Source organism: Alosa sapidissima, chromosome 17 (genome assembly GCF_018492685.1).
Source record: "Alosa sapidissima isolate fAloSap1 chromosome 17, fAloSap1.pri, whole genome shotgun sequence".
NCBI lineage: Eukaryota > Metazoa > Chordata > Actinopteri > Clupeiformes > Clupeidae > Alosa > Alosa sapidissima.
In genome coordinates this window covers 1,817,968-1,933,571 of record NC_055973.1, presented here as the reverse complement: position 1 = coordinate 1,933,571, position 115,604 = coordinate 1,817,968, and the positions used below count along the sequence as shown (strand labels likewise).

Here is a 115,604-nt window from a genome sequence, read left to right as displayed (position 1 = left end):
ACGCCCATGGCAAGGATGGCTGCTGAGGCTGGCATGGCTTCAGGTGCAACTTCAAAATACCGCGTGGAGTCCCTGACTGCTGGGGGAGAGGCAGTGGACAATTATAACAACAAACATGGCGCCCATAACACCGCAGCCCCATTGAAAACGATGTGCTAGCGATGTGCTTAACAGATGATGCATTGAAATGCCTCCTTCTGCTTATCCCAGAGGACAGACATAATTATTGGGCTTTGGTCTGGCCATTGAAGAGGCGGTTTGGACAGGGTGTGCAGCCTGACCTGCTTAAAAACGAACTGAGCAGCAGATACAGACTTCCAGGGGAGCCACGGCGGGCATATGCTCACATGCCACCTGACGTGCAGAGTGAGTTGGCCATAGACCAGTTTATTAGAGCTCTGTCCCCCACTGAGTTGCGTGTCCATGTACAGCTGCAGCACCCACAGTCCCTGCAGAATGCATTGGAGCTGGCGCTGGAGAGGGAGATAGTATGGGGTGTGCCAGCCGGAGGCAGCCTGAGGGAGTGCATGTCTACAGCCAGAGCAGCGATGGGGACTGATATGGACCAAGAAAAGCCTGCGTCGGTGACTGAGGTAACTGAACTGATACAAGCTGTATCACTCCAGGCGACACATAACCCGTGCACCCGTTTCGGGGGTTCCATGTTCCATATGTGTTGTGCATGCATTACTTGAAAAGAACTACTGTAGCTCCAGTTATGTATGAACAGTGAAGGTAACGATCTCTTAAACATGTGAAAAACGTTAACTTGAAGAAGTGAAAATTGACCAATATGAACTATGAATATTGAATAACTTGAAGCTACATCTATAAGTGTGAACATGCTTAACAAAATATGGGAACAAAACATGGGAACTAAATGTGCATTACGAATATAATCAGTGGGAGCCCTGTGCTTGTTTCCCTGCAACAAGAAGGTTCCATCTGGGGGTGATGGAAGACAGTGACACTCTCAGTGTGTTGTCCAGTCGATTGCGCAATTTGGTCTTAGTTGCAGTCATTGCCGAAAACCCGGCCTCGCATAGATACGTGGTGGGAAATGATAGCAACGTTTTCAGTGCTTTTACGGCTATCTCGGGATATTCTGCTTTGGTTTTGATCCAAAAACCCGCCAGAGAGGTTTCCTTATCCACACTCTTAAGACCACCGTCATTTGCAATTTCGATCAACTGCTCTTCTTCCTGCGCTGACAAGTTAGGACTATTCGGGATATTGACAAATGGGTTGCGGACCCACTCATTGGTTTGCCGTGGATCTTTGGAGGATGGGAAGTAACGCTCAAACTCATTTGAAAGCGCAACAAGGTGATCGCGCACCAGCTGCGAGAGAAAGGGCCCTGCCTCAGTCTCTCCCAAAACCCCCACTACTGTTTGGAACATATCAAATACACCCCGTCCCCACCACTCGTCGTCCCCACAAATCAAGCTTGGCTTTAAATGCAGCGACTTTATCTGCCAGTTTAAAGGCAGTCGTCATTCTCCCCTGGAGTGACAGGTTGAGGTCATTAAGCAACCCGAATATGTCACACAGGTAAGCGAGTTTTGACACCCAGCCCTCATCACTAAAATATGCAGCTAACGGTGACTTTTTTTCTGTAAGAAATCTTTGCAGCGGCTCTCGCAACTCAAACACTCTGGCCAGTGACCTGCTAAAGATGCTTGTTTTTTTTTGCTCATTCTAGCAGTTTAGCTAACTTCGTGTGACACTACCGTTCGCTAAGAAGGTGAAGTGAAGTGAGCTGACCTGAGGCTGCGCAGCGCTGAAGGCAATATGTAAAGGTGTTGAAGGCAGGACAGACAGACGTAAGAAAATAGACCTTGCAAAATGCAAACATGCGTGCAATCAAACAACAGAATATAGGCCTATGCCATGTAAAAACGTGACATTATTGCGAATTTAATTTAATTTAGTTTGCATGCATTTTTTTTTAAAACTCATGTCGTAGGCTACGGCCCGGTGGTTGGGGACCGCTGCTTTAGAGTACTAAACTGCAGAAAATACAAAAACTCCTTTATTATGACTGCCGCTAGTGAAGCTAGCGAAGCAGTCATATAGGGATTGTCAAAGTTTTTTTTTCCCCGTCATCTACTTCCTGAATTTTTGGTCAACGATACCCGAGACACTGAACCACCGGGGCACATGAAATTTGGTGGGTATGTAGCCCCACTAGACTTTTACGGAAAAATTTTGTTTGGTCCCCGGGGGCCACTCCTCCCCCCCCCCACTGGGCCCCCCGAAAAACCAAAAAAAGCAGTTTTTTCTAAATAACTACCTGAACCATGGCACCGAGGATGAAGACATTTTTATGGTATGTTGGTCTCAAGGGCCCACATCAACCTAGCCCATAATCACTCATTTATGATTTGCACCCCCCGGTAAAAAATGAAAATGCAATATCATTCTGCTTTAATCGCCCCTCTCTTCAGTTAAGATGTTCAGAACTGCACCAAATTTTATGTGTATGATTAACCTACATTCTCTGGGGGTATGCCACGTTTCGTAGAATTTCATCCATGGGGGGGGGGTCAAAAACATTAAGTTATGTGTACATTTAGTGACTGTACACTCATTGGCCTGTAGATGGTGGTGCACACATATACACACGCACACACACACACAGTCACGCACATACCATCAGTATCGGCAATTAGAACGGCCGATACATAATTACAAATTCAGTCGGACTAAAGGAAAACCAAATATTCATCATAATAATGTGGCTGCATTTCCAGTATTGGCGTCACATAGTCGTTTGTCCACCAGATGGCGCATTGTTGCAGTGAGACGTAATTTTGTTGGAAGTTAATCTAAAGTGGGTTGGAAAGACACTACGCTTCCTACAAGGACAAGACTAGTTTACCGCAGAGAACGTCTAATAAGGGTAGGATGATTTCTGCATGACATGTAATTCCCATTTCTTCTTGAAGCCGAAATAAATCTGTTTATCGGACATACTTGGTTTTTACTGCAGGTAGGCTACGTTAATCTTAAGTTAGGCTATATCAATAGCCTAGAGTAGGGAAAATAATGTTACCGTTAGCATTGGTTGAGTGATGGAGGCCAATTTGATTATTGATGTATTTGTAGAAAACCATAAATGCGGTTATAGGCTACCAAGCAAATTGATAACAGCACTAATTGCATCTTTCGACTGTCATCTCATTTGCTTATGACCATAACCTAGGCTACTAACAGGAGCTAGTGAGTTAGCCACAACACGTTCGCTACGTGATGGTTTTCTAATGGAAAATATATAGGCTAACGTTACCTGAAAGATAACCTGTCTATAATGCATCCAAAAACACCGGGCTGGGACATTTCTGCTCAAAGTCTCAAAAAGCATCTGAGTCAACGTTCATTCCCAAACACCCATATAGGCTACTTCAATCCTCTATTTTCAAAGGTGATTCAAGTAAGGTAGAGCATGGTTTAAAGTAAAGTAACTAGGACTGAAACTACATAAATTCGTCAAAGTGAATAATTTGTGTCAACTCGCCGCAATGTATATTTATTAACGCACCCGTCATTCTTTGCGATGGATGATTTAGTACCAACGTTACACCGGTCCGATACAGTTTTGCCTATGGCTATACCGTGAGACTGAGACGCTTTTTGTTTGTTCGAAGTGCGTGTTTAGGGTGAGAGGGGAGTCAATGTGCTTTGATTCCAGCTTGGTAGTTGTAGTCTATGCAATTAAAAAACACCTGTGTGTGAAGTATTCAAACAATGATAACGCTTTCATTATGGCTGCTTTAGCCACAGACCTTGAGCTACTGTACAGTGGGTTGGGTTCCATTTAGAAGTGTCGCTTTCCGTGATTCACACAGCTGCGTGAAATGTATTACTACTGATATGCAAAACTATTAACTTTTCGCCAAGAGGTGGCAGCTTAAGTCCGCTTGATACTGTAAGCCATTGGTTCCCAAAGGAGATTTTATTTGGGTCGCCAGCATAGCCTAGTGACAATTTATGTTGTGTAATATGCCTAGCATAGGGCCTACCTTATATAGCTTATAGTTTGTTAACAGTCACAGGTTTTGTCATAACTCCCTCTATGCATTTTTGCATTTAGAATAGCTCTGAAACCGGGGGCGAACACGTCGCAGGGGGGGCGCCAGTGCGTGGATATCTTAATCGCAAAATTAAACAATATTTTTATCGGGCGCCTACCATGGACTAGGCTGGGTGAACTCAGCCTGATCTGCCGGCGATTCCTTTTTGATTTCTTAAAAGATTGAGCTTGGTCTGGCGAAAGCCAGACTTAACCATGGACCTCAAAATGCAAGGGAACATGAATCAGCATATTATTTGCACAAACAATAACGCACAGTAGCTCTTCAACTTGGCCCGTTAAAATGTGTATGAAGAGTCTAGAAACGCATTTCATGAAGGCCCTTTTGGACATGTCAGTTATTTGCACTGGGTAAAACGGCATTTTGTTTTAGACTACTGGTATTTCATAATTTGTGCATTGACAATAAAGCTGAATATTATATGACCTAGATCAGTGGTTCTCAAATGGGGGTACACCCCTGGGGGTACGTGAAGGCACTCCAGGGGGTACGTGAGATTTTAAAATATACATATATTTAAAAAGTAGAATCCATGCAAAAATACTTTAAAAACACTTATTTAATAAATATTTCGGGAAAATATAAGTTCATAAAATTAATTTTATATTTCAGTAGGCTATTCAATTTAATTATCCTAAAAACCCAGAGTCCCCCTCCCATAGGTTTTAAGTCTTTTTTTAAGTCTGTTTTAAGTCTTTTTTTCTCAACTAAAAATGCTTTGCACTGGTTACTTGGCTGAACAAATATTTCACAGGGGGTACATCACTGAAAAAAGGTTGAGAACCACTGAACTAGATGACTAAACTTATGCATATGTAGAAGAAGAAACATTCACAAAAATCCATGACTTGACCTCTTCTTGATGGCTGTTGAAAACTGCATGGAACTGACAGGGATTGTTTTGTTTAATAATAAATAAATAAATACATTATGCTACTACCTTCTGATTTTCCCAAATACAATGTAGCCTACAGGTGTACCTTTCATCAGTCCAGTTGCAATGGATGGACTGTGATGAACTGCCCTACTTGTGATTGTTTAGAGATTTTAAAGGTTTTATAACAATGCTACAAATTTTTGGCAAGTGCTACAAATCTATTCACTTTTGCAGTGCCAGTAGGCTACTTTGTGTGCGGCCCGCAAACACACATTCCAAACAAGCATACACAAAAGTTTCAAGAGTGGGGGATGGAATAGAAGATGGAGACAAATTCATTAATATGATTTATTTTCGCGGAATGGATGTACAGGACTGAGCGGCGGTCATATTTTGTACCGCTATGCGGTACATCTAGTTCCAACTGCCATAAAGATGCTCAATGATAGACAGCTGGCTACCTATATTTTATCCAGTGTGCAGCTCTGACTTAGTTGTCTTTTGTTGTTACTGTGGTGGTGTGGGGCTGTATGTGTAACTGTTGTTTTAAATTGCCTTATGCATGAGCTGTTTATGTCTGTGATGCAGTGATTGTGAAGCCCACGACAAATTTCCTCTTGGGGACAATAAAGTATACTTTACTTTACTTTACTTATTTAACAATAATGGACACATACCGTCACAGTCATTTTTTTCATGCTTGCCTCCTGGTTCTTGTTTAAGTACAAGTTCTGTAGAGAGGAGAGCCCCAATAATCCTTTCAGCCCTCCTCCCTCTTCATTGCAGTCTGTTTCTTTCATATGTTGTGGCTGCACTGAACCAGACTGTGATTGATGAGCATAGTACAGACGATTACAGCAGTGTAAAATTAGATCCATGGCAGACCATGCTTTCTCAGTTGCCACAGAAAGTACCTCTGCTGGGCCTTTTTGAGGATGGAGTTGACTCCCACCTCAAGTTTTGGGAGCTCCCAGGAGGTTGCAGGGAGCTGTTTTGGTAGCTTCCAGGAGATTGCAGGGAGCTGTTGGATATTGTGAGTGAGCAGAGCTGAGGGGTGCCTCCTAAAAGCTTCAATCGTCTCCACAGTTTTGAGCATGTTCGGTTCTAGATTATTCTTACTGCACCACAGCATCAGCCACTCATCTTAGGATATTTTATATTTCTGTACTATTCCAACCATTCTGACTTGCAAAGGGTAATATTAAGAATGAATTATTATTTCAAAATACAGCATTGACTTTCTCATTTAGTTGTTTTGAACGTTGTTCCCAATAAAAAAAAGATGTGAAAATTTATTTTTTGACATACATAGCAACAATAGGCTCACTAAGAGGGATGGGACATGCGAAAGGTGAATTAATGACTGTAGTGAAAGACAACATTAAACCATTACAACTTGGTTTTTATTAGATATTTGGCATTGCAGATTGGTTGAATGATACTGTAGATGAAAGTGAGGTGATGGTGAAATGATAATGAAAACAATGTTTTAAGTGTTACCAAAATGTCTTCCATTATTTGGCACATTACTATTTGTTGACATGTGTGATCTTGACATTTTTTGATCTAATTTCACCCTCGTGTTAAAAGAAAATCAAAGAAATAAATCAATGAGCAAGGTCAGTCTTCTACATCGTAGTGAAAGTAATTATGCAGTATCATAAGTCAGCATATATTTGCATGTCATGATGACCCTAAAATTTATCAAAAATTATGTCATAAACAAAGAATACATACAACCCTTCAGTCCTAGAATGTATGATTTTACTTCCCTGTTTAACTTGGTATTGGTTATAATGACTCAATGATGATTTTACAACAATTTCACACAAATACACAGGACATATTAGTTAGTTGTCTGTGTGACTCAAATGACTGTAGTGTGCATTATTGCAAACCTATATATAAAACACAGGAAATAAGTACAAGATACAAGATAAGTGTTACTGTGAGTTACACAAATGTCAAATAAATATGGTTAAAGGAGAATTCCGGTGTGATATTGACCTAAAGTGTATTGAAACATGATACCGAGTGTGAACGTATGTCTCATAGCCCATCTCGGCTTGTCAGATTCCAAAAATAATTCAGTGGAAATGCATGGATTCCAGTTTCTTCCAGTAGCAGCAACTGGAATCCATGCATTTCCACTGAATTATTTTTTGGAATCTGATCCCTTATCATACCTGTTCATTCTTACTCGTTGCTCGACTTATCGTGACTAAATTCAAGATGGCTGCAAACGCTAAACTTCGTGAAGATACTGTCTGTATAAATCGTCTTGTAAGTAAACTACCAGTGCTTTTTCAAAGTTCTCAATGTCTCGTTTTAAATGTCAGGGCCCTCGGAAGTCTACCAATGAAGTGTGGAGATACATTGAGCCTCGTAAATGGGTGTAAAACAGTGATTTATTTGCATGGCTAGCCCGATGCCGAAGCACCACTATTGAAAAAGCTGTTGGTAGCATCGGCTAACTAGCGCCAGATTTTGGAGTGCAGGGGACAAGCCGAGATGGGCTATGAGACATACGTTCACACTCGGTATCATGTTTCAATACACTTTAGGTCAATATCACACCGGAATTCTCCTTTAAAGCATCCAATGGTGAGGCCTGATTGAACTTGGAGAGGTAGACTATTCCACATCTTGGCATGGCCAGAGAAAAAACAAGGTGACATGGTGACCTTTATGCTTCAAACTGTGGATGAAAAGCTGCAGTTTATCAAATAAACTTTCTGGCTCAAGCTTTATATATCTTATACATTTGTGTGAATTTGGCTAATCACAAACAATTAATACAAGGGGATTAAAAAATGTGACCTCACAGTTAAACTACATTAGTGAATGGTCAGGGACCACTTACAATGCCTTAATGGACCAGCGGTTGAACACCCCTGACGGCATAACATGAACATGGATAAAGGGCAAAAAAATGAATTAATGTAACTTAATTGCAAATGTAATGTCATCTCACTAGTAGGGAGGTACTACAATGATCTGTCTGTAAATATCTTTTCTGATCCAAAGGACAGAAATGTAGAAATAGTCACTTAAAAGTCTTAAGTTAACATGTCATCCACTCTAATAATTCTATTCCATCCACTGAATTAACTATCTTCATGTAATTTGAAATACATTTATTTTTGAATATTTTTTATCTCTTTCTATCTCTTATACTGGTGCAATGCTGGGTCAGCAATTAATTCCCTTAATTCCCTTGAAAGTCAAATCATAGTGACCCGCCTGTTGGGTCAGGTCACTGTGGGTGATGTGGGTGGAGATAGGGGATTTATATGGTCTATAAATACATATAGTTTCTGTTTGTCTTTAATCTTCCACTGACTGAGCACAGAATCTTAGTATATTCAAGGTAAGTGATTCACACAATCCTAATTGTTTTTTGTTTAAGATTTTAATTTAAAATATGCTGTATTTGCATCACAGCTCATGATAGTAGGTAATCAGATGTGCTTTTATTCATGTTTGCTAGATTTCCTTGTAGATTTCTATAAATCTGTATCACCTACACTAGAGCTTTCAGTATTGCCAGATATAATATATAATATATTATATAACTATAAAATCCCAAGATCAACGCAAGTGTGCCATAGAACCTGTTAGGGTAACCTAACATATCCTAAAAGCCATAAATATTGAACAGGCAAAAAATGTGGGCTATGCTATTATACTGAATTACATGATTATATGGAAGTTATATGAGTTATGTGTTCATTGTGTTAAATTGTGTTTAAAGATAGACAAGTTTGTAAATGAATGCTAAACATTATAAGGCATCATACAGAGATGTTGTCAATGAAAAAAGTTAATGGCCAAGTTGTTTGCTTAATACAGGCCCTTATATACCTTTATAAATGAATTTGTGCTATATGATTACTGTAATATACTGCACTATACATGTAATACAACTGTACTGTGTCACTACTTCAGTGTACCCTATATCATTTTCCTGTACTATTATTGTAATGCTTGCTGTGTTATCACATTCATTTAAATTCAGAATGGATCCTTAGTCTAAACCTAAAATTTGATCTGATTTATCATAAATATCATAAATATAGGCAGATGGAGTCTCATCTCAATTCTCATCCCAAATAGATTAGATTAGATTAGGAACATAGGAACAAGACGTGCGTCAAGATTTTCACCACGATGGGTGTAAGATAGGGCCCTAAATCTATAAATTAATTTGGTCACTGCCGTGGTGTTGTCATAGTAAATAGTATGTGTCTTAATTGATTCTGATTCTTGATTCTGCCTTACAGCTTATAAAAAATTGCTTCAAATGGAACATCCAGAGCAGCTTCTTCCTGGTTTCAGCATGCACTACCGTGGGAGACTAAATGCCCCCAAGGGAAAATCTGATGCTGAGAAGGATGACCTGCCTGAATTTGAACCTTTTAAAGGAGCAGTACCTCGGGGACCACAAGATTATAGTATGCCATGCATTATAGAATATGTAGGCATTTGTGTGTGTATGTTTAGATAGATAGATAGATAGATAGATAGATAGATAGATACTTTATTGATCCCCAGGGGAAATTCAAGGTCTCAGCAGCATACAGACAACACAAACAACATTCTTTAACAGCAGAAAGAGTAATTTAAGTATATAATATAAAAACACAACTAAGCAATAAGGACAGTAGAAGATAAAGAATATGCTAAATATACTAAAATACAAATTATACTAACTAACACTTAATCTAAATCAATTCTAAAAACAGTATCCACATAGTGGTGATTAATCAATCAGAGGCGCTTGCAATGACTGAGCCTGTGATTCTCTGTGCATAGTAAGGTATGGTAAGGTGCTCTGTGTGAATGAGTGTCATGGTGGTAGTGCAATGGTGATAGTGCAAATGAGTAAGTCCAACAGTGCAACAATGCAGAAATAAAGTAAAGTAAAGTCTACATATCTATATATTTAACTATTTAAAGAAAATGTATAAGTGTGGCCACAGTTCGGCTGTGGCATGGAGGGGGGTTATGCATATGTGCTAATGTGCTAATAGCTAATAACAGTGAGGCATAAAGACAGTGGTAAAAGTGGCTAGTGGACAGACAGTATCCAAACATGGAGGGGGTGAAGAGGCAGACAGACTATGCAGAGAAGTCTATCTCTCCTCTTCCCTTAAGTGAGGCATTGAACAGTTCAATGGCCCTGGGGACAAATTACTTTCTCAGTCTGTCAGTTGTGCAAGGCAGTGAGCGAAGTCTCCAGCTGATCAGGCTCTTCTGCTTAACAATAGTGCTGTGGAGTGGGTGACACTCATTGTCCAAGATGTTGATCAGTTTGTTCAGGGTCCTTTTGTCAGATAGTGAAGTGATGCACTCCAGTTCAGCTCCCGCTACAGAGCCAGCTTTCCTTACCAGCCTGTCAATTCGCCCCGCATCCTTCTTCCTTGTGCTTCCTCCCCAACATACTACTGCATAGAAGAGGACGCTGGCAACAACAGACTGGTAGAACATCCTGAGGAGCTTACTGCACACATTGAAGGACCGCAGCCTCCTCAGGAAGTACAGCCTGCTCTGCCCTTTCTTGTAGAGTGCATCAGTGTTGGCTGACCAGTCCAGTTTATTGAGACCCAGATACTTGTAGGTGCTAACCACCTCCACATTGACCCCATCAATGTGGACTGGTAGCATAGTGGGCTTAGATCTGTGGAAATCCACCACCATCTCCTTGGTCTTTGAAGTGTTAAGTTGAAGATGATTGAGTTTGCACCATTGCACAAAGTCCTCCACCAGGCTCCTGTACTCCTCCTCCTGCCCGTTCCTGATACACCCCACAATTGCAGTATCATCAGAAAACATCTGCATGTGGCATGACTCGGTGTTGTAGCAGAAGTCAGATGTGTACAGGGTGAACAGGACTGGAGAGAGCACGGTTCCCTGTGGCGCTCCGGTGCTGCAGATCACAGTGTCAGAGAGACAGTTCTTCAGTCTGACGAACTGTGGTCGCTTTTGTGTGAGAGAGAAAGAGGGGCAACTTTTTTTGACATGAGGAATAATAGACATGATAGCTATGCAAAGAGCATGCAAAAACACTACCAACAACCCAGATAGCACTGATAAAAACATTTTATTGGTAACTTGATATTGACCATATATCAAATGTCTTTTTGATATATATTTGGCAATGTCTAGCTGTCTTCGTGCAGACAACTATATTGGTCATGGGTGGCTAGTGGGGAAATAGCCTGGGGTTTATACTATTATTACATTTATGTGGCAAAGTGTCGCAACGAGTGGACCCAAGATTTCAGACAAAACTGATCTAAAAAAATAAAATAATCAGGGCCCCAGCAGATAACTGTAGCCGTTAATTTAGTACTGCTTGAGTATCATTTCCTTTTTTGTGCATGCTGCTTTTTCTATTCTTCATCTCCAGACAGCTTGACGCTGATGAAATTAGACCTGCACAAGAATGAAAATACCATGGCACATCGAACCAACTCATTTAAACATGACAATCTCATCATACGGCGGGGCCAGAAGTTCACAATGACCCTCACCTTCAACCGTACATACAATCTCAATACAGACACGGCCATGTTGGAGTTTGTAATGGGTAAGCTTTGTTTTTTTGCAACATCTTGTGAAAAGCAGCATTAACATTAAGAAACATTTTTGACTGCTTAGCATACAGTAAACAACATTTTTATTTAGTGATCTCAATATCAAGATCTTTGTGACGTATACAAATCATTACAGAAGCAATGCATTGAGCTTTCCTCCTAGTTGAATTTCCTTCCTGAGTCATTTGCTCAAAACTCTAGGGTTTGATGGTAATTTTGATAGTACAGACGAATGAAGACCCAATCGTACCAATGGTAGGAAAAATCAAGAATGTTTTATTTACCATGATGCGCATCAAAGGAGAGACAGCATGACTTCACCTAAAGATCCACCAGATGCTCTAACTACACAAGGAAATAGTTAGGGTTTAAGTATCCGGTTTCAGAGGTGTCAAAAGTATTCACATTCATTACTCAGGTAGAAGTATAGATATTAGGGTTTAAAGTAGTAGTACTGGTTTCAAAACTACATAAAGTATAAAAGTAGTCATAGACCACTTGACTGAACTGAACTAGGGAAAACAGCGTCGGAAAGATTCAGTTGCTATCAGTTGATAACAGACATGTTGTACAACACTGCCATCTGCTGGTTGTTCAGTGGAGGGTGTCTTCGCATTCAAATCTAGTGGTATTTATTTGTGGATCTTGGTGTGCAGTAGGAATGTCTCAAAATTACGTCATCGACATAAAAGCAAAAAGGAGATTCACAAATGCAGATTCCACATACAAAGTCAAGCATATTTATTTTCAAATCTCGAAAATATATTTACAAAGACACGTTTATTTATGTAAATTTGTTTATTTATTTGTATGTCACATTTTTATATTTGTATTTTGTATTTGGATATTTATAAATGAATGTATATGTATATATATCCTTTTATATATATTTAAATCATTTTGAGACAATTCTCACTCCATAGTAAATTCAGAGATTAAGGGATGCACTAGGCTACCTGTTTCAGCCGCATATATGCTCATTGAAAATGAACACATTTTAGTACAATGCAAATACATTAAAGAACCATATATGTGTACTACTGAACATTAACATGTGTTTCATGGAGTGGAAGATATGATGACTAGTTGCCTATAAGTATTATAATGGTGCAAAAAGTCAAACTTCAGAGGCATGTTATCGATAACCTTTATTGGAATGTAAATGTACATCCATAGCCTGACGAGCCAGACCCACATTAAAATGTTGGGTCTGGGCACTCACCGTTCGCAGTGCTCAGTCCGAGGGGCGGGATAATCAGTTGTCTTTCAAATTCCCTCTGCACGCAATAGGACAGCGGCAGCGCTATGAGTCCCATGCGTTTCCCACCAGCGGAGCTAGTTGGCTAGTTCAAACGTTTGCCAACTTAATAAAAGCTTAACTCGTGTCACACTGTTCGCCAGCAGCAACATCCGTCTTATTTGTTTTCAAGTAGCAGGGAATTCAAGCCAAACCGTTGCAACTCTGCCATCAATCATTATGTTAAGCCCACCTAACAACTCTATACACGATTTCATTGGCCTGATTAAGTTTCGATTTCTGGAGCTCACAAGCTAACGGAGAGTTGCTAGACTAGCCCTGGCAGCAAATGTAATTTGCTGCCGCTAGGGGCGCGTCTAGATTTCTAGGCTAGTACATCCAAGTTTAGCTTCAGGAATCTGTGAGGGTACTGGATCAAGGATAACAAAACTGGAACCCAGGGCAGGCTGTCAAAATTAATGATTAATCCAGGTGAGGGTGAGGGTGTGGCCAAAGAACCTTCAGTGGATGACTTCCTTTTGAGGGCTGCTGAAGTAAGTTGTGTGTACCTCTCTAGCCGAGTGTGGTGTTTCCTCTGTGGAGAAATTGAATGCACAGGCACAGATTGAGATTCAGATTATTTCTCTCAAACCACAAACTCAGACTATCTAGGACTTCTGCTGTATTAAATGCCATGCTTGAAGTTCATGAATGAAGGTCAGACTACAAGTTAGGGAGCAGTTTCACTGGTCTATGTAGTAATGCTGAGCAGACCAGAACATTGCCACTCAAAGCTATTTTAGGACCACAAGCAGCTGCTGGCATGAAAAGTAGCATTATTAGTCTGACTAAATTCATTTTAAACAGCATTTGGCTATGGCAAGCCGATTGAGCATTTATTCTGATATCTTGATATCAGGCATAATTGTCATGTACATGTAAGCCATTTTTGTCAACTAGTTAACTAGTGAGCCATGTTTGTGTTTGTTTGTGAGTTAACTAGTGAGAGCCAGAAATGTCTACTAGTTAAATAGTAAAGGCCAAAATGCATACCAGTCAGCTAGTTGAAGGTTTTTGGGTCTCACTAGTTAACTAGTGACAGCCAAAAATGTGCACATGTTTACTAGTGAAGGCAAAACACATCACTAGTTAACTAGTTGCAGTAGGTCAATGTCACTAGTTAACTAGTGAACCATAAATGGCTAACTAGCTAGCTAGGTGATGGCAGTAGGCTCACTAGTTAACTAGTTGATGCATCAGTTGTCCAAACTAGTTAACTAGTGAGGTCATAAATGTATACTAGTAAACTAGTTCAAGATAAAATTCACACTAGTCAACTAGTGGCGCAGAATTCAAATTAGGAGGCGGAGAATTCTGGAAATTGAGGTTTTCTATTGGCTCCCTATGTCCAAATAGAACATGACAACCAATTACAGTACAGAATTTCACGAAATCCCACCCACAACATTTGCATGTGGCACACAAGTTAACATGTTGGCCAAAGGTACTGTAGCTAGTAAACTAGTGGCTTCAGTGTGACACTTACATGTAAACTAGTGAAGGCAGAACTGCTCACTAGTTAACTAGTGAAGACACAAATGCCCACTAGTTAACTAGTGAGGTCTAAAAAGTGTCACTAGTTTACTAGTGTGCACCAAAACACCCACTAGTGAACGAGTGATGGAAATTTCCATTCGACTAGTTAACTAGTGAGGTGCAAAAAGTGTCACTAGTTTACTAGTGTGCCCCAAAATGCCCACTAGTTAACTAGTGAAGGCCATTTCAACCCCACTAGTTAACTAGTGAGATGCCAAAATGGTCACTTGTTAACATGTAAAGGCCAAAATACCCACTAGTTTACTAGTGAGGGTGTTGTGGGCCTTACTAGTTAACTAGTGGCATGCATATTTTGTTCACTAGTTAACCAGTTACACCTAAAAACACAAACAAGCTGACCGTTTTTGTCCACTAGTTAACTAGTGGAACAATTTAAGTCTCACTAGTTAACTAGTGCGCACAAGACACACACTAGTGGCTGTTTTTGGAGCTATCTAGTTCACTAGTAATGCAAAAGGTACTCTTACTAGTTAACTAGTGACAAATTGGCCTTCACTAGTTAACTAGTTGACATGTTTGGCCTCACTAGTTCACTAGTAATGGAACAGGACATATCTGCATTATAATGCCTTTCACTAGCTTATAGAGGGCATTTTGAGCCTTACATGTTAGCTAGTGAGTACAAAACACTGTCATAATGAACTAGCAGGAGAAAATGCCCCTAACACTAGTAAACTAGTGGAATTTGAATAAATACACAAACGGCTGGCATTTTGTGCAACTAGTTAACTAGTGGGACGTAACATTGGCCACTAGTTAACTAGTGCGCAATGTCGCACTTGCATGCAAATGAAGAAGGCGGAACAAGGATTTTGATTGGTCCATTTAGGACTCAGAAACCTAGAAAACATGGCTGACTTCGTCCAGGCTGTTCTAAGAGCAAACTTTTATAAACTAAGATCGTTTGAGCATAAAAATATGTTTTGATAACATGTCTAGTGACAAAGTTGTGGTGTATTGCTGTAATCTTCGTTCAGTTAATGTCTACAATCTTTAGTTTTTCAGTTATTAGTCTGAAAATCGCGATAAAACTGGAGGCATTTGTATATGGTTGCCTAGCAACAAAACATTTCAGTAACATGAACATTGATGATAGCATTGCTGATGTGGTAAGACTAGCTCAAGTGGTTAAGCAGCAGGACATCATGTGGGAGACCAGGGTTCAATTCCTTAGCCCTTTCGTGCCCGTGCCGAACATTCCATTTTTGGTGCTGGATGACCTCCTTACACAAAAAACCTTATTTCTTGAGTATAATACATACAATCAATGGGATATACATACCATTGTAATCAGAAGGGTCAGTTCTATCAAATTATGTAAAATACATATGGTAATGTTGATATAGTAATGAACAGTCTTTGAAAATCCTCTCCAAATGTATACCGAAATTTGTTAAAATTTAATTTCATTCACATAAAAATTAATTTTCATCATATTTCTATACGAGATAGAGAAAAATATAGAGTGTATGACATGTTTAGCAAGTTGTGGGCTATTGAACAAAAAAGACTGAATTGGAATATCATTAACCTTTCAGTTATGATAAATTTAGTGATCAGTGTAAAAAAATGCAGGAAACGGGATTTAGAATGTTGACAGAATTCACATTCTCTTTCTCACCAAAAACATAAAAGTATGCATTAAAACTAATAATGAAGTCAGACACAATGGTTTAGATTTATTTGGTCCATAAGAATAAACCATTTATTTGTATATAAGCAAATGCTACAGTCAATAATAATGATATATAAAAGAAAAACATGTACCTTACAGTAATACAGGAAGTAAGTATACTGTATATTTATTGAAGATCAATTCTGAATAGAGACATAGAATACATTTGATTCAACAGATACAACTTCCTTATATAAATTAGTGTAATATGAAAATGATATACATCTATAAAATGTATTATTTATGAAAAGCTAGGAATACAATCAACTTCAACATCACTCAAAAATCAATGTGTTCTAAACATTTGAAAGTGGATTACATAGAACAAGCCTGTTGAGAATAAACACATACACACAAACTCACACACACACACACACACACAGAGGAGGATAGGAAAAGGTGGGGTGGGGAGCCTGAAGGTTAAACACAGAAGACCTATGACTCATAACGAAACGCATCCCCTTCTGTAGAATGCCAAATCTGACAGCAATTTTGTTTACCAAAAAAAGCTACCAAACCTAGGTTCAACACCAGATTCTGCATTGCCAAACTTGAAATAATAAGAAACTACTGACAACGGCAATGTCAATGGAGGAAAAAGTGTACACTATGTATTTCTCATTTGGTCAACGCTCCCTGATCCCTTCAGAGACTTGGTTCCCCAGTAGCAATGGATATTAGGGAGGGAAGTGAAGTCCCATGTCAATGATCAATCCCAGAAAACTGTGAAACTCTTCTGGGGTCTCTTCGTCCCATGCACTGTGTGTTTGCATACGATGGCCTACTAAGCACAACCTCCCACCCGTTCTGGTTGGTAAAACCACATATGCCTGCGACAAAAACATCATAACAAGTCTATTTCACAGTGTTTTAGTGGCAGTCTGCACCACCCTACGCACGCCACCTAAATCTATACCTTCTTCCTCCATCCTCACATGGTCTTCAACATTGTGAGCGCAAGCTCATCAGCAGTCAGCTACCTCTTCAGGCCTGCAAGGAGGTCTGTGTAGGTCTTGTCATCCTTCATCTGAAACAACAGTAAAATCATACAAATGTAATACCTTTATTAATTTAAAAAATAAAATCACAAAACTACAGATGCGTGCGTGTGTGCACATACATACACAAGAAGAGGTAGCCTAAACTATTGAAGCATTCTGAGTAACTCAAATATTTAGAAGTATGAAAAGTAATTTTATCACACATGGGTTTAGCTACCCTAAATCTGATTGCCTGGCTGGCATTAAAGGAATTATCCGGAGTAAAATGCACTTTAGATCAATTTACGGATGATTGGGAGTACACACGTTGAGTTGACATCAAAATCATGTCATTCGGATGTGTTTTGAGAAAGTTCGATTTTACCGTTTTTAGTCAAAACTCGTTAGCGTGGAAGTGAGAAGGGCATATTATTTTGCCGCTACAAAACGCTATTTTTATACCTCTTCTACGGTTCCAAACAACATTACACTTACGTGGTAGTGAGTAGAGGGTCTCTAAAGCCAAACCGAAGTATCCCGAGGTCTTTATGTGGTCGGATAGAGAGTCCAGAATGAATTTCATCAAGCCAGTACCTTTCCGGAAATGTTGCCATCTTTGCTGCCATCTTTACGGGAAAGTCCGTAGGAGTCGATTGCCAAGTATGGGAGTAACACGCTCTGGAAATTCACAATTTCGTCGCCGTTTTAAACAAAAAAAAAACATAGTCCAGTATTTCTTTTGAAATTGAAATGAAGTTGTATGGACTGGACTATGTTTTTTTTTTTTTTTTTTTTAAACGGCGACGAAATTGTGAATTTCGGCTATCGACTCCTACGGATTAATGCCTCATGCATCACCGGCCAAACTGGCTAGTAAGTTTTTTATTAACACCCGCCAAAATTAATTTTAACCCGCATTTGGGGGGTTGGCGGGTGTTAATTTAGAACCCTGGTCACATCAGCGTTAACTTGACTCTCGCCAGATGAATTTCGTTCCGCCTAGCTCCACTCAACCATCTGGGACCAATCCACTGGAGTGTTGCTTCAGAAGGCTGGGCCTAATCAAAAAATGCTTGCATATGATTGAATAAGCCACTTGTCCGTCATCTATTGACGTGCTACTTCAACCACTCACATCAAAGCCAACCCGTGACGCTGATAACAGTCTCACAGTCGCTTCTACGCTATGTCACATCTATGAAACTCCCGCCCTGCGTCCTGATTGGCTGTACCAAAAAAACGGGTGCAGAAATCACTCTCAATGGAAGAGGTCCCAGATGGATGTGAGTGAAGCTAGGCGGAGCTAAGCGGAAAGAAAATCAACATTAATGAAGGCACACCAAGTTTATTTTTTACTCCGGCTTGTCTGGCGTGGAACCGAGGCGTTCAAACGTAAGTCATACGTCAGTGACACGCCCCTGTGCAGGCGGGGACTGAATCAGAGCCCGTCTCTGACTGAACTCCACTTTGCCCTCATAGACATGTATCCCTCTTAAATGTCCCACATACTCGACGCACCCGACCAGTAGCGTGACAATGTGACGTCAGAGAAGCGCCGTAACATTTATATGGTGGTCGCGACACTAGTTGCAATATTCTCCTGAACAGAGGTGTCGCTGTTGTGAAAAGATTAACGCTAACTACGTTACACAGCAGAAGAAGCTGCAGTAAGAACCACTAGTAGCTACCTAGCTAGCCTCTGTGATGGTACTTCAGACTTTGGTTGCTACTATTCACAACTACCACCATCATTATCATCTAGTTTCCAAGGTGTGTGCACAGGTAGATAGATAGATAGACAGATAGATAGATGGATATATAGATAGATACTTTAGTCATCCCGAGGGAAATTTTAATAATTTAAACTAGGGCTGTCAAAATAACTGATTAATTTCGATTAATTAATTTGAGAAAAAATAACTGATTAAAAAAATGAGTGCAGATTAATCGATTCCGTATGACCTTTGACCCCGAGCTGTTCTAGTCAGTAAAAATTAGACTGTAAAATGAAGGAGAGAGAAGAAAACGTGCTGCCTGGAACATTGATTGGAACGGCCTGATGGTGTTGATAAAAATAAAGTGTTGAAAATAAAGTAAAATAAAGTGCAATGTCTGTAGCAAGGAATTTGCATATCACCGGAGTTCATCAACTCTATAGTTGCACATCAATGCAAAGAAATAAGTGTTGACATTGAGGGGAGTGTTAATTTATTTTCATTGTGTCCCCTAGGTTATATCTGTGGCCTGAAATGCCTTGTATGTGAAAGAAAACCTCTTCCCGAAGCACTTTTGAATTTATTTCCTCAGCATATTAGGTCATATCATAGATTATTATGGCAATTATTTGAACAGTGAAAATAATAATAAAATAGTTTTTGAACTTTAATGTCACTAATGCTGATTATTCAATGATTCATTTGAATTTAAATATTTAAAATACTTTCACAGCAAAAATTATATATGCGATTAATTTAGATTAATTAATCAGTTCAAGAGTATGTAATTAATTAGATTAATTTTTTTAATCGATTGACAGCCCTATTGAAAATAAATCGTTTCTATTCTTTCCTCTTAATTCCATGTGTTGCAACTCTCACTGGTAACTAGGGATGTGACGCTCGAAGCTGACGTTTCAAAACAGTGTCGAGCTTCCGAAACGCAAGTGTTTCGAAGTGTGGTTCAAAACGCCCATGTCACGTGACCATGGCTAAGTGAGGCTTCGTGGTGTTTCAATTTGGTTTGGACAGGTGGCACACTTACTGTGCGAGCCAATTACCCGAGTAAACACCTGTTTGATCCCAGAAGTCCCAGAATGCTTAAAAGTCATTCAAACACATCCTATCTTTGTGGGTTTTTTGTGAGGAGAGAGATTTTGAGAGATATAGCGACATATAGCGATTGATAGTGCATTCTTGTGATTGATAGGTTAGTGATATTGATTAATTGACAGGCTAGAGACCCTTTGAAATACTGGCAGGAGAGGAGAGTGGTTTATCCAAAACAAGTGTGATGGCAAAAAATATTTGTGCATGCCAGCAACAAGTGTGCCTTGTGAAAGAATTTTTTCCAAGGCTGGGGAGGTTTATTCAAAAACAAGAAACAGATTAAATGCCAAGACGGCAGAACAACTGTTATTCCTAAATAAAAATGTATGTTGACATACAAAAAATGTGTTTATTATTTTTCCCATGTTGAACCTGATTAGTCTAACCTGCTTCATTCATGTATCCTTTATTTCCCTACATGTTCCCAAAAAAACCCTGGGCATAGCCTACATTTTAAAATCATTGTAGCATTTTCCTCTCCAGCATATGTAATGTACTATGAAACTGAAATAACAAAACATAACATTAAATAACAAAACATAACATAAACATATAATTGAAATAACAAAACATAACATTAAATAACAAAACATAACATAACAAAACATTTGTAACTGCCAGATATAAAAATGTTCTAGTTAATGAAGGCATATACTAGTCTGAACTTTTTAAGCACAAGCAGAGAGTCGAACACCGGCCGCTTCGGCCGAATGCAAGCGTGTTATTTGTGGTGTAACCACTGAACCACGTAGCTGTGGACGTAATCTTGCGTTCAATGTTGGCTATTTATATTCTTCATCTGAAGCAGTTGTGCTTCACGGTCAAAATGTGATGTTAGCAAAACTGGCCACTAGATGTCACCATGGAGTTACGTGTGTCGAATTGTTTCGAAGCCTCGACACAATTCCGGCGCAATTGCTTCGAACGTTTCGTTGTTTCACAAAGCCTCGTTCTGCCCATCCCTACTGGTAACTTTGTTAACTTATCCAGCAAACTATTAAAAATTCACGACTGTAACAAAACACTGCAACTCTCGCTTGCCCTCGAACTAGTCCATCTTCCTGTTTCCGCCTTGTCGCGCTCGCCTGAAAAAAATGAGTGGTGCGCTACCTCGCGCTACCTGGCTTCAATCCTGACGCGCCAGCAAGATCTACGTCATTTTGACGTCACGTTGTCGCGCTAACGGTCGGGTGCGTCGAGTATGTAGAAGCCCTTATTATGACCGCCACGAAGGCATGTGCACATAGGTGCATTCGGACACAACAGTTATAGGAACACAGTTCTAAATACTGCCAGCGTTGCGTATCAGTTGCATGGCAACTGCATGGTGTTTTCTATCTCTTCACACCAGAAGCGTGTCTGACGTGGGATTCATATGAAAGCAAAGCAAGTTACTTTATTTCAGCTGACATGCTCTGACATGCTCTGAAACTGAATTATTTTTACAGAATTAAAAAAAAAAAAACTTTGCTGCCTTGGCATGCAAATTAGCCACGGTTCCTATGCACAGGGAAAAACCCTACCCCAAATTAGGAGCTTAAATAGGCATTAATCCCCAGTTCAATGTTGTCTGAATGCGCAAAGAAAGGGGTTCTAGAAACTGTATGTTCTAGGAACTGCAAAAAATTTCAAAATCATCCGGATTTTGTTTTACCTTAGCAGGGGCATCACTAGACCCTTTTTTGGGCCCGTGTCCCAACTGTTGTGCCTCAGTAAAATCTCAAGTCCAGGTTCAACTGGCCTAAATGTATCGCGGAGTAGTCGTTACACAGATATCTCACAGCACGTGTGAACGAGCGGAATCTAAACTTTCCAATGATATGAGCACTGTGATAAATGATTTGCGAGAAAATTAACATTGAAGTTACATGAAATTAATATCCCTTCACACCCATTACTCTTGGTGAAATATCTCACAAATACGAGGATATAAAGCATGCCTCTGTACAATAAGCAGTTCCCGACTAATCTGGTTTTGAAATTGCAACAAATGTCTACATGGTCTCCTTCTTTGGGTCGAAATTATAATGTATTCTAATTTAAACTATGTATGTCGGTAAATATACTTTTGTAAATTGCTTAGCCATAGAGTATCTCACCACCATAGAAATACATAATTGTTTAGGCTATAGCAGAAATAAATAAGCAAATCTAATCTCTGAATTTCTTTTTAAAGTGCATCAGACTGATGCATGTAAACATACAAAAAAAAATTCTGGGGGCATGCCCCAGGGACCCCCCTACGATAACAGCATTGGTGGAACACAGGTTTAGGCCGTGTTTTAAAAGAGGTTACAAATGATGAAATTCTGGGTTTGCTGGCTGAAGTGCATGGAGTTGTGCTGAGTGTCCTAAGTCTAGTAGCTAGGATGCAATTCATGAAAATTGGGCACTTCTGGATAAGCTTTTGATTTTTGGCAGGGTGTAGGCCTAAGGTTTTCAAAAATCCATTGGTACAAGTTGGGGTGGCCCACCTAGTGGCAGTTATCCATAAAATCCAAAATGGCCCCCGCCGAAAAGAGAAAAGGATATATATCAGCTTCCTTTAGTCTTAAATTGTTGTATAATGTATTTTCTCTACTTTGTTTGATACAAGGAATCCAATTTTGATATGTTCTTCTTATTTTAAGTCCATTTCCATGTAGTATTATAGTCATATTTAGCTCATAAACTGTCAATATCTCTGAAAAAGTCACATTGAAATACTCAGGTCCTTAGACCCATATTTTTACCTCCAAGGTATGCTTTTCTTTGTTGATTGGACAGGTCACTATCACTATAGTGTCAAAAATCACATGTTGTGACCAAAAGGACCATTGTTGAGGCCTTAAATAAACACAACTTCAGAACTATGCCACAGTGAAAAGTTATATTAGGCTTTTCACCATGCTAAGGATCAATATTACATTTTAGTCAAATAACACAAAAAAACAATTCATACTTAAACATCATGTATTATTCAAAGATTTTTGGTTTCACTCTTCATCATTACAGCCTCCCTCACACTTGCACAATGTGGTACATCAAAGTCTAGCTCAGTGGCACTTACAGTTGCCCATACAGGCAACCACACAGCCACAGTTGAGGAGGAGTGAGCATCCCTTGCTGGCATCTTCCAGATCTGTCCAATATGGCACCCAAACTTTGGTTCTGTCATTCCATTCCCAACCCCACTCACTGGGGTCTGGAATCTCTGGAGTTTTGGAGAGGACTCCGTCAGACCCGTCAACCTGACTCCGCCAGATGGATTGCTTCGCATTTACTCCGCATATCCATATGGGAACTTTCCGTTGGAGAATGTTTGGGAAAGGGGCGAAAATACTGGTTAGCTGATTGGATAAACCATCTGTCTATCACCACCTATGTTGGTCGGTTCAAATCAACCAATCAGATAAACGAAGCGTTCTTCTAATGCCATCTTTTAGCATACAAGTTAGATAAGTAGCTAACGTTAACGTTTTTAAACTTACTATTTGTATGTGACATGAACCTCATCAACGACAATCCCCCACCAAGTTTTCATGGTAGGCTACACGTCTGAAGAAAGCATATTCCTTCTCGTTAAGTAACTAAGATTCAGTGCTACCAAACACTAACTTGAATTGGCCGTGGAAGATGTCTGTGTCCTTCATTCCTCCCAGCTACATTGCAGAGACTCTTAGCTTCCCCAGGAATACTAATATATATTCGGATAAAACTTCCGCGATAGCTATGCTCATCTCATCCGTGGAAGTCACCATGTTGTTTAGATTGAACAGTAGCTTCTCGTTGCGTCACACCTAAACCCGCCTCAAAACCATTGGATGTTCGTTTGGCGAACTGCTCCAAATTTTCTTTATCAGAGAGATGCCAGAGTGATCTGCAAGTGAAAATCTGAAACTCGCGAGATCAGGATGGTCTCACGAGGCTAGAGAGGGACTGCTTCCAGACAAAAGCTGCAGCGTGCAGGGCACGCTTTCCATGCTGGAGTAAGGCATGATGGGTCGGGGGGATTGAATTCAGGGATTTGAGGCCATGAGTGAAAAGAAGCTTCCGGGTTTCATTGACTGACTCGACACCGCAGTTCTTACTATACATGAGTACAGTCGAGCGTTTGAGAACTTGCATGTGCACTGATTCCAGTGTGAGGCTGGTTGGGTCTTGGGTGATCAGAATGAGGGTGCCGGTGACTTCTGGGTAAGCTGCCCACGCATTCCATGCTTTTTTTTTTTGCCAATTCCATACATTGCTGATACAACGTCACATAATGTGAACGCGTGGAAGAGGGGCAGTGCTTGACATTTTTGATGTCCCAGCATTTCTGAGATGTGGTGGATTGGAATATCTTTATATGCCTTCCCTGATCCAAATCCAATCCACAGCTCTGAGAGGCCTACTGTAACTCCTGGAACTTTTTAAATAAATTGGTTAGTCAGACATTTGACACTTGTTTTAAAGCCATTCTTATTTGTACAATTATTATAAGTGCCTCTGCCGTGCACGTCCCTGCCACCGCCACCCCAACACACAACCACCCCCCACCCACCCACCTTCCGAGAGTGGAGAACGTCTTCGCACCGGCCAGCATAGGAGCAATGTCTTCCAGAGTGGGCAAAATATACTTTGCGCACTGTGCTATCCTAGTGAATGCAGTCTGTGACATGACAGTAATGTTCAATCCAGTCCTGTACCAGAGTCTATTTTAAATTCCACAAGACTGCCATTTACAGGTAACTCCACAAGCCACTCGTTTTCCTAATCAGGCTGTACATCATATCGGGTGTAGCCTCCATTACAGCGCCAAGGAAAAATCTTCTGGAATGTCTTTTACCCCACAAAGTTTGAGCAGGCTGGGAATAATACTTTTCAAGATATTAATGCCCAAACATGGCTGCCAAGCATTTCTGAGAGTGTAAAAATTATACAAAATGTCAACAAGGTTGATTTTTTTTTTGAAAACATTGGAAGTTAACAAAAATATTTGGTATATTGTACAGGTCTTAGTTTTGGGGCCCAAATATTACTGTAGGTAGACAATCTTTGAGCAAAACCTGAGACGGTGCAGCAACCATTTCCTTGATTTTGTCTGATTTGACACGAAAAGACCCAGTGGGCAAATCAGCCACGTCTGACACCTTGTCATGAGCGGCGACATTAACGTGATGTAACGTGATGTAAACAACCGAGTAGGTTTAGACAGTAAAATATATGGACAGAGTCATCACGTAGACGTCAGTCTCGGGTGAAGAAAATTTCAACCGTTTCTTATTGGTCGACGAGGTTTTCTGTGCAGGCTCAGGGGACGTAGATGTAACATAGGCACAAAGTCTGACTCGTGTAACTCTGGTGATAGCTGCACCGAGAGATTAATGAGAGAGTGGTTAATGTAGGCCCCTACTTCGTTACCACCACGTCTACATTTAGTTTTCTTAAAAGTCCTAGTTGTTCGTAGATAAATGGGACTTTCGTTCTTATCCAGAGAATACGTTTTTTTGCTCTTGTAAGATGCTTTAACGCTCTCTGGTCGCATGCTCATTACTTAAATTACGTCATGATAGTATTGTTTTCGGAAAAAAGTTTATTACTCAGCCGGTAAGTCAGTTATGAGGTTATGACGCCAATCACAAAATGTTGTATTACTCCGAAAATAGAAAAGGTTCATAATAAAGGCTTAAAACATTTCAGCTGTAACATTATTTGATGTCAAAGTGGCGCCAAATTGAATGGGGTTCAATGGAAAGGTTAGGTGGAGCTGGTCTCCTATTTAGCCTCAGATCCGCCATAGTGTCGACACTCTCTGAACGTTCGCTTGCCCCCTTGCTCAGAACTAATGCTTTATTTCTCAACCACATAAAGATGACATCACAGGTGGGGACTATGGTGGCCCGTATAGTCACTTATCACTACAATAATATCAAAAATGATTACAGTGGCTATAAAAAGTATTCACCCACCTTGGATATTTCCACCTTTACTGCTTTTATAAATAATGAAATATCGATCAATTTAATTTGCCCTTTTTTACAATAATTTACAAAAATCCCCTCTTTAATGTCAAAGTGGAAACAGATTTCTACAAACTAATATTAATTAATTAAAAATATATAATGCAAAATAAGCGATTGCATAAATATTCACCCCCCTTTAAAGTGACTGACCTAAATCCACAGCGATCCAGCTAAATGATCCAACCGGCAAAATTTGTGTGTTGTTCTTTGTACAAGAGTAAACATAACAAGAACAAGTAACTTATTCTCACAGGCTTTTTTTCCTCGCCAGTACGGCGCTGTAATAAAAGACTGCAAATGTTCGCCTTGTAATGATAGCCTAGAGAACTACCTATCAACTCTGTAGGCCCTCTCCCGTAGCAGTTAAAACTTGTGCACAATTAAATAATGTGAATTAATATTAGGATAGCCTACATCCATAATAGGCCTATTTATGATTTTCCTGCTGCGTAGCTAAGCAAATAAAGTGGCACAAGCATAGAACAGATCAGTGTTGCACTGAGATTGAGCAGCACAATACTGGACTTCTCTCTTCCTATTGTACACCGGGACTAACAGACCTTTTCCTCCCTGAGGAGATGGAATGTTCCCATTCCCCGCAATTTTGCGGGAATAATAAAATATCTAATAATCTTTGCTGGATCATAAAATTCAAATAAAACTTATCAAACAAGTACATTTGATTGATCTATGTACAGAATACCATAAGCAATAGAGGTAATAGAAGCTAAACTGGAAACACATAAACTTACATTTAGATTTTTAGTTTAATCAATATTTTTTGACAGGGAAGCTGTGTGGAAACAGGAATATGTATTGTCACTCTTTTTAAAGCACTCCATAAAAAAAGGGCACTTTCTCTCCTGGAAGAAAAAGATCAGGGGCTCAAGCCCCTTTTGACGTCTATGTGTGCACGTGCCTGAGCCCACCTGTGACATCACTAGACGTCTGCTCACCGACTCACATCACAGACACACCTATCTGCGCTCAGGCATTAGAGAGGCTACTTTCACTTTCTAAAAGAATGACGTGAAAGACAGAGGCAGGAGAACCGTGAAGTTTCAAAATAAATGCGATAGGAGGCGCATTATCCCCTTGGGGATCTACAATGATATACCATGGCCTCTACAGAAATAAATAGCTGGATATCTGTTGTTGCAAGTGAGAACTTTAATCCCTGAAACTAATATATTTTTTGGAAGGGGCAACTCAGTCAAAGAGGGTAGATGGGCTGTTGACCTAAGGTGTGGTCTTGCTGCATTACACTATCTAAAAAACATTACGCCACTGACCAAGAAAAACCTGGTCTATAGCGAAAGGCGCATATGAAGCACAGCTGAAAAGACACTGTCACAAGATGTAAGCAGCAACTCCTCTGCAGGATAAATGCCCGTTTGTTTATTCAGTCATTTAAATATTATTGGGGTATGTGTTGCTTTTTTAGGCTATGTTTTCGATGGTAAACCATTGTCAGTGAAGAGTGAAAGTAATTAACTGTGTATAACTGTTTTGTTGACTATGACACCACGGCAAAGTTAGTTTCACTTTGCCAATGAGTTCAAATAATAGACAAGTGCAGATGCGTGTAGGCTATGCTCTGCTAAGTTTTAGTAAAGCATGGTTTAGTGGAATACCTGTTCCATACGGTCTCGCATGCAAGCAGATTCCTTCAAATGCGTTGCTGACTATCAAAATACCGATGCGGTGTTTGAAGTTGTGCTGCTTGCTGTTAAAGGGAATGACAGATGTCCTTTTCATTGGTTTAAAGGATGTTACGCCCAAAAGACAGAGATAGAGCCCTTACGGCTCCTACACACAGTTGCGTTCCATCAACGCATGCCAGTGGGTGTTCCTGACGGTAGCTATGCAAATGACTTGAAGTATAACCATAATTTGATTGGTTGGTGCTGTCAGTCGATTGGCTTGATTGGCCGGTGCCGTCTGTCGGTGCAGCAACAGCTGAACTTCTCAACGCGATCGGCGGGAGAAACGTGACGCAACGGACCCACAATTCAGTTCGGCAACGGATGACGTGAGCCAATGTAAAGTGAATGGGATGCGTCTCCAGCAACGAAAAGCACGCAGCTGTGTGTAGGAGCCGTTAGTCTATATAGTCAGTCAAAGTTGCCATGAATGTAGTTTTGTTTCCACTGGTAGCAGTAAAATATGTGCAAGACTTTGTAAAGTGACATTTTCTTGGTTCTTGTTTGCATATACAGCCCCAAATGTTTGGCCCACGGTTTAGAGAGAAAAGAAGAAACAGTATCTCAATAAAGTATCTAATACTCATTTTTACCTGTCACATGCTTTTATTTACTGTAAGAGATTGTGACAATCTTTCATTAAGAAATATTTGTATATTTTTAAACAGTTCATTTAGTATTTTAAAACGGTGATGGTCTTTGTCTGTACAAGTTTGATGAAGAGCCAAAGGGCTCGAAACATCATTTGTGTTGGGGATTGACAAAAACAAAAAAAAACGGAGAGCAAATGTGCGGACCTTCTCTGTTACGTTATATTTTTAATCAGGCCTTTGAAGGAAATTATTTTAATGCCTAGCCTCATCATTTTGCAGGTAAGAACTCCCTCTCTGGCAAGGCTACCTACGTCATTGTGCTTCTAGGACCCAAGTGTCCAATTTCAGATCAAACGTGTAAGTGGGTGGTAGATGTCAGGAAGCTGACAGGTGACACAATGACTGTGGGCATAACACCTTCAGCAGACTGCATTATCGGACAGTATCACATCTTTTTGACTGTGTTAAACTCTTCGGGAAAAAAACGGACAGACCTCAACACAGAGATTTATGTCCTCTTCAATGCATGGTGCCCAGGTAAGATTTAATATTCATCATAATTGTAGGCATTGTCCATGGTATTTTAATTATAATGTCAAACTAGATCAAGAATTGGTCTTTTTCTGTATTGTCTGATTTTACTGTAGAAGATGAAGTCTTCTTGAGTGATGAGAATCAGCGGAAAGAGTACGTTCTCAATGACCAGGGAATAATCTTCAATGGAGAGACAAACAATGTAGCCAGCAGGCCATGGAACTTCGGACAGGTGAAAAACAGAGAGCCATTAAAATATTACTGTCATTTGTTTTAATGTTTAGTGTCAGTATTCAGGGCATTTTCATTTGAGTCTCTGATTGCCTTACATTTAAGGGTTGATAGAGGTTAATCAAATACTGTAGAGTTTAATTTGCTGTAGATGCTGTAATTCAAATGTATGAAATGAAAGTCAGAAATTAAAATGAAATTGTCTTTTATTTCATCTTTATAAATGGGGTTGTGGGTTAAGTATTGATCATGGCCTGCCCAATTATGTAGCCCACACCTTTAAAGCAAATTATTTTCCCAAGCAGTACAAACCTGGTGTTCTGGATGCCTGTTTCTATGTCTTGAACATGTCAGGCATACTGCTGGATGATAGAAAAAGTGTTATTCTGGTAACCCGGAGAACATCTGCAATGGTAAGTATGACCTGAGGTGAGCAGGATATTCTCAAATGTATTGTATCACATCACATAATAACTAGGAAGATGGTTTTATCTAAAGCAACTTGGAGTGAGGCACAATGCAAGTGAGTAGTTGATCAAGGAAAGAAAATTGAAGGCAAAGTGCCATGAAAAGCCATCATTCATGGCCACAAAACACGGTTCTTTCTTCCTTCATGTGTAGGCCTAGGGCAACCCACTCCACATGTTATGAGATTCAGAGAGAAGTTGTTGGAGCCTATTGGGCAATTATTCATGTGGGTGCTATATAACCATGAGGGGGTGCTACATATCTGCTAAATACAGTTTTTCTCAGTCGCTTTGGTGCATTTCTCATATCATTCTTAACATTTGCACAACAGCATTTCTCAAAACAATTAGTGCAAACTGCACCACATAATGGATTACCTGCAAAAGTGTGTATCTTGTTCATAATGCTTAGTCTATGTCTTTTTTTGCCTTTTACCTTGTTTTGTTTCGTCTTGTCTTGTCTTGTTTTTTTAATCTATTAATTCTGTCTTAACATTTTACTATGCTATGGACCCAGCATTGGAGTCTGAAATAAAGAATTGAATTGAATTGAATTGAAAAAGCAAGTATTTACAGTATACCAATGCAATCAAAATGACAAGTCCTTAAATCATTGTTTATGTCAAGATAGTCAAACTGTTTTGTCTTGTTGTCAATAGGACAGTATTTTCTAATGAACAGTGTGCAAGGCAGCACTATTTTCTATGTGGTATTTCAAGCTATTTCAAAACTACAAAGTTATACATTATTGTGTGTGCAGGGAGTTGATTGTGTGGATATGTTTTAAAGTTTCTACTGTTGAATGACATTGTGACAGTATAAAGAAAACAAAGGATTTTACAGCATTGTGCAAATAAAAAATGACCAATATACAGTAAAACACCCCTTGGTCAGAACTGTACACCACTTTACATCTTTCTATACATCCTGACGTTCCTGTCTGTCAGGACATATATATCTATATATGCCAGACAGACTATGACAACTATTTGCAAGTGAAGGGTTCAGATGCAAAGGCCTCTAAATGCCACCTACGTCAAAAATGAGATAAAGATGGTGAGTGAATGCTCTCCTCACATAGTATACGTTAATCAAATAATTTAACTTCAAAACACATCAAATAACACTCTCTTCCTGGTCTGAAATATCGATTTCTATGCAAAAACCTATAGGAACCGGATTTTAAATGCTCATTTAAAAGAAATGTGGTCAGACGGATTTAGAGGGTTTTGCATCTGAACTCTTCAAGTATGGATTCATTTAGACAAAGTACTGTTTTGCCTATTTGGCTATTTTGCCTATTAGAAAACAATACAAAAGGTGTTGAAGATGAAGATGAAAGATGAAAAATAACAAGTTGTAGTTCAGTGAAATTTGTCTTGTCTAGGTGCTTACTGTAGGTCGTACATGTCAATGACAGTTACATCCAGGGAGGAATGAATACAATTAATTTTGATTTAGTACATTTAGTCTTTTCACAGTTTTTTTCTGATACCAGAAAAATGAGAAAGAAATGGAACAGTAGAACGGAACGATTGGAATGACTGAACAGTCAAATAGGTGGAGTTAAATAGGTGGATAGTTTAAAAGGTTAAATATTTGCTAGGTAGATGAGGTTTAATATAGTTTGAATGACTGGACAGTTAAATAGGTGGATAATTTAAATGGTTAAATTATTTGCTAGGTAGATGAGGTTTAATATAGTTGGAATGACTGAACAGTTAAATAGGTGGATAGTTTAAATGGTTAAATTATTTGCTAGGTAGATGATGTTTAATGTAGTTGGAATGACTGAAGAGTTGAATAGGTGGATAGTTTAAATGGTTAAATTATTTGCTAGGTAGATGAGGTTTAATATAGTTGGAATGACTAAACAGTTAAATAGGTGGAAAATTTAAAAGGTTAAATTATTTGCTAGGTAGATGAGGTTTAATATAGTTGGATTGACTGAACAGTTAAATACAGGGCTCTACACTAACATTTTTTTCCAGGAGCACTTGTGCGCCCAAGTTAAAAAATTTAGGAGCACAGAGAAAAATTTGGGCGCACAGTCAGTTCTGTACTTAACTTAAACATAATCTAACATTACACTGCAGCTAACACTTAAACATGCCAGTGCACCAATTGCGAATATTAAGAATGACTGACAACATTTAGGCTACAGGAAATAGGATTTTAAAGATCAGTGCCTACTTTATTTTCAGTCAATTCTATTTTCCTACATTTTGTTAATGTAAAATAGTATAATACATTGCCATATTTGCATTTAGCCTGTATATCAAGTATCCTGCCAAATGTAGGCTAATTTATTTATTTGTGAATCCATCTGTAGCTAATCCAAATATGCCCATGGTGACCTATCTGACTGCATACCAGGGCTTGAAAACGAAATTATTTTTCAAACGTTCCGTTCCGAACGGTTCAGGTAGGCCTATGTTTAACGTTTTCGTTCTTGCATGCGTTCCGCCACCAACATATCGGTCCTGAACCGGTTCGGAACGCAAAATATCGTTCGTTCTTAAAGTTCCGGCAGTGTTTGGCGGGCCTATCAAGTCTATTTTTGTGGACTTTAGAATAGACGTACTCATTATTTCCCCTTGATTTAGCCTATACCGTAGCTATGCCCCAAAATAATAAATCACAGGCGGCACCCAAAAACATTCAGATGGGCTATCCATCCCATAGACTACAGATTTACTGTAGGCCTAACCTATGCCTATAAATCATTTCTTATCAAAAATATTTCTGGATACGTGCTAAACTCCTTACCTGGTTGCAGCCTAAATTTTATCCATATGGAGATCTTCAAAGGCTTGCGCTATAATTCCAACCCTGTTTATAAACGAACCTGTCTGTTGCTGACAAGGCCTATCTCAAATTTCCCGTTAATCCCGGGATAATAGGCTATAATTGCGCAAACATTTCAAATCCCGACTTTAAAACGACAAGGCGTGGACAGGCAAAATAGGCTATTATGCATAGGCTACAAGCAATTTCCAAATCAGTTTCAGTAGCCTACGCTACGAGCTGGCCTAAGATCCGAAGTGGCAGACGGATAGGTTACATTACAACGGCAAGACAAAATATACACATTTGGACCAAATGTCCATTTATTCGGGTTTTTTTTTTCAAACTGCAGAAATCAAATTATTAGGTTGTTCGCCTACAATCAAACGAGTAGAACACTTAGGATATGCTTTTGTGAAATTTTATAAAATATATAGAGAACGAAAAAAAACATTATTAACCGGTTTTGTGGATTTCAGAATAACGTTTCTGTTCCGGAACAGTTGAAGACCATTTTGTTTTCGTTTCCGTTTCCGCTCCTCGTAAAATTCCGTAAAATTCCGTTCGTTTTCGGTTTTCGTTTTCGTTCCTTGAACCGGTTCGGAGCCCTGCTGCATACTGCCTAAAACAGCTAACTACAACATTTTCTCATCCACAAAACCCAACATAGGCTAATCAAGGATATATATATATTTCATACTTTTACTTTTTATTTGAAATATCTGCATTGATGGGGGCAGTAGGCAAACGTTAGGCCTACTTTCGTTTTGCACTTCAGCTTGTATTCGGTGTAAACAAACAAGCATGCGTGGAAGCCTGGAGTTGTCAGTAGCGTTCTACCTTTGAATAAATTACGGGAAGCTACTTTTGTGCCTGTTCGCTACAGCTATATTTTGCATATTGCAGCCAATACGTCAACTGGGCTAAAAGGCATGTTAGGTTACCTTTTCTTCTCTCACTGCATTCTCAGAATCTCATCCTGTTCCTCCAAAATCCGATGAATTCGGTGGATAGAAGAACTAATTTCTTCAATCTTTGCATCTTGGCTGGCTAGTCTAACTTTCCACTTTTTCTGTGTGCTCTTGGATTTGATAGAAGCGACTACTAGCGAGTCACAACGCGAAACTGCTAACGTTGATGGGAGTTGTAGTTTTTATGCTGCATTCGCGACATGATTCTATGGTTTGCACCAGTAATGTTTCTTAATGTTGCGGTGTATTTTGTAGACAAACATTGACATGGTTAGAAGTCATTCGCACCAGTGCGCCTAAATATTTTTTTGCACTCGCACGCCATCATTTTTACTCGCATGTGCGAGTGAAAGGGGCGCACTGTAGAGCCCTGAAATAGGTGGATAGTTTAAATGGTTAAATTATTTAATAGGGAATTATTGTAGTGAAGACTATTTTGAAACAGTTGTGGACAGAGGAAACAGTTGAACATGATAGTCTTAAGAGAATGAGACTGTATGCTTAAAGCCTGAGAAACTGCCACGATTTTTTTTTTGTAGGGTGGTAGGGGAAGAGTCCCGCCCTACTAGCCCTGTGATTGGCCAGCTGAGGCTAGAAGGCTACTACCTCGTCCGTTTCTATGGAGATGGGTAGTAATCAAATCATCATTCTGGTCGTGGATGTTGAACAATTTTAACGCATCTGTCAACCAAAGACTGTAAAATAGGTTGTTTGTATTAGGGGGGTTTAGGGGGTTTCCCCCCAACTTATTTTTTTAAATTCCCTACTGATAGGTGTTCTATATATATATATCTATGGGTAGTAGTACTGCTATCTAAACTTCGTGAGCCAGAATATAATAATTAGTGCTGTCAGTTAAACGCGTTATTAACGGTGTTAACGTAAACCTATTTTAACGGCGTCAATTTTTTTAGCGCAAGATTAACATTCTTTTTGGTGTAACAAACTTTGTTGTTTTTTCACAAGCTGTTGCAACAACTAGTAACGTTAGAACAACTACAACACCACACTGGATCTAGCTAGACTGTGCTGCATGTACACGCCCCCTTTTAGGGGAAAGGGAGCTGTTTGGATAATGGAAACCATTCTGCATCGAAGTGGGGAGTGAAAAGGGCTTATAGGCCTACTTACTAAATCTTGAAACAAACGTGAATAAAAGGCACAAAATAAGGTTGGTGTAAAAGTTATCTGTGTGTTTATGAGATTAATGTGACCATTATGTTCCTATGTTTTGCTCTTTCCAGTTTAGCCTACTAACAGGAGTGTCACGAATGTAGGCACAGTCAAACTGCCCGTGGCTGACTATAACTAAGTTCGGCAAGCTTAACTTTACATGTCATAGCATCAACTAAACATAAGTCACACATTCATTCTATCACTCGTAATATGAACGTAGCCTTTTTCCTACAACTAGGTGAGATAATTGGCTATGCCTGTTATACTGAAGTTCCACAGTTAGCTAGCTAGCAAGCTAACCGTTTTACATGGGATATGGTAAGTGTAGCTAGTACGTGCTGAATGGGTTGTAATGTACATAGTTTTGACATGAGTAAGTTACATACACATAATTCTTCATAACTGCCGTGTTAGTAAAATGATTGAATGGCCTGTAAATTAATAACTAGATGTAACGTCATGGTGTGATTAGGCTATCTGTCTTTCCCATTGGAATCAATGATATAATGTTAACTTGTTTTCCGCTAAAATGGGGCGTGATGCAGATTAAATGTAGCCTATCTTTATGATGATGCGCCTTTAGTAGGCTACGTAAAGGCATGCTGCACACACTTGTTTGGGCTTACGAGCCGGCCAAAGAGTAGATTCGTATAATAAACACCAACGCAGTTCTGAACTCCCGGTCAGCTGAATGGTGTTTTAAATTGCTGTGGACACCGATGCCGACATGAGTGCGATGCACTCTGCTTTCGACATTCATTTACTGTAGGCTACATTAGATTCCATTCTTTTCAATACAACTCTGCACACCAGCATCGCACTTTGCCGCCGTGTAAATCATGATTCAGTTATATTTGGTCGACGCCGCTCCATAAAATCCATTGTTCATTGCATGTTAAAAACTTCGGCGCTGATGTGTGTGGCAAGTGACAGTGCACCATAGACTGTAGGCCTATAAAATGGCAGCACTCATGTCGAAAAGTTCCGGTTACTAGGTTGTAACTGTGGAAGTGGTTGCTAGGCTGTTGCTAGGGTATTTGACATGGTTGCTAGGCTGTTGCTAGGGTACTTGAGGTGGTTGCTTTATTGGTTGCTAGGTAGATGTGTTTAATATAGTTGGAATGACTGAACAGTTAAATAGGTGGATAGTTTAAATGGTTAAATTATTTGCTAGTTAGATGAGGTTTAATATAGTTGGAATGACTGAACTAGGTAGATGAGGTTTAATATAGTTGGAATGACTGAAGAGTTAAATAGGTGGATAGTTTAAAATGTTAAATTATTTGCTAGGTGTATGAGGTTTAATATAGTTGGAATGACTGAACAGTTAAATAGGTGGATAGTTTAAATGGTTAAATTATTTGCTAGGTAGATGAGGTTTAATATAGTTGGAATGACTGAAGAGTTAAATAAGTGGATAGTTTAAAAGGTTAAATTATTTGCTAGGTAGATGAGGTTTAATATAGTTGGAATGACTGAACAGTTAAATAGGTGGATAGTTTAAATGGTTAAATTATTTAATAGGGAATTATTGTAGTGAGGACTTTTATTTTGAAACAGTTGTGGACAGAGGAAACAGTTGAACATGATGTGTAGTCTTAAGAGAATGAGACCAGAGAGGGTTAAAGCGGAGCGAGAGGCGCAAACGTTCGACAATTTCCGCGTTCGATTATTGCAAGGGGGAGGGGGGGAAATCCCCCTTTATGCAGACCAGAGTAAACCCTCGCTGCACCAATGTCAATGGAGACTTGTGGAATTTTACCAATAAATTGGTCATTATGTCTTTCTGGATTTGTTGAGGGTTTTTTGGAACATTTTGTCATAATCTGTAAGTGTTTGGGATCATTTCAAGCCCAAAAGTGTAATTTTTTAGTGTTCGGATTTGTAATAAAATAACTTAATATCAGACCATGCTGCTGCCAGTTACTGTCCAGTTGTTAGCATGCTAGCTAGCCTCTTAGCTAAGGTAACATTTTAAACTAGCTGAATAACATTACTCAAAGATAATGAATATAGTATTTTATGTTTGTTATGCCCTTTATTAGCTATATTTCTGAAGAATATATTGTGTTGCCTCAGGTCTGCTGCACATCTTTTGAAATTTGATTTGAAATAATCAAATAGACCTACGTCTTAAAGTTAAGTTAATGAAGTAACTTGCTTTGCTTTCATTTGAATCCTAATCAAGATATACAATAATTGCTTTATATTGTTATCATGGACTCCTGGAAAGTTCAGAAATGTAAAATAATAGAATTTTAATCATGCGATAAAATATGTGATTAATCGTGATTAACTATAGGAATTCAGCGATTAATCGTGATTAACATTTTTAATCATTTGACAGCAGTAATAACAATAGTTGCAATAATGTTGCTAGGGTATATATGTTGGTTGTTATGCCAAATTAAGTGGTTGCTATGCTGGTTGCTTGGGTAATCCTGTTGGTTTCTATGGTGGTTGCTAGGTTGACATTGTGGTTGTTGCTAGGCTGTTGTTAGGGTATTTGACATGGTTGCTAGGCTGTTGCTAGGGTACTTGAGGTGGTTGCTATGCTGTTGCTAGGTTAGTTGTGGTGGTTCCTATGCTGATTGCTAGGTTAAACTCATTGGTTGCTAGGTTGTAACTGTGGAAGTGGTTGCTAGGCTGTTGCTGGGGTATTTGGCATGGTTGCTAGGCTGTTGCTATGGTATTTGAGGTGGTTACTAGGTTGTTGCTAGGTACGTGAGGTGGTTGCTAGGCTGTTGCTAGGGTAGTTATGGTGGTTGCTATGCTGTTGCTAGGGTACTTGAGGTGGTTGCTAAGCTGTTGCTAGGTTAAACCCATTGGTTGCTATATTGGTTGCTAGGTTGTAACTGTGGTAATGGTTGCTAGGCTGTTGCTAGGGTACTTGAGGTGGTTGCTTGGCTGTTGCTAGGTTAGTTGTGGTGGTTGCTATGCTGGTTGCTAGGTTAAACTCATCGGTGGCTATATCGGTTGCTAGGTTGTAACTGTGGAAGTGGTTGCTAGGCTGTTGCTAGGGTATTTGACATGGTTGCTAGGCTGTTGCTAGGGTACTTGAGGTGGTTGCTTTATTGGTTGCTAGGTAGATGTGGTTTAATATAGTTGGAATGACTGAACAGTTAAATAGGTGGATAGTTTAAATGGTTAAATTATTTGCTAGTTAGATGAGGTTTAATATAGTTGGAATGACTGAACTAGGTAGATGAGGTTTAATATAGTTGGAATGACTGAAGAGTTAAATAGGTGGATAGTTTAAAATGTTAAATTATTTGCTAGGTGTATGAGGTTTAATATAGTTGGAATGACTGAACAGTTAAATAGGTGGATAGTTTAAATGGTTAAATTATTTGCTAGGTAGATGAGGTTTAATATAGTTGGAATGACTGAACAGTTAAATAGGTGGATAGTTTAAATGGTTAAATTATTTAATAGGGAATTATTGTAGTGAGGACTTTTATTTTGAAACAGTTGTGGACAGAGGAAACAGTTGAACATGATGTGTAGTCTTAAGAGAATGAGACCAGAGAGGGTTAAAGCGGAGCGAGAGGCGCAAACGTTCGACAATTGATGAGACTGTATCAAAGATCCTTGATTACTAGCAAGATAGAGCAACGTAATTTGTTACTATGGGAGCAAATCGGGACAGTTCCGGTCTGCATAAGTGGGAGTGTCACCTTATGTCACTAAATAAACTTTCTCTCTTAATAAGCAATAAGAACAGATAAACATAATTGTGTTCACAGTATTATTGTCTATAATCATGTATGATACCAATGAATCATTCTTTAGGACATGATATGAATAATTTAATTAGTCATGTGAACCGAGCTAGCTAGCTAGCTTAAAATGCTATATAAGTGGATGGGAGTAGCTATGGCAATACAGCTATGCGCTAACAAGTGACTAATAGGTGAAGGACTTCGCTTAAACTTAATATATTGTTCCAAATTCACTTGAGTATAAACTATCCACTTTAACTAATGTCAGTAATGTTATTCAGCTAGTTGTCATTTCAAGGAAATTACTTTGTTTAAAATGTTACCTTAGCTAAGCTAGCTAGCTAGCCTGCTAACTACCGGACAGTAACTGGCAGCAGCATGGTCTGATATTAAGTTATTTTATTACAAATCCGAACACTAAAAAAATTACACTTTTAGACTTGAAATGATCCCAAACACTTACAGATTATGACAAAATGTTCCAAAAAACCCTCAACAAATCCAGAAAGACATAATGACCAATTCATTGGTAAAATTCCACAAGTCTTCATTGACATTAATGCAGCGAGGGTTTACTCTGGTCTGCATAAAGGGGGATTTCCCCCCTCCCCCTTGCAATAATCAGGGTGCGATTTGTAGGGGGGGATGGTGAGGATTTCCCCTCTGGTTTTCCTATCCCTACCTCTGCTAAATTATTTTTATCGTCGGGGGGGACAACATTTATCCCCCTCTGGCCCTCATATTGATTAATGCTACTTCATATAAGTAAAGCGCTGCAACGTGACAACAGTCTAGTAGGCTAGCCTACATAATAATCTGACATCAGAAACGCACCGTCACCGTCAGCACTCATGTTGCTGACACAGTGGCTGCGTGATAACTTAATTTGGCCTTGATCGTGCAGGACATTTCAGAATGTCGAGTGTGTAATCCATCATAAATGGCTACGTTCAATGGAAAAGTTAGCTGGACAAATGAAAGAAAACGAGAAGGATTCAGTGAAGCATAATAATGTTTTAGAACCTTCAAAATTAGAAAACTGATGCAACTGAGATGGAGGACAACTGCACGTAGAGTAGAACGTAGGCCTATTGTCTGAAGGAACTTACATTAAATGAGGAGATATTTGCTGAATGTCACAAAAAGTGTTACAGAAATTGCTTGGCATCGCTTATTCAATGGCTCTCTACCGAAACACCTGTAGTTTGCGGAGGACGAACGAGAAAGCACTCGTTTGATAAATCAGCCAGTAGTAGACAAATAACTTAGAAATAATCTGTACTGCAAAAACGAATGTTGGTGGGTATTTAAACTATCTAGCGGGTGTTTTAACAGCTGCAAGAAATAGAAGCTTCATGGTCTTTATGTTCTGGTTCGTAAATTATTTTCATAAAAAAAGTTGCCCTATAACTTTAGCCTACTTTCCAAACTCTTCACTGCACTGTAGGCAATTAACTGACAGTATGATAGGCTATTTATTTTCTGTAGGCTTCAATAAACACATTTATTTTTTCAACTTTTGCAATATTACGCACTTGGCTACTGAACGCAAATCCGCAGGAGAGAGAATGCACGTAGCTTACGCAGCGTGTAGCGCAATGTGTAGGCTATTTGGTTACCAACTAACACTGTTAGCCAATTCACTAACTTAAGACTTCAGTGCCATCATATACTGTACAACGTTGTTTTACACAACAAATACAGAAAGGATGGAGGCAGCAAAAGTACAGAAGTCATTTCAGATGGGGCAAGAACAAGGTGAATTTGTATGCTTGTCAAAACGTAGTCCTACCCTGCATTAGAGGAGCTGATCATCATACCAAGCACACTCGCTGTTTAAGTCATACACTACGGTAAACTAAAATGTTACAAAGGTGGCAAAAATAATATAGGGTATAATATCTTAACTTAAGATAGGAATTTGGCCATTACAGAACCATCCTAACTCAAGAATTTCCTAACTTAGGAATCCTAACTTAGGATGGCACATACCCTGTCCTAAATGCAAAATAACTGCCAAAACTGACTGCAACAGTCTTGTGAGAGTGGTTGCCTAGCCTATGACAAGATGATGGACATGGCTGTTAGGGACACCATAAAGCATATTTCACTAAATAAGTTAATTAAGTGAAAACTTAAAAATGTAGCCTATAAGCTATGTGTTTTAAAACATTTATAATATTTATAACAATTAAATATTAATAATTATAACAGAATATTAGACTATTACTGGTATGTATTATTATAAATATGTTTTTTGTTTTTCCATTTTTTTATCCTGTTCATCCAATGAATCAATATTGACACACTCTCTTTCTTCCTACATAGGCCTAACCTAGACCTATTTCTCTCTGATATTATGGTTTGTCCATCTTGAGCAAACAACTGTCTTTAGAACACCATCTTTGCAACCTGACATTCTAATAGATACATTCTCATAGATACAGGCAGTCTTGTATACATTCTAATCATAGAAACAGGCATGACAGGACGATTGCCGATTAAAAAATCTAACTGACAGTTATGGTTAGGATTTCTTAAGTTAAGATAAGATAGGAGGTCTGAGATAAGATAGGACACAGCCATTAGTTTAGGAACTGCTTCTGTAATAGGAAGATAGGATTTTTCCTATCTTTGAAACTTAAGTTAAGATAGGACAAGCAGTTAGGATATTTTTTAAGTGCTCTATTGTGATGTCATCAGCCCAATGTTAAGTCTATGGGGAAATTTTAAATAGTTTTTAATTAATAGTTTAAAAAGTATAAACGTTACAAATATGAAAAATACAAAACCTGGATGTCACAAGTAAGACCTACGTAACAAAGTTTGAATGAAGTTTCTACGTTAAACGGTTGAAGCTGCATTAAGTGGATTAGAAGAAGAAGAAAAATAAGTAGACTTTGGAAGAACAGTACAGTGCATTTTCATGCACTGTAATAAAAAGAAGAAGAAGAAGCCTGGGAAGAACAGTACAGTGCATTTTCATGCACTATAACTAGAACAGCAATTCCGGGGAATTACACGAGGGGATGCAATTTGCTGGCTAGGGTGTTGGTGGGGCTATTGAGCTCAATGCTAGCTGGTTTTGTAGGATAATTGTGATACCTGCAAAGGTGGTTTTGGAGTAACCAAATTTGAATCTTGTTTGATAAGGCATTCTTCAGATATCACACTCAAGGTGTTTTTGACCTTGACATTTGACCTTCAACCTGCAACATCAACTCACTTCATCTTTGAGTCCATACAAACACTCGTACCAAATTTGAAACAAGTGCGTCAAGCCGTTCTGGAGATATAATTCTGAAAGCATGAGATATGGCTGGGACTTTTATTTTGACACACAGGAAACACTTCAACAGGATGTGTAGTTCAGGGAGAGTCAGATTGTATGCTTAGAAGCTGAGACAATTGGATTCCTCAGAGGTGGCACCTGTGCCAGTGTTCTGATTAGCCCAGGAACAACTCCTTAATGAGCACAGCTGGCTCTATTATGATGTCACAGCCTCCACTCAAGTCTATGGGGAAAATACACTTTTAATTGCAAATATCTCAAAAAGTATAAACTTCTCAAAAATGAAAAATGGATAGGCCGGTAAAGGCTTGGAAGATCTACAGAACGGTGTCTCAACCATGTTAGTATGTTAAGCGGTTCGAGCTGAATAGCGTGCAAAAAAGGTAAAAAGAATAATAATAACTAGAAAATGTAATTTCGAGGAAATTACCAGTGCATGAAAATGCAAAACAAACTTTTATTTGGAAACAGTTGTGGCCAGAGGAAACAGTTGGCGGGAGTCATAGTTGATGATAACTGGCAGTTGAAATGGCTGAACAGTTAAATAGAACAGTAGTTTAAATAGTTAAATTATTTAATACTGACCCAGTTCCTGGTAAGGATGTTTAATGTACGGCAAGCACATACGGTATTTCTGGACCCGGAAGATTTTAAGTGAATTATTGTAGTGAGGAAATTTATTTTGAAACAGTTGTGGGCAGAGGAAATAGTTGAACAGGATCTGTAGCCTATGCTTAAATCCTGAGACAAAGTATATAGTTTAAAAGTTGAATGTAGATAGTGTAATGGATGTTGATAGACAGAAAGTTGAATGGATGTCGATAGGCAGATAGTTTAATGGGTGGATGAGTGAATGGTTTGAATAGATAGATAGATAGATAGATACTTTATTGATCCCTAGGAGAAATTCAAGGTCACAGTAGCATACAGACAACATACACACATACATTCACTAACAGCAGAAAAAGTAATTAAAAGTAAAAGTAATATACAAGACACAACTAAGCAATAAGGACTGTAGAAGATAAAGAATATACTAATACTAAAATACAAATTATACTAAATAAAACTTAATCTAAATCAATTCTAAAAAACGGTATCCACATAGTGGGTGATTAATCAATCAGGTGCGCTTGCAATGACTGAAGCAGGGACTGAGCCTGTGGTCCTCTGGTCATAAGGTAAGGTAAGGTGCTCTTTGTGAATGAGTGTCATGGTGATGGTGCAAATGAGTAAGTCAAACGAGTAAGTCAAACAGTGCAACAGTGCAAGAATAAAGTCTATATATCTATGCATAAATAACTATATTAAGAAAGGTATAAGTGTGGTCACAGTTTGGAGGGAGGGGTTGTGCATATGTGCTAATAAAGCACGCAAATAGTGAGGCAATGGTAAAGTGGCTAGTGGACAGACAGTTCAAGACATGGAGGTGGTGAAGAGGCAGACAGACTATGCGGAGAAGTCTATTTCTCCTCTTCCCTTAAGTGATGCATTGAACAGTTCAATGGCCCTGGGGATGAATGACTTCCTCAATCTGTCTGTTGTGAAAGGCAGTGACCGAAGTCTCCAGCTGATCAGGCTCTTCTGCTTAACAATAGTGCTGTGGAGTGGATGACACTCATTGTCCAAGATGTTGATCAGTTTGTTCAGGGTCCTTTTGTCAGATATTGAAGTGATGCACTCCAGTTCAGCTCCCACTACAGAGCCAGCTTTCCTTACCAGCCTGTCAAGTCGCCCCACATCCTTCTTCTTTGTGCTTCCTCCCCAACATACCACTGCATAGAAAAGGACGCTGGCAACAACAGACTGGTAGAACATCCTGAGGAGCTTGCTGCACACATTGAAGGAGCGCAGCCTCCTCAGGAAGTACAGCCTGCTCTGCCCTTTCTTGTAGAGTTGTGACAGTGTTGGCTGACCAGTCCAGTTTATTGTCCAGGTGGAGACCCAGGTACTTGTAGGTGCTTACCACCTCCACATTGACCCCATTAATGGAGACTGGTAGCAGAGTGGGCTTAGACCTGCGGAAATCCACCACCATCTCCTTGGTCTTTGAAGTGTTGAGTTGGAGATGATTGAGTTTGCACCATTGCACAAAGTCTTCCACCAGGCTCCTATACTCCTCCTCCTGCCCGTTCCTGATACACCCCACAATTGCAGTATCTGCAATTAGTATCAGAATAGGATGAATAGATAGAAAGTTGGATGGAATGTGCCTTATAGAATGAAGAGACACAGACAGAGTTGGCCTAGTTGAGCAGAAAGCAGTTGATAGAGGTGCAATCAATTTAATTAGCCCATTGTGATGTCATAGTGCCAATGCAAAGTCCATGGGGAAAAATAAGCTTTTAATTAAAAAAAAAAAAAAGAGTTTTTTGTTAATATCTCAAAAGGTATAAAGTTCACAAAAGTGAAAAGTACATTGCTCAAGTGTCCCTTTCAAGACCTACGTTACAGAGTTTGAACAAAGTTTCTACGTTAATCGGTTGAAACTGAATTGGACGCAGACATTTTGGTTAGAAGAATAATAATAAAAAGAAGAAGATTTCGGATAACAGAACAGTGCATTTCCATGCACTGTAATAAGAAGACGACTTCGGATATCATTTTCATGCACTGTAATAACTAGAAAATGTAATTCCAGTGCATGAAAATGTAAAGCATATGGTGTAAAATATCACACAGAGTAAAAACAGATAATGCAAAGTGTTGCTAGGGTACATATGGTGGTTGCTATGCAAAATAAAGCAGTTGCTATGGCGGTTGCTAGGGTAGTCATGTTGGTTGCTATGGTGGTTACTAGGTTGACATTATACTGGTGGTTGCTATGTCGTTGCTAGGGTAATTAAGATGGTTGCTAGGGTGTTACTAGGGTAGTTGTGGTGGTTGCTATAGTAATTCAAGTGGTTGCTATGCTGGTTGCTAGGGTAATCATGTTGGTTGCTATGCTAGTTGCTAGGTTGTCATTGTGGAAGTGGTTGATTGGTTGTTGTTAGGGTACTTGACATGGTTGCTAGGCTGTTGACAGGGTACTTGAGGTGGCTGCTAAGCTGTTGCTAGGGTACTTGAGGTGGTTGCTAGGCTGTTGTTAGGGTGTGTGTGTGGGGGGGGCGGGGGGGTAAAAAGTGCAGTAGAAGAGGGGTTTAGTAGATTAAGTGGCAAGGGTTGCATAAGAAAGGTGGGGGAGGATTGGGATTGGGGGGGGGGGGGGGCACCAACAAGGAGCCCCCAAGAGCAACAGGGGCAAGGAAAAACTCCCTTACCAAGGAAGAAACCTTGAGCAGATCCACGGCTCAACTGCCAGGGGTCTTGGTGTGTGTGTTGGGGGGATGACAGGGGAGATGGGATAGTGTGCTGTATATGTGGGAAGAGGGCAGTGTGCAATATGTCTGTTGGAGAAGCTTCCTCATGAGACAATGTGCTGTGTATTGGGGGGGGGGGGGGGGTGACTGTGTGTGTGTAGTGTGTGTGTGGGTAGGTGGGCACAGTGTGCTGTAAGTATGTAGAGGATGTGTGTTGGAGAAGATCCTGAAGACAATGTGCTGTGTATGTAGGGAGGGGGGGGGCAGTGTGCAGCAAGTATGTAGAGGAGGCTTACTGTAGCAAGCAGTGTGCTGTATGTATGTGAGGTGATGACAGTGATAATGTAAGTGTGTGTGTTTTTTGTGTGTGTGTTGGGGATGGGGGTGGGGTGGGGGGCAGAAGGCTAGGCAATCAAGGACATGGGTAGATAGATGGAGGGGAAATCAAAAATAATAAATAAAAAGTTCTATGGAGATGTGCATGTTGGAGAAAGTCAGATATGTGTGTGTGTGTGTGTGTGTTTTGACGTGTGATGAAATAAGAAAATAAATAAAAGGTCTGTAGCATAGGGAGAGGGATGTAAAAGTGCTAAAAGTCATGTAGGTGTGTGTGTGTGTGTGTGTGTGGGGGGGGTCATGAGTGCTGAGGAGTGAATGAGTGCAAAGTCAGTATAGTGTGAGTTCAGAGTTGGGAAATGTTTGAGAGTGCTGAGGAGTGAATGTGTGCAAAGTCAGTATAGTGTGAGTTCAGAGTTCGGATGGCCTGGGGATAAAAACTTCTCCTGAGTCTCTCAGTTCTGGCTTTGTGACTACATAGGCGTCTTCTTGATTTCAGCGGTAGGAATAATCCATTGTTAGGATGAGAAGAGTCCTTCAGAATCTTTTGGGCTGAATTGTAGAAGGCCTTCATGATGGATGTAGAAACTTTGAATTTCCTTAGCTGCGGAAGGAAGTAGAGTCGTTGTCTGGACTTCTTCAGAACATACAGTATTGAGTGTTAACAGTCCATGTTAAGTCTTCAGTAATGTGGACACCAAGGTATTTAAAACTTGTGACTCTCTCTACAGGTTGCCCGATCATTAGTGGGGTGTAACTGTAGTTCTACTGCTGCCTTCTGTAATCCACTACCATTTCCTTGGTTTTATTGATATTCAGTGTCAAGCTGTTAGATTGACACCACTGTGCCACATCATCAACCTGACCCAAGTAGAGCTGTTCATTGTTGTTACTAGGGCCCAAGATCAGGCCCAAGATCACTGTGTCATCTGCAAACTTGATGATGGAGGTATGACTACTGTTGGCTTTGCAGTCATGTGTGTAGATGTTGTACAGCAGTGGACTCAAAACACAGCCTTGGGGAGCACCAGTGCTGATGGTTAATGTGTCAGATGTCAGACCCCCCACTCTAACCACTTGTGAACGGTTGGTGAGAAAGTCATATATCCAGTGACACAGGGTGGTGTTCAGTCCTAAGGCCTTCATCTTTGTGACCAAGGTGAGAGGTACTATCGTGTTGAATGCTGAACTAAAGTCAATGAACAGCATCCTCCCATAATCGCCATTCCCCTCCTCCAGGTGAGTTAAGGTGGTGTGCATGAGGTTTGAGATGGCATCCTCTGTAGACCTGTTGGCTCTGTAAGCAAATTGGAGGGGGTCGAAGGAGGCAGGGAGGGATGAGCAGATAATGTTTTTCACAAGCTTCTCAAAACACTTCATCACTGTAGACGTCATGGCTACTGGGCGGTAGTCATTCAGACATGTTTTTCGGTACTGGAACAATAACAGACTGCTCGAGGCAAGTAGGAACTGTCTCTTGAGCCAATGATGTGTTAAAGATATAAGTGAACACAGGAGCTAACTGAGCTGCGCAGGATTTCAAAACCCTGTTAGAAATTCCATCCGGTCCAGCAGCTTTTCTACAATTAACCCTCCTAAAGGCATTGCTCACATCGACCTCAGAGACACAGAAAGGTGCATCCTCATTTGCTTCACATGCTGCAGCTAGTGCAAGATAGTCTGTGTTTTTCATGTCAAAGCGAGCATAAAAAGCATTAAGTTCATCAGGGAGGGCTTTACTCACATTCATCATAGGAGGGGACTTTCTTTCAAAGCCAGTGATGGTTCGGAGTCCTTTCCACACTCGTGCTGGATCACCCTCCAAGAAATCAGCTTTAACTTTGTCTCTATAGCGCCGCTTAGCATCTTTAATAGCTCTACGTAAACTATAAGATGCTGCTTTGTAATCCGTCATATCCCCTGAAATAAGCCCAGCATTATAAGTCATGGTGCGTGTCTTTAATGCCGTTCTCACTTCTCTATCCACCCATGGCTTCTGGTTAGGGAAGCTTCGGATCTTTACAGTTGGGATGATGGAATCAGTTAGCATATTGATGTAACTCAATGATACTTCCGTAACCTCTGTAAGAGCCAATTTGAGTTTATTATTTGTTGCAAATTATTATTTGTTTGTTAATTACAATATTGTATTTACCTACTGTAAATTTTTCATTTAAGTTGTGTATAATTATTCTTTTATTAAGTGCTTTAATTATATTCGTCAGTTCATCTATCTGGGGAGAGGTGCACTGGGATTTGCTACGTAAGTCATGTGATGCATACGTGTGCTTACGGTGTGTTTCCACACAGCGAAACACCTCGCGATTTTTGGCCAGCGAAATTTCGCCTCGGGGGCGTGACGGCGAAACCGCTAACCTTTTGACTGCAGTGTCTAGCCAGTGGTGGCAAGCGAGCTAATTAGGCTAATCAGCTAATTCAAACGTTTAAGTACTTAATGAAGATATCTAGGGGTCTTTATGACTCGACTAAGACTATGTTGCCCATAAACAACAATTCATGTTCATAGAAACAACAAGGTCAATAAGACAATATATTTCATACCTGTGTTGCAGCATGTAGCCTAGCTGTCTAGCTAGGTTTACAATGCAATCCAATGTCCTAAAACACTAGCATTTCGCCTGTCAGCTAGCTAAAAAGATTGAGTGCTTAAACTAACATATATAGTGGTCTATGTGCTCTGACTAAGTTCGTGTGGCATATAAACCACAATTCGTGTTGATACAAGTGCCAATGTTCGTGTAGAAACATTTTAATCACATACAAATGTTTGTGTTACAGCTCAGGTAGTCTCCGCCATCTTGGTAAATAGACTTTTTTGTAACTCCCGCCTCCAAACACAAAGACGCGGACCTGATTGGTTCTCGAATGGTCCTCATTTAAATAAAGTTAAACTTTGGCCAACTTTGTTTCGCCTGCCTCGGCGATTCACTTTCATTTCGCCCAACTAGGGCGAATTTCGTCTCCATTCAACCTCAATGAGAGCGACGCGAAATTTCATTGTGTGGAAACACACCGTTAGGTTGCATGAGACGGTCAGGCTAAGAAGGCAACACAGTTTTCTGACCGACACTGATGATGAGAAAAAGAGATAGAGCTAATTAGTTTATTTGAACGACATCATTGATGTTTCATTTTGTATATTGACACATTTATTTTTAAGTAAACACTTGAAAAGGATTTTTGAGTTTGAATGTTTTATTTATGGTCGAGTCACACTAGCTGCCAATCGCCTGCTCCGTTAGTGGCATAGGTTATCCTACAAAGACAAGAGTGCCACTTACATTAGTCAGAAAACTTTGCTTGGATTGAAGAAGACACGAAGGAAACCCATGTTAAGAGCATGAATAGGATGTGGAAGTCCAATGAGTAAGCACACCATCAAAGCTTAAAAGAAGTCGGAAGAAAAGGTGAGCTAAAGCTGAATCTTTACCATGCTAATAGTAGCTGCCATTGCAAAGAGAAAAGTGCTGAGTCATGCAGTAAAGATCGCGGTGCTTGATTGAAATACTAAAGTTTGGAACCATCTAATATTTTGGGAATCTCTGCACTGTAAAGAAGTAGAAGGACATTAGCATTTGCTGTCGAAGAAAAACGATTTTGGACACTTGCTAGTGAATTGTGTGCACTGATTAATGAAGATGGCAGAACTTTCTGGAAACGAATTAACGCCCGATGATTGTAGCCTCAAGAGGGCGCCAAAGCCCACTGAAAAGGCATTGCAAGAAAAACTGCATAGGCTAATCGGAACAAGGAAAGGAAAATTCGCCCAGCTCACTGTCAAAATGAAAGAAATTGATGAGCATATGAAAAATGATGACAGAGTGACAAAAGGTGCAGTTGGTAGAGCACAGAGTGCACTTTTGCAGAGTGATATGTGGAATTTGCATAAAGATTTAGTGGAACTTAATGATGCCATAATACTTTTAATGGATGAAGAGGAGAGAAAATTAGACCAGCAATGGTTTGTTACTAAAATAACATCAGCAAAAGAATATGGGGAAATTTTTTCGGAATGGGTCAGTCGTCAGCTTGAAAGTAAGGAAGAGGCTCCAAGTACATATTCAGATGTCCTGCTAGAAACAGATGATGTGGATGTGGGCGATAGCATTTCACAAGTTAATCTGATGGATTGCAGACCTAAAAGTAGACATGGATCTGTTGTTTCAGCTAGGTCAGGAAGATCCTCACGAAGCTCTTTATCTACAGTGCGCGCTAAAGAGGAGGCTGAACATGCAGCACTCATTGCTCGAGCGGCTGCGTTAGAACAAAGGCAAGCTCTTGATCTTGAAGAAGCTAAGTTTAAAGCTAGAAGAGAAAGGTTGGAAGTTGATGCAGCACTAGCAGAATCCACTGCGAAATTGAAGGTGTTAGAGACATATGAGGATGATGGAATGAACAGTTATGTGTCTAAGTGGCCTGCTAGGGCAAAGGTAAAGGAACAAACGGATAGCATGCACTCATCAGTAGGACAAGGATTGCAGAGTTCCAGAACTGGGGTATACCAGCCAATGTCGAACAGGCAGAGACAACCTGCAAAACAAAAAGACAATGATGATAGAGACCTCCATCGAGTGTTGCAGAAACAAAGTGTCATTACAGAAATGCTGGTCAAACAGCACAATTTAACAAGTCTGCCACGCAAAGAGGTTCCAGTATTCAAAGGTGATCCTCTCACTTACAAATCGTCCATTAGAGCATTTGAACATGCTGTAGTTAGCAAAGCTGATACTTTACCAAGATATGTTTTATTATCTGGAGCAATATACCAGTGGTGAATCGCAGGAACTGGTCCGTAGCTGTGAGCATATGCTGCCTGAAAGAGGCTATAAAGAAGCTAGAAGGTTATTGCAGAAACACTATGGCAATGAACTAAAGATTGCAAATGCTTACATGGAGAAAGCTTTGAATTGGCCCAACATCAAGATGGAGGATGGCAAAGCTCTTAATGCGTATGCGCTGTTCCTTACTGGCTGCAAGAACACCATGGGTGATTTAGAGTTCATGGAAGAAATGGACAACCCTACTAATATGCGTACTGTTCTTTCCAAGCTTCCTTATAAACTGCCTGAAAAGTGGAGAGTGACTGCTTTTGAAATACAAGAGAAAGGGAAAGGGCGTGCAAGGTTCTCTGAACTGGTCGATTACATCGGGCGGCAGGCCAGAATTGTAATGGACCCACTGTTTGGAAGCATGTCAGAGTCTCATGTGATCAAGGAAGGAAAGGACAAGTTTACAAGGGACAAGAACGCCATGAGAAGCGGCCAAAAGGGAAGCAGCAGCTTTGCTACAGGTGTTATGGCTACACAAGAAGAAAAGGAACAAGATGTGACAATAAAGAAAGCTCCTGCTGCCACTTTACAGAAACCTTGTGCTTACTTTCATAACACACACACTCTCATTGAGTGTAGAAAGATAAAAGAGCTACCTCACAAAGAAAGACTAGATTTTTTAAAATCTAAAGGTCTGTGTTTCGGATGTCTTTCGCCAGGGCACCTCAGTAAGGACTGCAAAAAGAGAGCAAAGTGTCAAACGTGTTCTCAGAGACATCCAGATATTTTGCACTTTGACAGAAAAGGCAGTGTGTCTGCCGATGACAAGAAAAGAGATAACTCTGATGTCAAAGAAATCTCCAACGCCTGTGTCGCTCTGAAACAGGAAGCATGTGCCTACACTGGGGCCGGAGGAAATTGTGCACTAGCTGTTTTGCCTGTCAAAATCAAATCAAAGAGGAGTCATAGATATGTGGAAACATATGCGTTCATAGATCCGGGTAGCACAGCAAGCTTTTGCACTAATGATCTCCTAACAAAGCGGAACATTAGGGGCAGACAAACTCAAATTCTTCTTAACACCATGGGCTGTAATACGGCAGATGATAGTAAAGCTTTGAAGACATCTGTCCTAACGGATTTAGAAGTCTGTGGTGTGGATGAGGATACCTACATTGACCTGCCCAGAGTATTTACCCATAGCTTCATTCCAGTACAAAAGGAGAACATCCCCAAACAGGAGGACATTGCAATATGGCCTTACCTGAAAGAAATGTCCCTACCTTGCATCGAAGCTGAAGTTGGGCTGCTTATAGGCACCAATGTCCCAAGGGCAATGGAGCCATGGCAAGTTATACATAGTGAAGGGGATGGACCCTATACGGTGAGAACTGCCTTAGGCTGGGTGGTAAATGGACCACTAAAAGAATGTGACAGCCAGAGCCACACAGTCAACCGTCTTTCAGTCATTGAGATAGAGGAACTGTTACGTCAACAGTACAATGCAGACTTCCCAGAGCGTGACTGTGAAGAAAAGGAAGAAATGTCACAGGATGACCACAAATTCATGTCTATGGTGGCCAATTCAGCCAAACTGTTGAATGGCCATTACTGCATTGGTCTGCCTTTGAAAGATGAGACAATGAAAATGCCGAACAATCGCTGTATCGCAGAACAGCGAGTAATCAGCCTGAAAAGGAAGTTGAAAAGACATGCAAGCTTCCATGAGGACTATAAGGCATTCATGAATGATGTAATTGAGAAGGGCTATGCAGTCAAGGTCCCTACGGAACAACTATTGCGTGAGCATGGTAGGGTGTGGTACATTCCTCACCATGGAGTGTACCACCCCAAGAAAAGGAAGATTTGCGTAGTCTTTGACTGCACAGCATCATACAGAGGAGTCTCTTTAAATGAGCAGCTGTTGCAGGGTCCGAACCTTACCAACACACTTGTTGGTGTCCTGACAAGATTTAGGCAGGAACCAGTGGCGTTGATGGCAGACATTAAGGCCATGTTCTATCAAGTCAAAGTCCCTGAGGAAGATTCGGATCTTCTTCGCTTCTTGTGGTGGCCGGAGGGCAACCTGGATGAAAAGATTAAGGAATTCAGAATGACTGTTCACCTTTTTGGTGCTACGTCTTCACCAAGTTGCTCATCCTATGCCTTGAGAAAAACAGCCGAAGACAACCGAGAAACAGCTAACCAACAAGCAGTTAACACAGTTCTCCACAACTTTTACGTTTAAACAGTCTACTATTATTAAACTACCTATTAAACAAACTGTCTATCAACAACTTTTAACTTGTCATCAACTATGTCAACACTTGTCATCAACTATGACTCCTACCCACTGTAGCTAGTTAGCATGGTTAACCAGGTTAGCTAAGTCACATGGTTAGGGTAGTTAGCATGTTAGCATTGTTAACATGCTAATTAGCATAGTTAGCATAACTACTAAAATTATAAGCTAGGTTAGCTAAGTCACATGGTTAACATAGTTAGTATGTTAGCATTGCTAGTATAGTTAGCATGTTTAGCAAAACTGCTAGAAAACATTAGTTAAGTTAGCTAAATAGCATGGTTAGCATGGCTAGCATAGTTAGCATGTTTAGCAAAACTGCTAGAAAACGTTAGCTAAGTAGCATGGTTAACATGTTAGCATTGCTAGCACTGCTATAAAACATTAGCTAAGTAGCATGGTTAACATAGTTAAAAATCTTAGCATAACTGCTAATAAACATTAGAGCCATTCCAACTTTCAGTTATCGTCAAATATCTATCTATACACAGCCATTAAACTATTTGAATATCAACATTCATTAAACTTCCAGTCTGTCAACAACTTTTAAACTATTTACCTTCAACTTTTAAACGGTCTACTTTTAAACTATCATTAAACTATCTATTAAACTAGCTGTCTATCAACAACTTTTAAACTATCTACTGTCTATCAACAACTTTTAAACTATCTACATTCAGCTTGTAAACAGTCTACTTTTAAAATATCAACTTTTGTAAATGTCTATCCTAGCATCACTGTAGTAACCATCTCTGTATTATCTGTTTTAACTATACATGATATTTTACATCACAACTTTAGCATTTTCATGCACTGGTAATTCCTTGGAATTGCATTTCTAGTTATTATTCCTCTAACGCTTTTTGTGAGTTTAATACAGCTTCAGTCAATGGGGAAATTTTTGTATTTTTGAATTAATAGTTTAAAAAGTATAAAAGTTACAAAGTTGAAAAATACATAGCTGAAGTCACATAAGTAAGACCTACGCAACGCAGTTTGAATGAAGTTTCTACGTTAAACAGTTGAAGCTGTATTAAACGCACAAAAGCGTTAGAAGAAGATAAATAACTAGAAAAGCATTTCCTGAAGGAAATATAGTGCATGAAAATGCAAAAATAGCATGCTAACAATGTTAACTATGCTAACCATGTGACTTAGCTAACCTAGCCAATCATTTTTAGTAGTTATGCTAACTGTGCTAACTAGCATGCTAACACGCTAACTATGTTAACCATGTGACTTAGCCAACTTAGCTAATAATTTTTAGCAGTTTTGCTAACTATGCTAATTAACATGCTAACTATGCTAACCATGTGACTTAGCTAACCTAGCTAATCATTTTTAGCAGTTTTGCTAAAAATGTTAACTAGCATGCTAACTATGCTAACCATGTTACTTAGCTAACTTAGCTAGCTAATCATTTTTAGCAGTTATGCTAACTATGCTAACCATGTGACTTAGCAAATCATTTTTAGCAGTTTTGCATGTTAACATGCTAACTATGCTAACCATGCTAACTAGCTACAGTGGGTAAGAGTCTTAGTTGATGACAAGTAACAGTTACAATGGCTGAACAGTTAAAAAGTTCAGTAGTTTAAAGGGTTAAATTGTTTAACAGTGAAATATTGTAGTGAGGACTTTTATTTTGAAACAGTTTTTGGCAGAGGAAGCAGTTGAACAGGATGTGTAGTCTTAATAGGGCCAGTTTGTATGCTTAAAGCCTGAGACTGGCAGTTGATCCAGGTGGCCGGAACACCTGCCACAGGATTCTAATTGCTGTGATGTCATAAAGGGCAATGTTAAGTCAATGGGGAAATTTTGATAGTTTTTAATTAATAGTTTAAAAAGTATAAAAGTTACAAAGCTGAAAAATACATAGCACTCTTGTCCTAAGTAAGACCTACGTGACAATGTTTGAATGAAGGTTCTACGTTAAACGGTTGAAGCTGCATTAAACGCGTTAGAAGAAGAAGAAGAAGAAGCCTTGGAAGAACAGTATAGTGCATTTTCATGCACTATAATAAAAAGCCTAGGAAGAACAGTACAGTGCATTTTCATGCACTGTAACTAGAAAACGCAATTCCAGGGAATTACTAGTGCATGAAAATGCAAAACATATGGTGGGAAATATATTGTTAAAACAGATGATGTGCTAATTGGCAACCAACATGATGAGGTTTAATATAGTTCAAATGACTGAACTAGGTAGATGAGGTTTAATATAGTTGGAATGACTGGACAGTTAAATAGGTGGATAGTTTAAATGGTTAAATTATTTGCTAGGTAGACGAGGTTTAATATAGTTGGAATGACTGGACAGTTAAATAGGTGGATAGTTTAAATGGTTAAATTATTTGCTAGGTAGATGAGATTTAATATAGTTGGAATGACTGAACTACGTAGATGAGGTTTAATATAGTTGGAATGACTGAACAGTTAAATAGGTGGATAGTGTAAAAGGTTAAATTATTTGCTAGGTAGATGAGGTTTAATATAGTTGGAATGACTGAACTAGGTAGATAAGGTTTAATATAGTTGGAATGACTGAACAGTTAAATAGGTGGATAGTTTAAAAGGTTAAATTATTTGCTAGGTAGATGAGGTTTAATAGTTGGAATGACTGAACTAGGTAGATGAGGTTTAATATAGCCTGGCCACCTGGCCTAGGATTCTAATTGCTTAACGGCAGTCTTAATAGAGCCATATTGTATGCTTAAAGCCTGAGACAGAGTATATAGTTTAAAAAATGTAGATAGTGTAATGGATGTTGATAGACAGAAAGTTGAATGGATGTTGATAGGCAGATTGTTTAATGGATGTTGATGGATAGTTTAATGGGTGGATGAGTGAATGGTTTGAAGAGGATGAATGGATAAAAAGTTGGATGAAATGTGCCTTATATCTTTGTAGAATGGAGAGACACAGAGAGAGTTGGCCTAGTTCAGCAGAAAGCAGTTGATACAGGTGCAATCAGTTGAATTGATTCTTTGATGGGGCCTAGATGAGCAGCTGGAAGTTGATACAGGTGCAAATCAAGTTAATTAGTCCATTGTGATGTCATCAGCCTAATGTTAAGTCTATGGGGACATTTTGAGTAGTTTTTAATAAATAGTTTAAAAAGTATAAAAGTTACAAAGATGAAAAAAGCCCTCTTGTCCTAAGTAAGACCTACGCAACATAGTTTGAATGAAGTTTCTACGTTAAACGGTTGAAGCTGCATTAACTGCGTTAGAAGAAGTATAATAATAATCATAAGAATAAGAAGACTTGGAAGAACAGTACAGTGCATTTTCATGCACTGTAATAATTCGGATAAATCCCTTTCCGAAGCGCAGCGCCGTTCACGGATGGAGTACACCAGAGGCCCATAATATAAATATATTGTATTTAAGCATACAATATGACTCTATTAAGACTACAGATCCTGTTCATCTGCTTCCTCTGCCCACAACTGTTTCAAAATAAAAGTCCTCACTACAATAGTTCTATATTAAACAATTTAACCATTTAAACTATCCAACTATTTAACTGTTCAACTATTCCAACTGTCATCATCAACTATGCCTCTAGCCTACTATATTAAACCACCACCTACCTAGCAACCAATTTAGCAACCATTGAAATTAAGCATGTATGTCAGTTTCCATAGCAACCAATATGATTATACTAGCAAACCACTGTAGTAACTCCTTTATTTTTAGATAGTAGCCACCATGGACACCCTAGCAACAACCTAGCAATGACTTCAAGTACCCTAGCAACAGCCTAGCAACCATATTCACATTTAAAACCTAGCAACCAACATCATTAACCTAGCAACCAGCATAGCAACCACCATAACTACTCTAGCAACAGTCAGTTGTCAACTTTGACTTCTTTCAACTGTTTCCTCTGCACACAACTGTTTCAAAATAAAACTCCTCACTACAATAATTTCATTTTGAATAATTTCACCATTTTAACTATCCAACTATTTTACTGTTCAGCCTTTCAAACTGTCAGTTGTCATCAACTATGACTCCTGCCAGCTGTTTCCTCTGCCCACAACTGTTTTAAAATAAGTCATCACTACAATAATTCTATATTAAAAAATGTAACCATTTTAACTATCCAACTATTTAACTGTTCAGCCTTTCAAACTGTCAGTTGTCATCAACTATGACTCCCGTCAACTGTTTCCTCTGCCCACAACTGTATAAATAACAAAATAACAGTACTCACTTCAATAATTCCCTATTAAATAACCTAACCATTTTCACTATCCAACTATTTAACTGTTCTGCCATTCCAACTATCAATCGTCATCAACTACACCTCCCGCCAACGGTTTCCTCTGTCCTTAACTTCAACTTCAAAATAAGTCCTCAATACAATAATTCGCTATTTAATAATTTAACTATTTAAACTACTCAACTACTCAACAGCTTTTTTCTCTATCTGACCTTCATCTTTTTACTTAGATTATATTTTAGACAATATTCAACAATATTTCATTCAGCAGCCATTTTCACATGCACTCGTAATTCCCTGGAATTACATTCTCTAGTTGTTATTGTAATGTCATAATGGCCAATGTTAAGTCTATGGGGAAATTTTGAATAGTTTAATAGTTTAATTAATAGTTTAATAGTAATAGTTTAATTCATAGTTTAAAAAGTATAAAAGTTACACAGATGAAAAGTACATAGCAGCTATGTCTTTTAGAAGACCTATGTTACAAAGATACCGAGACTGACAGCTTTTTAAAAGCTCGAACCCGTTTACAGCCCGACATTATGGAAATGTCCGCACGCAGCTCTTTTGCCTTTTGTCAAGAATGAGTCATTTATACATTTTTTAACATAATTTATTCATGACTAATGTAGACTATAGGCCACTTGGAAGTTGGAGGCCTAAGTCCTCTGTAATATCGTGCGCTGTTGGAAATAACAATTGATTATAGAACCCCTGTTAACCTAATGATTCTGACCCCGCTAGATATGGAGAAGTTTCGGTCAACGTAATATTACTATCCATAGTAGGCCGATGTGGGCCTACCCACAATGCTGTTACAAGAATGCCTTCTAGCTATTTAATTAGACGCATCTTCCCCAAGAATAGTGTGCGAGGCCCTCCTCGGCCGATTAATTCGGGAGGCGCCTTCACTTGAGTAATGATCCTAGTGTGAAAGTCGGTCAGAGGCTATAGTGCTGGCCTGGACCACTATGCTCATCTGGACAGAACATCTTACCGAAGCTACAGAGGGTTCAGGGTGTGCTAAGGTTAGCTGTCTAATTCCAGACTACTAATAAAATCAGTGACCCACCACAGTACAATACGATGGCCAGTTCTCCTGGTAGCATGCCTACACTTTCACTGATTTAGCCCCCACGGCCCTGGAGACTAATCCTAGCCGTTCCTCCTGGCCCATCTTAAACTTGAGGGATATCTAAAGAAACTCTAGAAAACTATGCGGGTCAAAGCATAACAATTTATTTGTCAGACACAAGCTATTCATCCAATACATTATAGAAGGTACATCTAAATGAATAATGTGAAAGTTACGAAAACAGGTTAAAGGAACATTTAGGAAACCATATGAAGCAATCAGAGAATGAACATACCAGCTCAGAGGATGATGACTACACACCTTAGTGGTGCGGGAGATTCTGACTACAGAATAGCTCCTAGAATGCTCTGTGAGCCTCTCTTAAATAGGCTACCTAGTTTGTAGTTGGTTACATTGATATGGATCACATGATTGGAGGTCAGCTGATTTTGGGTCACATGAGAAGTACTTTGATGAGACTTGAGACCATTGTTGTAGTGAGAGTGAATTAATTTTCCTGTCCCTATAGTTAACTGCTCCTGTGGACATGTGACAGTAGGCCCACAATAGGCCCACACTTAGTAGTTGATCAAGAGTCAATATATGACTGAAAAGATTATCATCATGGTAATTACAACATTAGCCCTACCTATTTAAAATAACGGTTTGGATGTTGTGAGGGTACGATTTGACGGCAATCTGTAAGCAGTCACGTTAAACCTAGCTTTACACCTCGTTTAGTTAATGCAGCAGTTTTGTAGTAGGTTTGTAGTATTCTTGCTGTCAGCAGAGGGATAGCAACAGAAATACGATTGTTGACATTTCCCCGTATTTTAGGTGAGTAAGTGAGGAAATCTCTCTTATTTTCAATGTTCAATGTTGACAGCTATGCCTAGCAATCATCTTAATTACCATAACAACAACCTAGCAACCAACACTATAATGTCAACCTAGCAACCACTACAGCAACCAACATGATTACCCTAGCAACCATCATAGCAACAGCTTTATTTAGCATAGCAAGAACCGCATAGGATCAGGAAAACCATTGTAACTACATTATCTGTTTTAACACTCAATATTTTACATCCTTTACCCTTTGGCAATCATGTAAATGCACTTTTGTACACATTATAGGCCAGCCAAGCCAAGACATGGTTTTGAATGGACTATGTTGTTTTAGTGATGTAATTTTGAGATTTATTCCTTTTGAGTAGTCATCATTTTAGGGTACAGTGAACTTTATTGTCACATCTGTTTAACCTATACAAATGTAATAATGTTTCAGTCACTGTAAATGAAAGGGTAATAATGTAAATTCAAATTTTCATTTGAATTATTCACCATTTAATTATGATTGCTTGTGAAGATGTTTTGAATCTCACCAAAGAGTGTATTTGCACAGGTGAATGCCCTGGATGACAATGGGGTGTTGGTGGGTAACTGGTCTGGTGTCTATACCATGGGCACTTCTCCCTCCGCTTGGACTGGCAGCGCAGAAATCCTTCTACAGTACAGCAACAGCGGTACACCCGTGTCTTATGCACAGTGTTGGGTGTATGCTGGTGTATTTAATACCAGTGAGTTTGTGTTGTGAAACTTACCAGAAAGTATATCATTCATACACCAATTTAGGCCTGTTTATATTATAGTTTTAGACACGCTACCTCTACTTTTCTTACTATGAAGGCAGGCTGGTATATGATTATGGGAAGGAGAGATGGAATACACCTATCCTTCCTACTTGCCACACTGACTATATACTGAATAGTTTTGCGCTTCATGTTAGAAACTCCTTAATAACAATGTCAGAAAAATATTTTGGTTAAGCACATTAGCCAGCTTTTAGCAGTACCGATTGTACTGTTACTACTGTACATGACTAGTCGGTGACATACTTGGAACTTTACTTAGCTTGGTTTTAGATACCACAATGCCTCTTGAATTAGTAAATTCAACCCAATTTATGAATAAGATAGGCCAATAATGGCTAAAGGCATTGCATGAAGCACAGTCTAGCCCAACACTCCTAGCCATGGGAATAGCATGTTAGCATGGTAGCAAGGGTCAAAGAAGTAATATATCCTATGAAGCATTAGGTTGTGAGTGAGGTTACATGTTGCAAAAACTATAATTTATAAAAATCCAAAAAAACCTAATATAGCAGCCCCTTTCCATGTGTTACTCTTCTTCAGTTTTGCGTTGTCTGGGGGTCCCATGCAGGGTGGTCACCAACTACAACTCTTCCCATGACAGCAATGGAAATTTAACGATTGATATCTTCATAGATGAAGATGGGACAATGAACAGGACATACACTAATGACTCAGTGTGGTGAGAACATTATGTAGAATGTGTATGATAAAATGGTGCTAAATTGGTGTATCCAATTAGAAGTTGTTGGCAAAGATTACAGGGCAATTACTAGCAAAAAGGTGAAATGGCTGTTTACTCTACTTTAGTCAAGTCAAGTTTATTTCTAAAACATAGAGGTCATTCAATGTGCTTTACATAAACAAAAGGAGACAGTAATAACAAATAAAAGCATAGCAAAAGTCAAGTCAAGTGAACTTTATTTGTATAGCGCATTTCATACACAGAGGTCATTCAATGTGCTTTACATAAACAAAAGCAAACATGAATAGCTGATAAAATCATAGAAGGGCAATAGTACAAGAATAGTTTAAAAAGTAAAAAATAAAAAAATAATAATAAGAATACATAAAAAACACAAGGTAATAGTGCATACAAGTATAAAAGGGCAATCATTTAAAAGTGAACAAGTAACCATACTAAAGTAAAGTAAAGTAAACATACAAAGCAACATACTTTATGGAGATCCTTGAAGTAGTTCCAAATTGTGCGCTAAAGTTACTGAAGTTGAATTGAAAAATAACAACATTTGTATTTGTTGTAAACAAGTACAGTATATAAGTTTAATGACTTGTTTTTCGACAGATCTTAGAACAAATCTGCAAATGTGCATTAAATGAGCAATCTTCAACTACAAAATTAGACCTAAATAGACAAACATTAATATAATCAAAAATGAAATGTTTCAAAAAATAGATACTTATTCCTACTTTGTATTCGTACACTTGTATGACTTCAGTTTCCTTTCTAAAATATTTAGCTAACTCCATCCCCATCAACAAACTTACAATGGCCAATCTTTAAAATTTAACGGTCTTGGTTTTATTAGGAAAACGTGAATTCTGGGTGGATTTGGGCATGCCTCAGACTCGTGGTGTGAGCGGTATTGGAGCGAAATTGGAGCGGAACAGAGCAGCCTCCAAAGTCTCCAAGCCTCTAAATTAAAAGCGCTCCGTGCTTCAACAAAATTCCACCCACTCCGCTCCTCGCTCACTAGCTCTGGTTGAAGTAGTGGTTGCAAAAGTAGGTGCTACAAGAAATTAACTACATGGGTTCACATACTTTTGCAAATGTCATATTTTGATTTTTTGTTAACTTATCCACTTATCCAACTTTCAAGCAGCACTATATTTATCTGTCTATCTATCTATAAAGCAAGTAACCTCTGGTCTCTTCTCTCATCTGAGAAATCTCTATCAAATGTTGAATGCAACAATTTGACAATCAGTGCAAAATACAGGGTGTCTGCACCGCATACTGGCACTTTACTAGTATTTTCAAATGTTGTATTCTGAAACCCTGATTTTACCTGTATTTGTACAAAAAGGAATTACCACTGCTGGAATGAGGCCTACATGAGAAGGTCGGACTTGACCCTTGACTCCAAATATTGGGGCTGGCAGGTAGTGGATGCCACGCCACAAGAAACCAGTAATGGTGTGTTTTTTTTTGGCAATCCATCAGTATTTTAGACCACTGTTATCTGAAATACTCAACACTTACTATGGTAAATCAACTTCTTAATATTGTTTTTATTTACTCTCCCTCAGGATTCTATCAATGTGGCCCAACCTCAGTTAAAGCCATCAAAGAAGGGGACCTGTGTTACCCTTATGATGCCCAATTTGTCTTTGCCGAGGTAAAAGGTTGACTCTGCATCGGAATGGCTGATCCTTCCTTTCAGAGATGCTTCCTTTTTTTTATCTACAAATGCTTCTCTCATCATTAGGTGAACAGTGATGTAGTATATAAGATGGTGGATAGGAATGGACAGTGGACGACTGTGCAAAAAGACACAACCTATGTAGGGAAGAAGATCCTAACAAAAGCAGTTGGTTCAAATGTAGCTGAAAGCATCATGGATAACTACAAATATGAAGAGGGTGAGTAGAATGTTATACTTAAGTATTCCTTATTTCCTTACCTTGGGACACTGACATTTTTTTTTATTAAACGTTTTATTAAACTGTTTTGCATTGATACTTTGGGAACTGTTACTGGTAAGCATAACATCAGCATTTCTACCACAGTGTATTCAAGCAAATCAGTAAATACGTAAACCAAACCAATTAAATTCAGATTAAGTTTATTCACAAACTCAGACTAAAGTTAAAGACTAGATTAGAGCAAATGCCCTCTATTGCAAATGCAATCACTGTTTTTGACAATCCTATGATCCCTGGGTATCCTGGTAAACACCAGACAGCTTCTCAAAGCTCAGAGAGTGGGTCTGGAAAGGCTTCAATCGCTACAGTATGTTTCCATGCACACCATATTCTGGTTTTATTCGGAATAATGACAATATTCCGATTGCGCATGAGTCATGTAAACACCTTATTCCAGATGCCATAAGGTCATATTCAGAGTACTAAAAACTGGAATAACACCCCTAGCATATGCCTCTTTTAACCAGAATATTGTGGCATGGAAACACATTATTCGGAAAATGTCCCTTTCGGAATATTAAATTGTATCTGCGCATGTTCGTGCAAAGAATTTTGGGTAACGCTTTAGAATAACATGCTTATTAGGTATTAACAGTGCATAATAAGCAGTTAACAATTCATTGCTAACAGTTAGTTAACTGTTGTTATTTTTTAATAACATTAAGTAACTGTTAACATGCAGCTTGTAAGTGTTAATAAGCAGCTTTTTAAGTTACTTACAAGCATATTTCTTAACAGTTAACGTGCAGCTTGTAAGTGTTAACAAGCAGCTTGTTAATGCTTGTTAATGGTGTATAAAACAAAGAGATGGATAACTAATACGCTTACAAGACCTTTCTTAGACTACCTATTTGTAGTACATTTTACCAGTGGTGTAGCCAGAAATGTTCAAATGGGCAAAGCCAATTTGATTAAACATAAGAGAGGCCTAGATTAGATACACCATACAAACATTAATCATAGGCATGTTATATTTATGACATAAAAGTGGAAGTTATTGAACGCATTTGATCACAGCTGACAAATTACGCAGAAACATTTTCAACCAGAGCAAAACAATGCATGAATAACTTCTGTGCATCACATGAAACACAATTGAGATAGATTGACCATATTGGACAACTTTTTACTGCATTCCCATGAACAAACGTGGGGTAAGTCAAGCTATATGAAGGTATTATTTTGCTGTCACTTTGTCTGTTTTTTAACCCAGAAGGATGTACTTGGTATCAAATGATAGCTCTGTGTCTCCTCTTTCATCTGACATGCGTTCCGATCACGGCTTCGCGAGTAATTCAAACGAGAGTAATGGGTGTGCAACGTTCTGTCGTTATTTTGTTCATGGCATTATTTTGCAGTAACTTTGTCTGTATTTATAACCAGCTTGACATCAAGCCCCGCCCACATCCAACTCAGCCATGTTTTTCTTTGCCTACGTCACTCCCCATACGCTTTGGCTTTACTACCGACAGCCCGGTAGCGAATTAGCCTATAGTATATTGTTTCATATTAGATGATAGAAACTGATGATGTAGGCTAAACACAAATGACATTTCATGCAACAATAGTGAATTTTTCATGTAGGCCTAGGCTAGTTATTGTAATTGGGTTCGTGTACTTTTTCGTTCATTTGATTTCCGGTTATGAAATGCACATTAAAAAATGTGGTCATTTTAACTCATTGAGTGCCAAAAACGTAATATTACGTTTTTCCTTCCCATGCGTTGAGTGCCAAAAACGTAATATTACATTTTTAGCTTTTTTTTTTTTTTTTAATTACGAAACTAGACACTCTAACACACCTTATATGTGATTTTGGGAACTCTGTGATGAATGGAAATTAAATATATGACGATCGTGAAACTCATGAAAACGCACAATCTGGACATTTTTATCATAACTCGATTGCCGCTTTGGGTCGAATCAGTGACGCATGCACGTCAGATCAAAACCAGGCCATTTTCGTGGGTATATCACTAGGTGGCAGTCTCGCCTGGTCTCGCTGATCACTTCCCGGAAAGTTTACACAAGTAGGCTAACAGGCAACACTTCATATTTCATGAAAGACGTTATATCTCCATTTTGAATAAAACAGCGATTTTGATGAAAACTAGCCACTGTTTAGCTTGGGATTTCTCAGGAACAGAGGCGTGTAGAAATACACGGTTTGCACCCAGTCTCACCTTTTAATCGAGCTATTGTATGTGTTCATAGCTATAACACAGAATATGCTGTGGCTGTACAAAAATCAACAACAATGGTCTAGATTGCTGGCACTCTAGGACAAAGCTCCCGAAAACAGCTTGGCATTCAATGAGTTAAATATTGATGACAATGTGTTCAAACAGAAAACAAGCAATATTTCATTTAATTTAGCCCTCAAAAGTAGAATGGTGTGTTGTTTCATGGACTATCAGTTTAACAGCAAGAATTCTCCATTACAACCAAATGTAGCCTACAAAGGGGCGATTTTGCTTTATTAACAACAGGTGAACCAGAAGCATGCATTGTGTAACGTTAACCGGTTAGATCAAGCTAGACATATCCATCTCAAATATAGGCTACTGCCCAGATAGCAAGCAGATATTGGACCACCGGTAGATAGGCTACTTGTCGGCAACCCGCGATGGTAACGTTAGGCCACCGGCAGTCTGTCGTAAATGAATAAAGAACAGGGTTGTCAAAGCTGCGGCTCGTTAAACCAGCGGACCGCGGTAGAACCGATGTGCAAAAACTCAGCGGTCCACCGGCGGCAGCGAAACCGGTGGGCTGCCACCAGCCTCTTGCCATCTGGGTGGATAACTTTGCTGGCTAGCTAGCCAGCTAGCTAGTTCCTATCTGACGAATAAGTACTGTGACAACGGCGTTCTTATGGAAACGTTGGTGCTGTTGCGAGTTGTTGCACTGGTTTGAATCCAGTTTACATGTTGAATTACACAATAAAACGTGTTTTGCAGTAACGGCTCCCACACACAGCTGCGTGCATCGCGTTGCTGGAGACGCATCCCATTCACTTTAAATGGGCTCACGTCATCCGTTGCCGAACTGAATTGTGGGTCCGTCGCATCGCGTTTCTCCCGCTGCTCACGTTGAGGAGTTCAGCTGTTGCTGCACCGACAGACGGCACCGGCCAATCAAGCCAATCTACGGACGGCACCAACCAATCACATTACGGTTTTACTTCAAGTCATTTCAAAGTCAAAGTCAAAAGTCAAAGTCTGCTTTATTGTCAATTTCTTCACATGTCAAGACATACAAAGAGATCGAAATTGCGTTTCCTACTATCCCACGGTGGAGACAAGACATATTTTACCAATTAGGTCCACAGTCAAACATAACATAACAATGTAAACAATATAAAAAGTAAAAATAAGAAGGCACATACAATGAAGAAATAAGAGCAGCAGACAGTAGACAGTCAATATAATAGCCCAGATAGCAATTACTCATTGAATCTATGTTAAATCAACATTATTTTGTCAATGTTAAAATCATTGAGTCAACGTCGCACTTAAACATTGATCCTATAACATTTTGCACCCTCTATTAATATTGAAGCAATGTTGAAATTCCAACTACAGATCAACGGAATTTCAATGGTATTTCAATTAAAATGAATATTGAAACAACGTTGAAATTACAACCAAACTAAAGATCAATGCGATTTCAATGGTATTTCAATTGATATTAAACCTCAGTAAACCACTTTTAATCTGGAAAAATATTGGGAAATTCACATCCTGCTTTATATACAGCCAGGATAAATTTGACTAGGCCTAGTATGGCTGGTTTAGGCTACACAATCGTGCATAAATAACCAGACAACTTATCAGTTTGAAAATCAAGTGCATTTATTAACTCTTCTTCATTTAGAAATTCACGTGTGTTGTGCTTCCCTGCCATCCATTCAGTATAGCATTCATAGACCACCCGTTCGCAGTTAGCCCTCCACCATCCAGTAGCAGAGTGAAGTGGCACCTAACAGAAACAGAAGAAAAAGAGATAGACAGTGTTAGATAAATATGTTCAGGCTACTTATAATTGAAATTTTAGAATAATCATAGAATATATATTCTATATGTTTGTTGAGTTTGCTGTCAAAATGCCAGGCTGAAGATGGTGTTAGAATAATTCAGTTTCGCAAGCTGGGTGAGCTCATTGAACCTGCCGTGTTTGCTAGCAGCACCAGCCATTCGGGCAGCTCTGTTCGTCCGAACACTTTTGCTGCCCAATGAACGGTTAATGATAGCAGTCTAGTCAGATATGACTTAAAGTTGACTTATATCAGTATTGCTAAAGTTAGCCTATTAAAAACTCACAAAAATATGATCACCAGGAGTTACATAAATGTTAGCTAAATCTCCATGTAAACCAGCAGCACATCTTCAGCCTATAATTTTGACGGCCTAGAAGCTAACGTTACCGGTAGGCCTAGCACTACTTCATATTTTATTATCATGAGTATAATAAACTGTAACTTACTGACAACAAAGGTAGGACCTAATTATAAATCAGACTGCCGAGTAACGTTAACCTAACATTATGATGAACTGCCATAACGTAAGTTAGCCTAAACATTAATTTGACAACAGCAAGTAAATTTAGCTAGCCTAGCATTTTAATCAGTTTGTAAATCTGACAGTACGATGTACATAGACTGTAAACATGACCGAATTTAATGTAGTACACTTTTACAATAAAACATTATCGTTTGATAAATAAATGCTTGCTTACCATTAAGGAGGAGTGAACTTGACAGAGAGCTGAACACCCCCGTTGGTCTGACTGAACTGTTGCTGAAAATGAACTGGACAGTTCAAACGTCGTCGCGTGGTCAACTATAAATCCACTACTTTTCAATCACCATGTTAAGATTTCCCAGTCAACCACAAATCCATGACTTTTCAATATCTTTTAGTGAACTATGTATCGATGCTCTATCGATTATGGCAACATAAACTATAAACCAATGTTGTTTCGATATCTCTCTTATCGATATTCATGCACTGTCGGGTTTTTGTCAGGATTGTAATGCTGATTCAATGTCTATTTACCATTGAGATTTCAATCTCAACCAAAATGATGATTTGGATGGAAAATCAACATCATATCAATGTCACCTTGCTATCTGGGAGTGCAAAAGTCAGGCCAATAAATGGCTGAGGTAGTTTTGTTTGACCTAAGTATGCAAGTGGCATAGTGGTGCAAGTTATGTAAGAGCAGCAGAAGTGTGTTCAGAAGTGTTCAGGACAACAGGACAACAACAACAAGTTGCAAGTGTGCAAGTGTACAAGTGGAGTAGTGCAAGTGGAGTAGTGCAAGGCAGCCATTGTGGGTCTAAAAGTCCAGGATGTTATGTAGCTGAGGGTGGAGAGAGTTCAGGATCCTAACAGCCTGGTGTATGAAGCTGTTGGTGAGTCTGGTGGCGCGGGAGCGCAGGCTTCTGTACCTCTTCCCAGAGGGCAGTAGATCAAACAAATTGTGAGCGGGGTGACTTGCATCACTCACAATTGTGGTCGTCTTGCGGGTGAGGTGGGAGGTGTAAATGTCCTTCAGGGAGGGGAGTGAAGCACCAATAATCCTTTCAGCTGTGTTCACTATGCGCTGCAGGGCTTTCCTGTTGTATTCAGTGCAGCTTCCGTCCCACACAGCGATACAGCTGGAGAGGATGCTCTCAATGGTGCCTCGGTAGAATGTGGTCATGATGGCTGGTGGAGCACTTGCTCGCCTGAGTTTCCGCAGGAAGTACAGGCGGCGCTGAGCTTTCTTCGCCAGTGATGCAGTGTTGGTGGTCCAGGAGAGGTCTTCACTGATGTGCACCCCCAGGAATTTGGTGCTGCTCACTCTCTCCACCACAGCACCGTCGATGGTCAGTGGCAGGTGTTGGGTGTGACCTCTACGGAAGTCAACAACAATCTCCTTGGTCTTGCTGACGTTCAGCAGGAGGTTGTTGTCCCTGCACCACGTGGTCAGAAGGTCGACCTCCAACCTGTATTGAGTCTCGTCGCCCTTGGTGATGAGACCCACCAGAGTTGTGTCGTCAGCAAATTTCACTATGTGGTTGTTGCTGTAGGTTGCAGTGCAGTCATGCGTCAGCAGGGTGAAGAGCAGCGGACTGAGCACGCAGCCTTGGGGGGCCCCCGTGCTCAGTGTGATGCTGCTTGAGATATTGTTGCCAACACGTACTACTTGAGGCCTCTGACAGAGGAAGTCCAGTAGCCAGTTGCAGAGGTAGGTACTGAGTCCCAGTTTGTCAAGTTTGCAGATGAGTTGTTGTGGTATTATGGTGTTGAATGCAGAACTGAAGTCTATAAACAGCAATCTCACATATGAGTCTCTTTTTCCAGGCGGGTGAGGGCTGGGTGGAGGGCAGAGCAGATTGCATCCTCTGTGGACCGTTTGGCTCGGTATGCAAACTGGAAGGGGTCCAGGGTGGGGGGGAGAATGGATTTGATGTGTGACATGACAAGCCGCTCAAAGCACTTCATGATGATGGGTGTCAGTGCCACGGGGCGGTAGTCATTGAAGCAGGATGGAGCAGTTTTCTTCGGCACAGGTATGATGGTGGCAGCTTTGAAACATGATGGGACGATGGCTTACTTCAGGGAAGTGTTAAAGATATCTGTGAAGACATCCTTAAGCTCCTCAGCGCAGTCCTTCAGCGCCCGACCTGGGATGTTGTCTGGGCCTGCTGCCTTACGGGTGTTGATAGCAGCAAGTGTCCTCTTCACGCTGTCGGCAGAGAGGCACAGGGGCTGCTCGTGTGGAGGGGGAGGGGTCTTCTGTGGGCAAGTGCTGTTTTGTGCTTCAAAGCGAGCAAAGAAACGGTTCAGATTGTTGAGCAGAGGGATGTTGCTCTCACAGTTCTGTGGCGCGGGCTTGTAGTCCGTGATGGCCTGAATGCCCTGCCATAGGCTTTGTGCGTTCCTGCTGTCTTTGAAGTGGGTGGTTATCTTGTGAGTGTATTCCTTTTTTGCTTCCTTGATGCCACGGGACAGGGTGGCTCTCGCTGTTCTCATGCCAGCTTCATCCCCAGCTCTGTAGGCTTTGTCTCTGGCCCTCAGCAGCCTGAGGACATCCCCTGTCAGCCATGGCTTCCAGTTAGCCCGAGTGATGATGTCTTTTGTGTGGGTCACATCATCAATGCACTGTGATGTAAGAGGTTACAGTGTCTGTATACTCCTCTATGTCTGTCTAATTGTTGTAAGTGGCTGCCCTGCTTAAACATTTCCCAGTCTGTCTGTCATTTGCATAGCTACCGTCGGGAACACCCACTGGAATGCGTTGACGGAACGCAGCTGTGTGTGGGAGCCATAAGTTGCTGGTTTGTAGAATGTAGTAGCTCGTTCAGTCTCGTTGCGAGTCCTGGCTCTCTCTCTGCTGACTGCCTCCCTCTCGCCGCCAGCAATTTTAAACTGCGTGACGTAATACAAAAAAACATGGCTGACTTGGATGTGGGCTGGGCTTGACCTCAAGCCCCGCCTTCCCGCAGGCTGCAGCGAGATGCTCCTACTTTTTTAGATGGTGAACTTGCGAAGAAAAGCCCTTTAATTGGACAGGAAAGACTGACAAGTGGGCGGGCCTAGGCCCGTCCGTGGCTACACCTATGCATTTTGCAGCCCCCCAATCTAAAGCAAGTACCATGTACCCTGTAGTTCCACAAGCCCAACCTTCTATCTCTATATATCTATCTATCTAGCTTGGTTAAGCTGTGAGAAATGCACCTTCAAAATTGGTGCAGTGAGCTGGAATTAAACCCAGGTCTCCTGCATTGCACAGTGATCTGCTACTTGCTGAGCTACATTCCTGTGTCTAGCTTTGGTGAAATTGTTCATGTTGATTCTATATTCCGATAATGTTCTATATCATACCAGTTATGCTTTTTACAAATATGTTTCTGATGGAAAAGTGGTGTTTAAAGGAAAATTCTTTGACTACTTCAGAGTGGCTGCCTACAGGCATGCACAAACGTCCTAAAACAACCCTTAACGTTTGTTTAGTGGTGGTTAGTGGTGTTCGTTGATGTTCCAAAACAAGTGGCGTAGCAAAATACAGTTTCTGTCGTGTTTTATTTGGCATTTTGTAAAATCCCATTGATTTCTGTTGGAAGACTCATTGGACGTTGATATTACTGCGCCACTGGAAACGGAAACGGGGGCTGTTTACATTTGGTTGTAGTCTTTTCGCTAGATTACTGTCTATGCTTTAGGCTCAAATATTGAGCGGAAGTTTATACGCGGTTGTGAGGTATCTGAAAAAATAGTTCCACAATAGCAAATAAGACGGCTGGAAATCATACATTGCGCCGATATATTTGATTTTAATAATCAACAATTGTGGGCACCACTAACCACTCGGTGAGTTGCACAGTTTTGAAAACGAACGTTAAGGGTTGTTTTAAGGACATGTTTGTGCATGCCTGTAGGCAGCCACTCTGAAGCAGTAAAGGCGATTCAAAACGAGTCAGAAAAGTTGAGACAGGACCAATCGTCAAACTTTCGGTGTCCACCACTCTAGTTCATCCAAAACAAACCAGAAAAGGGACTCAAAGTGCTAAATACCAGAATTTCCCTTTAATTTCCATAATCTTTGTTCAGTGAACGCATAAAACAGTCAGTTTGTCTGCAGTCTAAATATATTATGCCAGCTTTGTATATAGTTTGGTTACCTAGCAACCGAGGCTTAAAGACGACAAGTGGGTGTGTTCAAAGTCGCAAACATAGGCGAACGTTCGCGATCGATTTGAAACATGTTTCAGTTTGCCTTCAGTTTCCCATGAATGTCTGCGAACAATGGCAAATGGATTTTTTTCCACAATTGTTGTCTTTCTACAATGAATTACATTATCGGAGTGTCTATTTACACCCCTGGTATGAATAGCCTTGGCCACACAGCTGAGCTATTCACACCCTGTGACAAAAAGACGTTGCTCACGTGCACAATACACATATTTATTTTTTGTCAGCATATTTTTTGTCAGCAGAAAGAATTCTGAAAGGTTTCGGCACTAATATATGTTCAAATTAAGTTTTAGATTGAAAAGTTGTTTTTTATTTTCATAATCTTCGTTCTGTGAACACATACAACCATCAGTTTGTTAGTTAACAGAAATTTCGTGAATATGACGCTCAGGCCTATAAACCATAAGTTTACCTGCAAACACACCTCTAATTATGGAAGTGGATAGTGCAGTGGTCACAGACATGGTTAAGTACGTGGGAGCCCGGGGTTTGATTCCTGCATGATGTGTTTTGGCAGAGTGAGTGCGCACGTGTACCAACGTCTCTGGAGAGAAGGCGCGCAATTTAAACAAGAAATCGGTTCTCAAACGGAAGTTTTGATTGCAACAATTAGCTAGTTCACGCACCAGGGTGTAAATAGCATACATTACTATATACACAAGGGTACGAATAGCATCCACTTCTATACATTGATGCAAACTGCATACCTTATTCAGAGTGTCTATTACACAGCTGAGCTATTCACACCCTGTGACGTAACAACAACAACATGTTGCACATTTTTTTATTTTGTTTATTACATTGTGTGATCAATATGCCAGAGTAAATGCACAGGGGTGAAAATAGCACTAAATGTAGATCTAATTAGAAAAAAAATAAGCCATGAAGCTATTTTAGAGATGGGTTTTATTGTAGGTCTAAACAATGTTTGAATTATACCGTGAGCTTCGGGGGGTACAGCTATTTCGACTGGTGACGTCACTCTCCATTTTATATAGGCTTACACACATGATTTCACACTTGTGGTTCACAGTCAACTTTCCTTCAAAATATAGGTCATATGACTGTGGCTGGCTGGCCAACAAGTTAAAAGAAACTACTGTAATCATACTAGAAAGCACACTATACCTTACACGTTATTGGAAGGGTTGAATTTGGGTAAACACTGTTTCAAGGTGCGCCCTGTGCGTAAAATTGCGCGCCACAGTCAAAAAATATGTTTTGGTATAGCAGTGCAATGCAAACCTGGAAATGCATAGACCAATAGCATGGAAATGGCAAACATACTACTTAAATATAAGAACCAGAATTGTTTACAGATGGGCCACAGAAAGTCTCCCGTTAAATTCACCTAGCCTAATGGCCTGCCTTTGGTTCATTTGATTCGTTTTTCTTGGATAGCCTAAGCCTACCAAACATCAAGCAAATAAAAAAATGACTTGTTCACGGTTGGAAAAAAAATATCTTCACCGTTGTTTAGCCTATAGGCCAGGGATGTCAAAGTCAAATACATTAGAGGGCCAAAAAAACAAATTTTCTACAAGCCGAGGGCCGGAATGGTTCAATGTTTATTAAAACATATTAAAATGACTGCACGTAACCTATTGAACCAAGACGTGTACTGTATTTTATTTAATGATTAAATGAATAATGACTGTGACTGAAGTGCGGGCAAAGTTTGCACAGAAATGTACGATTTTTCCCATCCTCACCGACCTTGTCATAAAACTTGTTTAAATGATCATACGATGCCTCCTTGCTGCTTTGTCATCTACATCAGCCTTTCTCAAACTTCTTTGACCTGAGGCCCAGTCAAGGCATACTTTGGGGTCATAGGGCCCACCTACATAAACCCACCCCCTCCTCCCACCCCCCATCAAATTATCATAATGATATCACAATTATTATTATTTTTATACTATATCGCTATACATGCACTTCAAAACAGTCAATGTTTAAAGTGCTAAGATTGTTCACAAAAGTTTGTGAAAACATGCACATCAGAGTACTGCTTTACTAATGTAAAATATAATTAGGCCTACAATAGTTTCATTGTTTTTGCATTGTTGCATGATGCTTGCATGAGAAATACTTCTCAAAACAACAGCAGTTATATGGGCGCCGTTGTTTTAGGATGTTTCTCTCATGCAAGCATCATACACTGATAGAATATTTATATGCTAATTACATTTCATTTGAATGCCTGAATGTAAGGATTCAGGAAACACAATACCAGCTTTTGTGAATGGTAAATGGCGGATCAGATCATGCGTAAATCACTGATCTGGAGCTGGATAACTAAGACTGATTAATAGCTTTTGGCTGACTTTAATACTTGCCAAACAGGCAATGCCAAGCAGTGTTTTATATAGTCTGTGCTCTGTTTTTTATGGAAGTTGCATAAATCCACGTCGTTCTATTAAATGTCGTTTCATAATTAAATAGCCTTCCAATAGGTTGAAGCTTAGCTTTGCTACCAACGTGCACACGCATGCATTGAATAAATGCCCATACCACGACTTAATTATATGCCTCTATGTTTGATGACAGCAAACAAGTATTTCCTACTAATTGCAGAAATGTTTGTTTTCTTTTTCTGTCCGCGGCTCCTTGATCAATTGCGCAGCAAATTTATATAGTCTGTGCTCTGTTTTTTATGGAAGTTGCATAAATCCACGTCGTTCTATTAAATGTCGTTTCATAATTAAATAGCCTTCCAATAGGTTGAAGCTTAGCTTTGCTACCAACGTGCACACGCATGCATTGAATAAACGCCCATACCACGACTTAATTCTATGCCTCTATGTTTGATGACAGCAAACAAGTATTTCCTACTAATTGCAGAAATGTTTGTTTTCTTTTTCTGTCCGCGGATCCTTGATCAATTGCGCAGCAAATTATCAGACGATGGCCTGGGAATAATTTCACTCTGCAGACCATTGTCCACATTGCGGACCGCGGCCCATAGTTTGACAAATGGTGACCTGCATGCTGCCATATTAAGGCCTTTTTACGGTGTGTTTTAGCCGGGTTTTCGCGTGGAAGGCTCTGTAGAAATCTGACACCCTATTCAACGAAGTTAAAATGAAAGAGCGTGCCGTTCACAGACACCAGAATGAACGAGTTCACAGTAACGTTCATCAGGCAGTAGTAGGCTAATACAGTAAGTTCAGTTCACGTTCGCTCAAAATATCAACGAGTTCATGAACTTTCGTTCAATAAACGTGTTCAGGCACAACACTGGGGAGGGGGGTAACTGAAAGTTGACATCTGCCCTGACTGAATACTGATGAATAATGAAACCGAGGCCCACTTGCGGCGCGCAGTGAGTTCGTGGGCTACCGTTGCATGGTGGGAAATAGAGTATTGGTGCGTGCAAAACAGCAGCCGGTGGCTGTGGCCTGCGGGCCGGTTCTAATACTAATCAAATATCATCCCGGGGGCCGTAGATAATTCATTGATCCGGCCCGCGGGCCTTGACTTTGACATGTCTGCTATAGGCATTTCATATAATGTAGCCTAGTGCATTGTGCGCCTGGTGTTATATCAAAAAACGTTTGTGCAGCAATACGTTTTTAAGAAAGGCTGATCTCTAATAATGGCAACGAGGAAAGACATTTCACGTAGCGTTTCAAACAAACTGCAGGTAAAGTTTAGCAATTATGGGCATTTGCTTAAAGGTTGAGAACCACCTACATGCGAAATTCCCTGAATAATAATGCAGATTCCCTCTTGTTAAGATATTAAGAATGAAATTGCACAATATAATAAATCGCCTCATTAAACCTCTCCCCGTGTCAGTATATCTATGGAACAACTCCTATGGCATGCATGTGATTGTAGGCCTGATTTTTAAGTTAAGCAGCAGCGATGGTCGTGGCAGCTGAGTGGAAGGGAGACCTCCGGTTAAACCATAGCGATCTAGCTACTCAATGTTTTTCTAAGGTTGGTTATCACTATGTTACAAAGGCAGTGAAATATTAGACAAATGTATGGTCAGCTGGCCACCGCTTGTTAACCCATATTAGGCGTTTGTATAGCCTACACTGTACATTTGTTTTAATTCGTCAGTATTATATCATAGCAAATAACACAGTCTGAACGTACCAGTGAAATGGTATAGCCCAATGGGGGTGAGGGTTTGAAAATCGTATTTTTCATTACAGATTATATCCTGAATTGTTGGTATGTGATGGCAATACTGCATTTAATTACATGCATTATTGGATAACATTAAATTGTATTAATTTTTTTCAGTACCCCCAAACTATTATTTTCATCCCTTTTGGGAGGGTCCAAGTCTCATCTAGGGGGTACGGACCCCCCACACACACATACCCCCCGTAATTCGAACCATGGGTCTAAATCAACACATGAACTAGGCTTTGTTTATTGATTAGCAAACTGTGTAACCGATTGGCCGAAGTAGCCTGAGCTATTAATACTTGTGAAAATATCCTTTGTACAGACATCAGGAACCACGATCAGTGAGGAACAGGAGTTACCTCCACTTACTTACTCCTAATTTGCTGTGCAAACAGTCATTTCAGGGTCTCCGATGGCGCGTCCATAATGTGCGCTGGCTGCGTTTTGATGGGTGTAATATGAGGCTAGTGCAACATGGAAACAATTTCAAGTTAAACATGGAAACAATTTCATCATAGATTGCTTTCAGGAGTTTCTGGGAAATGGAGTTGCCTTAATTTATTTAGAGAGTGAATAAACTTATGAAACAGAGAAGTATCATCATGTAATCCATTGATTTCAACAATGTAACTGTATTCTAAATACCAACTATTTAAATTGTAACTGTAACAGAATACAGTTACTCATAATTTGTATTCTGAATACGTAATGCCGGTGTTACATGGCAACTGGCTCCCATGTTAACTGGCTGCATTGATGACGCTTCATGATTGATGACGAGTCTTTGACAGATGTGGCCGCTTGCAGATGTCACTTTCTGATATACTAGAGACGCACACAAATATGCATGACATGTTTAAAAGTCAAAATTGTATGTAGTACTACATGCATTGGACCATGAATATGCCACCCAAAAAACAAACACCTAAATAGCATAAATTACCTCCACGTGGGTATCAAACCACAAATAAATTGACCTGTTTTCTTGGTAATAGCGTCCATCCACTTGCACTACGAACCAGCTGACGGCACTCACAGAAATTGATTTCAGTTGTATGATTAAAAGAAGTCTAACGTTATTATAATAGTAACAAGTTAACATAGCTGTTCATGTTATCTGGCTACCATGTTATCATGCTACCGTTGCCCAAGCCATTTAGTAGGCCTTCAAAGTATCATGGTTAAGTTTTACAAACGTTTCACTGAGGTTAGGCTGTGGCCGCCCCTACCTCAAGTGTCTGTAGAGCCACATGAACGTCAGCAAAGAAATCAAATAAAAATGTGTTGCCTAATTGTGTATCCTTTTGTCCAGCCTATTCTTTTAAGAATTCAGTTCATGAAACACAGGCATTGAAACGCACACTGCAATGGGCAGGAGAAGTCTATAACGTGTCCATATTTTACACAAACTTTGCGCACAGGGAGAGTCAAAACTTTTAGGCTTATAGGCTATTAACGTTAATGTTGCTGACATGTAAACATCGATTTGATGTTTTTTTGATACTTTATTTCCCAATTCACATGCTCGTGCTTCTCCTGTGGCGCGACAGGTAAGTGCCTATACATTGCCTTTTCACGCAGTTGACATGGGTTTAATCCTCCCCATCACACGTTTTTTTTAAATTATTATTTATTTATTTTTAGACCAGCAACGCTTCCTCAATTTAGGCTACAGATACTAGGTGGCCACAGAGAGCCTGACCAGCAGTCAGTGAAATGTTTGAAAACTTAACCATGATACTTTGAAGACCTACTGGCTTGGGCAAAGCTGTAGCAAGACAACACCATCAGCCGTGTTAACTTGCTACAATCATCAGCTGACTTCTTCTAATTGTATAGACTAAGTCAAGTAAATTTCACTATGACTTATCAGCTGGTTCGTGGCGCAAGTACGTAGATGAATGGTTATCATGTAGGAGGTTTCATTTAGGAAGCAGTTTCGATACCCACGTGGAGTTATTATTTGGGTATTTATTTTTTTGGTCCAGTGTATGTAGCGTACTACAGACAATTTTGACATTTAAATATGTCATGCATATTTGTATTTGTTCGTCTCCAGTTTCCATCAGAAAGTGACAAATCTGCAAGCGGCCACATCTGTCAAAGAAACGTCATCACTCGTGAAACGTCATCAACGCAGCCAGTTAACATGGGTGCCAGTTGCTATGTAACACCGGTACATGTATTCTGTTACTCCCCAATACTGATAACCATTGACCGAGGTGTGTTCAGATTGCTTGAACAGAGGCGAACATTCGTGGCAAACTCGTTTCCTTTGCACTGTTAAATTTGAACGAATTTATTAACATTCCATCTCAACGTTAACCGCTGTCTAGCCCCTGCATGTTCCTATGTTACGTACGGAAAACTACATCCTCAATACAATCCATTTGCCATTGTTCCCAGACATTCATGGAAAACTGAAGGCAAACTGAAATATGTTTCAAATCTATCGTGAACGTTCGCCTATGTTTGCGACTTTGAACGCACCCACTCGTCATCTTTAAAGGAATTATCTGGAGTAAAATGCACTTTAGATCAATTTCCGGAGGATTAGGAGTACATACGTTGAGTTGACATCAAAATCATGTAATTCGGATGTGTTTTGAGAAAGTTCGATTTTACAGTTTTTGGTCAAAACTCGTTAGCCTGGAAGTGACCCGTGCATGTCATTTCGCCGCTACAAAGCGCTATTTTTATACCTCTTCTACAGTTCCAAACACCATTACACTTACGTGGTAGTGAGTAAAGGGTCCCTAAAGCCAAACCGAAGTATCCCGAGGTCTTTATGTGGTCGGATAGAGAGTCCAGAATGAATTTCATCAAGCCAGTACCTTTCCGGAAATGTTGCTGCTGCAGCTGCCATCTTTAGGGGAAAGTCCGTAGGAGTCGATTGCCGAGTGTGATGTAACATGCTCTGGAAATTCACAATTTCGTCGCCGTTCTTAAAAAAAAAAAAAAAGTCCAGTATTTCTTTCGAAATTGAAATGAAGTTGGACTACTGGACTATGTTTAAAAAAAAAAAAAAACAGCGACAAAATTGAAATCATTGACAAGCTTAATTCAGTGAGTGGACATCGTGCATTTATTTATCAGCTGTCTTTGCAATCCATTTTCTTTTGCAAACAAGGGGTTCCACTTGCCTTCCACTATTTTTGTATTTTCCTGGTTTAGTCTTTGAATGATATTTGAATGATAAATGGGTCTGTGTAGTGTCAAGAAAAAAACTGTAGACTTGGAAAAACAACATCAAATATAGCCGCAAGCGGCAATGGCGGGCCCGAGCACCTCCGGTCCGCAACCCGTGACATTTCGGAATCCCACAAAGCGCTAACGCGGTGCATTTTTCAAATGTACATATTTGATGCGTGCACTATTTGTTGTTGCATGTTATTTTCTGGCATATTTTCTTGCTTGGCCAGGTGGGGGCGCTATGCCAGGCAGGCCCATTGGGTGGCTGGATGTCATCATAATCATAATATTTATTAACCTGAGAAGTTTCAGACCATTCATTCAAAGCAGAGAACATTTCTGACACACTTCCTGCTTATCCAGATGGTGGCGCTATGCTAGGCATGGGAATTACACATGTTAATTAATATCATCAGAATATTGATAGCCAATATTTTATAAAGTCTGAGATCAAACAGTTAAGGCATTGCCCATTTCTGGCACATTTCATGCTTGGCCAGATGGTGGCGCTATGCTAGCCATCTGAATGACATATGTGCACATCATAACAATGATTTCCAATATATCAGTTAAGGCATTGCCCATTCTGACACATTTCCTGTTTGGCCAGGTGGTGACGCTATGCCAGGCAGGCCAATAGGGTTTCTGATTATTCTCATAATCATAATTACTATGAACCTGAGAAGTTTCAGACTGTTCATTCAATGCACTTTGACTTTGTGACACATTTCCTGTTTATGTGCAAGATATTAAAATCATAACATATTACAACATATCAAAAATCCCTTCGCAATCAGCGTCATCTTGCCATCATATTTGGCAAATTTCACATGAATCTGACAAACCGTCTAGGAGGAGTACATTCAAATCTATCATGTGACATCAGTGTTCTTGTCATTGTTTTTGTTGCCAATGGGTGGCGCTATGCCAAATATGGATTATGAGCTTGTGAATATTGTCATTAACATGGTATTCAATAACCTGTGAAATTTAAAACATTTCAAGCCATGCATGGTGAATAAAGACACATTTATTGTTTATGTGTAAGGGTATTAAAATTCATAGTTTCGCCATTTCGTCAAATTACAACATATCAAAAAAAGCTTCACAATTTAGAATCAGAAGCATATTGGCATCATGTATACCGACTTTCACATGAATCGGATCAACAGTCTAGGAGGAGTATGTTAAAATTGGTCATGTACACAACGCACAAAATCCCAATTACCTCACTTCCTGTGGGCGTGGCTAATGGCATATTAATACAAAAGTTGATTGTTTTTGGGAGTTACACACACCCACCAAATTTGGTGTGTGTATCTAAAACTATATGCCAACCACAAGTCACAGTGACATATGGGGGCTATGGAGTTCCTGGGCCAAGCCCAGTACCAAGGCTTATTCCCTGTGTATTCACGGTACCTCTTGATGTGTGTGCCATATTTCATGCGTTTTTACCAATGGGAAGCACATATTTTGGCATCACCATTCATTACATTTTAGTCCGCACAAAATCCCAAATACCTCACTTCCTGTTGGGCGTGGCTAATGCATTGTACATACGAAAGTTGTTCATCTTGGGGAGATACACACACCTACCAAATTTGATGCGTCTAGCTGAAAGTATGTGCCAACCACTGCCTCAATCACCTAAGGGGGCGCTACTGAGTCCCTGGGCCACGCCCGGGGCCAAGCTCTTGTACCTAAGTGCTTTGCGTAACACCTGATGTGTGTGCCAAATTTCAAGACTTTTCACCCATCTTAACCACCTCAAAAAAGGAAAACGCTCTGAGACAAAGTTAGTATAATAATAATAATCCTTACAAAAAACAATTGGGCCTTGCGCCCTTCGGTGCTCGGGCCCTAATAATAATAATCCTTACAAAAACAATAGGGCTTCACACCGTCCCGGCCTCGTGCACCATCAGTGCTCGGGCCCTAATAATAATGAAAAATAATAATAATCCTTACAAAAACAATAGGGCCTTGCGCCCTTCGGTGCTAGGGCCCTAATAATCCTTACAAAAACAATAGGGCTTCGCACCTCTCGGTGCGCGAGGCCGGGTCGGTGCTCGGGCCCTAATAATCTGTAGTCACTGTTACCTAGTCTATAATGTTCATCTAACATATCTATATGAAATTGGAATTACCACATACAGAACACACTAATGAGAAAAAGCACCTCTGTGATTAACAAAAAAGTGATTCTTTCCCTTTTACCTCAACACACAGGATCGCCATCTGATGTAGCTACCATGGAACGAGCAACAAGCTTCGGTTGTGCAAGAGACCGTTCGCTCCTTCAGGAAACTGATGTGGATATTGAGTTGATGGCACCTTCTGTGCAGCTGGGACAACATTTCTACTTGACCCTTGGGATTAAGAACAAAAGCTTGGAACAGAGAACTGTACAGCTTACTGTAACCTGCTCTGTTATCTACTACACTGGTGTAAATTTTAGTTCTTTCAAGGAGGAGAGAAAGACTGTCTCCCTGGGGCCATCAATGAGTGAGTGGGACATTGTATTAGTATTATTATTGACTGTGGTATACACACATGTTAATGAAAGTTGTAATGGCTATCTATTGAAACTGTTGTCTTGTACAAATGAAGATGTTGCTACCAAAATGCTAAAGCAAAAATTAATCAGGACTGTGGCATGTAGCTTGTTGGACTGAGGTATCCATGGTTACAGATAACCCTTTACTCACCCCCACTTGGCTTCTTATGTAACTTCATGTTACAGCCATAGAGCTTAAAACATCTGATTTTAACTACCAGATTGTGGCTACCAAACCCATCTGTAATCGACATGACAACTTATAGTTCTGCCAAACTTATGCTAACCGTTCGCTAGCTTGTAAACAAACCCATGTGCTTTATCGTTACCTTTTCCCACAGTTTGAAATAGCATAATGCACAATTTCTCCAGCAGAGGGGGAAATCCTGCCAAGTTTCCCTTTAAGGTGCTCTAAGCAATGCCATGCGTTTTTTAGGCTAAAACATTTTGTCTCTTACTGTAAACATCACCTAACCAACCGCTAGCTGTCTGCTAGGATCTACAGAAGGTTATTCCATCAACCTCGCTATGAAGGCGGCACTTAACTGAAATAGCCTGGCTTCAACTAGCGTAGACTTTCACTTGGGGCTGAAGCCGTTCCATTACCTCAAGTTAGCTGCATCTCGTTTATTCAAGCGAGGTTTAAGTCAGCTTCATGTCTGCTCGTGCACGAGGTAGAAAACTAGACCAAAACAGTAGATTGACAAAAAGAGGATATATGTTGTAAAATGAAGGCAATACTAGAGGATCGATTTACAAGCGCCATCTACAGAAATTTCATCGAAAGTCATTAAATTGAACATTGAGAGAAAAAAATTAGATAGCCTACTTGCCTACATAAAATGGAGAATAATGAAAGCATAAATTTAAACAACAATGGTCATGGTTTGAAATCAATTGCAAGTAGCAAGATTCCTAGAACCACACACCACACATGTCAAGTTAAAACATTTTAAGTTATAGTTTTAGTATAATTTTCATAAATTCTTCAGAACTAGTGAATAGGTAAATCAATGCTTGATGACACTGTCGGAAAAAAAGTTTCTATTTTTGAAGTTGTAGGTTACAAGTGGTGAGAACATGAGAGCAGGTTGACAGAACCGTCTTTTGGGTCTTCGTTTTCCGACTTTTTTGCAACACTGAATGTTAACCTGCTACGGACCAGGGGAACGTTTCTAGAAAAGTTAGCAACGACGTTGCTCAACCAACGTGGTACAACGCAACTTGCGACCAAACAACGACATTGTTACACCTGTTTCCAGAAAGCATCGTACCTGTGTCGCAATTCGCTACCTCCGACGTTTGAACACTGTAGTTCCAACAATGTTGTTGATGATGCAGCGATACATATCATTGGTGGAAAGAGTGGCAACATGTAATACCCCACCCCCTAGAATTTTTCTGTCACGGCCTATGTCGTAATTTTTCTAATTTAAACCGAGTGATTAACCCTTTAGCCGCCAGGGTTTAAAAAATATAAATTGGATTTTTACATCAAAATTTCAAAAGGCCATGGCTTGCAAGTGGTCAGAGATAAAGTCCTACTGTAAATGTGAAAACATTGAGTATGACCAGAAGTTTATGAAGGGGGTAAATTTACTCATCTAATTAGCATATTATGACGTCACTGGATGGCAACCACCGTGAATTATGCACATTTCAGTAAATACTAGATGTTGAACATATTTGAGCAGTTTTACTTTCTTTTTTTGTGATTTCACAGACATAACAAATGAACAGGAAAACAGTCACATGTAAACCGACAATAGTAAACTATTACTATAATCACAAACCCTATTTTACTATACAATAAAGTAGCCTGGTCAAATCAGTTTCATATCGCGGGTGACTGAAGTTTTTCAGAGCCCTATTTTTACAACCCCTGCTGTCTATACCACGTCCATTACGGACACTATCATCACTACTGTCACTGGCACCTCCAGCTATGTTGGGCAGAGGGTCGAAATAAGCATGGTATGCTTAGTGGACACAGTCGAAAAAGACGCACCTCCATTCACAGACGCTCCGTGACTATCAGTCAATAGACGATCGATCATATTCTCCAAAAGGCAGATATTCTCCTCAGAATCAGAATAGGTGAATAACAGACCCAAGACTTCATCACACGTGAATTTTTTTTTCAACATTTGGTGTATTTCTGCTTCAATTTGTGCAAAACTAAGCCGCATCGCTTCCGCGTTATGGAGGAAATGCACATCTTCTTCGTGTGTTTCTCGCGTGTTTTCCTTTCTTTTACTGTCTATGGTGTTTTCGCGAGCTTCCTGAAAACTTTGAAAAAAAGGTTGAGCTTGAATCGAAGCTCTGGGTGTCTGCTAACTAGTGGTCAAAAGTACAAATGAGATTTTACACTGTACTCGTCTATCGTCTGTTTTATTTAGTAATGACGCTTGTCGCAATATTGCGACATGGGCGGTTAGAGGGTTAAAGGAACACGCCACTCAATGTCAGTAGCAATATTTGTTCTTACCTTAACTTTCACAAGTTGAGTCATACCTCTCCCGTGTCGGTACGTGCACTCAAACGCTCAATTTGTGCAAAACTAATCTGAAAACTTTGAAAAAAAGGTTGAGCTTGAATCGAAGCTCTGGGTGTCTGCTAACTAGTGGTCAAAAGTACAAATGAGATTTTACACTGTACTCGCATCTATCGTCTGTTTTATTTAGTAATGACGCTTGTCGCAATATTGCGACATGGGCGGTTAGAGGGTTAAAGGAACACGCCACTCAATGTCAGTAGCAATATATGTTCTTACCTTAACTTTCACGAGTTGAGTCATACCTCTCCCGTGTCGGTACGTGCACTCAAACGCTCAATTTGTGCAAAACTAATCTGAAAACTTTGAAAAAAAGGTTGAGCTTGAATTGAAGCTCTGGGTGTCTGCTAACTAGTGGTCAAAAGTACAAATGAGATTTTACACTGTACTCGCGTCTATCGTCTGTTTTATTTAGTAATGACGCTTGTCGCAATATTGCGACATGGGCGGTTAGAGGGTTAAAGGAACACGCCACTCAATGTCAGTAGCAATATATGTTCTTACCTTAACTTTCACGAGTTGAGTCATACCTCTCCCGTGTCGGTACGTGCACTCAAACGCTCTGGTGCGCAGCGCGCATGTGTAAGCATGTTGCTATGCTAGCGGGCTCAGACGTAGCCATAGAGGAAGGAAGATAGCAATAATCAAAAACATCCACGTTTTCCCTACTTAAAAACAGTTGCACGAGTAGTTGATAAAAATGTGTAAGGTCACACAACATGAAACGTGGCGATTTTCCAAGCGAATAAACAGGAGAACTACAATGTGTGGCGCAATAGCACTTGGGAGTACTTCGACCTAGCGTAGTAATATTAATTAACAGGGGCAGTAGTTCAAACGACCAAACTTTGCGTCCTTGTTTGTGATTGAGGGTTTGAACTCCCTTTTCTAGAAACACCAAATCCAAGAACTGTAAAAAATTCAATGTCCATGCAGTCTTAGAATTCTTAGAAGATTATTATTTTGTACCTTTATAGAACCAGTAGTACAGACAGGTAAGTGGTAGCTTAACTTCACTCTAGCAACGTTCAACTAATATAAGGCCCCTCGCGCATTGATACACATGCGCACTACATGCCACATAACCATTAAAGCAGATATGTCAAGGCCCATCTACGGCCCCCGGGATGATATTTGATTAGTATTAGAACCGGCCTGCAGGCCACAGCTGCCGGCTGCTGTTTTGCGCATCAATACTCCATTCCCCACAATGCAACGGTAGCCCACGAACTCACTGCGGTGCCGCAAGTGGGCCTCGGCTTCATTATTCATCAGTATTCAGTCAGGGCAGATGTCAACTTTCAGCTACCCCCCTCCCCAGTGTTGTGCCTGAACGCGTTCATTGAACGAAAGTCACTCGTTCATATGTATTTTGAGCGAACGTGAACTGAACGTACTGTATTAGGCTACTACTGCCTGATGAACGTTACTGTGAACTCGTTCATTCTGGTGTCTGTGAACGGCACGCTCTTTCAGTTTAACTTCGTTGAATAGGGTGCCAGATTTCTACAGAGCCTTCCACGCGAAAACCCGGCTAAAACACACCGTAAAAAGGCCTTAATATGGCAGCGTGCAGGTCACCATTTGTCAAACTATGGGCCGCGGTCCGCAATGTGGACAATAGTCTGCAGAGTGAAATTATTCCCGGGCCATCGTCTGATAATTTGCTGCGCAATTGGTCAAGGAGCCGCGGACAGAAAAAGAAAACAAACATTTCTGCAATTAGTAGGAAATACTTGTTAATTTGGTGTCATCAAACATAGAGGCATAGAATTAAGTCGTGGTATGAGCGTTTATTCCAGTGGTCCCCAAACTACGGCCCGCCACCTCATTTTGGGTGGCCCCCTAAAACATGTCTGTGGTATATAGCATCTGGCCTGCAGGGGAGTACGACATCGTGTAATACTCGTGTAATACTCTTTTTGTCCACTGGTAATTGTCTTGCCGCTGTTTCGCGTTTACCATCGAAAACGGAATGAAATGTAGGCCTACCTGCAAACAATGTAAGAGGCCTATGCTGACTCCATCAGTGCTCAAAGTATTCTAAAAGTTTATCAATTCATTGTTAATAACTAACTAACTTCTATTCAAGTCATATTTCTGGGACTTCCTGGGATAACTATTTCTATTTTTTATTCACTCGGTCAAATGTTCATCCAAATTCACAAATCACAAAGTTCAGGTGAGTGAAAGTTAGAATGGTGGTCATTCCAGATGTTTTTGCCAGCACTTCATAAAATTCTCATAGTTTGAGAACTTTAAATTATTTGTAGGATATTGCTTGTTCACAACTTGAGCTGTGTATGCAAAGACACAGAGTTCAGAGTTCATTTTAAATAAGATATACTTTTGGGACTCCCTGCTAATACTTTTGGGAATGCTAAAGTCTTTTTATTAGTATTAATTTCATTTCATTTCATTTGAGCTACATTTTACATGGCATGATGGCAATATAAACACAGCTAACAATGGTATTAAATTGCAGTAGCCTATGATTAAATGTAATGGAATATTCAACTAAGGTAGATTGTTGTTGTTCACAGCACTAAGCTATTTATGGTTACTGATATACTCCGAGTCTCTGGCCCTCTCTTAGTGCCAGGCATAGTGAGCTGGCCCTCAGAAGAAAAAGTTTGGGGACCACTGGTTGATTCAATGCATGCGTGTGCACATTGGTAGCAAAGCTAAGCTTCAACCTATTGGAAGGCTTTAATAGAACAACGTGGATTTATGCAACTTCCATAAAAAAACAGAGCACAGACTATATAAAACACTGTTTGGCATTAAGTATTAAAGTCAGCCAAAAGCTATTAATTAGTCTTAGTTAAAGATAGTTAAAGATCTCCAGATCAGTGATTTACGCATGATCTGATCCGCCATTTACCATTCACACAAGCTGGTATTGTGTCTCCTGAATCCTTACATTCAGGCATTCAAATTAAATGTAATTAAATAGCATATAAATATTCTATCAGTGTATGATGCTTACATGAGGGAAACATCCCAAAACAACGGCACCCATATAACTGCTGTTGTTTTGAGAAGTATTTCTCATGCATGCATCATGCAACAATGCAAAAACAATGAAACTATTGTAGGCCTAATTATATTTTACATTAGTAAAGCAGTACTCTGATGTGCATGTTTTCACAAACTTTTGTGAACAATCTTAGCACTTTAAACATTGACTGTTTTGAAGTGCATGTATAGCAATATAGTATGTAAGGGATAATGTATAGAACGCCGGTCATTATGGGGAAAATAAGTCCCGACAGGGCGAACCGGACCCCGACGCGCCAGCGGAGGGGTCTTGTTTCGCCCTGAAGGGACTTATTTTCCCATGATGACCGGCGTTCTATACATTATCCCGCTTATTATACGGCTACTTGGCAAAACAAAAAAATAAAACTCCATGATATGTCTCTTTACACTTATTTGTTACCGTTTCGTCGTGGCTTTTGCTGAGAAACAAATAGTTCGCAACACACGCTGAACTTGAATCAAACATTCTTTAGAACACAGCTGATCAACCGTCTGCTTTCACTTTTGAATGAAGTTCCAAGCACAAACTCCGTTGCCATTGATTTTTCGGAAATCCCATTCAAGTCAATGGAGCATTCTACTTGCATTGTGAAGAGCCGTATAATAAAAAAAAAATAATAATTGTGATATCATTATGATAATTTAATGGGGGGTGGGAGGAGGGGGTGGGTCCATGTAGGTGGGCCCTATGACCCCAAAGTATGCCTTGACTGGGTCTCAGGTCAAAGAAGTTTGAGAAAGGCTGATGTAGACGACAAAGCAGCAAGGAGGCATCATATGATCATTTAAACAAGTTTTATGACAAGGTCAGTGGGATGGGAAAAATCGTACATTTGTGCAAACTTTGCTCGCACTTCAGTCACAGTCATTATTCATTTAATCATTAAATAAAATACAGTACACGTCTTGGTTCAATAGGTTACGTGCAGTCATTTCAATATGTTTTAATAAACATTGAACCAGTCCGGCCCTCGGCTTGTAGCAAATTTGTTTTTTTGGCCCTCTAATGTATTTGACTTTGAAATGCAGAAATGCAAAGTTGCAGAAATGCAAGGGATTGCGGTTGTCACAGGAACACGTTGCAGATGACAGCGGTTGTGTCTCAATCTGTCCGCCTGGGGTGTTTCAATGACGTAGGAACGTGGTGTGGTGCTTTCTCCTGTGACGATAGCAGGTGTCTGCACTAGGGTAGGGGTCTTGCACCATGGCGCTGATTGAAGTAGAATGCTTGTTTCTGTTTCTCACTGGCGTCCTTATTTTTGATGACTTCTAGATCAGGCCATCGTGGCTGCAGATTTGCTTCCAGTGTAGGAAGAGTTGTTTTGATCTTACGGCCCATAAGGAGCTCTGCTGGGCTCACGTCTGTGGTGGCGCAAGGTGTTGACCTACAGTATAGCACATGAGGGCAAGCAGAGGGTCTTTCTGTTTCAAAATTCTTTTTGCAATCTGAACTCCACGCTCTGCATGTCCATTCCCTTGGGGATTGTGTGGACTCGAGGTAATGTGCACAAAGTCAAATTTCACAGCAAAGTCTTTAAACTCCTGACATGAGAATTGAGGTCCGTTGTCGGACACAACCTCATCCGGACAGCCAAATCTTGCAAACACTGCCTTCAGCTTTAGGATAACTTGTGAAGCAGTGGTTGTTGACATGTGGAGTATTTCAAGGAACCGCGAGAAGTTATCTGACACAACTAGATAAGTGTGTTTGTTATACTCACACAAATCAGTGGCAAGTCTTTTCCAAGGCCGCTCAGGCAGAGGAGTTGAGATCAAGGGTTCTTTCCGCTGAGTAGGTTTCATCTCCCGACAGACCTGAGAGGACAGGACTTTCTGCTTGATTTCGGATGAGATGCCAGGCCACCATACAGCCGTATGGGTGCGCTCCCTACACTTGGTCAGACCTTGATGTCCATCATGAATGCGCTCCAGAGTGTCTGGTCTCAACACGTCTGGTATCACCATTCGGCTCCCTCTGGTGACAATGCCATTGAATTCAGACAGTTCGGTTTTTATTGGATAGTACTCTCTTATTGCTACTAGTACATTACCTATGTACTCTGGCCACCTAGTCTTGACTCAGTCAGTACTGCAACACCAGCTGTAGATTGGGATCAGCCTCTGTAGCTGTTTTAATGGCCTCTAGCCTTCTTGGAGTTGCAGGCATGTTGTCCACAATGGCTGCTATGTAACAAGCCACATCGGTGTGAGAGTCACTCTCATTTTCCGGACACTGAAGTGGACTACGCGAGAGGGTGTCAGCCACAGTCAACGTCTTTCCAGGAAATTACACATGTAAATATCATCACAATAATGATATTAAATTTCTTTGTAAACTTTCAGAGCAATCACTTAAGGCATTGTCCATTTCTGGCACCTTTCCTGCTTGGCCAGGTGGTGGTGCTATGTCAGGCAGGCCCATTGGGTGTCTGGATACCATCATACAGTGTTTCCCACAGAATTGGATTCAATTTGTGGCGGTAGCTGACTTTGACAAGGGGGGGGGGGGGGGTATTAAGATCGTCTTGGTAGTGTATAGGTCTAATTGAGTGCCTGTCACTTTTTAAGACGTTTGAGGGAACCCTTGCAATTGTAACACAGTTGAAAGGCTGCTGATGTGTGGATGCAATTCATAATGTTTTCTACATAGTTAAAATAAAGGTTCATACTTCTCCTTGGGACAAGCACTTTTGAATTTTGGAAAACACTTTTCCATTTACATCTGGATTTTGCAAACATTCAGTGTCAGAGTCAATAAAATGAGCCCTTCAACGAAATTGACAAGTAGCTGTAAGTAGGCTAAGCATTCTAAATTCGACATCCAAACAGTATTCTAACGTTAGCTTTGAGATACTGCTTGATTTCATAACTTAACTTAGTTTAGTCTCTTCAATGTAGCCTACTACAGTATGTTGTGATAAGACCTTATCAGAGTTCACTTCAATGCAGCAGTTTTGAACAAATTTGCGCAGCATGGTCACGATGCTAAGCGGATTTAATAGCAATTTAGCCAGACGTCTTCTATGCAATGCTTCTATGTGGCAACAACAATCCTTCAACAATCGTGAATATTTTGTTAAATGCACATGCAGAGGAGTGGCAGCGGGCTACGAGAGAGAGCGGGGCGGGGCAAGGAAAGGCTGCGTGCGTAAAAAGCGCAGCTCAATGGCAATGCAAGGATTTGACCTTATATTTAAATTAAATTAAATTAAACATAGAATATTCATCTGTGGCGGCCGATTTTTATTTCGTGGCGCCCCGCCACAGATTAGTCAATGTATGGGAAACACTGATCATAATCATGATATCTATTAACCTGAGAAGTTTCAGACCATTCATTCAATGCACTGTGATTTATAACACATTTCCTGTTTATGTGGTGAGATATTAAAATCATATCAAATATATAACTTATCAAAAATCCCTTCACAATTTAACATCAGCGACATCTTGGCATAATATTTGCCAAATTTCACATGAATCTGACAAACCGTCTAGGAGGAGTATGTTAAAATTGATCATGTGACATCAGTGTAATTGTCATTCTTTCTGTTGCCAGTTGGTGACGCTATGCCAAACATGCATTATGGGCATGTGAATATTATCATTAAAACATGGTATTCAATGACCTGTGAAATTTAAAACATTTCAAGCCATGCATGGTAAATTATGACACATTTATTGTTTATGTGGAACAGTATTAAAATTAATAATTTCGCCATTTCGTCAAATTATAACATATCAAAAAAAGCTTCACAATTTAGAATAAGAAACATCTTGGCGTCATGTATACCAACTTTGACATGAATCGGATCAACCGTCTAGGAGGAGTATGTCAAAATTGATCATGTCCACAACCCACAAAATCTCAATGACCTCACTTCCTGTGGGCGTGGCTAATGGCATGTTAATACAAAAGTTGTTTGTTTTTGGGAGTTACATACACCCACCAAATTTGGTGTGTGTATCTAAAACTATATGCCAACCACAAGTCACAGTAACATAAGGGGGCGCTATGGAGTTCCTGGGCCAAGCCCAGTACCAAGGCTTATTCCCTGTGTATTCACGGTACCTCTTGATGTGTGTGCCATATTTCATGCGTTTTTACCAATGGGAAGCACATCTTTTGCCATCACAATTCATCACATTTTAGTCCGCACAAAATCCCAAATACCTCACTTCCGGTTGGGCGTGGCTAATGCATTGTATACGAAAGTTGTTTATCTTGGGGAGATACACACACCTACCAAATTTGATGCGTCTAGCTGAAAGTATGTGCCAACCACTGCCTCAATCACCTAAGGGGGCGCTACTGAGTCCCTGGGCCACGCCCGGGGCCAAGCTCTTGTACCTAAGTGCTTTGCGTGACACCTGATGTGTGTGCCAAATTTCAAGACTTTTCACCCATCTTAACCACCTCAAAAAAGGAAAACACTCTGAGACAAAGTTAGTATAATAATAATAATCCTTACAAAAACAATAGGGCCTTGCGCCCTTCGGTGCTCGGGCCCTAATAATCCTTACAAAAACAATAGGGCCTTGCGCCCTTCGGTGCTCGGGCCCTAATTAACACCTAATTGTAGATCCTATCCACCACAGAGTTTAGAATCCATGCTTGATCGACCCCTCAGCCTCCCCCTCCCCTCTGAGAGAGAGAGAGAGAGGCACACACACTAGATATGCGCTGATGGGCTATTATTTCAACCAGAACTGCATAGCAAAACTTATCATCCATTCGCCATCCATCAGCACCAAAGTTTTTTGACCAATTTTCAAAACCGCACCCGCCCACCATCAGCTGGTTGTTTTAATGTAGGCCCATATGGGTGATGCAGCGCTGCTGACGTGAGGCTATACAGCTCTTGTCTGTTCTAGAAAGACTGATCCAATGCAGCAAATATATTAAAAGGCTACATTGGCTATGTTGTAGCCTATCCCCAGAATATCAGCAGCAAACTCAGTCTCTGTCTCGCAAAACAGTCTCCAAATAAAACGCACATCGGCATGTTGCCTATTCTGCCAGCTTGTGCCAATATATCGTACAAAATGCTTGATTGCATTGCATTCTCCACATTTTTAGCTAAATTTTCATGTACCACATCAGCATTTTTGTTCAGTGAATCTTTTGTAAATTGCTTTACAAGCGTCGGGCCCTTGTCAGCAGCCTTCGGCTTGCCTCTTGCCACTATTCACTCCTTGTCTTCCGATGTCATTTCTGAGTCATCTACAGATGTTTACACACATTCACCTCCCTAAACAGAACCAACTTGACCTTGACTTCAACCTGTGTTATATCCTAGATGAGACTGCCTGGGTTATTTTGTTTCGATATTAGCCTATATATAAAATACATAGTAATTGTAGCCTACCATTCAGAGACAGAGTGATATGACTCAGAAATGACATCGGGCAATGGCTGTGCGAGATGTCCAGAACGTAAGAGCTACAACTTCTACAAACTCAATAACATCCACAGCGGAAAAAGAAGGTAAGAAAAATAGTCGTAAAACTTAGATGTGTAAGGCAACCAAGCAAGTTTGGCGGTTGTTACTAAAAATGTGAACACGCACGTTGCACTGTTGTGCGGTGGACTTTCAGTGGCGTTTCTTTAATATCGAGGCGCCATAGTTTGTCCGATCGGCCTGCTGGTATAAAATGAATTGCGCTGTCTGTCTGAAAAAGACGCGCTCTCTTCCCGTGCAGTCAAAATGAATGGGAGTCTTTAGAACAGGCTTGTCATAGTGTCACCCTGACATGACAGTGCGTAAAGTAGCCTATAATGTGAATGACTTGTTATTTTATCAAGGATTTCTTTCTTTTTGCAAAAAATAAAGTAGCCTACAGTAGGCATTAATTAGTAGGTCAGCAGCATGTTGAAATGTATGTGGCAAATTGCGTTTTTTATTACAATGATAAAATTGTAAAAGGACGTGACCGAAGCAGAGGCAAGCCAGGCAATAGGCCTATAGGCCCGACGGTAATTGTAAAGCAATTTATAAAAGATTCACGGAACAAAAATGCTGATGTGGTACATGAAAATTTAGCTAAAAATGTGGAGAACAGTGGCGTCATGCCCATTGAAGTTAAGGGGGCACGTGCCCCCTCGGATTTGTAACGACTCAAATGTATTCTTCTGGATGTGTAATAAATCGTAGGCTACCGAAATAATTGAAGACCGATCAGCGGCCCTTTTCCTAATAGCCAACTCACACACGCACATTGAGCTCGCAATGTTTTGCGTGTGTAAAACAGTTACAGTTAACTTTAGGCTTCAGTTTGAACAGTTGAACTGTTACAGTTACAGTTTTTGGTTACAATCAATGGTGTTGAAGTGGTAAGTAGGCTAAGCAATAATAGTAGAATTATTTATGGTTGACCTGGACATTTTGACTTGGTGCTAAAAAGTTAGAACAATGGATTTGATGTTGGCCGCGAATTCAGAAGCTACGTTAACGTTAGCCTACGTTGTGTCAGTGTAACGTAGGCTACTCTTACAAATATTACAAATATTTGGCTTACAGACATCTGCTCTGTTTTGTCTTGTACTGACAAAGTCTCCTGGTTCAATTGTTTCCAGTTTCATAGAAACGAGGGTGTTAATTTTGCAGAACTACAAAATTCAACCAAGTAGGCCAAGGCATTGCGTTGATGTTTCTCCACTTGTTCTTTTCACGTATCTGGCAGCTAATCCATGTAGTGAAAAGGGATAGGCTACCCATTCAAAAGGAGGCCTACAGTTTTATATAAATAGGATCGCTATGACCGTGATGTAGAGGGCAAGAAAATAATAGCAGTCTCTCATATATCACGTCAAAATTGCTCATGATTTGCAGGTAGCAACATACAAATGAGGTAATTGCTTGCATGACGCCCCTGGTGGAGAATGCAATGCAATCAAGCATTTTGGACGATATATTGGCACAATGGCAGAATAGGTACATGCCGATTTGCGTTTTATTTGGAAAGTGTTCTGCGAGACAGAGACTGAGTTTGTCTTAGAATTCTTAGAAGATTATTATTTTGTACCTTTATAGAACCAGTAGTACAGACAGGTAAGTGGTAGCTTAACTTCACTCTAACAATGTTCAACTAATATAAGGCCCCTCGCGCATTGATACACATGCGCACTACATGCCACATAACCATTAAAGGGATTAGAACTGTATTTCACTTTTCACCTTATATGACAAGAACGACGGAGCAAACTACCAAGGTTGCGAAGCAAGTTAGCAAACAACGCTTTCTAGAAACGAGCCCCAGATTAGTTTAGTATAGTGTGGCATAATTTCCCATAGCTGTCAAGCTGAGATTCACATTAACCGCACTAATGGAACGGAACTCTCGCTAAAATTAGCGAGACTTATCGAAATAAGCCAGGTTTGGCCTTTAGCGAGGTTGATGGAATACCACTCAAACCTAGACCTAGAAGAAATCGCTGATACAACCTTTAAAGGAATTATCCGCAGTGAAATGCACTTTAGATCAATTTACGGATGATTGGGAGTACATAAGTTGAGTTGACATCAAAATCATGTCATTCGGATGTGTTTTGAGAAAGTTCGATTTTACCGTTTTTAGTCAAAACTCGTTAGCTTGGAAGTGACCCGGGCATGTCATTTCACCGCTACAAAACGCTATTTTTATACCTCTTCTACAGTTCCAAACAACATTACACTTACGTGGTAGTGAGTAGAGGGTCCCTAAAGCCAAACCGAAGTATCCCGAGGTCTTTATGTGGTTAGATAGAGAGTCCAGAATGAATTTCATCAAGCCAGTACCTTTCCGGAAATGTTGCTGCTGCAGCGGCCATCTTTAGGGGAAAGTCCGTAGGAGTCGATTGCCGAGTGTAGGTCAGGCTACTTCAACCCTTTCCAGAATAACTGCTGTGCCGTTTGGACAAAGATTGTATCTCACAAAACCTTTGCACTGCGCAGCATGGCACCATGGGATATAATTTAATGCCAGTCAATATTATAATTTTTATTAAAATTAGAGTATCTGTAATGGTGGATAGTTTAGAATATACTATGCAATATACACAATTACAGAGAAAATGGGGGGAAAAGGACTCTCACGCTGAAATTACGTGTCCGCCTCCTTTCAATATAAGTCGAAACCGAGTCAAGACCAAGTATTTTTGCTTTCAATTACGAGACGAGACCTAGTAAGCAAAAAATGGTCTCGAGACCGGACTCAAGTACTATAACACTACTTACGAGTGTCATAATTTCTTGTTTTGCCTCATACACTGTAGAGCTGCAACTCGCGTACTAACCCTCTCCCCCTCCTCCAACCATTTTGTCGGTGATTGGCTGGAACATGGTTTGTTATATTTTGGGGCACAACCTGTTCCCCTAGTGTTTGTTTGACGTTTACGACCCCTGTGTTGTCTCCCGAGACCGGGCTTTTTCACAGTGTATTCAGGGGTCAGGCAGCCAGTGTTGGGAAAGTTCACTTTCTACGTGAACTAGTTCAAAGTTCAGTCCACAAATTTTAAAATGAACTAGTTCAGTTCATAGTTCATAATTTTGAACTGAGTTCACACTTTCCAAAAATGAACTAGTTCATAGTTCATTTTTTTTCATATGTTGCTGCGAGCTATATATATATTTTTTAATTATTGCCACAGCCCATATAGAACGCAGTTAATTTGGGTTGAGGATCTGTCTTCACTGTCTTTTGATTTTTTATTGGCTTGCACATACCTTAAAAGGCTAGCCGGGTGCTTCAGTTCAGTTCTTTTCAGGTTTGCTGTGGATGTGACTGAAGTGCGAATTTCCTTTTTGAAAGCCGGCGGGCAAAGTTTGCACAGAAATGTATGATTTTTCCCATCCTCACCGACCTTGTCATAAAACTTGTTTAAATTATCATACGACACCTCCTTGCTGCTTTGTCGTCTACATCAGCCTTTTTCAAACTTCTTTGACCTGAGGTCCAGTCAGTGTTCGAATTATACCGTGAGCTTCGGGGGGTACAGCTATTTCGAGTGGTGACGTCACTCTCCATTTTATATAGGCTTACACACATGATTTCACACTTGTGGTTCACAGTCAACTTTCCTTCGAAATATAGGTCATATGACCGTGGCTGGCTGGCCGACAAGTTAAAAGAAACTACTGTAATCATACTAGAAAGCACAATATACCTTACACGTTATGGGAAGGGTTGAATTTGGGTAAACACTGTTTCAAGGTGCGCCCTGTGCGTAAAATTGCGCGCCACAGTCAAAAAATATGTTTTGGTATAGCAGTGCAATGCAAACTTGGAAATGCATAGACCAATAGCACGGAAATGGCAAACATACTACTTAAATATAGCTGCAAGCAGCAATGAGGGGGCCAAGCAGGCAGTTCAGCAGGCCAGATTAACCATGTAAGTCAATGCCGTTGCATCAGACATATAGCCTTAAGCAGTCACAGCAAGTTCCATGCCATACAACCCAAGATTGGCTGAGTTACAAGGTCAAGTTTCACATCAAAACATAACTGATTTTGTGGGGCTGAACCAGGGCTGAGTGTCGCTGCCCCCTCACCCAGCCAGCCCACCGCCGCAACCGCCCCTGCCCATCCCACCCCGTCCCACCCTTGCACGCACACATTAGAATGAACTAGATGGAACTTGCTGTCATCAGTTTCACATCAAAAATAAAAGATTGACTGAGATATGATCACACTTGCTGTGATTTAAACACAGAGGTCAAAAATTTACATCATAGGGTGTGTTGAACTCGGTTTGGCCCAAGTATTCCAATGATACCTCATTTTTGACAATCGGGTCAAGGGGTCAGAAGTTACATGCATGAACGCAAGTCCAACTTTGGCCTGTTGGTGGCGCTAGACCGCTTGAGGTGCCAGCATGAAACTTGGTGAAATGAATTATTGGACTGTCCCCAATTAGTGTGCAAAATTGTATAACTTTTTACCAGACGGTTCTATGGGCTGCCATTGACTTCCATTGCAAAATAATGCGCATCAGCAACTACTGGCCAAAATGCATTTTTGTCAATTACGGAGCCCCCTAGAGGTCAAATGTCACCAAATTTCTTGAGCGTCCTCCTGATGTGGTCTGAGGTACATGTACTAAGTTTGGTTTTGATACATGAAAGCGTTGCTGAGATATGAAATCACTTCCTGTTTGGCGGCTTTGGCGCAAATTTTGATTGGCTGGTACAGGTCAATGCTTCTGTCAATTGTTCCAGAAAGCAATGCACTCATCAGGCATGGTCTGAAGATGGTCTCTGCCAATTTTGGTGAAGAACAGATGAAATTTGTGACCTGCGAAAACTTGTACGTGTTTTTGATTAAATCCAATATGGCGGCCGAATCAATTATGATGACATCACAAGTTGGCTTGGGTCGGCCTAAGGACCTCCAACAGTATTACCAGACACCACTAGTGCGTTTTAATTCTAAGCACAACTGCAGCTACAGGCCAAAAAGCATGTTTCTTAATTACAGCGCCCTCTAGAAGTCAAAGGTCACCAAATTTCTTAAGTGTTCTCCTGATGGGGTCATAAGTCTACCTACCAAGTTTGGTTTTGATAACTGCAAGGATTGCTGAGATATGAGCTCACTTCCTGTTTGGCGACTTCGCCGCAAATTTCGATAGGCTGTTATGGGAGAACGGTAATAGTTCCGAAGACGAAAAGCACGAGCTGAATGAGGCTTGGTCTGAGGATGATCTGTGTCAAATTTGGTGGGAATCAGAGAAAATATGTGACCCCTGATACATTTTAAGTGTTTTTGATTAAATCCAAAATGGCGGAAAATCCATCATGGCAGAAAATGACGTCATAGGGTGCGTTGAACTCGGCTTGGTCCAAGGATTCCAACGATACTTCATTTTTGATAATCGGCCATACGGGTCAAAAGTTACGTGCGTGAACGCACGTCCAATTTTGACCTATTGGTGGCGCTAGAGTGCTTGAGGTGCCATCATGAAACTTGGTGACATTAATCATGGGACTGTCCCTAATCAGTGTGCCAAATTTCACAACTTTTCACCAGACGGTTCTATGGGCTGCCATTGACTTCCATTGGCGGAAGCGTAATAATAATAAGAAAAGGTAGAAACACAATGGGTGCCTTCGCAGCTTCGCTGCTTGGCCCCCAAATATAAGAACCAGAATTGTTTACAGATGGGCCACAGAAAGTCTCCCGTTAAATAGCCAAGTTCACCTAGCCTAATGGCCTGCCTTTGGTTCATTTGATTAGTTTTTCTTGGATAGCCTAAGCCTACCAAACATCAAGCAAATAAAAAAATGACTTGTTCCCGGTTGGAAAAAAAATATCTTCACCGTTGTTTAGCCTAGGCATTTCATATAATGTAGCCTAGTGCATTGTGCGCCTGGTGTTACAGTATATCAAAAAACGTTTTTGCAGCAATACGTTTTTAAGAAAGGCTGATCTCTAATAATGGCAACGAGGAAAGACATTTCACGTAGCGTTTCAAACAAACTGCAGGTAAAGTTGCAATTATGGGCATTTGCTTAAAGGTTGAGAACCACCTACATGCGAAATTCCCTGAATAATAATGCAGATTCCCTCTTGTTAAGACATTAAGAATGAAATTGTACAACATAATAAATCGCCTCATTAAACCTCTCCCCGTGTCAGTATATCTATGGAACTCCTCCTATGTGATTGTAGGCCTGATTTTTAAGCTAAGCAGCAGCGATGGTCATGGCCGCTGAGTGGAAGGGAGACCTCCGGTTAAACCATAGCGATCTTGCTACTCAATGGTTTTCTAAGGTTGGCTATCACTATGTTACAAAGACAGTGAAATATTAGACAAATGTATGGTCAGCTGGCCACCGCTTGTTAACCCATATCAGGCGTTTGCAGCCTACACTGAACATTTGTTTTAATTCGTCAGTATTATATCATAGCAAATAACACAGTCTGAACGTACCAGAGAAATGGTATAGCCCAATGGGGGCGAGGGTTTGAAAATTGTATTTCATTAGATTATATCCTGAATTGTTGGTATGTGATGGTAATACTGCATTTAATTACATGCATTATTGGATAACATTAAATTGTATTATTTTTTTTCAGTACCCCACAAACTATTATTTTCGTCCCTTTTGGGAGGGTCCAAGTCTCATCTAGGGGGTACGGACCCCCCCAATACCCCCCGTAATTCGAACCATGGGTCCAGTCAAGGCATAGGTCTACTTTGGGGTCATAGGACCCACCTACATGAACCCACCCCCTCCTCCCACCCCCATCAAATTATCATAAAGATATCACAATTAATATTATTATTATTATACTATATTGCTATATGCACTTCAAAACAGTTTGTGAAAACATGCACATCAGAGTACTGCAATGTAAAATATAATTAGGCCTACAATAGTTTCATTGTTTTTGCATGGTTGCATGATGCGTGCATAAGAAATACTTCTCAAAACAACTACAATTATATGGGTGCCATTGTTTTGGGATGTTTCCCTCATGCAAGCATCATACACTGGTAGAATATTTATATGCTATTTAATCACATTTCATTTGAATGCCTGAATGTAAGGATTCAGGCATTCAAATGAATACAATACCAGCTTTTGTGAATGGTAAATGGTGAATAAGATAATCACTGATCACCGACTTCATTGTATGCCTCTATGTTTGATGACACCAAATTAACAAGTATTTCCTACTAATTGCAGAAAAGTTTGTTTTCTTTTTCTGTCTGCGGTTCCTTGATCAATTGCGCAGCAAATTATCAGACGATGCCCCAGGAATAATTTCACTCCGCAGACCAGCATTGTCCACGTTGAGGACCACAGCCCATAGTTTGAGAAATGGTGGCCTACATGCTGCCATATTAAAAGGCCTGTTTACGGTGTGTTTTAGCCTGGTTTTCGCCTGGAAGGCTCTATAGAAATCTGGCACCCTATTGAAAGAAGTTAAACTGAGAACGTGGCGTTCACAGTCACCAGAATGAACGAGTTCACAGTAACGTTCATCAGGCACTGCCAGGCAGTAATACAGTACGTTCAGTTCGCCCAAAATATGAACGAGTTCATGAACTTTCGTTCAATGAACGCGTTCAGGCACAACACTGCAGGCAGCTAGCAGATCAAGAAGAGATGCCTACGATTTGAGACAAAAGTGAAATCGTGCTGAAACCATGCAGGAACTCATAGTGCACCTTTAAATTAATTGCGTGATTGTTGTGATAAAACTTGTGATCCTCGATCGGTAAAGCTAAGTATGGTATCGTAAAAAAAAAATTCCGCCCCTTTCATTAGAAAATTCAAAATCAAAGATGTTTACCTGAAAAACACAATTAAATAACATGACTTATTAATGTTTACAAAAATGGATTTATAGCTTTGGAAAAGAGCTCTTAGGCTATATCATTTTCAAGATAGTCTAGGCTACCCATATCTGGGGAAGTATATTAGTGAAAAATACTTTGTGTCTGCATCCATGTCACCTGAAGCATGCTGGTAGAAATATCTATTAAAAAGCACAGTTAATCTGTTCATGCCATGACCAACTTTTGATTCTTTGATTCGGAAAGCAAGTTCATTATTTTGGGCTGTTATAGAATTAAAATTTCAGCCCAAAGTTGGATAACATGTAGAATTTTTGCTGTAACCGGATTACTCAGAATCCGCTTACTGTACAGAGGATGAATATCCTTGTGTTCGGTAAGGTCTGCTGTTTATTTTGATATATGGTTTGCTATGTTTTGATCAAGGTGTTTGTGAGATATAACACTGAGAGTAATGGGTGTGGAGATAGACGAAGCGCTGGTTCTGCTCGTGATATCTGTGTATTTTATGTGTGATAAGTACTCCGTGAGCAATTCAGCAGAGAATAATGTGTGTGAATTTGGACACATTTTGCATCCGTCGGCCACATAGCCAGGGGTGGCCAGAGTTTATGTTGTGCCCTTGGTGGCGACCCTGTTGGTGCTGGGCTGGTGGGTACCCTATTTCCACCCACTCACTCCGCACATTAACGGTTAGACCGAGAATTCTCATCACGAAATTCCACTGGAGCTCCAAGCGATTTTGTACATGCAGCCTTACAACACTGTTTACAGCTCTTCAAGTCACTGTTCAATGTCATTTTTGGTACAGAGATAATTTAGATACCCTTATGGGGTGGATGCTTGTGTTTCTTTAGGAATCGGCTGTCTTGGTTTGTATAGAAATAAATATTGACACATACAGTGCAACCGGAAAGTTTTCAGACCCTTTTAAGTTTTCCACATTTTCTTTTGTTTCAGACTCATCTTAAAATGGATTCAATTATTTTTTTCCCTCATCAATCTGTACACAATACCCCAACACTCGACAAAATGTTTATATGTTTATACGATCCATCAGAGGTTGTGGGGCATAGGCCTGTGCGCGTCTGATCGGGTGTCCTGGGCATCTTTGCTGTTTGCTCGTGGTCTTCTAATATATGGCTCCAGCACTTCCTGCTGTCCAGCGAGGGTCGCCAGTAGCTTGCAAGGGAGCTCTCCGACCTATGTAACAAAAAAGAGAGACAGTATGCTTACAAAAAACAATGCTACAAAAAATATTTGATGATTTAGCCTATAGATGCGCTGCGCTTACCTGTGCCCACTCACTGCCATGATCTTCCTGGCCGCAAGACCTGCGTCGGACAGCTTCTGAATAGCTGTGGCCCGCAGGCTGTGATTTGTGTATCTGTGTATAACGGTGTTCATTTCGTGCCGGCCCTTTTCAATGCAGTCCAGTTCGTCTGCGCTGATGGAGACGCACCTGGATGAAGATGCGCTCTCCTACCGCTTGATTGTATGTTCCTCCTCGTCATCCGACATTTTATTTAAATCGATCTCCATCTTTTTCTATGTCAAGGCTACTCGCTGTGTTAAATTATGAGAATTTTGTAATTTAACGGTTATCGCTCGTGTCAAAGCGCTATAGAATCTTCGCATTGTATCGCGGAGTGATTTATTATTAGCTGTGCAAAGTCTGAGTCATGGAAACTCATGGAAAGTCTCTCGGCCAATCAGAAACCATAGAACCCAATTTTTATATAATCCTATATACATATATATATATGATTATACAAAATGTATGTATTGTATGAGAAAAAAATGAATTGAATCCATTTTAAAAAGCACTACAGGTCTGGTTATTCTTTCGCTGTTTCTGGGGTTTTGCCGGATTTGGGCTCGCATTTTTCACTAGACAGCTCCCCCTGCAGCTTCGGTAGCAAGTGACTGCTACGCTAAACCCCGGCTATTGTTAGGCATGAAACTAGGCCTATTGGCTTAGGGTTTAAAAAAAATAAATTTCAAATGGCCATGGCTTGCAAGTGGTCAGAGATAAAGTCCTACTGTAAATGTGAAAATCATTGAGTATGAACAAAAGTTTAGGAAGGGGGTAAATTTACTCATCTAATTTGCATATTATGATGTCACTGGATGGTAACCACCGTGAATTATGCACATTTCAGTAAATACTAGATGTTGAACATATTTGAGCAGTTTTACTTTCTTTTTTGTTATTTCACCCACATAACAAATGAACAGGAAAACAGTCACATGTAAACCAACAATAGTAAACTATTACTATAATCACAAACCCTATGCTACTATACAATAAAGTAGCCTGGTCAAATCAGTTCATATCGCGGGTGACTTTGAAGTTCTTCAGAGCCCTATTTTTACAACCCCTGCTGTCTATACCACGTCCATTCAATAGACGATCTATCATATTCTCCAAAAGGCAGATATTCTCCTTCAGAATCAGAATAGGTGACCCAAGACCAAGACCCATAACAGACCCAAGACTTCATCACACGTGAATTTTTTTTTAACATTTGGTATATTTCTGCTTCCATTTGTGCAAAACTATGGCCCGCATCGCTTCCACGTTATGGAGGAAATGCACGTCTTCTTTGTGTGTTTCTCGCGTGCTTCCTGAAAACTTTGAAAAACTTTTACTTGTACTTGAGTAAAATTTAGCAAAGGGTATCTGTACTTTTACTCAAGTAATGAAGCTGTGTACTCTGTCCGCCTCTGGTGGTCAATAGTACAAATAAGATTTTACACTGTACTCGGGTCTATTGTCTGTTTTATTCAGTAATGACACTTTGACAATGACACAATTTGAATGTTGCACCCTGGTTAGAGACTAACTCAAAAGTAAAGTAACGAGTAACAAAGTTACTTTCCAAAATGACTAACAAGTAAAGTAATTTCATTACATTTTAAAGAAGTAACTAGTAACTTGTTACTTTTTTGAGTAACGACCCCCAACACTGCCAGTTTGTGATTGGTTACATTGATAGGGATCACATGATGAGTTGTTGATGAGACTGAGACCATTGTTGTAGTGAGACCATTAGAATGAATCAATCAAGACATGACAATGTATTTACTGAGTGTAAACCCTAACCCTAATCCTAACCCAAACCATCAAACCCTAACCCGTTATGACAAAAACTGAATGACACTTAATGACAGAAGCGTTATGTCATAAACGTTTATGACTTGTTTATGACACGTTCATGCCAGTGTCATGTCACTCTTATGTCGATACTGTCAAGTAAAGTGTAACCAAACACTGTTCACCAAGTCATGATGATGCAGCGCAGCAGCAGTTTGTGATGTTTTCTGAGTAGGCTAATCTTAAGTAATGTCATGTATGAAAACTACAATGAAATGTAGTATTGCGGTGGCAATACTATCAATACTGGTGACAGTGGCAATGCGTTAGTGGCATATGTGCTATCAAGGAGCTTTCATTTACTGCACCATAGGCTACTGTGGTGTATGTCAACATTATATTGCAAAAAGTACAGGGAAAGTTTTTGCAAAACTTGGTGGAAAGGTGTAGCACAGGCTAATGAAAACCCATTTATTTTTGGAGCAGATCCAACTCAAAGGGACCTTCAAAGTAGTTTCCATATAGTAGGCTAGCCAACTCGATGTGCTTGTAGGTTAATGAAATAGGCTGTATTGTGAGGGAACACAAACTTTATTGCGAGGGAACGCAAGAAGTTATTGCGAGGGAACACAAAAACATTGCAAGAGAACGCAAAACTATTTCTCTAAATACAGCTACCCACCCTGACTCTTCGCAGGTTCCGTACATACACATATTAGTTGTGTGGTAATGGTTAACATGTGTTCCCTAACCCATGTGTTACCATTTATTTATCTTTATACTGTGCCAAAATATCATAGTATCATTTTGTTTTCAAGGGCGGCTTCTCATGTGGGCAGTAGGGGCAGCTGCATAGGGGTGCATTTTTAGAAAGTGTAGTTGGCTAACTTCCGTCGCAACCTTTGTAGTTAGAACCGTGGTTCTTGGATTTGGTGTTTCCAGAAAGCAGGGCTTGAAAACGAAATTAATTTTCAATCATTACGCTCTGAGCGGAACCGGTATATTTAACATTTTCGTTCTTGCGTTCCGCCACCAACATATCGTTCCTGAACCGGTTCGGAATGTAAAATAACCCTTCGTTCTTAACGTTCCGGCAGTGTTATTGGACCTATCAGGTCTATTTTTGTGGTTGAAACCTTACAATAGACCTACTTATTGGTTTTTGCCCTTAATATACACAGTAGTCAAAATGCGCAAAAAAATAAATCACAGGCAGCATCCAAAAATATTCGCGATATCCATCTCACATACCAGGCAGACTGCTGCTGACTGTTGCCTATATTCTATGATAAATATAATTCTGTATCAAAATCATTTCTGGATAAGCCTACTGGTAAGCGCTTCAGACTTGTAACCGGAAGGTTGCGGGTTTGAACCCCGACCAGTAGGCACAGCTGAAGTGCCCTTGAGCAAGGTACCTAACCCCTCACTGTTGTTGCAGGCAGCTCACTGCGCCGGGATTAGTGTTTGCTTCACCTCACTGTGAGTTCACTGTGTGCTGAGTGTGTTTCACTAATTCACGGATTGGGATAAATGCAGACACCAAATTTCCCTCTCGGGATCAAAAGAGTATATATACTTACTTATACTTATTCCATGGAGATCTTCAGATATAGAGGCTCGCTCAATAATTTATATCCCCGCCATAAGCGATGTTGCTGACAAATACCCAAGTCTCTCCAACTTCCAATTTAACTCTACATTTCATTGTGCAAACATTTAAAATTCCAACTTTGAAACGACATATGGCCTGGGCAGACAATATATTATCTTCACAGGCCTACATTACAAACATCATTTCCAAATCAATTTCACTGTGCGAGCAGGCCTAGGCCAATTTAAGATCCCAACTGAAATGGCATACGGCCTAGGTTACATTACAACAGCAAGACAAGGCTATGCTTTTGTGGAATTTTATAGGCTATAGAGAACGAAAAAAAAAAACCTTATTAACCGTTTTTTGGGGATTTCAGAATAACGTTTCTGTTCCAGAACAGTTGAAGACCATTTGGTCTTCGTTTCCATTCCTGTTCCTCGTAAAAATCTGTTCGTTTTCGGTTTTCGTTTTCCATTTGGGTCTCTGATGCTTCTAAACACACTCCAAGTGCGAAACAAAACCGTGGATTGAGTTTTTGTGGGTTAGTTGAGAGATATAATCATGCGCTCCTGTGAGCCATTCAGATGTCTACCCTACTGTAACGTCACAGTAAGGGAAATTTGAATACCATCCTCCCATCTTAAAAAAAAAATTCCCACTCATTAAGTTAGATGCTACCTGTCCTACATTTTGGTCATAGCCTATGGTTTAGAACGTGCACCATGCGAAAGAGTTATCAATATGCTACACAAGGTATTTCAAACATCTTTTACGCGCCTGATATCATCCATATTTCAAGTATACAAACAGAAACTCCCCAGGACAGGTCTTATTCTTGTTGCCATATTTAAGCAATATGACACGAGTGGGAGCAGGGCTGGCAATGGATATCCCCACGGCTGTAAATCGGCCGTAGGTACGAGGCCAAAGGCCATTTAGCGTAGCCTAGCCTAAGCTGGAAGCGACCCAGGCCATCTGGTAGTAGGCAGCCAATTTCACAAATGCTTTTAAACTTTGGAATAGGCCACATCACCTCTACTGGGTTTATACACAAATCCGGCGAAACACAAAGTAAAGCAGCGCCGCCATTACTGCGTTGCCTTGCTGCTAAGGAAGTAGCAAAGTAACGTGTTGGTCCTGTGTGCAGACGTTAGCTGTAGATGCAAAATGTTCTTCTTTTTCTTTAGTTTTTTTAATGTATGCTGTTCAGTTATGCCAGGAAGAGTGTGTTGTGTGGTCGGCTGTTTTAACAACAGTACGAAAATACAGGCAAAAACATTCCTTTTTTCTTCACTTTCTGTAAAGGTATAACACAAACTTGATCAATTTTGGTCATGTTTGGATTTGGAATTGAATGTGCAGTGTTCCCAATGCATTGATATTATGGAATTAACAGCTATTCTAAGGATTTAGAGCTTTATTCCATTTTTTAAAACACACCGCTATTATTCTGCACATAACTGTACATGTTGCCACCATTTCCACCCATATATATCACTTCATCATCAACAACATTGTTTGAACTACGGTGTTCGAAAGCCAGAAGTAGTAACAGTAATTGTGACACCGGTACGATGCTTTCCAGAAAACAGGTGTTACAACGTAGAAATGCTCCCCAGGGCGGCATCTTGCCAAGGCGGCATCTTGCCAAGGGCGGCAGGAGCGCTTGCAAAAAAAAGCTTTTTTTAGCTTTCATGCACTTCTGGAGCACGTCTGGAGCAGGGAATATCACATAACTAACGCAATTATTAGGCTTAAGTCAGTAATACTACGAATTGCCTCTAAAACAGCACATTTCATTCATAACATTGTGTATACTGGGCTGCATGTTATTTTCCTGATTTGTGAAATAGTTAAAAAAGATAATACCTACAAAACGAATCTGCACACCAAAATGAATTGGTTTCGTTCACTGTTTGTTCTTACAATAGAGGTCATTGATCAGAAAGATTTAAGATAACCATAAACAATTTTTTTGTTTCTTCTACCACCAATCTTTTACAGCTAAAAATTTGAATATAGAGATACTGGCAAATGAATACATGGATCATATGGTGGATCAAGGCAGCCTCAAATTCATCTGTGTGGGGAAAGTCCAAGAAAACAATCAGGTCTTGGCAGCAGGCCAGGTGGTCAGGATGGAAGTCCCCATTCTAAGTTTAAAGGTTTGCACATCTACCAATGGAAAGAGTATTCATTAACATTTTTTGCACAGACTGTATTATGTATTACATAAAATGTATTATAACCATTATATGATATTTTATCCAAGCATAAATAATAAAGTTTCTATGTATGTGCATTTCATTTAAATAATGTTAAGAACATGTTATGAAATCCAATGTCTGTGATTTAGCTGGATGGAGAGGTAAGGGTGGGCCATGAGATGTCTGTCACCATGGAGTTCACCAACATCTTCAACATGGTCTTGGAACATGTGCATTTGCGCATGGAGGGACCTGGTGAGATGGGATTCAAGAAGAAATATTATGAGTAAGCAGAACTAATACACATTAAATGTTCCATTTGAATGGAATCTATAGAATAAGGGGCGGTGGTAGCATACATTAGCTAGACAAAATTGTGGGTTTGATTCCTGGCTAATAGCCAATAGAATTGTAAAAAAACATGTACACTTATAAGCATATAGTTAACTAGAAATGCAATTCCAAGGAATTACCAGTGCATGAAAATGCCAAAAATGAAATGTAAAATATAATTTATAGTTAAAATAGATAATGCAAAAAAAGAGATAGGGGATCAAAAAGAGAGAATGTGGATTTACATGTAGTGTAATTTACAGAATGTTGTTATAAGTTATGCATTTTTAAGGTGATTGCTAGGGTAATCTGTTGCTTGCTATGGAGGATACTGAGTAGTAATTGAATTAGACACAGATATTGATGGATGTTGATAAACAGTTTAATGGATGTTGACAGATTTTTTAATTGACATTGATAGACAAACAGTTTAATTTATGTTGATAGACAGATAGTTTAATAGATGAATGAATGGCTGGAAGTAGATGGATGGAGAGAAAGTTGAATGGAAAGTGGCTTGTATTGGTGGTGGTTAGTGAGGTCCCCCCTTCCATGTGAAGTGCTTTGAGTGTTGAGAAAAGCGCAATATAAATGTAACATGTTGTTGTTGTTGTTGTTGTATTAAGGTGAGACACTACAGGTGAATAGGGTAAACATTTTAACTAGCAGATATCACTATGAAACTTCCCCAGTTGATTACTTACATTAATATGAGAAAAAAAATGTATTACAAGTTTTCTGTAATTTAATGTTCAAATCTGCAAATTAGATGTTATCTAATTAATTTGCATATATTTTAAAACACGAAATCTGAGCTTCGGATAAAGCCAGGTTCCATTGTGTTCACATATTGGATGGGACAAAAAATATTCTGTAAATCAGAATATACTGTCAATCACCTTAAAAAAAAAATTGCCATGCTTTTAGGAATAAAATGTAATATAAATCAGGATAGGAATAATATATCAACAAACCCCTCTGTAAAATTCTTGTAAATATAGTTAGGTATAAGACTGGAAAGTTTGGTGTATGTAAGTGCTTCAGAAGTAGAGATTTCATTCTTAGAGTGGGAGAGGAAACAGCCTTGAAACACAGCCAATGAGATTCTGTTCTCAGCCTAGACTCACCTTCGAATTTTCACGATTGGTTGCTGATACAAAGGATGTGTCTATATTTGGATCACATAGCGTCAAGCGTCGTATATTTGGACAACAGAGCTTATAAACAGAGCTTTACAACGGTACTACACATGATGTTTCGGATGTACTGTGTATTGGTTGATAAATTAGACTGGTAGGCCTAGGCAACAAAGCAGATAATGTTCTTGTCGGTTCTGTAAATGTATGTATGTGCCTATGTATTTAGGCTAAAGCAGACCTTGTTATGTTCTAACCGAAATGTCATTACAAAGTAGCCTAATATTGTGCAATGTTGTGTATGTAAAAAATTATTATATTCACTTTATAAAAAGACAGATAGAGCAGCGTTGGAAGGTAGCCTAAAACACATTAGGCCTTCTTAGTAATAAGTATAAACGGTAATAATTACTTTCCCCAGTAAGGGCAATTTCCAAAACGATAATATATAGTTATGGTAATACACCAGCATTGAGCTCTTGAATAGTCCAAATATTTATTATATAGCCTAGTTTAGTTTTAAAACCTAAGATAATTGCTTGAGCATCGATATAGTTCACTGGATGATAAGTCATGCATTTATGGTTGTTTTTTCTGTTAGAAACTCTGCAACAAGTGGTGAAATCTTCAGTGGTCATTTATGCAGGCTCATGTAGCCTAAATTTGACGTAGGCTTATATAATTGCATTGCATTTTTCCTGACTGTAAAAGAAGAGCGTTAACTGTGGTTATCGAGGCTGCCCAGTGCAAACAAACATCACAGTTTGACTAGGCTATATTATGTTGGCAGAACGATTATGTAGGCATATGTTTTTCAAACTGCCGAAATATTCAAGGGTCATTTATGTAGGCTTGTGCAGCCTGAATTAGACTGATATCATTTAATAGTATTTATCCTGGCTGTAACATGGTTTGTTATTTTCATTCAAGCAGCAAGTATGCCTGACATGATGAAGTTATTTGTTTTAGTCGGAAATCGTTGTTAACGTTAAAACCCATAGACAGTCAAATAAATCTAAGAACAGACTCCGTTGTTTTCAATGGGAGGGCACTGACACAAATTCAAAAGTTTTTTCAGTTGGCTTCCCATCGTATTGCACAGACTTGAACTTAACTTTGGTGTGTCACCATCGAACTGCATAAAACACTGTCCTATGGTTTACATAATGCGGCTAATACACAGGAAATTACTGTAGTGATCTTAGGTTCAAATTATGGATAAACAAGGGATTCAGTGAAATGTCTAACAAGTTAATTACATACTAATGTACATTTATATGGGGTTTTGGTTACACTTTACTTGACAGTATCGACATAAGAGTGACATGACACTGTCATGAACGTGCCATAAACAAGTCATAAACGTTTATGACATAACGCTTCTGTCATTATGTGTCATGCAGTTTTTGTCATAACAAGTTAGGGTTAGAATTAGGGTTAGAGGTTAGGATTAGGGTTAGGGTTCATGTGTCATGACAGTGTCATGTCACTCTTATGTCGATATTGTCAAGTGCTACCGGGGTTTTTGACATCTCTATTGGCTCAGGGCTTACTGTTAATAAACATGGTAACGCTTTAGAATAACATGTGCTTATTAGGTATTAACAGTGCATAATAAGCAGTTAACAATTTATTACTAACAGTTAGTTAACTGTTGTTATCCTTTAATAACATTAACTAACAGTTAACATGCCGCTTTAATAAGCAGCCTTTTAAGTGACTTACAAGCATATTTGTTAACAGCTAACATGCAGCTTGTAAGTGTTAACAAGCAGCTTGTTAATGCTTGTTAATGTTGTATAAGACAAAGAGGTGGATAACTAATACGCTTATAAGACCTTTCTTATTTATTTGTAGTAAATGTTGCAGCCCCCCAATCTAAAGCGAGGACCATGTAGCCTATAGCTCCACAAGCCCAACCTTCTATCTCTACTGCATCTATCTATCTAGCTTGGTTTAGCTGTGCGAAATGCACCTTCAAAATTGCTGCAGTGAGCAGGAATTGAACCCTGGTCTCCTGAGTCATAGAGTGATTTGCTACTAACTGAGCTAATCTAGGCTACTTTACTGTAACAGTATTGATGAAATTGTTAATTTTGTTCACAGCTATGCGCTGACAAGTGACTAGCAGTTGAGGAGCTTTGCTTAAACTTAATATACTGTTGCAAGTTCACTTGAGTATAAACTATCTACTTTAACTAATGTCAGTAATGTTATTCATCTAGTTGTCATTTTAAAGAAATTACACTTCTCCATTTAAAATGTTACCTTAGATAGGCGGCTAGCTAACTCGCTAGCAACTGGACAGTAACTGACAGTAGCATGGTCTGATATTAAGTTATTTTGTTTACAAATTTTCCCCAAAAACCCTCAACAAATCCAGAGAGACATAATGACCAATTTTTGGTAAAATTCCACAAGTCTCCCATTGACATTGATGCAGCAACAGACCACAAATGTTCGCCTCTGTTCAAGGCAAAGGTTTCAATTCGATCGCGAACATTCGCCTATGTTTGCGACATTGAACGCACCCACTTGTCGTCTTTAACTCTCGGTTGCTATGTAACCAAACTATAAACAAAGCTGGCATAATATCAAATATCCTTGATTAACCCCCTCTGATAATATCTTTAGACTGCTGACAAACTGACTGTTCACTGAACAAAGATTATGGAAATTAAACGCCACTTTTTTTTTTTTAATCAGAAACATATTTGTAAAAGGCATAACTGGTATGATATAGAACATTAACAGAATATAGAATCAAGATGATCATTACATTCAAAGACAGGAACGTGGCTCAGTCAGTAGCACTTCACTCTTTGCCACAGGAGACCGGGGTTCAATTCCTGCTCGCTGCAGCAATTTTGAAGGTGCATTTCTCACAGCTTAAACAAACTAGAGATAGAAGGTTGGGCTTGTAGAATAGGCTACATGGTCCTCGCTTTAGATTGGGGGGCTGCAAAATGTACTACAAATAGGTAAGAAAGGTCTTATAAGCGTATTAGTTATCCACCTCTTTGTCTTATACACCATTAACAAGCATTAACAAGCTGCTTGTTAACACTTACAAGCTGCATGTTAACTGTTAACAAATATGCTTGTAAGTAACTTAAAAAGCTGCATGTTAACCGTTAGTTAATGTTATTAAAGGATAACAACAGTTAACTAACTGTTAGTAATGAATTGTTAACTGCTTATTATGCACTGTTAATACCTAATAAGCACATGTTATTCTAAAGCGTTACCATAAACATGTATGGTATGCATGAGTTACACAGTGCATTCCATATGTTGTGAGTGTCTTATAAACTACTTGTAAGTAATCTGTAAATTATCTGATTTTTACTGAATATATAACTAACCATTTAGTAATACCTTGTAAATGGTTTATTACCATTATGTTTCTAAGTGACTTAAAAACCACTTGTATGTGATTTATTAATGTTATCTAATGATAGTAAAGAGTTAACTACAGTAACTATTTAGTAATGCCTGGTAAATGGTTTGCTAACACACCTTATTTGTACAGCCCAAATTGCTATTTTGCTGACTTACTGTCAGCACTAACCTTACTTCATTATAGCCTGCATTTGATTTCCCCCCAAAATTCCCCTATAATCGTGAGTAAATGGCAATTGGGCCTACTGGAAAATCTTTGAAAGCAGGGTCAGATTTATTAAAGGCCACAGTCAAACAATTTAGGTGCACACAAACACAAACAAAGGATTCATACACCTATGTGAGTGGCACAAAGACTGTGGTGCTTCAACATGTTTATTGTATATTATATACACTGTGTGAAATTGCTGGAATCATAGAGGATTTGTTTTTAAAATTAAACTGATCAGAAATATAAATGATTATTACAGCTGGAAACTAGAAATTATAAAATACAGCATATAATTTCTACCTGCAGATATATTGCCCCTGGTGCCTCTTTAACATGGACTGAGTCATTTGTCCCTGAGATGCCTGGAGAAGGAACAATGGTAGGCAGTCTGGACTGTCCCAAGCTCAGACAGGTCTACGGCAAGCTTGAATTCTACTCCCAGCCTTAAAACAGCCCTAAAAACAACAATCAAAAGAAGATCCCATTTAACTCATAGCAAGCAATATGATACAAATCAGAATGTCTGTCTCTTCCAAATGCTGTTAATAAAATAACTAGTTGCAGTTATTTTAACTGAGTTACAGTTTTTCTCAGTTGCTTTGGTGCATTTCTCAGATGAGAATTAAAATTCTCAAAATTGCTTGTTCCATATCATCATTTCTTCAAACAAACAGCAAATGCTTAATACATCCATGCACTTGATTGTGTACTGATGTCACTGTTTTTTTTATTATTTGCTAATGTCATGTTAATAATAATAATAATAATAATAATAATTATAATAAGCTTTATTTGTATAGCACCTTTCATACACAGAATGCAGCTGTTCAAAATGCACTATACTGGTTTTTATGTTGAATGGGCTCTGTGCACTAACATACTTGAGGTACAATTAAAGCACTCATTTTCCGATGCTTGTCGACAGCCATGTCAACAGAAAACCTGTTTGCCGACTTTAAGTAAGCTAGTGCACACAGCCCATAGTCTTACCCCCTAAAACAAATAGGCCTTGCTTCATCGCTAGAGTCATTACAAGCAAAAGCTTTCATTACTAGTTGTCATAGTCTGTCTAGCATACATTTATGTGACCTAACAGACTGGAGTGTATAGAAATATTTACTTATACAGTAAGTCTGTCTTGCAAATGGTGCACAGCTCTGGCCAAGGGGTGTTTTACTGTTTATTTACCATTTTCCTTTGCACAATGCTCTAAAAGCCTTTGTTTGCTTTATACTGTCACAATGTTTGTCAACAGTCCTCCACACACAATAATGTGCAACTTTGTAGTTTTAAAAATTATGCCACATAGAAAATAGTGCTGCCTTATGCATTGTTCATTAGAAAATACAGAGTAAACAGTCATATTGACAACATGACAAAGCATTTTCATTTTGATTGCACAGGTGTAAATTATTTGAGACATAGAACTAAACACTAAACAAGATGCATGCTTTTGCAGGTAATACACTATGTGGTGCAGTCAGTTCTAATTGTTTTGAGAAATGCTCTGTTGTGCAAATGTCGACGATGATTTGAGAAATACAAACAACTGTTCAGAAATGATTGATATACTATGACAACATTGCCTAAATGGGAGTTATAATCAAAACTAATTATATTCTGGCAAAAGTTAGTATAAAAGATGTTGATGCAATGGCTCCCTTCAAGCAATTTGTCACTTTTCAAGGTGTGTTTTTATGTTTCATTTTGGTGTAATTTTAAAAGTTAAATTTTGATGGTACTAGGTCTAGGCTATGTGGTTTTGTAACTTGGATTGGAACAGCCTGTCAAAATGTAAGAAAAGCTTTCACAGTAAATCAGCTACAACAGTAGCAAGCTTTTATCAGTCAGCTGGACTGTTGGTGGCATTTGCAAGGTTTTGTGTGCCTTTTAAGTGGGTAGGTTGATCATTTTAGACCAAAACACCATAATGCTTCTGTAAGCTATAAATGTATCCTTATGAATCCGAAACAATAAATCCTTCATGTAACTGGTTCGTCTGGCATCTATCTACATCAGTGTTTCTCAAAGTGTGGTCCGGGGACCACTGGTGGTCCGCAAGCTATCCCAAGTGGTCCGTGAGCAGACGTGGTCAAATATAATATAGATGAGTTGTTTGCAATATTAAACCAACTTGTATGTAAATCTAAACAGTTCTGCAATACTGTCTATGTAAGATATGCCAGTTTAAATCATAGGAGTCCTCTGACACAATAAGCAAAGTGCAAAGACAATAAGTAAGGTAGTTCAGTGAGTAGGCCTATTGTGTAGGCTTATATACTGTTGAAGTAGGTCTAATTTTTTTTTTTAGGTGGTCCGTGCATTTCTTTTTTATTGGTTAAGTATAAGTATTAAGTATATATACTTTTTTGATCCCGTGAGGGAAATTTGGTCTCTGCATTTAACCCAATCGGTGAATTAGTGAAACACACTGCACACAGTGAACACACAGTGAGGTGAAGCACACACTAATCCCGGCGCAGTGAGCTGCCTGCTTTAACAGCGGCGCTCGGGGAAGTGGTCCTTCATCTGAAAAGGTTTGAGAAACACTGATCTACATCATTCATCTAGCCACGAGGGGGTGGAGTTATGAGGTTTTGCAGACAGTTGGAGGGTCCAATGGAGTTAAGAGATTTAGTCCCAAGCTATTTTCAACACTTTTCATTGGTTAAATATTTATAAAACTTACAGACTGACGTGAAGACTGACCAATAGTATTAATTTATGAAAATAAAAAAAAGAGTTCTGAGGTTTCTGCCCGACAGCGATGATACGTACCCTATCAACACCCTAGCAAGTATCTTAAAGGTACATTATGCAAGTCTACTGCTGTAGATGGAGTGGGACATATATATTTTTTAGATTAAAGGCCAAATTTGTGCCCAACACTCAAAGTAAATTGATTAGAATAAGGGAAAATGTTCAACTAATAGCCATCACTATGCAACTTCTCCAGTTGATTAGTGACATCATACCAAAGAAAAATGTATGACAAGTTTTTAGGCATTTCTTCATAAAATGTACCATAATTTATATTACAAAACACAATCTGAAAATTGGATGAAGCCAGAAACATTTTTTTTTGTTTCATTATGTTGAGACAATACAGAAAGACAAAATTAAAAAAGGGACTGTGGCTATGTTTCTCCATCATCCCATACATTAGAAAATACTATTTAGAGTCATCAAAAAATCTATGTTCGTCATGTTTTTGGTATAAAACATTTTTGACCAAAACACAAAATAAATTGCAAAAGTAATGGTCCTATGGTTGTATCGGCATCTAAACCGGTTAAAAGCAAAACAAAAAAACCTAGTCCTTCTAGTTTTAAACACTGCCCACCCACACACAGTAAGCTACAATTCCTGATCTGATGGGAGTCTGACATTAGCAGCTCTGTTGTTGAAACTTGAAACAAAGGTATGTTAGACATTTCTTTATTTCTATCAAACATTATCATTATTTCCGGTTCCGGCGCCGACGAGAGTGGCAGCCCCGTCAAGTAGCTCTTTGTATTTTAGTATATTCTTTATCTTTATTCTTTTTCCTGCTGTTAGTGAATGTGTGTGTGGATGTTGTCTGTATGCTACTGTGACCTTGAATTTCCCCTAGGGATCAATAAAGTAAGTATCTATCTATCTATCTATCTATCTATCTATCTATCCTTTTGTTTGGTTGACTATTGGCTGACAGGTTCAACTTTCAGCATCTTTACTCCTGCTAGCTGATGTTCAGTCACTAAAATAATTCACAAATGAACACAAGCAAAAGATTGGAAGCAAAGCATGAGTTTGTTACATTTTTTCCAGGATGAGATGGCGGAGTATCTGTTTTGTGGGAACCAAATGTCTAATGAAGCACTGACAGTCAAATTAACTCAAAAGGGATGTGAAGGTCCTCAGAGCCAGTCAACAATGCAATGCCAACATACCTGTAGTCCCTGGCCAAATTATTCATGTAGAGTGCCGGAAGAAGTTCACAAATCCCAAAACAATAGCACAAAACAAAAAAATCAGCAAAAAAAAAGAAGCAAGCAGGGATAGTTGGTTGTAAGCGGAGATCCTCTGCCCCTTCATTTTCATACAAAAGATCAACCAGTTTAGATGCAGATACAACCATTACGTTTGCAATTTATTTTGTTGGTCAAAAACCTTTTATACCAAAAACATGACAGATTTTTGATGACTATTTCTAATGTATGGGATGATAGAGAAACATAGCCACAGTCCCTTCTTTAATTTTGTCTTTCTTTATTGTCTCAACATAATAAAATAACACATTTTTAATCTGACTTTATCCAATTTTCAGATTTTGTTTTGTAATACATACAAATGATGGTATTTTATGAATAAATGCCTAATTTACATATATAAACATACA

The 115,604-nt window shown here is 39.6% G+C and overlaps 1 protein-coding gene and 1 long non-coding RNA gene across 3 annotated transcripts; one reads left to right on the top strand and one right to left on the bottom strand.

Moving 5' to 3' along the window:
* The first annotated feature begins 8,302 nt into the window (after nucleotides 1-8,302).
* LOC121688425 (coagulation factor XIII A chain-like) lies at nucleotides 8,303-113,209 on the top strand. 2 transcript variants are annotated; one of them, XM_042068028.1, is made up of 15 exons: nucleotides 8,303-8,341; nucleotides 9,255-9,425; nucleotides 11,384-11,563; nucleotides 28,467-28,724; nucleotides 28,835-28,953; nucleotides 29,258-29,365; nucleotides 58,808-58,982; nucleotides 59,598-59,736; nucleotides 61,103-61,212; nucleotides 61,326-61,414; nucleotides 61,505-61,658; nucleotides 80,033-80,308; nucleotides 105,939-106,099; nucleotides 106,291-106,427; nucleotides 111,530-113,209. In XM_042068028.1, exons 2-15 carry the CDS (start codon nucleotides 9,275-9,277, stop codon nucleotides 111,669-111,671), a joined length of 2,199 nt encoding a protein of 732 aa, XP_041923962.1. In that variant the 5' UTR covers nucleotides 8,303-8,341; nucleotides 9,255-9,274; the 3' UTR covers nucleotides 111,672-113,209. The 2 variants fall into 2 exon arrangements, with proteins under 2 accessions (XP_041923962.1, XP_041923963.1); XM_042068029.1 differs by lacking the exon at nucleotides 11,384-11,563.
* LOC121688467 lies at nucleotides 65,551-66,546 on the bottom strand. Its single transcript, XR_006024587.1, has 2 exons — nucleotides 66,456-66,546; nucleotides 65,551-65,699 (listed from the first exon to the last, which is right to left on the bottom strand). It is a non-coding gene; the product is annotated as an uncharacterized LOC121688467 (long non-coding RNA).
* Nucleotides 113,210-115,604: the final 2,395 nt, after the last annotated feature.

What these genes read in the sequence shown, in the direction of transcription:
- LOC121688425 (XM_042068028.1), top strand. Translation starts at nt 9,275, where the DNA reads ATGGAACATCCAGAGCAGCTTCTTCCTGGTTTCAGCATGCACTACCGT. An exon ending in CTCCCTGGGGCCATCAATGA is followed by an intron (nt 80,309 to 105,938) that starts GTGAGTGGGACA and finishes AATCTTTTACAG; the next exon opens with CTAAAAATTTGAATATAGAG. An exon ending in TTCAAGAAGAAATATTATGA is followed by an intron (nt 106,428 to 111,529) that starts GTAAGCAGAACT and finishes TTCTACCTGCAG; the next exon opens with ATATATTGCCCCTGGTGCCT.